We start from the raw sequence: 125,215 nt of genomic DNA, 5'->3' as shown, positions 1-125,215 counted from the left end.
CTTACTGACGCTGGGTTTCTTATATCTGAGGGATACAAGCCCACTGAGTCCAGTTTAATGTTCCTGGCCAAAGCAGAGTGGCACATCTTTTTTTCCAGGTATATACTGAGTGCAGGAAACATTCTGCAGCACAGCCTGGCTTGGTTAGATAGGGTTGGAAGAAAAACTGTTGCTTTCATTATAATGCAGTTTTCGGTTGTTGTAAGATAAGTGACAAGACATGACACGCAACCTATTTGGTCGTATTGAACTGCTCTGGCAGTGCAAGACTGCTTTTAAATCTATGAGGAGAACAAGTGGGCGAAATATTGATAAATCGGTTTTGTCGCTGTTAGGGCCCGCCTTAGCAGTAACGCATAATTGCAGCCTTGCATAACCGCTTGGAGCACTTCTGGAATGCTTTGAAACAACCACTTCAATATGCCATTACTAGTTTTATGCGTTGGCTGTTGCGTTCCATGGAAGTCATGTAAACTTAGCCGGCACATACCCTCGGCGACCTGTCCCTAGTGCCATGTGGAAATGGGCTTGACACATTCTTAGACTTCAGTTTGTCGGACAGACTTCATGACGGGTGTCGGGTGACTGAGAATCAGTCGCACACCTTTTGGTGTTGCGAGCTTAAGGTGCCTTGCTGGAGTAGTGTTTGACTAGCCATCAAAGCTTGTGTTGCCGTACATAAATATGTATATTGCTTTAATTCAGTCTTGTGCGCAAATGTACTTTGCAGTGCAAGTTCATAGTGAAACACACTTCCTGCTTTGTGGGTGCTGCTTTGACCCCTAACCACGTTTAAACTTTGGCTTAGTTATCCTGCTCATTGCTGCATATCTTAGCAGTTTAGCACGGTGGGCCACTTTAGGGCTACCCAGTTGCACTGAAACAAGCCACATAGGGGATGCCACATTCCCTCGTCTAGGGACTAGCCTTAGTGCATGCCTTCTATGAAGGCTCCCATGGAACAGAATAAAGTACTTGCAGGGCAAGGAGAGACAAACGAAACTTACTTGTGCTAAGCAGTCTGATATTTGTCTGGGAAGGTGGCACTGTTGTAGCAGATTATGTAATTTCTTTGGCCTGAAGCAGAGGGGTTGGCTCATGCCAATGGTTGGGCATTCACAGGCAGCTACGGTTCAGGCATGCTGGTATTGCTGGGAATTCTGTCTCGGTATGCATGTGGGAAGCACACCTCGGAATTGCATCGATGCAGCATTTATATAAAAAAAACACACACACACACACACACACACATTGAAACTGCGTGCAATATCTGCGAACTATTTTTGGACGTTGGTGCATTTGCATCCGGCACAATAAATTCGAGGCGCGGCCTCGGTGCCACAGACCTCTTCAGTGCTGGCTAAGTACACCGAACCTCAAGCAAGACAGAAATTAGCTTCCAAGAAGCTTTCGGGCGGCCCGGATGTAAGCTGATCGGCCACCTTGTTTCTTCATGCCGGGAATACGGGCAAGTGCAAATTCCTCTAAATGATGCCCCTATGGTGAATATGCCCGTGCGGTAAGTACCGAAACCATTATAAACAGTCGTCATTGGCCAGGCTGGGACCTCGTGACCAAGCAGCCTCCTGTAAGAGCAAACACTAAATGTGGCGGCACCATCGGTAGTGATTAGATTTTTTTTTTTTTTTTTTCGAAACCTTCCGGACTTTTTTTCAGTCGCCGCTGTCTAGTTCACACAGGACAGCTTGCTACAGACGTGCCGGTGACCGGCAATGAAACAAAACCTGAGTAGCCGCACTGCAGCAAATATACGCCCTCAATCTCATTTGTTTTTGCAGTGAAGCTACTACGTTCCCAGTTTAGCGCTCGGTCAGTTGACGTAGAGTGTACGTAGAGTCGTAGACTCATGGTGGGGATTTCCGAGTCTTTCCGGGCAGGAACGTAATCGCTATGCTGCAAAACGTTATGCGCCGATGAACAGCTTTACGGCATGTAATTAACCGCGGTTCACATGAATCTAAACATTCACACGTGCATGTTGGAACCGCAAGGTTTTTTTTTTTCGACCGTCTTCCCCTGCCGGGGCAGTGGTAATTCCACATTTGCGTGACGTGGTACCCGGCCACATGCTTCAAATTTGCTTGAGGGATATTGTGGTTAATGGTAGGTTTTGCCAATCGGTGTTCACTGACATTGATGTCCCCGACAGTACTAATAGATGCAAAATAAGGTATGTTGTGGCGTAAACATTTGCCACTGCGCAGATACCATGACTAACATGCGCATGGCGCGAATGCAGAGAAAGAAACTTTGCACAGACTTGCACCGATAATACAGCAGACCCTGAAAAGTATTTGCTTGGCAATAATCTTCCATGGTTTCTGCATAATTTAAATTTATATTATAGGGCCAAACGTCGTGGCGCGTTGCACTCTAAATTTGATTGGTGCAGACAGTCCAGTGAAACGGTATTTGAAGATTAATGAAGAAATTCACCGACATTATGATGCTCCCTAATGCAAAAGTTGAGCGCAGCTCTGTACGTGTTTTCACATCGCGGTATATTGGCTGGCACGGACAATGTCTCGTGCGGCACGTTGCAAACGGACTGATGTCTGGTGCGACTGTTCCGCTAATCGGGAGATCGCGAGAGGCAGTGCACGTGGGCGCGCCGCCGCAGCCAGACCTTCGCTCATGCAGAGCTGTTTCGGTGAACAGGCGACGCGTGCTACTCTTGAGCGATCGTCGCCACAGAAAGCTCCATACACACCAGCGGTAAAACGCGCGCGGCGCGCCGCTGGCTTCACCCATCTCTTGCTGGCATGCACCGCTGACCAAAACAACCACCGGCGCCGGGAATCATTCTAGATTTTGTCTACAATGTTTTTTTTTCACGCTAGCAAAGACATTTCAGCGCGAACATTGCGAACGCGGGCTGGATTTCGTGGCAACGCCCTTGCTCCTGGAGTCGCATAACGCAAGGAGCTCCATCCGAGCACAAACTTTCAAGAGCTTTTCGATAGCGCACGGGCGCATCAATTGCGGCATCTCGCAGCGCCGCGGAATCTCTGGAGCGCATGGATTTAAATTCCGAAACTTAGTGAGTATAAAGTTTTTAAAAATTTCACGTGAAAGGTGCACTGACATTTCCAAAGGCGTGCTTTAGATTTTCAATTCTGGAACTTCATGGGTTTAATGTTCTTATAAACTTGGGCCAACATGCGCGCACTGGAGCCCTCGTGTCCAAGCCGTTCCAGAAATGGAAGCTCGCGCTCGCAATCTTCCATACACACGAAAATACTGAATATCATGGTGACTGGCAGCTGATAATTTTCTCAACATTTTAAGGAAGCGCGCCCAATGTCCATCAGCTGGACCAGGGCAGGCAAAGTAAAATAAGAGAGAACAGAAGAAAGTTAACGGCCTATTGTTGAGGCAGTTCGTTTTTGCGGGCGACAAGGTCTGGCTCTCCGTGGCCACTGGGACAGTGGCCCTGTGGATTTAAGCGTAGACCCCGCTGAAAATACAGGTATTTTCAGAGCGCTTCTTCGCATGCGAGCCGATTGTGGAGATGCATATCTGAAGAACCATTTGGAAAGTTGCCTCAGTAATGCCTTGTATTTAAGCCCAGATGCACAAAACCAAATTATAGAAATTTGTGGTGAAATTATCAAAGAAAGCCTAGTTGCAAAAGCAGGCTGCTTCTCCATACTTCCTGACAAGACGACGGACATCGCTGGAATCGAACAGCTTACTGTTTGTGCTAGGTACCTAAAAAGGATGCCAAGGACATCGAAGGAGTGTTTTTAGGTTTTAGCACTGAAATAGATGCCCTCTCTCATTACTGCTGCAGATTCTAGTCACCCTTCCAGTGACCACTTCCAGCGCAGAGAGAATATTTTTTAACATGCGATTACAAAAAAAAAAAAAAAAAAAGCAGCCTTTCCACTGGGCTGTAGATGGAAGACCAGCGAAGCTGTACTATGGTGGGAATTATGCATTTCCAATTATGACAAGATGTGATGGTGTAATTTGTTATTTGAACTATTAAAGAATGAGAAATATATAAGATCCGGTGGTTTTTATTTATTTAGTGACCACAGGGACCATGGCCTTATGGTCGCTACGGTACACTAGCCACTGTAGCTACGGTACACCGCCATAGGATGTACGGCAAAGGTTGGCACGTTCGTCATAAACACGTCACCAACGCCGCGTGCGTTCGGTGCGAACGCGGGCAAAACGCCGCCGCCGTCGACAACAGTTCTGCGCATTCTTTGTGTGACCGCATACAACCGCTGTCAAAACGCTAGCGTGAGCAGGCGAAGGTTCCTGCGGTCTATCGCTTCAACGGAAACTGAGCGGCGACAGCACAGCGCATACAAGGTAGGAGCCGTGTTGCAGATCGCTTTCAAGATAGTGCGCGCGGTCGCCGCGCAAAGTACAAGTAGGCAGTTAATTTCTCGCAGAGCAAAAGCCGCTCTCCCTCCCTCCCGCGCTGCCTTCCTGCTTTCTCCTTTCCCGTGGGTGATTGAGTCGCCAGTTCCCCTTGCGCCCGGTCGTCACAAGATACGCATTTGGTGCCGCAGCTAAACGTCGCCTTCGCCCCAGTCCCCCCACGGCCTTTCGCGCGACTCGCGTTTGCTCTCCGCCGTGCCCGTGTAAGCGCGCATCCCTCGCACGCTTTTACTCGCACTTACAGCATACGGCCAATGAGTTTTTTTTGTACACGCGGACACGACCATCGGAGACTGAGCCCTTCGCTGCAAAACTACTTGCGTTCTACAATGTCTGAGGAACGCATGGTTAGGCTGGCGCTTCTATACGCCCACAGAGACGCCGGCATCAACGTGTCCGAAGTCATTGACCGCTTCGCTAAACTTCCCCGCCGAGTGAAGTTTGTCCTTTAGATAGCGAAGCAGCAAAAATCAATGCAAATAAAAAGGTCTGTTCCTTCAGGTCCATAAACTCGTAATTATGAAAACATATGACTGTTCATTAGTTTTTAAAGCCACAGAAAGAGGAATAGGATGACTAATAGCATTGTAAAAAGGCTAAGTAGAACGCAAGGCTGCACTGGAAAACTTACTGCCATCAGATCCGGATCCTATCCTGCAGGAATACGAAGTGTGCAGGATAGAAGCGGCTCCGATGCCTACGAGGCTGGCACCCTTTTCTTTTCCAAACGGATAATTTCTAGTCCTGGCAGACCAGACACGCCTAGAGACTGCTGTTTGAGGTGCAACACCTGAAGGAGAGCTGACGTATTCTACCTCGTAATAGGAGTGACAAGCCTCTACCCAGCACTGGCGCTAGATTATAAGCAGGCTACCCTCAACTATCTGTCCTGCAAGTTTTCAGCATTAGACAAGGCCACGAGGGGAGCTACAAGAGAGAAAGAAAATCTGAAACGTTTTCCTGGAGTAGCTCTTGGAGACCTGTCATTGCGCAGTGTTAACTTGTCCAGACCTAGTTCCTATGCCTCTCCCTTTCCTTCTCAAGCAGTCACCACATACTAAGAGGTGAGGTCGTGCACATTTCTTAAAACGTTTTCAATGACAACTCGGGATTGTAGTCAAAGAAAGTGTTGGTTAAAAAATTCTTTTATAGAAGCACACCTCAGAAGCAACACATAATTTTATCTGATCAACTTCACTTAATGATCAAAAGCGATTGCCCAGCTGGAAAGTGCTCCTTAACGAAGAACTACTGGATTGTCACCAATTTCAAGCATTCACGAGTGTATTACTAGCATGCCTGCCTCTCGACGTGGTATGTTGTAAACCATACTAACAGTGCTGCCACATCTAAAATCACGTGAAAATAGTAGGTCGGTTCGTCCGCCTGCACCATTTGAACCAGTTGATGGGGTGCTGCACCCATCCATTCATTTCAGTGGTGCAGCAACGGTACCCTCCGAGCCATGCCATTCATTTTAGAAAGTGCAGGAAAAGTGCAGGGCTGGTTCCCGGTTTTGTTGCACCCTCTCTCCTATCGATGCCGACTTGATGCAGACCTACAGGTGCGAAGCAGCAGCGCAGAAGACGACATAGCACACGGGCGCAAGCGCCAGTAAAGCCTTGCTTATGCGCATCTGCTGTCTATGCAAGTGCACGGCGTATTTATGCCTCAGAAACCAATCGTACAACAAGTTCAAGACTGTTCAAACTTACGCACTCGGTGCACATTAATCTGAAAAAAAAACATGTCTGCACCTCTGCATTCGTTTACGAGTGTCCCACTGTGCCTGCACCGCAGAAATCAAGCTGCAAGATTTCTGGATTGCTCGTGAGCTGCTGTGAACTGGTTCACAGTGGTGCAGGTGAATCGAACGGACCTAGTATGCATTCACAAATGAGGTAGCATAGTCGAGCCGTAAGTGCAGGCATTAGATGGATTGAAAAATCTCCAGAGACGCTGGCCCACCTGAACTGAAAACTTATTTTTCTTTTCCGTTTTGTTCTGGAGTGAAAAAACTTTTAACTTTTCAGTTCAGCTCCAGTTCGCATAAAGATAATGTTTTTTTTTTTCCAGGTGTTTGGCTCAGTTTCAGTTCGATACCACGACACGTATACTATTTGTACAGCCAAAAATTGTAGTACTGTGCCATTGTGTCTTGATCTCGCAGTGAAAGCTTGGCAGTGGAAATGAAACATACCTTATGCCCAAGTAGTCAACCGCAGAATAGAGCACTTTGTGAGCTTTTATTTACAGTGGTCTATGTACATGCCCTTAAAACAGCCGAGTCGAACAAGGAATTTATCGCTCATGAAAAGCTAGCGATGACATTAAAGAAATGGTACACCTCTTCACTATCGTACACTGCAACCTCTGTACGGCAAACTTCGCACTGTACAGGGTTGAAGATGTCACGTGGGTCATTTACACCTTCAGGAAGGTTTTGGCGGCGTTTTGATGACGACCTCGATGGCAGGCATCTGAGTGTTTCTTTTCTGTTGACAACACAATTCTTCACAAACATGGCACGGTACTGCGTGTTGTAGATTTCATGCCTGCACAGAGCAAAGTGTGCAATTTGCAGATGCAAAACCTCACAATGTCAATGCCACAACTGCACTAGGAAAATATGAAAGGGAGTTCAACACACATACATACATAAAGCATACAATATTCATATATTGAATGCGGTTACAGAATGCTACTGCTTTTTAGAATAAGGCATTTACAAAGCTCAAGAGCTGATGTTCCCCGTGAGGCGAGGAAAGATTGAGGTTTGGCGGGTCTCGTGAGACTACATTACAGGAAGTGAGAAGATGCTTGTTCATAAGGGGGTTAACCGTTGTAGATTAAGACTGAGTAGCAAGTGATAGAAGGGAAAACCTTTTACAGAAATTTCCAAAGACTACAACCAAAGGTTCCTGTATTCTAATCTGAATGTCTTTCCAAGGGTTCAACGCACCTAAAATACCACCAAACATCGCTCGCTTTCCCTTGGTCATCTAGTCAAACATGATGGGGCTCTAATGCAGTTCCGAGGCCATTAGTATCATAAATTCGTGCCGTGCACCTGACTCTTGTTTTAGCACCTCGTGAAACGCTATCCTCCAAGGGAAACATCTGCTTGCTCATTGGGACTTCCTAGCCGTTTAGCAAACGTTTCTATGTGCAGTGAAGTGGCAACAGGACGGCCATTGCCACTTCACCCCGCAATAGCATTGCTCTCGTGAACCAAGCTGCGGAAGTTGTACATATAGCTTGTCCGCTTGCATGCTGTCTACGAAACCATGGCTTCCTTTATGGCTACAATTCACTGCTGCCAGTCTTCGTGTTGGACGTTCTGTTTTGACAGTCGCTACGCTGTAAGCGGAAACAGCACTAAAGCTCCCCTTAAGGTAAATGAAGTACCTTTGCTCTGGAGACTCAAACAGATCCTGCTTACAGAACAGCAACATTATATCTACTTTGACTGCACAGTTGCTGAGCTGTAAACATGCCGCTATTTTTTTAACTACCTTAACAGTTTTGTCATGCTCGGCAAACAAAGTTTTGAGTCCATCCCAACTAAAAAAAATACTCCTAAAATCTACTGAACTTGAACTCCACTTCGTGAATCTATAAATACCGACTACATCAGCATTTGCCTCAGGAGGCCATTTGTGTGTGTCACATAAGAGGCAAAGCAGACACTAACTCCAGTTTAGACACATTTTTAAAAGCTTCAGTCCTTTAAGTGAAAGATATTGACTACTCAGAAAATGGTCAAACGGCAGAGGCAGTACGTCAGTGTGAAGACACGCATTTCTAAGTATTTTCTTGCATATGGCCTATTCTAACATGGAGAAGGTTGTCGGAACTTCTGTATTGAGTCTTCAGTTAACTAGACCTATGCAGATGCCGTCAAAAATCCACAACGTCGCAAGAATGTTAACCTGTTAACCGTTTCGGACGAGCACAGCTTGTCTTTTCTGAACTGTGCCAAAACCGTTTTGCACGTGTGTAGCTAGTCTGCTCAAGATAATATCTCCTTTTGATCATTTTGAACGAGACAGGCTCGTTTGCGGGCTAGTTGGTGTATCGCTTTGCAGATGGCAGCACTGGGCAGGTAATTTGTTTTTTCAACCGCTGTTTCACATGTCTTTGGGGGAAACTGATGTTTAAAAAATGGCGTCCGGTGGAGGCGATGCATGTGTTTCTGGTCTGTCATCGCGGAAAAGAAGCATTTCACCGTTGTCCAGCTCTTTGGACAATAATGATTCAGAAACCGAAGTTTACTTCGTTTCTGGAAGTGAAACAATAGCGATAACTTCGAAATTAGCAGTTCATCAGATGAAGAAGACTGCTCAGAAGACACTATTGCGAGTGCGCGTCATTGGCATCGCATCGATAGGAAGGACATCTTCACGAAGGCTCCTCGGCTTGTTTTTTGGGCGTCCCTAGTAAGGCGTTCAATATAACATTGCCGAGTGACTTTCTGAACAGCGCTCTTGTTATGTTTTTTTATTATTGATTACCAGCAGGTAGCTGGCCTCTTTATCATGAGCAATAATAAACTTTAATACACTAATTTGACTTAGTATGTGCTTGATTTTTTTTTTCCAACACCAAAAACTTGCTTTTTAGAAGAAAAATAATATCAAATTAAAAAAAAAACGCAGTTTGGGCACAGAAATTGTCAAAATAATAAAATGGTCAAGGGGTTAATATGCTGTTGCCACTTGTGTTCCACTTTTGTGCCTTTTCTCAATTACCAAACCAAGCTTCTGCTGAACTTACTTCCTCTGCATGCGTCCGTTTACTCTTTCTTGTAGTACACTTAATTGTTACTTACCGCTGACAGTCGAGGCAGAGAAGCGTCATACAGCCTGGACAATTAAGGACAGCATCACTCTGAGGCAATGGCTTGGCTTTACCACCGTCCTTGTGCTCAGACTTGTCGGGAAATATGCAGCTTCGCCGTTGTTCGTTAACCCATTTTTCATCTTCGTCATCCATTTCTGGATCGTAGAAGAGGTCGTCGTTGGACGGACCGCTCTTCTCGGTCTTTTTGTCGTCCTCTTCTTTCACCTTAGGTGAGCTGCCGTCTGCTGCGGTCATCTGCGCCGAGTCCTCTGCTTTGCGACTCTCTGTGTTTGCATCTTGGAGACCACCTCCTGACTGGCCAGGTTTTTCGGTAGTGTGTGCTTGCTGACCTGTTTTAAAAAATGTTGTAATCTTCTTAGTTTCACGGCTGCTCCAAATAGTCAAACACACGTACGTGCGCACAACCTTGTGTCTAGCAGCTGACGTCCTAGCAGTCAACATTTCCCGGTGGTCAGAAGTGTTGCCCAGTTTACAACATACAACGTACCATAGGCCTGTGTAAAGATATCGTCAACCTTCTGTGCGTATGGTGCTCCCAGGTGAGTCGCAGTGTTCATGTAGCTGGCGAAGAAAGGAATGCTATTGTAATTTTTTACATGGGAATATATAAGCTGTACGAGTGCTTGTATCCCTCAATTTACCCATGACACGATCCTTTAAATAAAACTGCTGACGGCTATCAGTATTCCTGGTGTTACAGCCGTGCCATAGTTCAGGCATAAAGAACATGAACTAATCTCTCAAAGGCTGTCGCACAAACGGCATCTTCCAGCTGAACTGCTAATAACCAACGCTTTCAATAGGAATACGGAATACGTGAAAGGTTAATTAGGTGTACGTATCTACAGAATCATTCGACGATGGGCTTTGATCCCCGCAATAGCACGCTGCTAATTGAGGCTGTCCGCTCGATGTGCTTACCTTTCACCGCCAGCCGTTGACCGGCCGGACCAGCGCTGATTCGGGAATCTGTAGAAGCGGCGTCGAACAGCTGTCTCTGCTCGAAAACTTTAAAGGTAGCAGAGAGCTCGTTTTCCATCTCCTTGTCGAAATCATCTACCTGATCAGGCTGGGATAGATACTTCTGGCGAACGTAAGCTTCGAAGGCATCTTCCGAGCTGCAAAAGAACAAAATGAGTCGCTAGACCGAATGTTTAGGGGAAAAAAAAAATTAAAGTTTAAGAAATATCCCACAGTCGCAGTGCAGCGAAATTAACGGCGCAGAATCCCAGCTTACCTGCTACTGTCGTAGCCTTCGCTGTCCGAGTCCTCGCAAACCTGGTAATCGTAGTCCATGCCGGATATCGCCACAGAACAGTCACGTTAATTTATTCGTTCCGTAGCACGCCACGAAACGGCCCTCCAGATACAACGGATATGCTGCGGACACCGCGGATCACGGACAACTAAGCGCCATGTTTGTTTGGAAATGTTTTGGTATGGATTGGATTGGATTAGTACAACAGGCGCGGCTGCTGCAAGTGGATAAATTATGGGATAAATTATATGAAAAAGCTGCAGTTTGCTAGAGCTAGAGTATAGTGCCTAGAAGCTAGAGTGTACTCCAGTTTGTCGCTCTCTCACCCTGTTTCGGTGTGTGACGAACGCCAGCACGTGCAAATGACCAAATTTTTTTATTTACTACTAGAATAGTACCACTACATGTTGCAATATTTAATATAGTCTCTGGTTTCGTAAAAATGAAATTAGCCGCTCAAATATACTGGGCTTTGCAGTTTTTAGTGTTTAATAATTTTGTAGCGCCATTCAGAGTTACGACAAGCTTTCTTCCATTTGAATTAAGTGCACGTGACCAACATTATGTAGATAGATAGATAACTGTCAAAGTGGCAAAGGCTCGCCAAGAAATGCTTCGCATCACCGTGCTTGGCATTTAAAAGTCGCAGTTTCGCCTGAAAGGCAAAGTATCAATCGCGATAGTAAATTAATAGAGAGCTATACAAAGTAGGAATAGTAGTTTGTTCCACAACTGCGCACACATTCTAACCAATTTTAAGGTAATTTACAGATGAATGCGCCATCTATGCGCACACAAAAAACGTTTATTCTGAAAATTATTTTGTTGAGGCGTACAAACTATGTTTTTAGTTTTTTGCTGAGGTGGCAGAATGATCACTAAGACTTTGTCAAAGTTTTGAATTCTGAAGGTTGGCGAGAGTTCTTTTTTTACTGGCAGCGCCGAAGAGCTGGCGCTGGTGAGGAAAGAAGGCAAGGGAGGGCGAAAGAGAAATAACGGACAGTGAATGGTAGCGGTGATGGAAGAGTCGGCGTTGTGGGCCGTGAGGGGCGGTGCGCGTCTGCTTGAATTTCGCTGCGTGATCAGAGAGCTCGCATAAACAGCGGTGTTCCTTCGTCGTCAGGCTGGATCCGCACCGGCGGCGCGGTGCCGAGTTCGTGCGTCGAGGGATGGACGCGGCGTCGAAGCAGCGCTTTCTGGGCGAGCTCTTCCCGACTCGCCTGAGCGCCGTCGTGTTTGTGGCGTACATCGGGTTCTTCGTCAACCAAGGCAAGTAACGGGTGTAGTTTCGAATCGTGCGGTCGCAGACACGATATAAGTGGGCAATGCTTTGCATATTTCATCATATTCGCCGATCGCTGTTTTGCTTTCCGGTGTGTGTGTGTGTTGTATGTGTGCGAAGCACGGAAAAGCGGCGTTGGCTCGCGTCTCAGCTGAGATTGGGAACAGAGTCGATCGTGGTGTCGTCTGCATGCAGCGTTTTGTCAGCTGTCAACGAGCGTAGCTTTTTTTCGTGTTCACATCGGTGCCTTTCGGGTGTTGCTACGGAATGGTTTAGATGCGCGTAAGGTGTGTTGGAAGGTTTCGTTTAGTTTCGGATCTGTCTCCGTTGGAACTAAGTTGACAACACTGTGAATTAGAGAGTGAATTTCCGGGCCGGCGCGTATTTCGATTGTATTCACCGCATTAATACGGTGCCACTCAGATTGATTAAAACGTATCGAACTATTGCGCTCTGACACGTACTCCTGGCGTACCTTTCCCGCAACTGCATGTTGGCCGTCATATGTGGGAGCAGGGTACGGCCATTTGAAGTATTCGAATCTGTCTCATTGGGGCACCCGCAATCTTTATTCGGGGAGCGCGCCTTTCATTGTCGTTATTTAATTTTTACTTGAGGCAAACGTCATTAAGGATCCGTTTCCTATACGAGACGCTAGACATATTTCCGCGTTCAAACGCGGAAGTCCGGTGCTTGCGATTCGCCTCGTCGCTGATAACATGCTTCAGCGCCGACACGCGGTATTTGCTCTGTCGCGATCGAGGCATATTCTACTGCCTCGATCGCGACAGAGCGCACTTATCGAAGAAACTGGGAGGCAGTGTGCCAAATGTTTTGCCGCACTGTGCAAACACAAGATAAAAACGTTGGATCAGGCTTGCGCGTAGGTAACGTACCAATTTTGTATGAAGAAGCAGAAGTTTCTTGCGTCGTCACTGCTCACCCAACGGTCGTAATTTCAGTGATCACTTTCGCTCAGCGGTTGGCGAATTGACAAGAGGCGTGCGTGGAAGCTGGTTGTGCTCTTTCTTAGGCGGAACACCTAATATTTGGCTTCCACACTTATTCGACGTACGCACGTTATCAAATAAAAGAAGAAAAAATGAAAGAAATGTGGCTGGTACAGCGCATAACGCGGATACTTATCAATATAGGGTTCACCTGTGGGCAGTTAGGCAGCAATAAAAAAATCACAGCATATCCACGGGGTGAATGATGATGAGTGGGCGAAGCTCCGGAGGGAATCATCGGATCTCCCGCTTAAGGGGACGCTAGCACAAACGCGTTAGAGACGTGCAGTACTCTCTAGTAAGGGGGAGCGGCCACAGCGTCTTACGCAGCCATTTACACATGCCGGAACGTGCACCGCGTTTGCCGACGCCATCACATGACTGCTGAGAGAGTATACCCCCCGTATTCATAAACGCTCCTCGACTGGAACTTGACTTGCCACCGCCTTGGGCAGCGCGTTCGAAACGCGTTGAAGGTAAGGCGGAGAGGCCACAGCGTCTTACACCAGCTTCTTACACGGGCCGTAACGCGCTAGAAACGCGGCCTTTCGTTAATGTTGGGTATTTATTGCCATCGTGGTGCTTGTGTCTATGTGTGCTTCGTGGCGTAGTGACGAAGCACACATAGACACAAGCTTCGTGGCGTAGTGCAATAAAGAAAAAAAAAAAAAAGCTTCGTGGCGTAGTGGGCTAACGCCGCGCGCTCGGAAGCGAGGGGTCCCTGGTTCGATTCCGCGCTACGGAGGACACAACTTCGGAATTTTTTTTTCTCATTTTTCTCAGACTGGTTACACACTACTACTACGACGAGGGACGAACGGGTGCCGCTTTAAGGAGCTTCGCCCCTAAAAAGATAATTATAGGGTGTGCTGAACATTAGAATAACGGATCGAATAGCGTCCGACTCGATTCAGTCTTCGAATCCAGTAGTGACTATATATTCGTAAATACGAACATTTTAACACGTCAACTGCGTGCAATCAAACACAAAGCTGGAGCAGGAGTGCGATAGGTATATATATATATATATATATATATATATATATATATATATAAGCAAGAAGGCATTCGTATCTGCTTGGTGCACCAGAGGCTGTGACCAGGCCACAGTAATGAAACACAGGAATAGCACGTCATCAGATAAACGTATAGCATAGTGTAGTTAGTGCTCGTTGAAGGCTTACGACAGCACCGCACACTATTTTAGAGGAATCCGAACGTGGTGCATTGGCCAATTAATAAATTGCTTTGCCTGACTATTTGTGCTCGCTGTTAACTAATTATACAATGTTAGCTGAGAGTTCGTTAAGAACACGGCTTAATATAAGAACACGGCTTAATATTAGACCACGGCTTAATATAAGTAGCATACAAATGGTCAACATTAGCTATTACAAATGCTTGCTATTATATAATATAATATTATCTAACGCTTTCCAAAAATTCCCGTTAATCCAACGGGAAGTTCGTTCCTTCCTTCTTTGCTTATGGCAAAAATGATTGTAAAAAAAAAAGCGGATGTTGTGTCGCGTGCACTAGTTCTTACTTTATGCTGATGAATCAATGCACTGAGATAAATAATGTGGTCGTGACATGAATTCCGGATGTAGCGTTTAGGGTATATAGTGACACAGTTTATGGAAGAAGAACAAGTGATAGTGGACTAATCACTCTACGCCCTTAAATCCGCCGCCGTGGCTTAGCGGCTATGGTGTAGAGCTGCTAAGCACGAGGTCGCGGGATCGAATCCCGGCCGCGTCGGCCGCATTTCGATACGGGCGAAATGCAAAAACGCCCGTGTTCCGGGGATTGCGGGCACTTTAAAGAACCCCTGGGGGTCAAGATTAATTCGGTGTCCCCAACTACGGCCTGACTCATAATCGAATCGTGGTTTTGGCACGTAAAACACCATAATACAATTCAGTTTCAGTATGTGATTGGCAGGTTCGTATGGCAGTCCTTCAGCCTTAGCACTACATCTCTCAAACCTAATTAAAACAGAGTTTCATCGCTCTAGACAGAAATGGCGTAAAATTATATATATTGCCGCGCCTGTACTCTGATGAAGAGGAGGAATATGCGAGCAGGCACGCGCGTTTCTATCAAGGCGCGGTGAAGAAGAAGAAGTCGCGGCAGCGCGCTGTATTAAAAAGGCGACCTCCTGCTATTCCTCTTGATCAGGGCTGTGCGACCTCTGTTTCTGACGTTGCGACACTGGTGGAGGTGCTGGAGCCTTGAACCTCATGCGTTCAACCCCTATAAGGACTCGTACACCCAGTCCGGAAGCTCCACTTCTCGTCACGACTCCAGTCCATCGATTCAGTCGGCGCTTGCTCGGCCTGAGCCCGGAATTCCCTCCCGTTGCGCCTCCCACCAGCATGGCTGTTCCAACACCATCGGCCACTCTTCCTTCTTCTCAGACGGCGCCGAGCATTTCCCAGGTGACTCTTGAACAGCCTCACGTTCCCGCAACCTTCCATGGTGATGCTTTCGAAGATGTCGAGGACTGGCTCGATCAGTACGAGCGCGTCGCTGATGTCAATCACTGGACCGAGCGACAGAAACTCACCCATGCTTATTTCGCGCTCGAGCTGCGAGCCCTCGGCATTACTCCTACGGAGTCTCCAGTCGTTTCGGTTGCCGAAGTCGTGCGGCAAGAGTTGCGGCAAGCCTTCTCCTCACCACCTCCATGCCCTGAGGCACGTCCATTGAGCTATGCCGACGTGGTCCGACGTCCTCCCCCTTCACCGGAGGTACCGCCATTTCAGCCTCGGACCGTTCCCGTGCCGTGGTGGCAACGAGAGTCTGTGCGACGACCTCCTGTTCGCCGTACTGACTTGTGGCGCACGGCCGACCGTCGACCACTCTGTTTCCATTGTGGGGAACCTGGCCACATTGCCCGCTTCTGTCCCCATCGAGAGGCTGGGGTGGCAAGTTTTTCGCCCGCCGCTTCTCTGCGCTTTGACGACCGTTGTGCCCCGAATCGTGATCACCTGTCGACCAGCCAAGCAGCTTCACCGCGTCGTCGCTTGCAGTCCCCATCCCCTGTGCGTTACACTTCCCCAAACCGCCAGAGTTTCGCTGACGTCGTCAGGGGTGGTCGTTCCCCTAGTCCGCGCCGGGGAAACTAACGGCAGCGACCTCCGGGGGGAAGGTTGCCCAGTGTCGCGACGCCAAAAACACCCCCCACGCTACCCAAGAGGACGATACGACGACGACGAATACTACCGCCGACGACGTTGCCCGTGCCGATATTAGCATTCTCATAGATGGACATCACGTTACAGCACTTGTTGATACTGGCGCAGACTTCTCAATCATGCGGCAGGAGCTGGCCGACCGCATTCGGAAAGTGAAGACGCCGTGGACCGGGCCACACATAAGAAGTGCCGGTGGCCAGGTAATAACACCAACAGGAACATGCACCGCTCGAATTCACATCGGTGATTCCAGCTTCGTTGCCACTTTCGTCATTATCCCCGACTGCTGCAGAGACTTCATCTTAGGGATGGATTTTCTGCGAGATCACGGCGCCGTCATAAACATTCCGGGCCGTATGGTGACGTTCTCTGCAAGCCCCTATGCCGACACCACTCATGACGGGAAACATGAGCGTCTGCGACTCGCCGACGATGTGACCATTCAACCGCGCTCCTGCCGCCTTGTATCTGTCTCGTGCCGGAAGCCCTACCATGGGGATGTGATCGCGGAGCAAATTGTTGCACTATTGCTATCCCACGGCATTTCGATTGCTAGAGGCCTACTCGACATGACTCATGGCCAAGCGGAAGTCCTTCTGACGAACTTCAGCGACGAACGCCGTCACATTCAAAAGGGCACCGCAATTGCCTACTGCGACGAAGTCATTCAAGTAAAAGATTGTTTGGCTTTACAACGTCAAGAAACGACCGTTCCGGCCTCGACACATTTGTCTTTCGACGTCAGCTCCACCCTGTCGCCTTCTGAGGGACAGCGCCTCTTGGAGCTGATACACCAGTTCGAAGATTGCTTTTCGACTACGTCAAAAGTGAAACAAACACCGCTGACCAAGCACCGTATAATCACGGATGATACCACGAGGCCGATTCGACAAAACCCCTACCGTGTAGCTCCAAAGGAACGTGAAGAGATTCAAAAGCAAGTGACCAAGATGCTCGAGGATGACGTGATCCAGCCTTCGAACAGTCCCTGGGCTTCACCCGTGGTCTTGGTCAAAAAGAAAGACGGCAGCTTGCGCTTCTGCATCGATTACCGCAAATTAAACCAAGTCACGAAGAAAGACGTCTACCCGCTGCCACGCATAGACGATTCGCTGGACAGGCTGCGGCATGCACGTTATTTTTCATCAATGGACCTACGAAGCGGGTATTGGCAGATAGAGGTCGATGAGAGAGATCGTGAGAAAACGGCCTTCGTGACCCCCGACGGTCTTTACGAATTTAAGGTACTTCCTTTCGGTCTGTGCTCAGCGCCAGCCACTTTTCAGCGTTTAATGGACACCGTACTATCAGGCCTGAAGTGGCAAACTTGCTTGGTCTATTTAGACGACGTCATAGTGTTCTCGGCTACATTCGAGGAGCACCTAAGCCGGTTACTCACTGTTCTTCAAGCCATACGCTCAGCTGGCCTGACGTTAAAGCCCGAGAAATGTCATTTTGGCTTCAGTGAACTGTGCTTCCTCGGCCACGTCGTCAGTCACGAGGGTGTACGACCGGACCCAGATAAAATAGACGCTGTGGCAAAGTTCCCCACACCACCCGACAAGAAGGCAGTGAGGCGCTTCCTGGGGCTGTGCGCCTATTACCGGCGGTTCATTGCGAACTTCTCTCGTATTGCTGCCCCGTTAACACGCCTTACACGAGACGATGTTCCCTTTCTGTGGGGTGAAAATGAGCAAATAGCATTTGACGAACTACGCCAGCGCCTGCAAACGCCTCCAGTTCTTGCGCACTTTGACCTGGAAGCCCCTACAGAACTTCACACCGATGCGAGCAATGTTGGTCTGGGGGCCGTACTGGTGCAGTGGCAAGACGGCTTCGAAAAAGTAATCGCTTACGCCAGTCGAACACTCTCTCGTACGGAGGAAAACTACTCGACTACCGAGAAGGAATGCCTCGCCGTGGTGTGGGCGGTTACCAAATTTCGCCCATATTTGTACGGCCGTTCATTCAAGGTTGTCAGCGATCATCATTCTCTTTGTTGGTTGACTAACTTGAAAGATCCATCTGGCCGTTTGGCGCGCTGGAGTCTTAGGCTTCAGGAGTTCGACATGACCATCATTTACAAATCAGGGAAAAGGCACACCGACGCCGACTGCCTTTCGCGGTCACCCGTAGAGCCCGCAGGTACCGATGACGCGGACGTTGACGCTGCATTTTTGGGAGTCGTCGACGCCGTCACCATTTCACAGGAGCAGCGCCACGACCCAGAGCTGCTCCCACTCATTAATTTCTTGGAAGGCCGAAGTACAGACGTCCCGCGACTCTATGCCAGGGGACTGCCGTCGTTTTGTCTGCGAAATGATGTTCTCTATAAAAAGAACTTTTCTGCCAGCGGCAGCACGTACCTGCTTGTCGTACCGATATCACTTCGCAAAGAAATACTAACAGCATGCCACAATGAAGCCACCTCAGGTCATCTAGGCTACACGAGAACACTGTCCCGACTCCGACGCAAGTACTATTGGCCAAAGCTACCCGCTGCTGTGAAACATCATGTACAAACATGCGCCGACTGCCAAAGACGCAAAGCACCTCCCGGCAAGCCTGCAGGTCTCTTACATCCAGTCGAGGTACCAGGACAGCCTTTCACCCAAGTTGGAATGGATTTCCTGGGCCCATTTCCAACTTCTACAGCCGGCAACAAATGGATCATTGTCGCAACCGATTACCTGACGCGCTACGCGGAGACTAAAGCTACGCAGCGGGGCACAGCAGCCGAAGCGGCTCATTTTTTCATCGAGAACGTCGTCCTTCGGCACGGTGCCCCAAAAGTAGTCATCACAGACAGGGGAACTGCCTTCACTGCAGAACTTCTTGACTCGGTTCTCACACTAAGTGGTACAAACCACCGGAAAACAACCGCATATCACCCCCAGACCAACGGACTGACCGAGCGGCTTAATAAGACCCTCGCAGACATGCTATGCATGTACGTCGACGTGGAACACAAGAACTGGGATCAGATTTTGCCTTACGTAACTTTCGCATACAATACCGCTCGACAAGAAACTACTCGAATGACGCCCTTCAGCTTGGTCCACGGTCGCGAAGCCACGACGACGTTGGATGCCATGCTGCCTCACGAGTGTGACGACATACCTACCGACGTTGTCGAATTTACTCAGCGCGCCGAAGAAGCTAGACAGCTTGCCCGCGTACGTATCTGCTATCAGCAAGGCCAAGATGCAAAACGGTACGATCTTCGACACAGGTCCGTTATCTACACTCCCGGCGATAAAGTATGGGTTTGGATACCCATACGCCGTCGTGGACTTTCTGAAAAACTGCTAAGACGGTACTTTGGGCCATACAGAGTGATTCGACGCCTGAGCGACGTGACCTACGAGGTCGTTCCTGACAGTGACAGTAACTCCAGTCGCCGCAAGCACTTACCCGAAGTGGTGCATGTGGTGCGGATGAAGCCGTATCTGTCGAACTAAGTTTCGTTTGTTCTTTTCTGTTGTTTTTTTGTGGTTTTGTTTTGCGTGTCTTACTCTGTGCCATTTGTACGCCGCCCTCATATGCTTAAGTTACGCATCGGGACGATGCTTCCTTCGGAGGGAAGCAAATGCCGCGCCTGTACTCTGATGAAGAGGAGGAATATGCGAGCAGGCACGCGCGTTTCTATCAAGGCGCGGTGAAGAAGAAGAAGTCGCGGCAGCGCGCTGTATTAAAAAGGCGACCTCCTGCTATTCCTCTTGATCAGGGCTGTGCGACCTCTGTTTCTGACGTTGCGACAATATATATATATATATATATATATATATATATATATATATATATATATATATATATAAGGATGAGAAGCACAACTTCGCGATTAGCTTTGGTTTATTTGCCCAACAGTTTCGGTCGGTGGACGGACCTTCTTCAAGGGCTCGCAGACGGCTTCGCGATTCTGTGTCCACAGGTTCCTCCCTAATTAACCAACAGACCGTTCACGTGATTGGCAAGCGTGCCGGGCATTAATCAAGCAGCTGATGATGGGGAATTCACTCGCAGCTGCTTCCAAATAAGGCACTCATGTATGAGTACGACGTCTGTTTGCGAAGAGGAAGAGGAGGAGGGGGGGGGGCGGAGATTTATACACGTAACGTGTTGACAGGCTTAGTCCGCTTTGACAAACTTATCAGCTCAAGGGATTTCAGCTCGCTGTCGCCGCGGAAACGGGTGTAGACAAACAGATGGAACTAGAACAGAAGACACGCACACACACAATCTTGTTGTTGTTGTTAATAAGCTCGCTGATACCTAGGCCATACGGACTGAAAACCTTTCGACGTGTACCCGCAACAGTTACGCTGTGTCTTGTTTTTATGCCGAATACATGTAAGGTTTCTGCATATAACCACACGGGACTACTGTTGGGTTGGAGTACGTACCGGTCTTTAATGAACCTCTCTGACGCCAACCTAGGTCACTGGCTACGCGCCCCCTCTTCACTGACAACAAAAAAAGAAAGATCCTTTAACATTTTTTTTTTTTTTTTTTGGTGCTGGGAAGAATCGAGCACGCGTTATATATATGGAGACAATATTGTCTGAATTCACCGTTCGTGTACCTAGTTAACTCTGTAACCTCCCCGCTGTAATGCCCTACGGGGCGATGCAGCTAACTAACAAATAAATAAATGAAGAAAATTTATGTTCAGACACGCGCCTCGCGCGGACTTCGGGGCGGCGTCTCTAGATGGGGTGGCGTGTCCAGAACGAAGCGCGAAAGAGGGGCCCGGTTGCAGCGCACGCGCCTCACACGCGACACGTCTCGGCGGTGTCAATAAGGACTGTTGCTGCATTGCTCCAAGGCTCGTCCCAAGATGATGAATAACCAGCAAGCCCACGTCGCCACTCTCATAGAAAAAGAATGGCGTTTTCACTTAATGGCTTTATCAGTGGAAAATTGATTTTGTGTCGCTCCTTAGTGCCCCTTAACTTAATGTGTGTGTGTGGTTTAACCGACTGTGTTCTGCTCCGGACCACCGTTAGTTGCACTTCGCGCTTCGAAAAGGCAGGCTGTTTATCAGGTGAGCTCCTGGACATGGGCTTCGCAATGTGGTGAACGTGGCTGAACATTGTGGATCTGGGACCTCGTAGAAGTGCGACGTAATGCTTACGCATTTTTCTCGCATTTACCACTAAGTCGCAGCTGAAATGTGTTATACGTATTTTTTATTATTATTATTAAACGCACGTAAGGAGGCGGCTGTGGGCGCTGCTGAGCTCGATTTCGTGTATTCGATGCCGGCCGAGGCACCCGCCTTTCGGTGGGGGCGATCGAAATGCTAACACGCTCGTGTGCTTAAATTTAGGCGCACGTTAAGTAACCCCAGTTATCGTCATCATCATCATCAGCAGCAGCAGCAGCCTATATTTATGTCCACTGCCGGACGAAGGCCTCTCTCTGTGATCTCCAATTATCCCTGTCTTGCGCTAGCTTATTCCAACTTGCGCCTGCAAATTTCCTAACTTCATCGCGCCACCTAGTGGCGCGATGAAGTCCATATCCATTCCATATCCATATCCAAGTCCATATCCATTCGGCAACTCTAATGGTCCACCGGCTGTCCATCCTACGCATTACATGGCCTGTCCAGCTCCACTTTTTCTCTTAATGTCAATAAGAATATCGGCTATCCCCGTTTGCTCTCTCAGCCACACCCAGTTATAGTCCATCTTAATCCGGAGTTCGTCACCGCGGCGTGCCTCGTAATCAGAGCCTATACTGTTCACATTGAAAGCCCCTGATTTAATTTTAAGTGCATCATAATTCTTGAACGGGGTAAATGCATGTCAATAAAAGTCTCCCAAATTATTTTTTAGATCTAATAATATATCGAGATTCTCCGATTTCCTCGAGAAAGGCTACAGATGCACGTGCGGTGAGTGTTTGAGACCCCTGCTCTGTGTACGCCACCTGTTTCGAGTCCCCTAGAGACGTGACTCGAAATGTCGCGCGAACATCTGGCTGCGGTAGTCACACGCGACAAGCGTATATTTGTGCAAAAGCCACACTGACAGCTTTCGGACGCCAAGCAGTCACGCGTATATAGATACGTATAAACGGCAGGGAAACGAACTCACGTAAAAGCTGTTCTTCTTTTAATGAGAAGCATTCTTTGCGAACTTCAGGTGCTTTGAGTGTATCTATGTCTATGTACATCTATCGATCTATCTAGCCCCCTACGTTGTGATGCCGTCGTGGGCGTTTCTTCAACTGGATATATAGAACAGGCACGAGGAGGGTGGGGCGTAATCACATGCAAGAATAACATGAATGGCATATCATGACACCAATAGCATGACGTATTTGTCATGTCATGTGTATGTCATGATAAAAATGGTATGAATGACATGATGCCGTCGTGGTCGTTCCTTTAACTCAATATATAAGGATATGAATGGCATGCTTGCATGACCTGCCATTTATGACGTGCGCGTCATAACATGAATTATATGGATTTCATGACGTCACTTACGTCAAGACTTGAATGACAAAACACACATACGCATGCCATGTCATCAATGAAATCACATGCTTGTCATAGTGTGTATATGTCATGAAATAAATGGTATGAATGACCTGTTGCCATCGGGGTCGTTTGTTTAATAAATATATATCTGGTTATGAATGGCATGCGTGTCATGACACGAATACCATAAATTTCATGACATGTAATCTACGTCATCATATGATCATTATGACAAGACATGCAAGGGCATGTCATGCCATGTCATTTTTGTCATGTCATGCATGCATGTCTCGCCACACATCCTGATATATATCCAGTTAGAGAAGCGCCCACGACGCCATCACCATGCCATTTATGTCATTCATAACAATAACGTCATGACATGATACTGTGTCATTAATGTGATGCATGTCATGTAATTTCATTCATGTCATGGATATCCTGATACATAACTAAGCTTGTTAGAAAATGGGCCTGGCACGAATGACAATGATGTCACGACATGAATGTCATAAATGAGATAGAATAATGGATTGAATATGACATGACATGCATTTCTTTAACTGGATCGATATATTCTGGACATGCGTGGCACGACATGCATGTGTGACATTAATTACATGTCATGCATGTCATAAACTGATTGACAGGAATGCCTGCATCAGTGGTGCTAACTAGAAATAAAAAAACCGCGCGCAAGTCCAGGCCCTCTAAAACTCTAAAATCCGTGATACGAGCCCCACAAATCCGCTAAAGGGCCGCTAAATGGAGACGACAATCAGAATCACGTTCAAGATATGTTTTGTTGCGTCTACGTAAAACACACTTGAAAAAAATATTACACTTGACAGAAAAGTGTTTATGGAATAAAATTTCTTGCAAATTTCTTGAAAAAGTAATTTCTTGCGCGACTCAGTGCGGAAGCGTATTGCGAAACAAAAACAAATCAACACAAAAGATGCTTATATTCAATCACTGGCCAGAAATACCGGTTAGCGATTAAAATTACAGACAAATGTCACCTGTTTCCTCGTGGCATGGTCGCGCGTCCTCTGTGTGTATTTGTTCACTGGCACGTCTATATAGGTCGCTGCTATGGCTAACCCCGTAGACCTCCATCGTGCCGATCTTGGGAACAACGCGATGCTCGGGAAGCGTGCAACTGAAGCAGCATTTATCGTTCAGCACTCAGGTGGCCTGAAGTCACAATTTGGGCGCACACGAACACGGCGAGGCATCCTTCAGCAGCGCATGACACCCGAGACTTATTTTGTTGTATACTTGCAGCATTGTTTGCCATATACAGGAGGAAAAAAAAATCCGATGGAAGACAACGAAGCTGTGACTATGGTGGATCTGCTGTAGTTAATTTATATATTATCATTTACATGACTATATCGAGCGTCTTCGGCATGTTCGTCAAAGAGCAAGGACACCGGCGTCTTGTTTTCGCCCGGCGCGATGGCCAAGTAGTGCGTTTGCTGGTCCAAGTCCGCCCCCATCGTCCTATAGACTACCGTATGAGCCACAGCGTTCATAGCCGCGGCACACTGTCCGGCATCGTCAGGATCCTGGAAGATGTGGTTAAACGAGCGTCCGTTCCATAGCGAGTCCAAAGAGCAACTGCTGATAACAGCGCGATCTCTACGTCACGAGACAACGATTGCACAACGATTGGTTAGGACTTGCCGCCGCCGAGCGTCGCGACACTCGTGCCCAGGCAGCACATTACATGGGGCCAACTAGGGCCGATGGTGGTTTTCAGCTGGCACTGGCTGGGCCACGAAGGCCCGCCGTTGCCTCCGTAATGCCAGTGCTGGCAGAGCCACTGTAACAGACATCCAGCACTGGCCCTGCCTTGCCGGTGAATGCCCGTTAATGGCTAGGCCGGGCGACGCAAATGGCTATCCCGGGCCAGCTTTGCCGTTAGAGTGCCGTCATTGGCTGTACATCTCTAAACATTGGTTAATAACGTCCGTTCAAAGCTAAAGGCATAACCACATTGTTTAGCAGTTCTGATAGACCCGTAAATATCTGCCCGTCAAACAGAACGGCATTTCAATATTATTTTTCACGCAGCATTCGCTGGCCATTCCCGATTATATACGTATGTTTACAGCACGCAATATTTATTTGAATTTTTCACCGCTCACGCCAACTGCAACGAGATCACTCTGCAATTTTTTTTTTTGTTTCTTACTAAATTATTATGTATGTTCTGCATATCTTCGTTTTATTACAAAGGCTGTTAACTTTGGCGTAATTGTATTTATTGTGTTGAATCATTCCATCGGAAATTATTTACAAGTGACACAAGGGCACTTGCGCGCTTGCCGTGTGCATCCTCGATAGGCGCAATAACAAATTCAAGGGGGTGTATAATTAAAAAGCATGTGCGCTTACATGTGCGTCGTTTAAATAGTGTTGCGGGTAGTGAACTTCAAAATACTGCATAAATTTATGGTGCAATCATCTGTACCACTTGCCAGTAATGCCGTTGCTAGCTGAACTTCTGTAGCGGCTGTATATTTTATTGCTAGTACAATACAAGTCATTTTGGATGACTGCTCCCTATATTATTTTTCTGCATAAAGAGCATATCGAACTATGCAGTAGTGTCTCCTGCGGCCCGCTTCATTATAATCTTAGGTGCCTTTCCCAGAAAGCTCTGTCGTGCGTGTCTTTTTTTTTTTTTTTTGATGCCACATGGTTTTTACTGACCAACGGGCACAGTAGACGTAAATTCTTCCCCGCAAAAAGAATCGGGGGAAAAAAAAAGAAGTGGTGCCATGTTGAAGAAGAGGTTTCTGCTGCACTGTTGGTGCATATTTCTAAAACAAAAAACTGCAAATAGAAGGGACAAGAATGTGAGACAAGCCCAATGCTAACTTACAATGAAATGCTTATGTTGCACGACGCCAGGCATATCTGCACTGAAGAGCAGGGGGAAGGCGGAGAACAGAGACAACGCCACAACAGATAGACGGGGGTGGGATGGGGGGGGAGTGAAGCGAAAATGTTTCGTCAGACGACCAAGACGAGTTTACACAAGGCGATCTCAGTTGGAAGGGAACAGAAAATAAAGAAAAATAAAAAAAAAGATCAGGAATGTTCGTAGCCCGCCGCGCCATTCCGAACCTTGACGGATGGCTGAAAGAGTTGAAGTTACCGACCTACTACTGAGAACGAAGAGCGAAGCTAAGAATAAGGAGAATACAGGAAAATAGAATGGAAAAAGAAAGAAAATGAACGCTACTGGATAAAAATGTAAGCTACTGAATAAAATTAATTTCTGATTAAAAAGTTAAACAAGCGTAAAGAAAAAAACTACTAAAATATATATACATTTTTCAAGTAGGTGAACTCTTTTTGTGCGAGAAACAGAGATTTGAATAAATTGTTCGCTGACGTTTGCATCTTATATCAGCTAATCAATAAACCTATCGTTGTTTTGATTTTGCAAAGAGGCATACATAAGCTTCCTTATTCCTTGTTAAATTCAGACTCCCACTTACACCCTCAGCAACACACCTCTGATAACTTCTTCCTCTTGTAGATATCTCGGGATACACTTCTTCATTCGGATACACTTCGGATACATTTTCTTCATGGGAAGCTTTTATTTTATAAATACATGGTGGGGTCAATCTTCGAATGCACCAGTTCTGTCTGGAATCCAGCAACTGCTATACCATATCGCAACCTCTCGAAAGTGTCCAAAACCTTGCCGTCCGTGTTTTTATACATACAATTAATTACTCACGTGTAGCCAGTGCGTCTTCAATAAAATCATCGCTTGGTTTACCTTGTCGCCGTATGCGATCTCGTTTGAGTTGGTTTATTAGGATTCATTTTATTACTCATCTTGCTTAAACGACATATTTTTCTACCTGCCCCCTACGTTTCTTCTCGCAGCGGCCAGGTTTGAAGCTTTGTTGCTTATGAAAAGAAGAAAAAAAACTGCCCGCTTTTTTATGCAATGCCTTCTGGCTTTGACACTATACTAACATAATTAAGTAAATTAATATGGCGAACTTGAACGAGATCCTTGTACTGGCTTTTTGGGCTTCACTTATATGTTATGCGCCGCGTAAGGTATTCGCAATGCACACGAACTACAGGTGGCGCGCGAGGCGATCCATGATGGCGGACCGAGAGAGTATCAGAATAGGCGACTGCGGCGTCCGTGTGGTAGCTCGCCGAACTTTTTGCCATCTTTCTCGTCGCACGCCGAGTGTATTCTTATTTTTTCAGATTTGATTCTCATCGGCGGCGCAATGCCGCTGCATAACCAAAAGCGTGCATAACGAGAAGTGCGTTCGTGCTTGTTATTTTATGACTAATGAATTTACTCGCGAAGAGGCGACGCTGTTGCACCGCATCAGAACCGACTCCGCGTACACCCCAGCATGGTTATTCAAGACTGGGCTTTGCGTTTCCCCACTCTGTGCCTTCTTTGGTGACATTGGCGACATCGAATATTTTCATTCGGCTATGCCCGCTGTTTGACACAGAAATAAAAGCGATGGTCGACCGCCTGCAAAAGAGCGGTCTTACGCTCAGGACCTCTGAAGACGTCGTTTTCCCTGGAGGGCTCGCGGAAATTAGGAAGAGAGCGCAACGATTGCTGATAACCTTCCTGCGAGACACGGGGCTCATCGACACCTGGTGACACACCCCTGATCTCAACTCAAAGCAGGATCAGGCGGAATAATTGCCGGCTATGTATGCCAGGCCAACCCCGCCTGCTTCAACATCAGCACCACCACCACCACCTACGGCGAATGATGCCCTTAACCTTACTTACCTTACTGAAGGATGTATGCGACGTGAAGTGTATCTAGAACGAACGCTACGGCAAGAGTGCAGCGTTTTCGGTTTAAGCCAGAAAAGGACCACCGATCTTGTTTTGAAATCAATCAAAAAAGGTCAGTGCAAGCAGATATGACAAAGAACTATAGCAATCGACGCGAAGCTCCGAACCTAGTTACGCTCCGTCAGTTACGCTCGAAAACCACACCCCAGCTGCCTAAATGGCTCTACAAATAATCAACTGTTGCGAGAGCGTTTGGGCAGCCTTATTTACAAATATTCGGCTGTAGTGGTAGCGTTCGGACGTCGCTAGGCGCGAATTTGTTACCTTGTCTTTTCGTGCCGCATTGAACAAACATGCCATTCACGTAAGCTGCAATTGCCACATCGTAAAAGCGTAATGTTTATGCTTTCGTGAGAAATGTCAACGATTAGCATTCTGCTAACCGATGTTGCTTCAGAAGAAGTCTTCAGCGACAAAGTGTGCGCTACAAACTTTCATTGGCGGAGTCGCAGGCTTGCCGATCCGGAGCTTCACCGCCGACTTCTTAGATACGTTTCCAGCGCAACCAAACGAAGGCTTATCTCATCATTCACCGCTCGGTTGGTGCACTGAGGCACGCAACACTTTTTTTTCTTCCATGGCGTATGCAGAAGCTGTTAACAAAACAGAAACAGGCCCGCGCATAGAGAGCCACACGGTAACACTGTGCCATTGACTGTGCGGATACTCTTTGAAATATTTCTTTCGCTGGCCACTACGCGGCGCGACCATCTGTGTGCATTGCGAATTGTCGCGAGGTTTCTTAGATACGGCTGCCGCTGCTTTGTGTCTATTCATTTTTTTTCCGAAGAGGGAAGTTGTATTATTTAACTAGAAGCAAGAAATGCATGACCCGCCGTGGTTGCTCAGTGGCTATGGTGTTGGGGTGCTGAGCACGAGGTCGCGGGATCGAATCCCGGCCATGGCGGCCGCATTTTCGATGGGGGCGAAATGCGGAAACACCCGTGTACTTAGATTTAGGTGCACGTTAAAGAACCCCAGGTGGTCCAAATTTCCGGAGTCCCCCACTACGGCGTGCCTCATAATCAGAACTGGTTTTGGCACGTAAAAACCTATAATTAAATTAAAAAGAAATGCATGGGGCATGTTAGCAAGTGATGCTGTGCGCCGGACTACCCCCTTGCGCACACGTTGTCTTGCTCTACCGTTCTCCTGGGATAAGCAGCGCAAAAAAATAATAAAAAAACATTAATTGATCACTTTGAGTTGTTCTACAGGCCCAATTGTCATGTTTTACATTTCAGCATATATGATAAAATCAGCGCAAGTGCTACTGCTCGTTCATCCACAGCAGCTTCTGCAAAAATAAAAATAATAAAAGAATAAAAAAACGTGCGCGTCTCGTTCTTCACTACTATCAGGCGAAGTGACGTCAAAATACCAAGAATGCGTTTCACTCTCACCACGTTTTCCCTGCGTCCCCTCGCTTTGCAGTGTCGAAGGTATGCACGGTCGCGCACAGCCGAGCCTGCGTTGCTAATCAGAACCGGTTGGGTGCACAAAGAAGCGTGAATAATGCCCTGTCAAATTTGTTGCTCCCTGCGCGGACCTCGCCGGCTGCCAAAAAAAAAGAAAAAAAAAAACGTGGCGACTCTCGGTCTCTCCGAGAACGAGGGACCCGTACACATTCTGCTTCTGCCTGTGAGCTATCGTTGTCCACATTGCTTGCACCATGTTTTGCTAGCGAAGCATGCATCAACTTGACCAGCAACGTGTTCAGTACCAGCGGCTAGACCTTCGTCACTACAAGCTTGGTTCCACACTGCTATCGGGCGAAACATAAACTAGCCAAACGTCGGAAAACTGCATTTACTGTGAAATAGACTCGATTATTGTAAGGTAAGTACAATTGTCTTATTTCAATTCTCAAGTATAGTGTTCGAACTAAGTGCATTGCCTAATACGTGTATTTTCTTTTTTTTTACAGAGATAATGTACGGCCACTTTTTACTACGTACGTAGACGGTGCTGCATCGCTTCAGCGTCAGCTGAAGCGCACAGTCTGTTTGAAATCCTGCAGCACAGCACATTTCGGCTGGTACACTCAAGAAGACCAAAATTGGATTCTAGAAGACCAAAGTTGGAAGACCAAAGTTGGAATGTACTTCGTTACTCAGGAAGTACATTCTGCGAGCTGACTGGTGTTCAGAACTTCCTGCAAAACGATAATCTGTTGTGTTGTAGCTTGCTTAGGTGTTTATTATGAAATAATGCACTCTCTGTTCTAAAAGCTTGCGCATTGCCAAAGGCTAAGTACAGCTACCCACAAGCACTTACGAGAAGTCTTGTGATGAAGGCATAATTCATCATAATTGGCTAGTTAGAACAAAAATCGCATATTTTGATGCAGCGGAATTTCCTACCAAATTCTGTGTATTTCTGTTTTTTTTTTTCAGCTTCAACAACTTCTTTGAATGGAGGAATCATGTCTGCGGGAGGTTGCCTTCAATATAATAAACGCCATCATGGGCCATGCAGTTCAACTGCCGTACAGCCTGCATGGGAAGAAAAGCAAAAGACTGTTTAACATGCGGCTATGCAGAGGGGGAACAGATGATACGCATTTAATTTCTCAGTTTCGTGCCTCTTGCTTATATTATGCACTTCTGGCAGTGTTGCGATAATATAGGTATATGCTTTGTATGCAGATGGTGCCTGTGAGACGCAGAGATCGACATCAAGCGCAAGACTTTATAAGGATGTGACTGCCAGACGCCGTCGACTGTGCTAATAGCAGAAGGTGTTACGCCGAAGCGGCTCAACCCGTTCAGCATCTTCAAGTGCCCCTTTTGCGAGCCCAGCCTCAACCCCCCGTAGCGTCTTCAACAAAGCTTTCGTAGGTGGCCCGCAGGATTGGGGATACGAGTGACAATCTGTATCAACCTATTTTAAGACCAATAAAGAAATTATGTATCATTATTTGGTGATTTTATAGCAGATCACGGCATGTTGCATCGAGCTACCGTGCAACAATTGCGCAATTTAATATCGTAGAAAATAACGGCATCGCCCACATACATCACAATATGGCCATGCCAGTGGGTAATGTGGGACAATAACTTGACTAAAAGTGGCAGAGCCGGCTATTGACCAATACCGGCGCTGCCAGTAGGCAAGGTGGGACACTAGAATGGCAATGAACGGCAGAGCCGGCTATCTGCCTGTATTGGCGCTGCCACACAATGGCCGAAATAGGCCCTTTAGTGGCATGGCCACACTGGGCCATTCCTGACGCGGGTAGCGCTGCCGGTTTCGGGCCTATATTTGTGCCGGTGTTTGCCGTGATATTGCCGTGCTGGGGCCAGCCTGGTTGTGCTGCCTGGGTGAAAGAGGCATCGGCGGTGGCGAAGGGTGTAACATTGGGCCACCCATCATCCGTTTTGACACCTGTGCTAAGGCACGACTGGCGGGGAACCGCGCCACGCACGTGGAGCCGAAATTGTTGTACACGCCGGTCGGTCTACGGACGCGATCTCCTGGGACCTAGCCCTGAACAGCTTCGTAAAATGGTTCGATCAGCATCCGTAATATGTTTATCTGTAGCAGTAGTGGCACTTGGCTCGGCTGGCGTCATGCACCGGGAATTTCCACCGACCAGTCTCGGAAGCGCTGGTTCCTGTGGTATACCATTCCTTCCTTAGTGTTCGGATGTATTTCGCCGGAACTATTTCACGAGACAGAAATAGCGCGCGACTGCGAATATGGCGAAGTGTGAAACTGCGAAGTTATTTTTTATAATTCAGAGTATATAGGCATGAGGAAATGGGTAAGCTGTATGTGCATCAAGATTCAAGCAGCGTAAACGGATACTTTACTGCCATTTACTGCGCATAAAAAAAGCATGCGCCCATATTTTATGAATTAAGAGCTTTCTTAAGCGCGGCAAGAGTTCAATTGTCGCACGCACGTATTTTCCAGTGAAGACACAGTTCGGGATAGGCCACCGGTGAGATTGGTTGGGAACTTCAAAAATGTTTTTCTCTCATTAAACAAAATTTACTAGAATTAAAATTTCCAGATCACAAGCTGAAAGGTTGATGCGTATAATGACTAATGAGCTATTTCAGGTATTTTGTTTTCTTTGTGGAGGGCCTTAATGCTTAACTTAGGTCTGAACATCGTCAAAAAAAGGTCACTTTTTGCCAAATTTGGAAGTAACATTCTGGAAAAGTACGTGATTTCGTAGTCTAACATTATTTTTAGCATAAATTACAGCAACGAAAAAAAAAATAGTAACAAGAGGTTGTGTATGGAACCTGAACGATGTTTATGCGTAACATTTCTGAAAACGCATATTTTTTTTATTTTTTTTTTTTTGCTTTTTAACGGAGCCACTTATAAACGCGGAAAAGTAATAAATGTGTTCACCTATGACGTCACATGAAAGAACCACGCAAGTACAATGTTCTGAAATAAGATTTGTCATTGCACCTAGTTTCACACTTCATTAAAAAATTGCCTCAAACCAACTTTTCCTTCTTCGAGGAAACTTCCAAAAACGCTTACGTCACCAAACCCTTTTTTTTTTCTTTCTTTTTTTTTACACCAAGCAAAACGCTTCGGTGAAACCTCATTGACACAATCACCAACTATGCCAATTTTTCCCAAGAGAATCGGCGATGGTCACGTGTCTTCTTCCCTTTTGTCCAGGTCAGCGTTCTCTGCTAGAAACGTTTGTTCTTGCAACGAGCAAATGATTTATGCTGAAATTCGCAACTGATATTTGTTTTTCTGGGCGCTTGCAATATTTTCTGCCGTTTTACACGGCATATATATATACATATATATATGCTACAGCTGCCTGTGAGCCGTGCGACGTCGCGGTTTGCAACTTACTCAGCTGTGAAAGGGAGCGGTAATTACTCCAGCTCACGTTATATGGGATGCCTCGACGCAGAGATATAGGAAAGTCGGGGTTGTTTTCCGCTAAACGTGGCTAGTTTGCGGACGGAGGCTGCAGGAATTAAGCAAATCCAGCTGCGCACCGGCCGCTTGAACGGACTTTCTTTTGTGTCCGTGCGGCCATTGTCGGGAAGAAAGTGCGAGCGCGGTTTAGCGCGAAACACTCGAGCCGGCCGCCTTTTTCTCTTTGATCGCGAGCACGCAACTCTCTCGCCATGGCGCGGCTGTTGTCTTGTCTAAAGGCGGCCGCGCACCATGACGCCAGCGGTGAAGCTTTGGCGAGCTCCACGTTAGTTCCGTGCAGTGCACGTGGATGTCCGCGTGGGGACGGAAGAATCTGTGCGAAGCCAAGCTTCAGTAAAGCGGTTATACTTCAACGCTTTTACTGCTAACGACGGTGCGTGTAATTTGGGCGTGGCAAATGTGTGCGCACAAAAGTATACGACACGTGTCGAGCGACATTTAGGGATTCTGTACCTTTTGTGTCACGCGTGGGACGTGTCCATTCTGAAGGACTGGCCAAGAACGGGCACTCTCCCGAGTGATGCATATAACCGTATGACGAAATCAAAGAAAGTAAATCAAAGAATTCCTGAAATGTAATTAACCATTCTATTAACAACGGGTCGGTGTGCTTTAGAGATATCTGTGAGCCGACATTATATGTGTGCAGGTTTTATATAGGAAGTTTTTTGTTACGCAGAAAAGGGCTGGACATACGATCGGTATACTTTAGGCTTATATGAGCCATGTCGGTGGGTCTACCTGCATGTAACCGTTGCGCGTATATTCACAGATATATATTCGGCGAGACAGCGGCCACGCTTAGATTCTGGGAGTGTTTGCAAAGAAAGCCTGAGGCACACTTGCTAACGACAGGAAATTTTCGCGCAGAACTGAACTTTCCTATATATGCGTTCGCTCACGAAACTGGCGTGTCCGTGGCAAACCCTGCAGCCATTTTCCTGCTGAATCATTCGGAATGTAGCAGTTGTATTGCATCGTTTTTTTTTCCCCATCTCTTTAGACTGCAACAACTTCTGTTCTCCCTCGTAGGCATTTGAACAGAAACGGATATCATTCGACAACTTCGAATAGGGCATTCTCGAATCGAATATAAGAAAAACTGCTCGCTCTTCATAGGGCTTACGAATTTGATTTCTCGATTTAGGCAAAACAGTTTATTATTTCGACGTTCTACACCGTGTTCGCATCCCTTTAAAACGAAGTGCGGTAAGGTAGCACGCATATTGTACTTCGCTCTTTAAGCGAACACCTATCGCAGTATACGTGCATTTTCGGAAGTACACTGTACCTTTGCTCTATTACTGTCATCGCGATTGTGCGCCAGGTACAATGACCATTGAACTTTTCTCATTTACAAGTTACTCAGCTGAGCAGGACCTCTAGTTCTGAATGACATTACATATGTATAAAATGACGTAAATAATCTTGTTTTACCAGATTCCACATGAGTCTTATATATTCGATTCGATATTAGAATGTCGTGTTAGAGTTGGGAGAACCTGGATAGGAACACTACTGGAATCTGCACATAAAATTAAAAAAAAAAAAAAAAAAAACGGGACGCGTTCCGGGACTGCGCATGGAGCAACAAGATGCGTTTGTTTTTTACTTGCATCGAAATGTTCATTATGCTCTGCTCACCAACACACATGCTGCTTTATTCTCTACTATTTAAATAAATTGTCAAGAACATCTCTAGCGGCTGCTCGCTCAACATGTGCATGTCTTTTTTTTTTTTTTTTCTTGAAAGGGGCCTCTCCTCAGGTTTGGCCATTTTAAACAAAAAGCGTAAAGCGTATGCATGACGCGCTGGCGATCGTGTCAGGGTGAAAAAAAAAAAAAAAGAAAAAGAAAGCTGGGAAGGAAGGTGATATCGGGCAGCTAGCCTCGCACGCCAACCTCCTCTGATGCCGCCCGTCCATCTCTCCGGGGCCTATCTGCGCGTTGTCTCTTGGGAAGTAGGCCCTACATGGTTGCCTAACTTTTCGAGGCATTGTTTAGTTCGTGGTACCTCTTATCGACGCCCTCGTTAGGATCGACCATGGAGGAAGGAAATAAACTAAGAGGGAGCATAAATTACGTCACTCAGCCAGCCACACTAGCCACTCCCTTCACTTTTTCTCTCGCAGAATCGGCCCAACACGTGACCTCTGCGACTCGGCGTATTGGCCGGGAATGGTTGGTTCCCTTAATTATTTAAGCTATGCGCGCTCCCGCTCTGGGTACTAAAATCTACCGTGCGCCGCTGTGACGTGCGATAACGTGTGAGATTGTCACGTGACGCTCGCTCGTCATTTGCTTTTTTATTCCTTTCTATGTGGGAATTGCACCGTATTTTCGGTCGTGTGAAACCTAGGCCTGTTCACTCCCATCCATGACGTCATGCTACCGGGCCCGACTCTAATGGTGACGCTCCCGAGTAAGCATGCGGAGATTTCGGCGTCACCGCTCTCGTCACGCCAGGCTTGGCAATGAAAATTTCGGGCCAGGCAGCGTGACGTCATGGATCGGAGTGAGCTGCTGCCGTGTGCATGACTGTCTGTGTGCGTGTGTACGAGCGTGTTATCTCGCCGGTCGCACGATCGCTTCGACTGCGACCGTGCCACGAGATGGGAGTGCGGAGTCGAAGTGCCGCATTATATACAGGTGCCGTCGCAGCGTGCGAGAAGAAGAAAAAAAAAAGGAAAAGAAAAATGAGAAAAACACAGAGAGAGATAACCAGGAGCTACGTAGGCGCATGCGCTGTTCGAAATCGCTATCTGTGCGGTACGCGTGTTGGTGGGGGCGAACTGTGGACGTGGGTGCTGCGGCTTCGCGTAGGTCGCGCGATTTAGTTTTCTATCTGTTCAGCTGCGCTTTCGCTGATGGCGTGAGAGAGAGAGTGGGGGGGGGGGGGGGGGGGGCAAGACAAAAATAACTTTCTTTTATGTTGCACACAGAAAGAGTTCGCCGTGTATTTGGGCGGGCGCGGTTAACAGTTAAGTGCGGTCGCAACAATATCATATGTGTAAACTGACCGTACATTATACATTTTTTAAAACCAAATTTACGGGGGGATCGACCCCAAACCCGTCCGTCCATCCATCCATCCATCCATCCATCCATCCATCCATCCATCCATCCATCCATTCATTCCATTCCATCCATCCATTCCATCCATTCCATCCATTCCATCCATTCCATCCCAAACAAACAAACAAACAAACAAACAAACAAACAAACAAGCAGCCGACGTAAGTGTATATATATAATCGCGTTGGTAACGTCCATACCCGTCGGAGATGTGAACGAACTCGGAAAGCGATTATGTCCCCGAACTGTCTCAACGCTGAGCAGAGTACGCTGAATTTCTGCAGATTACTGATTGAATTTTATTGAATACTATGGAAACAGAGCCAGAAACTTATCCGTGAAGCATCAGCAATAGCGGTTTTCGTAAGCGTATATAAAGAATGTAAAGCAGTCTACACGAAGTTAGAGACTAAATTCATTCTTGCAAAGCAAGTGAGGCTTCGAGTGCCTATACGCTGGCGCGTACGTTATACTACACCGTCGCAGCGTCTCAGTAGAGTTCTCTAAAAGAACAGCCCTCTTTTTTCGCGATGATGCAGGCATCCTGGTGACCGCGACCAAGAACTCCCAGGACCGGTACGACTACAACGTCACCACGGTGGTGATGCTCACCGAGCTCTGCAAGCTGTTCGCCGCCACGCTGCTCTACCTGAGGGAGTGAGTGGCACACTCCGCGTTTGCTCGTTTACACTAGGGCATTTTTTTAAAACCTAAATTGGCTACACGAGCGTATACACTCTAAAAACAGTTGCACCCTTTGGGGCGTATTTTTGCCACAGAACAATAATTAAATCGTCATCTGACTTGAGTGGCTTTCCTTTCTTTAATGCTGTGCGCCCGGCACTTCTCGGTCACGAACGACAAGAGCGTTATCAGCGTGACACAGCGTTCTCGACAGGAGAGTAGCAAGTGCAGAGTTTTCAAGATAGGAAACGCAAGCAAGACAGATGACGATTATCGTTGTGTGGCAAAAATGCACCCTAAAGGGTGCAACTGTTTTTAGAGTGTAGCTATAGTGTAATTGGAGTAATTGGGGTAATTGGAGATCGCAGGGAGAGGCCTTCGTCCTGCAGTGGACATAAATATAGGCTGATGATGATGATAGTGTAAGAAGTCGACATATTTTTTTTACTTGGTGTAGAAAAGTGTAGCTCCGCCCACCTACACGAAGGCATTCTTTTGTAGCTGTAGTGTAGCATGAAAACTACACTTTCCACGCTGTGGTTTCGATGAGTGCAGGCAGCAGACGACAAACAAGCAGGCCGCGGCGTTGCAAACGCGTGGCGCCATGTTGTCCGCGACTGTCGGCGCTGATATAGCGACGATAGTGAACATTCGCTGCAAGGACGGTAACGAAGTGCTGGCGTGACCATGTGTCACAGAGGAAGGTGAGCTAATCTTCCAAGAAGATAAACATATATTAGTCACGGTTGGGGGGGGCTGTTTCAGTCTCCGCGCTGTTTTATACGCATGACAGGTTGTCTTCGTGCACTGCGCATTCGCGATGTATTTCGCAGCAGTTTGTCTCGATTTACCGACGAAAGGAAACTCGTACGTTGCCGTGCCGTTTAGTTGCAGGCAAGGGCATATACTTAGCCAGTAAGTGCGAAGTCAGGCGAAGTGCGGAGTCAGGCGCTTTTCGTCTGGTGATACAGAAGACGACGCGCATTCTCATCTGATTGGCTATATACAGCCCAGCGAGCCCAGTGCAGCACAAGACGTCATATCCTCTGCCGGGCACTACACTCGTCTATACTCTGTTTCAGTAGTTCCGTGCAGTACTGTGGAAGGTACAGGACTCTTCGACCAATCAGGACCGCGAACGCATCTTAAATGTGTCCTTTCGCGCCGTGTCGTCTGCTAGCGGCGAGCGCGGAAGCGGCGGGAGCATCTCCGAAGGCTTTTCCCCTCACCAATCTCTCTCGACGTGGTGCAGCGCTACGTGCTACGTTAAGTCGTATTTTGCGACTCATCGTGTCCAAATGAAATTATTAACCCCTTATTAATAATTTAAAAATTACGGACGCCGTGTTCTCGCTGGGCGTGCAGGATTGCAGTGCGCATACCTGTCATATATATATACTTGCGCTCCGGTGGCTCGCGCTCGGCGGCTCGTGCTCCGGTGGCTCAACGTCATTGCGACGCGATGAATGACCTTGCGAGACATGGCGTAGTAGAGCTTTCGCTCTAAAACGAAGCAAAAGCACCTAAAAAATCGCACTTCTAACATGCAGAGAAGCATTCAAGTAAACATGTTCCGACCAGACCACTTGTTAAGGCCGTTAAAACAAACAACGGGTTCCGAACACTGGCACTACATCTCGCTTTGCAGGAATCTGCGCTTGGTGGTCACGTAGCCTTGGCTCTGCGGCACGGAACTACTGAAACAGACTATATATATTACATACACGAGCCTGCACGAGGTGTATATAGGTAAAAACCTTGCACTCGGCCGCGCAACGCTTGAAACAGCGAAGCTGGGCGATCGTAGCCCAGCATTTTCCGGAAGTGCGCGTGAACTTTTCATCTTATTACTCATGATCATGATAATTTATTTTCGCGCGTCTCGGACTTATGGCCGTCACTGCGCGTTGCATGGCACAGCTTGCAACACCGACACCGCGTTCCAATGCCGACACCGCGTTCCAGGAGACCCGCATCGTGATTGCGTCTCTCTCTCTCTCTCTCGCTCTCATAGCGCGCAAAACCTCTTCACCTCGCAGAGCACGAGCGTACGAACGCGCCAGCTGTGGACGAAGACGACGACGCTAGAACGCAAATGCATCGCAAAAGAATCGCATAAATGCATGCACTGCAAGCGTGGCTGTATAGCCTAGTGCAATAAAAAAAAAAAAAAAAAAAACTGTATACCCTAGTGGTTACGACGCTCACTTTGGGACCGGGGGCACGCGGGTTCGAATCCCGCCTCGGCAAGAAAGTTTATTTTACTTTCTTTCTTGGTAGTTGCCTGATACGAACCGCAAATTACGGCTAACCTGAACAGCCTTTGCTGTTAAAAAAAAGATAACCCTTCCTTTTGCGTTAGAATAAAAAAAGTGTGGCCTCCGAGATGGCGTCGCTTGATCTCGGAGTCTGTGGAAGGGAAAGCAGGTCGGACAAGAAGAAAGATGGCGCTGACAGAGGTTGAAAGACGAACTCCATGCACTTGCGTTAAAGGAAAGTTACCATCCGCCTGCTGCACGTAGGGACAACGGCAAAACAGCAATCACGCAGGTCTGCGCGTCGTCCTAAACATGGCGATTATGGCGTATTCCCGACTCCGCAATCACTTCCGGCGCATGAAGCCTGCAGGAGCATAGCCTTCGACGTCTGTGTTTGTTACACAGAAATAACTGTAACTGGGGCGTCGATTTGGACTCTGCCTATAATGCGGACGCGAAGCTTCTCGACGGCATCTGTCACACCCTCAAAACCGATACGCTGTTGGCCTCGCGGTACAGGTAGCATTACAAGTACGTGTGCATGTACTGAGGAATGCGAAAAGTAACGCTCGGCGTTTTAACGCGTCTACGACCCTTGCCAAGGCATGCCCAATTGCGCCTCACCCTCGAGACGTTAGTAAATGCGGCACCGCGGTTTTGACACTACATTTCTGCATCGGGTTCGTAGGCGAACTCCACGTCATACTTCTGGGGGGATGTCGTAGTCGTCGTCCGACGGGTACCTGAAGCGCGTTGCATCTTATTCGTCGTCGTCGTCGTCATCTGCTTGTCGGGGACATCATCGCCACAGCGCTGACAGTGGCGCCACTGCCACTCCGATCATACGCCATCTAGTGAATCTCCCGCCAGGCAAAGCCCAACCACGGGCACAGCCTCGAACATATATTCATCACTACTGTTGCCTGATGCAACCAAGGGCCTCCTTGGTTGCAACTAGTTGCAACGGTGGCGCAGTGGTTAGCGCGCTCGCCTACGCAGTGGTGGTGGTGGGGCGGGAAATCGAAACCTCACCGTGGCCACTTTTTTTTTTTTTTTAGTTAGATTAAAATGACGTTATTTATGTACCGTTTTTCTGCCACGGCGTTTCGATGACGGCGGGGTCGCACAATGAGCCAAGTATAAGGCTGTCGGATTAATAATTAACGCGAACGCACGTCCGATATCAGAATAGCTTGGTATTCCTGCTGCTCCTTGTGAAACCGCGCGCTGCGTCGAAGACGTGCACACGTGTATACGACGCACCGGCACATTATCCGCCGCTGTCAGGCGCACTTCTCGTCGAAATGCGCCTCCGCATGCAGATGCGGCCGCGTCTTGACAAGCGCAGCCACTTCTGTGCCAGGGTCGCGTACAGACGATTTGACGTGTGTACGCGACGTCTGCGCATCGTTTCTCCAGGAAGCCGAAGCCAAGTACGGGTCAGAGTCGATGTGGCTTTTCTTTCCCACATACAGGGTTGGGGTCGAATGGACGTCGACAGCCCACCTTCATTCAGTGGCGGGGGGGGGGGGGGGGGGGGGGGGCTTGGAAAGACAAGAGATTACGCATATACGCATATACGGTGGAGCTGCGGAGACAGGTTTTCTGCGAGTGGCTGGAAACGTGGCCTCCGAAGTCGCACCGGCGCACGCCGTTGTGGTCTCGGAGGCTACGCTGGAAACCTCGAGTTTGCTACTAAAGATTACTGCAGAAAGCTCTGGCGGTGCAATCTTTCAGCTACGATAGTAATTGGTGGGTAGTGCGTGGATTTGTCTAAACGTCGTGCGTGTGGCTTATTCAGTCGTTTTCGTGAAGTTATTACGCCTTCTCTTCCCGAATTTTCGGGAAATCGTGTCTTCCTATAAACGCACGAAAGCAATTGTCACGGCCTGTGACCCGTTCGCAATCGGCGCGAAGTCGATCGACGGGTTATACAAGCCGGTTGGTCGTTCCGTACTCGAGCGAACACAGTGAAAGAGTCAGAGTCGGGAGTAAACAAAAAACAAGATATTTATCGACTGATAATGATACACATATGAATGAAATAAAATAATGCGAAAAAGACACAAGACAAACTAACACACCTGATCTTAATATAGCACAATGATGACGACAAATAAATATGACGAGCAATTAATAGTAGGTATAAAAATGAAACAGGGCGCGGGTCCAATATACAAGAATATACTTAACAGTAGTTCGCTAAAACAAAGTTCAAAAGAAACAAAACGATGTCATACGCATGGCCGGGCAGCAGCAGCAAGTCAATAAACCGTGAAGTCGGCGCGCGGAGCTTTCCCGAAGAATGCCGGCGAGCCGATCTTGTTGAGATGGATGCGATTGCTGGGCTGGGTTTCCCGGGAGTCTAGATCTGACAACTTCTGACAAGCAGGTTGAGCTAACTTGAGGCGAATTACCGTGAGCTTCGTTGCAGACGTTGGTTTGTCGTCTCGTACGTCAACTAGTTACGCGGAGCTCCGACGTGGCTAGGCGGCCCAGGCGATACTGGACGGCACTATAGCCCCCGACTGCTTCTCAGCAGATTACAGGTTCAGCTGATTACCAGGGCCTAAAACCTGCGCTTAAATAGCCTCTCCTCTCCCTAGTTTCTTAGGTCGGGGAACGGCAGGGATGGATCTCATGACTCCTCCCAAAAGTCTTGGCCGCGCCTCTTTTAATCAGGGGCGAGGGAACGGATGATACCCCCCCCCCCCCCCTCCTCGCTGTCAGAGGTCGCGCCCCCACACTGCACCACACAGACACACACGCACACACTTGGGTCCGTTGACAAGCACAGAAGCAACAGCGGCCGCCGGCCATACGGTGCCCTTTAATCGGCGTGTCGCTGTCTCGAAACTATGCCGTACCGTGAGACCACGAAGTTTTTGGCGCCCGTTAATCGGCCTGTCGCTATCTCGAAACTATGCCGCATCGTGAGACCACGCCGTTTTTGGCGCCCGTTAATCGGCGTGTCGATGACTCGAAACTATGCCGCTCCGTGACAGCAATTAAGACTCGATCCGCGCACAAGCGTATAACCATTTGCGAACTGTTGCATTTACATCGCAATATTTTGTTGGAAATGATAAATTTGCAAAGTTTCGAAGCCGCTCGAAGCCACAAGGGCGAAGTTTCGGCAAATGTTTCCCTCCGAGAACTTTCTTTTTCGTGCGTGCCCGACCGTTTCGCGCGTGCGTACGAACAGTCACCGTTCTGCTTGCAACTTTCGTATACCACTAAACTCGACGACTACTTTTCTGTGGCCGCACAACCAAAACTACGCGCTCGCACGTGTCGAGCTCCTGTTCTTATATTATTACGCCAAGCAGTTCCGGCGTTTCGCTGTCGCTTTACAGAAGCAGGAAAACCAGACACGGACACCACCAGAAAGCCAGAAAAGTATACAAACAGCAAGAAAACGAATATCCGTTTTCTACGCAAGCTCTTCATTTGATATGAAATAAGTCTTGAATAAAAAAATTAAATAATTATTGGTACTGTTTGTTGCACGCTACGTAGCCTCCCGTTGCTTAAATTCACGGACTACGTCACATGCAGATGCGCAGCAAAAAAGATGTGTGCTTCGGCTCCGTTGGCTTTGCTGCCACAGAAAGTTGTCGCCGGGTATAGCTCCGCATTTCAATATTGTAATTTCATAATTTTCATTCTCTTCGCGGCACTTTTCTTCCTTCTCGACGGCAGCCACGCTACAAAGCCTCCCATGCAGGAAATACTCCGAGATCCTCCAAAATGATCACCGCAGCGCAGCTTAGACAAGCAGAGTTAAAACCGTGACGCGTCGCGTTCGCCAGCAGGGCTTGAGGTTACGTACTACCCGCAACCGTCAAGCGCGGCGTGGAGGGCTTTGTTGACCGGCGTTGCCGCTGCGCCGCCTGTACGGCCCGTCACGCCTATGGGCAATGTTCGGCGGCTGCTTCGGAGGGACAGCTCGCCTACAAGCGGCTGCAAGGGATGAGCACTCATTGCGGTGGACACGCGTTTGCTCAACCGCATTGCGCTTACGCGCGAACGCCTTTTCCGGCATCTGCGTCGGCGTACGAGGTCTCTGTGGCAACAGCGGTCTTTTGTATACCGTCTACGCGTGTGTGAGGTACACGTGTGCCTCACAGCCTTATCGTAGCGTGCGCGCCGTCGGCGGCTGTGTCCGACGTGCTGCCTCATTTCTGACGCGCGTGATGTCACACTCTCTTTTTGTAAAGGGGGCGGTGTGAACTCTGGGCAGGACGCTGACACACATCGCTGGCTTCCATTTCCTGCCCTGTGTCCCGTTTTTGATGTAGTTTCGTGCTGTGTAAGTGAACGGGCGGTTCCGGCTGTAGTTTTTGATTGATTGATTGAGTGATTCATTCGCTCATTCATTGAAAGATTGAAGGATTGGTTTATCGATACATACGTCCCGAAGCCGCGCCACTTAGGTCGCGACGGATGATTGATTTGATGATTGGTTTATACATTGACATCTCCTCCAGAAGCTGTGGCATTTAGGCTTCGAGCGATGATTGATTATTGATTTATTGACACCTACGTCAATCAATCAGGCGTAACGTTGAGAGACAGGATGAGAGCGGGGTGCATCAGAGAGCAAACTGGGATAGCCGTTATTCTGGTTAACATCAAGAGGAAGGAATGGCGCTGGGCAGGCCCTGTAATGCGTAGACCAGATAACCAGTGTTAGTCTATATATATAGAGAGTTACAGAATAGGTGCCAAGGGGATGGGAGTCGCAGTCGAGGACATTAAAGAATTAAGTGCCGTGGTGAGATTCGGAACGCCGTTATAACGGGCTTTGTTGATCGGAGTGGGGGCAGGATCTTGAATCGCTATACCTCGTGCAAAAAAAAAAAAAAAAAAAAAATGAAATAAAGAAGTGCAGTTGCGAAACAACCATTGCCCTAAACTTCGCCTCCCTGTTGAATGTTTGTTTCCTCTATTCTTAGATGGGGTGCTTGTGCGGGCGCTGTAGTTAAAAGTGTGAAGTTGTGACGGTTCTTACATTATCCATTACATTGACAGTGACTGTATACCACTGTAGATGATTTTGACAGTGTGTAGACAGGATAGAAAAACAAGAAAAGTCTATAAGTGTTCGGTAAACTGGCTAAATAAATTATCTCTAAATATTATCTCCCCTTCCAGTCTCCCTCCTGCCCTTCTTTATTGCAGTAATCAACTGAGAATAGTTATCAGCCTTTCGCAGTGCTGCATGCAATTAACTGAAAACACATTGACTGACCGCAGCCACCACCCGAATCGCCGTACTATACAGTAGCGTGCAATTGCTCTCACCAGATTTATAGAATATCGCAGGAAGCGAATCGTGAGAGAAGGAGAGAAAGGAAGACACGACCGGTTTCGGGAGGACACCGGTTATAACGCGTGACACCGTGTTCGCTATTGTGCGCCGCGCTGAAAGACACGGCGTTTGCAACGAGCGTTTCGTGTTTACTTTGACTGTATACAATAAGCTAACGGCGAAACGTGCGTGTCCATCACGTCACCCCTATACCGTGTCATTTCACTCCCCTCCCAATGTCCGTATATACAGTCTTTGCCGTGGGATGCCGTTTGTCTGGCAAACGACAACAATTTGTCAATAGCCCGGCGTTCATCAACCTCTTCCTTCATTCTTTTTTTTTTCTTACCCTATTATAAAACACCCATGTGTCCCGTACCATAATCGTATATAGTAATATGGGTTTGTATGGAAACATACGAGTTTTCATGCAGTATGCCATATGGACATGACGTGCAGGATTGTGGATGCAAGCCATTGGGCAAACGGGCGTTTTCAGTGGGGTTTGCCTTCATTCTTTTTTGTCTTTCTATTTTTCTTTTTCGCCACGTACGGTTCGCCTTCAGGGGGTTGTTGAGCGGCTGTCACGCAATGACTCCCGCGATGTCGCTGTGCGGATGTCGATGTCCCTGACCGCGACTGAACGTATATTATGTAGGCTTTCATTGAAGGCTGCACACACCCGAAGGGCGCCTCAGTCCGCCTCGGCTTCGTTATACACGCGTGCACGAGTACGAAGAGACGCCGAACACTGCGCGCCCTCCATTTCCACGAACGTCGCTGTAGCAGTATCATGACAACGGGCCCGTTGCGAAAGGACCTCAATCACTTTGCGCCGTTTGAGCATCCGAGGGGGATCTTTTGTGTTGCGTCCCACAGGGCGCAACTCAGCCGGGTCATTTATGGGTGCTGCGTGCGCTCGCGCACGCATGCACACGTACGCACACACATACACATACACGCACATCTGATACGGCCCTATTATGGGTCTTTCGATATTAAATGAATTTTTGTGAAGCGGCGCCGAGTGCGGGGCTTGCCCCACCGGTACCACGGGTCGTCCCGGCATTGCACTGCCGCCGGGTACGGCCCACTTTTGAAATCTAAAATCAGAAAAGTAGTACACTTGGTTATAGTGTACGGCTAATGATAATGCGTCGTTGCCTTAGTATGCAGCACGATGATCTTTAAAATTAAAACGGATAGGCGGGCTAGTTGGTTGGAAGGGATAGACGGCTGCCATCCTTTTTAGGTGGTGTTGCTCCAAAGCACTACCATGGCGTCGCTGTGGTATCCGAAAACTCGAGTACAGTGTGTCCATTGGCTACACGGAAAAAAAAAAAAGAGAAACATTGCCCGCCAATCCACCCTGTGAAAGGTGGTTGGAAAGCGAAGCTTTTTACGCCACCCTCACAGTGACTGCGGCGCATTTGATATTTCACACACTACAACGTAACTTTAACCACGACCTTTATTATTATTTCCTTCACAACAATGTTCACTACTGCTTTATGATCGGTGTGATATACACTCAAATTTTCAGTTTTCACTCTAGTTACATTCTTTGCCAAGGTTAAATCAATGCACGTTCCGCGAATGGTGGTTGGTTGTTTTGCATTGGTGAAGCACACGAGTGCTAACTCTTTCCGTGGTCTACCCATAGTGGGGTAGTCTAGAAAATGAACCGAAGCAGTTACTAGGCTGGAAGGGTTTCGAATGACGTCAACCCTCTTTCAAGCAGCTGCATAAGCTATGCAACAGCTGCAATCTAATCTTACGCACCGCGCCGAGCTTGTTTCCGTTGTTTGCCCGCAGCCCTTATCATCCATCATGTTGGCTCATCACTTTGAAGCTTGTTTTTGTGGTTTTTCTTGCGAAAACGAGTGCTTAGTTGTACGCTGAATGCCTGAATTCAAGTAAGCTATACTGCTATACCTGCAATTGTTAGCGGTTCGTCGGGATCGTTTTTTGATTACAACGACGGACACGACAGAACCCTTGGCTGGTAGAGGTACAAAGCTTCGCTTTAAAAAAACCGCATGTCGTCAATCCGCTACTACGGCGTCTCTCGTCCAATCTACTAGGGGTCTTAGGAGGTTAATCAGAAAGAAGTATTGCGTGCATTTTCCGTCGTGCGAAACATTGCATTTGCGGTCATACTTTCCAGCTATGAATGACATATGCAGCGTCAAGCAAGTGCCAGGCGCTCCGCATTAAATAAACGCGTACAGCATTTGGGTGTTTTGGGGGCCTATCTTATTGTTCCCAAGCAGTAATTGAGACACGCATATATTGCATGTATTTAACGCTGCCCTCCCAGTACTTTTAGGTCACGAACGGCTTGCACACATCAGCGTCGCATAGCGTTCCCGACACGAAAGTAGCCAGTGTAGAGTGCTAAACAAAAAATAAGGGAATTCACACAGCATAGACATTAATTATTGTTTGAAGACAAACCCCAAAGGGTGTTAGTTTTTAAGAGTGTATATACAATTGTTATTGTTATGTCTTAAAGGTTGCCACGTTTTTAGAGTTAGCAAGCATTGCTGACTGAACCCAGCGAAGGAATGCCCTGCGGTTTGCATGTTTTCATTAATTTGCGCATCCATATATCTATTAAGTTGTCTGTAGCACATCGTCTGTACATCATCATTGGCACATCATCATCTGCGACTCATTCCATAAGTATGTCTCTTATCGGGACATTGCCGGTGTGTCTTCCTTTCCTTCGGTGTTCTCATGGTCTTGCAATCTAAATCGGATTCATTTAGGGCTGTCACTTTAATGCCTTACCTGAGGTTTTTGCCAGCCACTGATTAGGTTGGGCCTGGTTTTAATGTAGTAGAATTAGATTAGGCCTGTTTTTTGTGAATTCATAGTGTTTGTTCTCATGCGTTTTTGCAACTTGCTGTATTCACACCTCTTCCATTTCTACTATGGGCACAGCTCTGGTCATAGGCTCGGCTCAACTATTATTACCTTAGTTTTTTTTTTTTTTTTTGCTGTCCATATATTTTATTGCAACAGCTGCACCGTGCTTGCTTTTTTCTCACGACACGTGTAATTCTCTTTGTGCATCGGGGAGGAAAACAATATTAAAAATCTCTTACGTTGTGCACTTAGCTTGTTTGAACACTTTTTCTACGTAGCCTCGCAGTGAACCAGTTGCATGCTGATTGACAGGGTCATTATTCAGCCATTTGTTATACGTCGCACATCTGTGTGCATGGTGGTGCCCATGCTCTTGTGGTGCAATAATTTTTGAAGCTATTTTCACTTATTGCTGCTTATTGAACTGAAATTTAAGCTGAGGTGCGCGTCTTCCTAATGTGCATATAGGTAATACGGTATTTGCACAGTTGTTCTTCATTCTTTGTCTGCGAGCAGGCTAGTTGTCAAAATGGGTCTCAAATAATGTGAACTGCTGCCTATTTATTCACTTCTTTCCTGCCATTTGTCTTTTTTTTTTTTCGTTTCATCTGCAAAGAAATTAATTACCTGAATGTGTGTGTGTTTTGGTCATTACGGCAGACACTTGACTTAATAAAGATGAAGGTGAAAGTAAGATCAGACCAACCGGCAAACATTGTGATACAAAGAATAAGATGTGGCTACTTCACTGGATGTAATTGCAATTCTGTTCAGCTTTTGTTGAACGGACTGTTTGTTTTTTGGACTTACGAGTTTCTCACCATTTTGCTATTTTATTCCGTGGTGCTAGTGTAGAATAACTTACGGTCTCCAAGTATTATGAGATGGCCACAATGGCAGAAGGTTTGCACGATTGACACATCATTTCTTGCTTTTCCTATCACAGCCATCCATTCCAGTCCCTGCTCTTAGAGATCAGCAAAAACCGGAAAGGTGCGTAAAGGTTACGTTGGTTTAGACTGGTTGAAAGTTGAGCATGTTGGCTTTGATTCACGATGAGTGTTCGAGAGGGAAAAGCTCCTTTCAACAAAAGCTGTCTACCATGTTGAAGTATTAATTAAAAAAGTCAATCTTTCTGCGTTGTCCCGCTGTAACTTGAGCACCTGGCCTGTAACACATTTGTGTTACTTTGCACTGCTGACGAAAACGTGTTTATTTGGTAAACGTCAGAATTTAGGATGGTCAGTTCATCGTTTTTAATTTTGAAGAGCGCAACATGGGACGGGTCGCGTGTTGCACTGTTCGAAATTCAACATTATTTATTTCATTTATGTATTTGATTCTTTATTAGTGCAAATTTGACAATCCTGATCATCAATTCTTGACTCACCTGGGCCTCATTTTATGTGACTATAGCACATTTTGTATCCGAGATCCCTTTGCAAGTTTTACGTAGAACCTAATCAATGCTGAGTTTGTCTGTACTGAAATAAGAGCAAAGGTGGGGTCGGGATAATATGGCAATTCCATAATCCATTGATATTCCTCTTCGCACTTCACTGGTCTGAGGGGTGGTCCGGTCACCTTATCACCAAGATTCGCTGACCATGATTCGTGGATGATAAAGAAATAAAATTAAGCAAATGGAATCTTTGTATTCCACCGGCCTAGATGTCTGTACAAGTGTGTGTTACACTGCAAACCGAGTTAGCAGCTGAGTGAGCTTAGCAGAAGAGGACTTGTCTTGTGATCCATGATAACAGCAGTTCTGGATCCAAGGTGTTTTTGCATATTTGTATATAAAGATGGTGCTGTGTCATTCTCATCATTCCAGTGCTGTTCCTGTATTTTGTTCCTGCGCTGCTGTACTGCTTCTACAACAACCTGGCCTTCGTCAACCTGGCTGCGTTTGACCCCACCACGTACAACCTGCTGCTCCAGTTTAGGGTTGTCATCACTGGCCTCTCCTTTCAGGTGAGTGCAGTCACAAAGGTGATGATTTGCTTAATCGTTACAACAGATCTATCCTAGCTGATACATCTAATAAAGGCATACCGTCGGGAAAACAAATGGGAATTCCCAATATTGCAGTGGAGATAAAGAGAAAAAGGAATGGAGTTGGGGAAGTCATCTGACGCGTAGAGCGGATGACCAGTAATTCTATTAGAGTAATGGAATGGATGCAAAAATCGACAAAGCCTATAGTAGCTGTCCATATGACAGGTATATATATATATATACGGTGCATTTTTTTAGCCGCACCGAATTTTAAAAAATCGTCTGTGGCAGATAGCACAATTATAACCCTTGAGCTAAATTACTCAATATGGTGGCCATTACTTCTACAAGAAATCAAAATGCTTAATTGAGCAATAACATAATTACATTTATTATATTTTAAATAATTACTTTACGGCACATATTTGAATCTATGAATTGTAGCTCTAGTGAGTTTACAAGGCGTATCGACTTGGAACGAATTCTGAGGATTTGCGGCATCTAACTTGTGGTAAAAATGCACTGTTGTTACACTTACTTTAAGAAAGCGGTGTTTTACGCATTGAAACACAAAAGTAGCTGCCATGCATTTCGTCAGACACTGAAAATTATCTCGAAACTGGCGTAATCCTGAGAATGTGTTCCAAGTCGATATTCCTTGCAAGCTCACCAGCTACAATTTGTAGATTTAAATATATGTAGTAGAGTAATTAATTAACAATTTTATTAGTGTAATTTTTAATTATTCAATTAAACATTTTGATTTCTCATAGAAGTAATGGCCGCCTCATCGAGTGACGTAGCTCAAGGTTTAGAATTGTGCTATCTGTCACGGGCAATATTAAAAAATTTGGTGCAGCTGAAAAAAATATTCATAGAGAAACACCTGGTACTGACTGGAACTGGTACTGTCGGCGGCGCAAGGTGCATTGATGACGCGAGCAAAGTACTGCAGGTGGCGGTGCCAGGTGCGCTGATGACGTTCCGATCATTATAAGCCGTTATTGCCCTTTACAGCCTTATCCATCTGCATCAAACCATTATGAAACTTACTCCAGCGGCGGCCGCATATGGCATGGCCGCGCAGGCCATATCTTGGAAGTGATCTGCAATGCCGACAGAGTGCCGACTGCTGATAGCTTCACGTGCTGTGTTCTCGCCGCTTGCTTTGCATAGAAGAGAGACAAGTGGGCCCCTATCTTGAAAGCAATCTGGGATAGGTGCAGAGACATATTTGAATCAGGTGCAGAGTGTGGCATGTGCCAAAAGCTCCATGGGCGCTGTGCTCTTGCCGCATAGCTTGCGTTGAGAGGCAGCATGAAGGTGAATTCGCTGGCTGCTGTGGGCGCTATCTTGAAAACAATCGTCTTAGGGGATGGACGGACGGTTTTGCGCGTTTAAGCATAGAAATGCTTACCCATTTAAAAGCACCCGGTATGTTTCTCGGGCACAGGTTCTCTTCAAGAAACAACTGACGCGAAAGCAGTGGCTGTCTCTACTCCTGCTCACTGCTGGATGCATCGTGAAGCACCTCGGCCTACCAGCAAAGTCGCCGCCCACTGCCGGTGGAAAGGTGGTCGGCCTCTTCAGCAGTTTGTTCAGCGCCCACATGCTGCTGTTGCTGGTGCAGGTGAGTGATGGGCAGTTCAACAAGGCTTCATTATGTGGAAGATAAGTTCCGCAGAAGCCTGCAAGGTTGAGGAAGCGTCATCGAGATCATTATATTACTCCTTTGTTCGCTTCATGCAGTGGATGACATTTCCTTATCACAACACGCTCTCCATCTTGCGGACTTCTATGAAACTGATTTGCCATCTTCTGTGTCCCTGAGCTTCCAGCTGTCGACTAATTTGGCTTTGCTCTGCGAACTCTTAGCCTCCTGGTTAGCTCGGTTGGTAGAGCGACTGCATCAGGAAGGCGTCGGTACAAATTTTTGCTCAACTGCAAAGCTTTCAAAGAAACCCGTTAGAATTTATTTTGTAGTTACATGCTACTCGTAGTGTATGTGACAGTACAGTCGACTCCCGTTAATTTGACCTTGGTTAATTTTACTTTTCACCTGATTCGAATGCACTGGATAGCCTGGGTGAAAAACCACACATTGCTATATGGATACAAAACTTTACTTTGAACTCAAAAGCATGTCGCTTTAATTAATTTGGCTCCCGCGGATGCACCCTCGTGCGCGCAGCAGTTACTAAAAGCTTGAAAACACAAGGAATTTGGCAGGCAGTGCTGCTGCTTTCCTAGGCAGGAGCTGTTTTCTTTAAATTTATTTTTATCTTTTACTGGCCGACATGCCTTCCACTCATGAAACCGTTCATTCCTGCTTGGTTTGTGTCTTGTTATGCTAAGGCAGCCTTTGAACATGTTGCCATTCTTCACCTCATGCTGGTTGCCTAATGCTTTAAAAGCAAGAACCGGAAAGACTTTGAGCAATAAAAAAGGTTTAAATTCTATCGTTTTGCCATTTGTTAATTCATCCTTTCGGATTATTCAACCGACTTATATGGTCCCACAAGGGTCAAATTAACGAGAGTCGACTGTGTTTCTCTTTCACAAGGCTCATTATACTCTGTTGGGGTTTCCATCTGCTTTATTGAGACAGAGAAAAAATAATCAAAAAAGGTTTTATGTCATTCATCAAGGAATGACTAGGAAACTGGTGCAAGTAACTAAATAAGCTTTTCATTTGGAGTGTATCCGAGCATGTTTTCGCTTTGTAGGTATTCTGTTCCTGCTTCGCTGGCGTCTACAACGAGTTCCTGCTCAAGGACACAGGCGTCAACATTGACATCATGATTCACAACGTGTTCATGTACATCGACTCGATCGTCTGCAACGCGGCAGTGCTGCTGGTGCGGGGCGAGGCATGGAGTGCGTTCTCTCGCGCTTCGGTTGCGACGCTCGTCAACCCGCTAGTCATCGCCATCGTCGTCAACGGTGCCATCTGCGGTATTGTGACGTCGATCTTTCTGAAGAGCCTCAACTCGATACTGAAGACGTTCGCAAGTGCGCTAGACCTGTCTGTGATGGCCGTGCTGTGCTGGATTATCTTCAAGATTCCCGTTGACACGTACACCGTTGCGGCGATTGCCATTGTGTCTGTCGCCATCTACTGCTACTCTCAGCAACCTGTCGTGAACAAGCCCAAAGAGACGCCGCACTGTCACGACGATGACGATTTGCAGCGCGGCCTTGTGAACGGTAACCAACGGAGCACTGTCGTGGCTGCGGAAAAGGGTGCTGTAATGAATGTATAGATAGTGTTGTGATGAGCATAAGTTTAACTAAGATGCGACTTCTAGCCAGTGCGCAGGTAGCCTGCAATTTCTACATTGACTGTTGCATACTGGTCACATCTCTCCGGCCGAGCCTGAGGGTACTGTTGTATGTAAAGCGCACGCATTCTCGGAAACCTAGTCTTTGTACATGATGCTGCTTTCGTCCGTCTATGATGTGGCTTTTTGACAATGCCGTTTGTCACTTTGTTACTGTGCAACATTCTGTTTTGGCAGCCGCAGCGGCGGTACTGGTGAGTAGTCTTCTGATTGGGCCACCTGTATAATTGCAGCTCATTAAAAGCCTGATCGGTCCACATTGAGTGTTGCATCTATTGACGGCACTACTGAGTGGTCGGTAACTTAGGTCACAGTTTATGATCGTAAGTTAATATGAAGTCACTTTATATTAAGTGCTTATAATAATTATGACAAGCAGTTTAAGTGTGACTCTAACAAGTGTAGGCAGTACTAGCTTGTGAAATATTTAAAAATGCCAATTTAAAACGATTAGTGGACCCGATTCTTTGCTGTAATAGGGGGAGGGGGTTTCTGGGTGCCAGCAACTTTGTTAAGCACCGTGTAATGGGCATTAACAAGGTTACAGGCACTCCAGAAACTCTTACTGCCAACATCATTCAGAAAGCGTGCAAGAGTGTGGCCAACATGGATTCTAGCGTGCAAGTTCTTCTTGCAAGATCTTTTTTTCCTGCCACGACACCGCTTGTGCTGTTCACCATACGCACTGCTAAGTGCATTGCAACTTTTACGATGTATACACTTGTAACATGAAAGCTCACCTTCGAGTTCCTTTTCATAGTTGATAAAAGCTCACGGTGTTGGCAGAAGCACGATGAGAATCGTCTGCGCACGTCTGCATAGTAGCACTTGCATTTTTGACAACACCCCTAGCATTTTTTTTTACTGTTGTACCGAATTTTAAGCACTTGTAAATGTTTAACTCAATTACCAGATGGAGCACTGTCTTTCAGCCCAAATGTTAATGGGGCATACAAACATTCATTTAAGTAGTTCCTGCCCCTTTAGGGGCAATCTGAAGCCCAACATGGTCACTTGTGGTAATGGTCAGCATGGCGCCAGCATTTGGAGCACAGGATTGTCACAGTGCATTCACCGAATAAGGCACATTTTTCAGTGCACATATTCATGTAGCGGTGAAGTTGTATGCACCACAACCACAACCTTGACAAGGTAATGTTTGAGTCATGCAGTCTGTTGACAAACGCTTCAAAGAAGCTGTGCTCATCAGCATTGCCATCAATGTATCATTAAGTGCATTAGCATTTGTAGCATTAAGTGGATCAGCACTTTGACAGGCATGGCTTTATGATTACCTGTTAGACATCAATGTAGGTTCCTTGGCAGTTCGAACCACCATTTCTACAATGCAGGTAATGCGCAAAGAAAAATAAACAGTCAACATCTGTCATCTGTTTCATCACAGCATGTTGACAAGTCTACATTTACAGTTTCATCAAAGATATCAAGACAGACTTGTTAGTAATTAGTAACCATCGTTAATGCAGTTATTTTGTTGCTGCATATGGCCAGCAAGGAAAACAAAGTGACAACACATGTCTGTTCTTTTGTTTTTGTCCATGTGTCATTGGCAATTGTATAAAAATGGTTATGTTTCACGATGAAAGTATAAACCAGGTGAAAAACCCTGTAACCGGAATGTCTGTCATTTTGGTAGTGTAGGTGCCCTGCTGGATGGATGTAAATTCTTTTTCTGTGTTTTTTTTTTTTTTTGTGCCTTTGACACTGTTTTATCTGTAACCTTGATTTAATCAAAGTGAGCTATGCCCCAATACGTGATGATGACATTAGAACTGAGTTTGCTGTATGTCTGTTGTTTGTGGTAATACAATAAGCGAGAGACATATATTGTGACAGGCAGCTGTTTGAGTGGCATCTATAAGCCAATCCAAGCATGCAATTAAAGGCAAATGAAAATACAGACACCCCCAGAGTGATTAAAATTCTTACTATACTAAACACTTCAAGATCATAAAAGGTTCACACCCTTTTGTGATTTTTATTTCTGTGTTTGCATTACGTTTTGTTCATCGCCAATTCATAAAATGAGAACTGGAAGGTTAGACATGCCCATTGTCATTTAGCACTCATTTAAGGACTGTCATTCTTGTATTATCACTCGTCATGTGTAACCTCTGTCACCTGAACTGCAGCACTTTATTTGTATTTGCCACCAATATAGTTATAAATGGTAGTTAAAAGAAAGCATGAACTTGATGCAGAAAGTGTCACTGAGGCTGTTCTTTGCACGCCATTTGAAATGTAACGGCAATAGATGCGCAAGGATTCAATATTAGGTGGTTCAAATTTTCGTTTGATGCCAACAAGCATTACAATTTTGGTTCCATGGGCCATTATGTTCTCAAAGCATTTTGAAACCACTTAATTTGAATGAGTTGAACAAATATTTTGCTTATAATCTGAACTTTTGTGGAGCTAACACCTCAACTGATTACAGGATGCGCGACTGATAAGAGTGCATTCATAAAGAATTGCATGGCTAAGATGTGCTCATGTTTGAGATAAAGGCTGCTGTGTATTTTTTGAAGTGTGCCAGTGCAAAGGAGCACTCTCGTAGTTGCCGAGAGTGTGACTGTTCTGGTCGTATATATGTTGGAACATGACTGGGTGCATATACTTGTTCATCTAATAAGTTGCAATTTTGTTTAAGGTGATAGCGTATGTAATCAGCTACGAATAATTCAGACTCCTAATAATTTGACCAGTTGCACCCTTCAAGTTTGAGTTGATGCAGCAACACTGTAATTATTTCTGGTTGAGTTTAATATTTTGGTGCAAGGCTTTATGTAATGTAGTCTGTAGCAAATGCCAAATGATCGCTGAGTTATTGTTTTATTAAGGAAACCAAACTTGCACAAATCGGAAAGGCTCCCATATTGCTAGGTGTGATTTATATAGACTAGAGCATCATGCTTGCTGAACTTTTATTAATTTATTCGTGGTTTCCGTGCTTTTTCACTATAAAGATGCACCTGCTTAAAGAGATTGAATGTTAAGCAACAGCTGCAGTTGGGACTCTTTCACTTTCAGCATGACAAAGCTTTCAAAATTAACAATTCAGTTCACATATTGTTGTAAACCACAATTCAAGTTCATTCTACCATTTTTTTAAATGTGTTCCTAGTCCATCATGCTTTCACAAAAAATCTTTTATATATATATATATATATATATATATATATATATATATATATATATATATGCATTCAGAAAAGGTGTGTGTTCTCTGTGAAGATGTTCCTTTAGTTTGCTATAGCAAGTCCAGCAACAAAACATATATCTCTTTTAAAACTATGCAATTCGTTTTATTGGCTTCTATAATATTTATTCCCATTGTATAGTAAATCCCCACAGAACTTTCTGATGCGAATCCTACGAGAAATTTAGAATGTAGGCTGGAGCTTGTCTGTGATACAAGTCGAGCGATGTCGTTTCTGTCTGCATATTGAATCTCAGCATAACAGTGTCACGATAATTACTATATCATGTTTACCGCCCATTCCGCATAGGCAGGTTTAATGACATTATTCAAAGACCTTCGGAACTCCTTTATTTCCAAAGCCAGTGTCATGTTTCTTACGTTGTTGTTAAATGTGGAAATAGTCATGCATTCAGTGAATGCCACAGGCCTGCATAGAACTTGTTTTGAGATGAAAAGTTTTGTTATAAAAAATATGTATCAAGGTGTATAATATTTTAATGCAGATGCATTTATTTACTTTCTTAAAAGTTTATTTATTTCCATTGTGTGCATATTGAGAACTGCACTCTTCAAGCGCTGCTGCTAAATCTGAAATCAAATGTGGTTGAAGCAAAAGAGGCAACTGTAGCGTACGTCGAGGATTGTCCAACACCAAATCATGACAGTTTTTGTGTTTATGTTGTGTAAGAGCAAGCGTGCTTCAACGAAAAGTCACAATTTCGCTGTTTTTGTTTTTTCATTACACATTTGTTTAGGGTCACCCAAGACATGCTGTTCAACAGTGTGTAAATTCAAGTGCTGAAAGACTGTTAGAACTTTGATAAACCGCTGACAGAATGGCTGCTATTGTTCTTAGTCATGTGGCAGGTACATTCGAACCTCGTCATATTGAATTATCGGATATAACGAAACAAATCCAACGTTTCTTGCAGATATCAGCTTGGAATCATTGTAATGAATACTATTGTTATAGCAAATATCAGATATAGCGAAAGTATTTTTGTGTTCGGGGCTACTTTATATTGACAAGGTTTAACTGTACTCAAATGGCATTTGGAGTTACGACATTAGGCAATTAGATCACCTATCCTCTATTTTTGACTGTTCTCCTACTTGAAGTACCACCCTGACTTCTTTCAACTGGAGGGCAGCTCTGCCCATCAACCAAAGTAGTTACTTTAAAGTAAAGGCCAACTGCAACAAAAATTTGGATTGCTTTTATTAAGCTTACTTTCAGATGTATGAATATATGCGGCATCCATACATATTACTTTTGAAATACTCAGTATGGCACCTGGGTATGACCTCAGAGATTCGGGGTTGTTGGCGGGATACTGAAAATCTCGAAGGCCTTGTTCTGGGACCTGTGTCAACCTGCTAACCTCCAGGTGCCTATGTTGTAATCTAAGGTGCCTTTTAAAGGCAGTTAATAATACAAAAAAAAAAAGATTTATGGCACCTGTAGCTCTGCCAAGGTTGCTTCGATAGCCAAAACAAATTTCATCACAGTTGGCGCTTGATGATGCTCCTCTGTAATTTCTGGAGTGAGGAGTTCATTGATAAATGTTAGACTCCAACAAGCTCATGTAGACATTAGGGCCGGTATTTTGTAGCGATGCCTTTCCGATGCTAATGCCTTTTCGCACTTGGTCAGTGGTCAGAGCGACGGTCCGCTTACATTATCAACGGGATCAGCCGGCCGTGAGCGGCGGATGATAAGACTAGTATAGAATAAAGCATAACGCATCACTATAAAATGCCTGCCTAGGATCACCTGATAATGATAAAGCTGTCAATCGTTAAGCGTTGCTGAAACACACTATTTCAATGAAGGAGTGAGTCTGCCTCCAATGTGTGGAGTCAGGTTGGTGTTCGAAAGGGAGGAATGTCTAGAAGTGTGGTCATTGTATGTGCCTGCAAGACAGATTTTGTTTCCCTTGTTTTGGTGGCGTTAGGTCCATTGACATAAAGACGAGCGACCAAAGTTTTTTTTCAGTAGCTGTTACCTTGTAGGGGAGGAAAAAAAAATGGTACGCATGTTTTATTTTTTTTTTTTGTTAAGACAAAAAGCGAATTTGTAGCAGCACATGGAAATAAAGATGCCTTCACGTCGACATGTGCCTTTTTTGTTTCTTCTGTGTGTTTTCTTCACTGCCTGCAGACCATGGCTGGAGCAGTACTTTTTTCCACTACACACATAGCATCGGTATCACCTGGCTGTGTATGTGCCTGCCAACTACCGTGAAAAAAAAAAATGCGTTTTTGAAAAAGTTTTGCATGTTGGCCTCCAAACCTTCTGCTGCAAGTCTACAAGGTGAAAGGACGCAAGAGGGGTACTTCCTTCAAGCAAGTTTTCACAATATTCCGACTCATTTTGCATACTGTTTCGCAACAATGTGGCTCTGGAGCAGAAACCATGTCTAGTATAAGCCACTGAACTCTTTAGGTAACACTAGAAATGTGCTCATTTTCAGTGCATTAATGTTTTAACATTTTATTTCATGACGTAGTAGTCGCTGTGTATACCACGATACATAAAATCGTAGTCTGATCACTGGTGTTTTGAATGAATGTATAGCAGTGATAATTTCTCGGACAGTTCTTGAGAATTCTTATGTGAAACTTCAAAGAAGCACCTCAAGGAACATGAATGAAAGTAATAATTTGCTATTTTTAGTTTAAGTACTGAGAGTAATAAAAAAAACCTGGCTCCTAGTTCCCAACTTTTGTAGATCAGATCACGCAGAAAAATTATGACGATTTGTTGGCGTCGATACTAGCCTTAGTGATGCCTAAGCTATGCAGGAAAGCAGTAGCTTTGCAAATGTGAAATCTGGTAAGTTCCTATTGTAGAGGGAGCATTTCCTTTTACACATTGCAGCGGGCACCTGGTTCGTTTCGTACTGCCTTTTTTTAAGGCTTGCAAAGCAATGGTTGTCAGGTCAGGGAGTTCAGTCACGTTTTTGTCCAAGCAATGTGGTCTAGCGTGTGTTCAACTGCTGCTGGTGCCTCCACATGCTTTGTTCAGTTTCTATACAGTAAAGAATAAAGGCACTTGCACAGGCAGTGTTCAAAATGTAGAAAACTAAACCTTTTCATCGCCTGCGTCGTCGTCGAGGGTAAACTCAAGTACACGTAGTTATTTTCTAAATATCGATTGGAACTGGACAAGTCACATTTTATTTCGTCTTATAATGACGAGTGGTTGAGTGCTAATGACAGAATTATAATGAGGAGCGCCTTCGCCATCGGGCTAGTACTTCAATGTCCCAGGGGAGTCTCTAATAGTGTACTCCATTTACCTCAATTTTTTTATTACTAAAGCTCTGTTCGCGATAATATTGACACCTTAGACATTATTGAGCACTAATCTATCCCTTTAGCTTGACTTAATATTTGCCTTTCGTGTCCCTTTAAACATTACGTTGCCAGTCGACCAATGCGGAAAGTTTGAGTAGGTTTATTCGGGAAGTGTTTCGAGCAGTGGAGGCTAGCTTCGACAATATACCTCCGCTCAGTTTTATTTTTTCCAGGCTCCCCACTCTGCCGAAAGTGGTCAAATCTGACAAATAGTTAAAGTTCAGTCGTCATTTCAGATAGTGCCCGACATTGCTAATAGAAGAACTCCAACAGAAATGTTTAACAGCGCGTAAAAAAACTCTTGATCAAATTGATCGATTTCTATAGGCACGGTAACGAAAGACTTAATGCTGTGAGTGTGCAAATACATGTGTGGTCATGCTGTAAGCAAGCGAACTGTGCTCTAGCCCCAAAACTGAGTCGCTGCTCAGCACAAGGTTGCAGGTTTGGTTCCCTCTTTGTCTTCTAAACGTTACATCTGCCAGTTTGCTCTCGACTGCTGCTGCTGTTGTAGGATGTCATTTAACTTTCGTCATCCTCCAAATGCTAGCCCCATAGAAGAGGAAATATACGTTCTCCTGTGTGATAACTTCTGGTGCAAGAAAAGCAAAAGCGAAAAAATTTTTTTAATTCTTTAGTACACAATATAAAGCCCGTTGCACTTGCAAAAAGCCCATATTTAGTTCCAATAGTTGAAAAAATAGACCAAACGTATAAGCTTCCATTTACCTTAGAATATCTCACCATAGTCAGCTATCGACCAGATGTCGATAGCTCCTTCACGAATTTTGCTCCCTAAGGTTAAACAATGCCCAACTAGTTGAACATGACACTTATAGTGCGCGTTACACGTGCAATTTTCAATGGCCATTGAGTTAAGAACATTTGAAATTCTAGGACATTACCCCACTTGAATGAGTTTCATCGCTGCTACACAGCAAAACATCAATGACCAATAATCTGACGCGAAGCGCTTGTGACGCTTCCAGCACAAGGTTCTGCATCTTTGAAAGTATTCAATCTTGAAACTTATCTAAACATCTTTTTAAAAAGCACATTTTCATTGCTGTAGGTTTTAAACATTTAAAATATTTTGTTATTTTTATTTACATTATCAAAATGTTTTTTACGATTTACAGACTGTAGTCAGTTTTGTGTCGAGTGCTCTGGCAACGTTAAAACTGCTGGCTGATGTGTTTATATCATGGCTTGGGTTCAACATTCATTGTAGGTGCAAGCAAAGAAGTTACTTTTACAAGGAAGATAGTTTCTCGCTATCACATTTCTGGGAACACCATGTTGCATTATTGTAAGCACAGTGTTGAGGGTACCCATGCCGTCTGCTCGAAGGCTTTCAAGATTTCGATACAGTTCTATGCAACTCCATCAACTAAACAGACCATTGACTTGACAGTTGTTGAAGCTGCCCATGTAGCAATGTCACTCCACCGTTGAGTCAACAGATTATCAATTCAAAGCTCTGAAACGCCTATGTGACACCACTGCAACAATAGTTGTTAATTCTGTGAACATGAAATATTTATTTACAGGATATGACCTTTCTCCCACAGCTCCACTCACGACACCATCAGTTCGTCTGCACTGTCTATTTGAGAATCGAGATCATCGTCCTCGCTACCTCCTTCGGACATCCTTTCCTCATGCCCCTCTTTCTCCTTGAACTTGCGGAGTGTCTCAATGTACCTCAACAGGTACTTGTTGTGATCGCAAACCTTCGAAAGCTCTGTATGCCTCAGCCCCACATTCTTCGTCACAGTCCTCAATGTTGCCATTATGTTCCGCGACCTCTCCTTCAACACCTCGCCGTGACCTTTCAGCAGCGTTACGACCCACGTGACGTAGAAGTGCACGTGCGTGGTGGACTCCAGTTTTGCACCCACGAAGTTGAGCAGTTTCTCAACGTAGACCTGCGGCAGCGACCGGCACACGAGCTCAATCTGTCCAACAGGAATGCCCTCGATGACCTCCGTAGTCAGCTCCTCTTCGTTGAGCCGAAATGCCGCCACAACAGACCGGACGTAGTCCTTCTCTCGCGCCGCTGCCCGTATAGTTGCCGGCGTCACGCCCTGCTCCAGTTCGAAGGGGTCAAACACCAGGGCGTTGTCGAGGGAGTAAACGAGCACCCCCTCGGTGGTTGCGGCGGCCCACGCCCGGCCCGTCGGCGAGAATGACACCGCACTGACTCTCACTTCGGGCTTGAAGCTGCGGCTTGAGAGGTCGCCCTTCTTGACGCCGGGCAAGGAGAGAGCGGTTTCCTCCGAGGCAGCACGCTCTTCGACGAGCGCCATGTTGCCAAACTCGGTGATCTTCCGGCGGCTGATGAAGTCATCGACGGCGTCGAGCGAGTGGTTGCACGTCACCTCGAACTTCTTGAGCAAGAGCTGCTCGTGGACGTGGTAGATGCAGACGAACTTGGAACGGCCTGCCGCGAGAATGCACTCGCCGTCGGCCGAGTAACAGAGGGTGGTGAACGCCTGCGTCTGGGCCAGCCTCTTGGCTGTGATGATGTCCGTGTCTCGACGACCGCTCGTCAAGTCGCGTTTGCCTGCAGAGACGTAAGCAGATTGCCATAGCTGCTGAGACCAGCACTGCACAGTATTTAGGAGAAAAAAAAAGTTAACTAATAGCACAAGCAAGCCTTGTGGTTGATAAAGGGCCCCTCACCAGGGCCAATCCCAAATTTTGGTTACACACTATAAGTTGTAAGGCACTGTCTCGGGAGCACCTTACAGGACATATGTTTCAGATTGGTTGATAATTAGAGGAGGCAAGCTTCACTGCTAACGTAGACAACCCCATTTTTCTCAACTAGCGTCCGCAAGTGACTTTGCTTTCCCGCCTTCTGCCTCACCGAAGCCAAGAGACCAAGCCACACTCACGTCTCGAACCCAGCCTCCTTTTTTTTTAGGCTTCTGTTCCCTTTTCTACAGTGCAGCACATTCCTTGTGGCGGAACTGCGCATTCTACATTGCATGATTTACCAAGGTCACGTGCCATTATCGGCGACGTTGCAGGCAGCGCATCCTACGTCGAGGCGGAGTACACTTGAGTGTGTGACCTTGACTCTCCCACTGGAAGCGGGGCTCCCCCGAGAGGAAGGACGAGCTGGCTTCTGTTTGAAATTTAGCCGTTCTTGCACCACAGAGCTGCTTGATATTTTGCATAAACGATTTCCACCACGGGATCTATCATCTGCACTTGTCTGTTTGCAATGCCCAAACATGGTGAGGGGCTCTTTAAATGGTTTCCGCTGGCACATAGCCGTTGATAACAGAAAAGCTTCCGAGTTACAGATACGTGTTAAACATTTTCTTTTGTATTTTAAAGGATGGAAGTCATGTGACCCAAGAAAATAACTTTACAAGCTATTGTGAGCAACTGAGAGCAACAACAACAAAAAAAAAAACTATGGGCCATGTTAGATGAGACAGTCAGAGGGAGCACTGCCTTCAGTGAGAGAGAGTCAAGGTCAGACATTCAAATGCCTCGACGTGCGCTGCCTGCAACGTCGCCAATAATGGCACATGACCTTGGTAAATCATGCAATACAGGATGTGCAGAATCACATACGTCTGTAAGCAAGTGCCATTTTTCTTACTTTAACAACTCCAATGTAACGTATACATTTATCATGCATTTCTGAAAATAATGTTAATGCCATACTGCCTGCTTGTTGAACTTCGTCCATCACTCATTCATTGTCTTATTTCAGCATTCATTCTTTACAAGAAAAGTACAAATGCCAGGGACAAGGGCAAGAAGCTGCTGTTCCATAAGGTTGACAAAGGCCCCTGTCTCTACTGTATTGTGCATACATCATTCCCACGTGAACTAATACACTAAAGAATATTGTTTCAAGACGTACATATTGATATCTCAACCAAAAAATGTTTAGATTATTCACACAATATATAGTTCCTTTCTAACAGAATTACACATTGATAGTTTATGGTTAAAGAAAGAAAAAGATTGCATAAAAATATATTTTACACAGAAGAACAAAGAACATTTCTTCATTTAAAGAATGAACAAAGAAAACTAACATAACTACGGCATATATATTTTGCTTCACAGTCACGCAGTTAATAACATACTTAAAATTCTGGTGCGAAATGGCATTTATATTGATACAGAACAATATCTATGTTTTTATTTCTAGAATTGTTAAGTAGGACTGACATTCAACGCTGCTGCCTATCTTTTCCCTGATTAGCTCACAAAAAAGGCACAGCCCAAGCTTCCTACTCTACTCTACTGCACTGTTAGTTGTTCGCCACGATTAATAAAAGTCTGGTAGCTTGCCAACAAGCTATGACCTGTATGATGTGTTTCTTAAACAGTAAGGTAGGTATTGATGATAGGTAGCACAAATTGTAACATAAAATGAAAAAAAAAAAATGCAATGGGATGGCCAAGCGCCTTTTTATTGTCGGTTCAGGTTTTGCACTATTTGTCATTCATAAATATACAGATTTCTACCCTATTGGACAAGATATTTTTTCAATCAGAAATAGCTCGTTCTTACTTTCATAGCATTTCAAAAGGCTTTTTAACAAAGTGAAGCTGTCAGACAGGCTTAGCATCTCAGTGACTGACTATTAGCTGCAGCCAATAAAGTTCTAAGGGTTGTTTCTGGCAGTACCTTCAATGGATCCCACTTGGCTGCTTCCCTGCGGTTCGAAGAACACAATGGCACCATCCAGGGTGGCCACGGCAAACTCGCATCCATCTGGCCGAAACTCAACGGTCAGTGCATCCGCTGTCAGTGGAATCGCCTCTCGACCACCGCCTTTCTCTGCAAACAGGTTCCAGACACGACACGTCTTGTCCCAGGACGAACTGACCAGGACCGACTCCATTCCAGGACCAAACGCAAGACCGGAGACACAGCTCTCATGTCCAGCTAAGACATCAAGCAGACGACCCGTCTGCAGCGCCCACACGAACACTTCAAAAGTGTCCTGTAAAAAATTGTGCAGAAACCATCGGAGGATGAATGTCAAAGTGGTAGCTTCGCAGTACATTTATCTGTTGCCGGAAGACATAATTGCCGCTGAAAGGACATACTTTAGTGGCAATTATGTCTCACAGTAAGCACCAACTAGGCCAACAAGTTCTTCTGAAGCTGCTGGGACATTTATTGAAAAGATTGATTGGTTAAACCATTGGCAACAAGGCTGGCAATGCGCCGGGTTGGAGGTATTGCTGGTTCAAAAAGCTATGCGTGGATGCTGTGGCAGCCAGTATTCGCTGACAACTTCCGAAATAGATGACATCATGTGCTCACCTCAGGAGTGGTTTGATTTTTTTCTTTTTAATTGATATTTGAAAATAAAGGTAGGCTAATATCAACTTTTTCTAATACAGTTTGAATACGAATACCAAGTATCTAACATCCACAGTCAAACACAGACACACATACGTATTTACGGCTGGAATATTTATTTGTGTATAATTGGGTACCACACCTGTACTGACTAGTCTAAAAAAGATAGCTATCAGGGAAAAGAATCATTTTGGAGCACAATTCTGAGGCGCCTGTTACTGGGTTGAGCATCGGTGTAACCGCGCATGTCCCGCTGCTCGCATGTCCGTTGTCTTTTTTCGCAGCTGGCTTGTCGGCGTCCCTTGGCGTAACCGCGCAAATGCGCTCGTGCCACTGCTCACGCGTTCCGTCTTCTTCCACAGCTGGCTCCAATGCCGCTCATCATGCCAGCATTCCCATACTGCCCCTCCCTCTGCAAAGGCACTCACAGCACTGGCCCACTGCCAGTCGGTGCGGTGATTTCGGTCTCAAATTCTTTGCCTCAACATATTGTGAAATGAAAACACGTATACAGCTGCGCTCAAATTTCTCAAAATCCGCGAGTCGTGCGGTTATGCCAACGAGCCAGCTGTGGAAGAAGACGATGGCGAACGCGCGAGCGTGTTTGCGTGGTTACGCCGAGGGACGCCGATGCTCAACGCAGGAACAGGCGCCTAAGAATTGCGCTCTAAAACTGCGCTTATATAAGAAAAATTCAGTTTTTTTTACAATTTCAAGTTAACGGGGTTTTACTGTACTGTGTTTAGCAGGTGAAAAACATCAACAAGACTTTAAGGCTGTTGCGAAATATTTGGTTAGCTTGAAATACAGTTGCTGACCGATAACTTAGACTTGGCGTGAACTGCCAAAAAATAATCGAGAGTTTGAAATACCAGATGTGCCACGGGTGTAGCCTCATCTCAGATGTCATGCTTCTGGTATCAAAAATGTACATTTTTGCAAACTTTTCGTGAGGCGTCCTTTTGTACTTCCAAGTGTAAAATTTGATGCAGAAGTTGCCATATATTTACACAATTCGACACTAGGCCTTCGATGTAGCCTGAAATTTCTCTTTCTCTAGTGTTCTAACCTAACCTTTAGTGTCCTAGCCTAGCTTAACCTAACCTGAAACAAAAATCAAAGCAACAACAGTCAGAGGATGGAGGATATTACCTGTGAGCCAGCACAGACAACCTCGCCACTTGTGTCAACAGCCAGAGATGCGAACTGGACAGCCCTCGGAGCCGTCAGCGTCTTGAAGTTGCGGTATCGTTTCAGGTCGTAGGCACGAACGGTGCCATCGAGAGATGCCGAGAGGATGGCTTTGCCATTCTGAGTGAAGGCCACTGCAGCCACTCCAGCGGCATGGTCCGTGAAAGTCACAAAACAGAAACCGTTTCCTGTGTTCCACAGCTTCACCTGCATTGCAAGGCAACAGAAAGATGAAGGTGCTGAAGTTTCAACTGCCTCCTGACACAACGGAATTTGGAATATGCAACAAGAATACCGCGAGTTTAGATCAGTCAATGATGACCATGGTCATCTTGACGTGAGAGTGGAGGACATTACACTTTGATCTATTGGTCGTCACCGGCTTTCCAGGTACTGCTTTGTAACATGGGAAATTTGCTTTGTAATATGGGAAATGCTAAGCATGATGTCACAACATGCTTGTGGTCATGTGCATGATTCAAAGTATAACAGCGTGACTTTTGAGCAAGGACAAAACCAAAGAACCACAGACGAGGGCAAGCGCTGACTTTCAACTACTTGTCCGAGTTCTTCGGTTCTGTCCTCGTTCAAGAAGTTGCGCTGTTATACTTTGAATCATGCAGAACGAACTGGCCCAATATTTGATGTTACTAAGTCAAGTGCAGTTGGGTGTGACATGTAAACGCTGTCTCGACAGCCATAAATGCCAAGCAAAACAAAGTAGTGCCGTAATAATGATGGTGAACTGACTCTAGAGAAGATAACAGACCTTGCCGTCATCTCCTCCAGTCACAAGGTTTGCACCGTCTGGAGAGTATGCGAGGCAAGCCATGTTGTTGGCATGCCCCTGCTGCTTGAGAACAAACGACTCTGACTGCCACTCCCAGACGACCAACTGTCCACGTCGCCCACTTCCCAGCGCAATCCAGTCGCCCGTAGGGTTGAAGCATGCTGCTGTGACTTCGTGGTCCGAAACATTCAGGGACTGGATCAGGTTGTAGTCGGGCATCTCGTGCAGGAGAAACGACCCATTGGAAAAGGCGGTGACCAGCATATGATTTCCACCATGGTAGCATGCTGCCAACAGGTTCACGTGCTGTCCGCCTTCCACCTTAAGCGCATCCTTCAGGAAGTGCTTCCCTGTTCGGCGGTAGCGAACCCTCTCCACCTCAACGTCACCTCCAACGTCATCGTCGGGTATGACGTCAGCCGTCTTGTCGTCAACGTCACCATCCTCCTGCTCTGACGTCGCAACACGGCGTCGTCTGCTTGACAACGACGAGGCCGCGTCGTCTGCGATCACGAATCCGGACAAGTCGCAAGACGCATCCCAAACGCACAGTTGTCCATTTCGGCTGAGCGTAAAGACATCCGCGGAGTCTTTGTCGAAGAAGCAGTTGACGATGATGTCGCTGTGGCTGGACAAGGTGTTGATGCCGAAGTTCTTCATCTTGTGAAGCGCTGTCACCCGGACCGACATGTCCTTGCTGCCAATGGCGAGAAGGCGCGAATCGGAGGACCACTCGACGCACGTGACCGCATCGTAGGCCGTATTCAGCACTCGCTCCAGCGCGAACGGCGTGAAATCGCGCCTGGCGTAGCCGGGCGTTCGATACACGAACACAGAATTGTCCTTGGCGACGGCGAAGTACTTGCCGTCCGGGCTGAACTTCACCGTTGACACGGGCTTGCGGAAGTGGTGTCGGTGGATGACAGTTCGCGACACGAGGCTGCATAGCAGGGCTTCGCCGGTTTCGTTGACGGCGATAAAGAGGAAGCCCGAGGGCGCGATGTCGACGGCGGTAAAGTTGTAGCGGCTCTCAATAGGCAGCGTTTCTGATTTGTTGTTGCGCAGATCGAAGAGCGAGAGTCGGTTGCCGACCGGCGCTACGACGGTGTTTCCATCCGGCGTGAACAGTAGGTTCCCCTTGCGGTACACCGTGCCGATCAGGTTGGAAAACTTGAACGCGAACTTCATCGTCACAGCGGGGGGTTTTTCTCGCTACGGAATATAAGCGGGGCACACAGATGTCAGAGAAATACACACGAGTTTCATCGTACTATAACCGTACGCCATAGACGCAACGTGCTTTGAACTGTGGGCGCCGCCATGTTACTGTTAGTAGCCACGATTGCTACAATGTGTCGCCAGCGTCGTGGTTGCATGCTGCGCGACGCATTGTGACGACAAAAAATAAACACAATGCAACTATATAGCAAATTTTCAACGCACGACTCAATAATTTAAGATAATTAGTAAGTTATTTTAAATTTTGTCGCAACAAAACACGTAACAATCAACTAGTAGCGCCACACAACCCCCGTAACGAAAGTAGGGCATGGTCAAACGCACGGTGACGCCCGCGATAGGTCACGTGATACAATCGTTGGCGCTTCTTTAAAATCGGCGGTCGTGTTGTTTTTAACGGACCGTCTATGTAGTCGCAGTTGGTTGTTACAGTAAACAAGCGTCGGTGCTGCTGAATGCGCGTGGTTCACGGGACGTAATAGATTTTCGCGCAGTGCCTTGGCTCCTCTGCTGGATGCGTCACTACGTATGACCTGCGATGGCCGAGCGTGCAAGCGACGAGAACACGGAACCGTAAGCGTGCGACATTTCTATTCCACTTGTCCCCGAGTGCGTACAGTTTAGGGGAAGCATTAACAGCTTCGCAATAGAGCTCCGTTAGTTATGCTAAGTGAGGCTTGCGCCGGAAATTAGTATGCAGTTGTTAATTTGTTCTGTTCCGTTTCTTTTAGCGACGTCACCTCGCGGAGGCCACCCCGGCGCTCTTCGGTGAGTTGCTACAGTGAGCACTATACTGTGTTACAGTGTATTTACAGTGTACTGCACGCGAACAGTTCGTTTGCGTTTGTTTGCGTACACGGACGTGCTTGTCAAGCACTGCACTTGTCTGCCTAGCCGTGTCCCGTCACAAGCTGCTCTAGTACATCCCCTTCACTCTTTGTATGCAGGTTGTTTTCGCCAGTTTTGCCCGACACCCACTTTGACCCATGTGCTGAATACTTAACACACGACCACTTTTCTAAAAGCACTACAGTCTACTCCCGTTAATTCGACTTTTAGCTCAATTCGAACGCACGTTCCGGTTGGGAACCGTACTGCATAGGCTAGGGAAAGAAAACTTCATTTCAAACGCGATAGCGTGCCGCTTAGGTTATTCCGACCCCAACAGCCGCCTCATCGTGCGTGCAGCGGTTATCAAGCTTGAACATAACATAAAATTACTAGACGGCGCTGCTGGCTTTTTCTTTAGTGGCCCACGCTCCTTCCGATCGTGAATCCACTCGTGTCGTCACGCCCACATATCACCTTCAGTCACGAATTATGATCAACTGTCGATAAGAGCAAGTCAAGGTGGTAGAATGACTTTCTCCATTTTATGATGAGCCACCATAATTAGAGTGATTAACTATATAATTATTGTGCACTCAGTAATGGTGTGTTTCTTCATAAAGAATTGAATCACTGTCGCAAATTTACTTGCACAAGTTAATTATTGGTTGCAAGTATTACCAGAAAGATAAAAAAAATTATTTCGCATTTGCTACAGAAACGTCGCACTTCCCGTCAAACATTGTAGTGCCTTTTCCAAAGCGACCTTTGGTAGCGATAGATTTCCGTCAGAAGTAAAATGAAGGCACTTGAGGTAAGCAGAATGTTCAATTTACCCCAAGCTCAACTTTTGTGGTACACTCCTTGCCACAACTGCACAGAAATGGCAAAATTAAGTAGCGTCCACAAATGTCTACATCGTGACTGAAAGGGATATTCAGCAGTTTGCTTCGTCTCTTCAGCATGGCTTTGCTTGCGTTTGCCACCATTCGTTCATTTTACCTTTTAGATTAAATTTCGCAGTTCCGCAAGGGTCCAATTAACCGGAGTTGACTCAACAGCTGTGTTTGACGGCACAACGTGCTGCGTTCTGTCAGCAAAAGAATGCCTTTCCTTTTCTCTAATGGATGCAGTCAATTTGTTCATTTACATTATGCAGTTGATTTTATTCTTTCATGATAAAATTGTGACATGCCTGCCTTTACAATAAGTTTGTTTAATTACTCTGTCACTATGAGGACTCTCTAGAATGCACAAACCACCCTACCACCTTCCCATAAAAATAATTTATCAGTCCCGACGTGGGAGTGGCCCATTACGTGCTAGTGCACGTTCCGAAGGACCTCGGTAAAGTTTTTCCATTCCATTCCATCAGCGGCATTGACAGTGCTGTAAATTGTTGCAACTTTGACACACTTATCATCAGTCCATCGTAGTTTGTGAATTAAAGTGGCGTGTGCACACTCCAAGCTGTCAGGCGGCGGGCAAGCACGGTATACATGGGAAGTCCTGTTTGTATCCCCATTTTCAGCACTAATGCCTGGCCTAACGCTTTGTGTTAAATTCATAAATCGTACATGTGGAGAAGGGCGAGGTTTTCGTGTACAGTTTTTGATGGGTGTGTGTGCGATTTTTCTTTTTGTTTTGTTTGTCTCTTCTGCATCGTAGGAATTCAGGAAAAACTCCAACCAAAAAAGAGAAAAAATGGGTTATTAGACTTGACGACAAATCTGTATGTTTGGATGTGTTGTAGCATGACTGTGATAGTTCACCTGTCGAGCACAAGGTCGCACACTCGAACTCGTTGTTGCATCTGGATAGGCCCACATGATACAAACGAAAGGATTTTTTTTTGTTTGAGATTTTGGTGACTGTGAAGTCAATTTTCATGGTTTGCGTAACGGCGCAGGAGATGCTTGAAATCGGGACATAACGAAGCAGGTGCTTACTTTACATTAACATTTAGTTTGCAGCCAACGTTCAATCTAATGTTATTTCGAAGTTATTGCCTGTGCAGTTGTCGTCTCATCTTTTATTCTCTCCTGCACTGCTACGCCAACCACGTAGTCGTTTGGTTTCACTTATAACATTATGTTTGGCTCATTTGTGACAGATTCTCAAGCCTGCCCGACCGATCCTCGAAAGCGTCGACTCAAACGTGGTGAGTGAAAGACTCTCGCTATATTAGTGCTGGTTGGTGCAGCACTCGGTTAAGATTTGACATATGAAAGTACATTTCAACAGAGCATGCAATGAAAAGAGCATGCGGTCTGTTGCACATTGGCAAAAGTTCATATGTGGATTTACGCCAATTTGCAAATTCCAGCTTGTGAGAGGATAACGCTAGCCCAGTTCAATGTTGAAAGCGATGCGACGGATGAGGCAAGTGGTGTGAACAGGAGATATGCGCCGTCCTTTTCGTAGACAGCGTGCGTCTGTCCTGTCCAGTACCTGTATCCAGTGTTTGCCAAATCGCAGCGTGGAGGGCATGATGCTAGTGTAGCTGCAAACAGGACAGATGCTCCGTCTATGAACAGAACAGTACATCTATACTGCTAATGTCGCCCCAAGAAATTCGCAGGACGCCCTCTCTAGAGGGTGCTGCTGTGACAGTACTCTTGTAAGGCAGTTGTGCTACTGGCAGTGACACATTTTATTGTATTCCTCCACTTGTAGAATATCGTTTACGGTCACAGCCCGCAAGACTTGTCATTACTTTAACATTTATATTTTACACCATTTACTGATGTTTTTAGGCCTCTGTATAGCCATGTTGCATTTCCCACTTCATGGACTGCTTCATACCATTTCTTGGCACTCTTTGGCTATCCCTGGCCCTTGTGCCAATAAACTCCGTAACCATGTTGCTTGTCCTGTTTGCTGTATCCATGTTTAACGTAAGCGCCAACTAGCCCAGCGTGGAGCTTAGTTGCTTGAAGGAACACAAAAGGCCAAGATTGACACGGTTCAGATTGTTAAATTACCTTTTCTAGAAACATTGCAGCATTTGTTTGGTACCAGAAGATGACTTGGTTACAGAAACGGTTGCAACAGAAAATTCGGCGCAATAGATAGACCTGCTCTCTAAATCCCCTTCAATGAAAGAAGAGATCTATTCCGTACGGGCGTGACTTGTGTACAATCTGAGGCCATGGTATAGGCATCCTAAACTACACTAGCAGTCTCTGAGCTCCTGCTCTGCTGGGCACTGCTGCCTCTTCTGAGCCTCGGAGCTGCCCGAAGAAGGCTCTACACCCCTGTAAAGAGTAAAGTCCCTAGATATTTTTCAAGGTAGCATCATTACCCCTTTCCTTCCTCCTACATAGAGTGCTTCTAGTGTCTCATAGGTTACAAATTTCTCAATATGTGCGCAAAAAAAAACTATCAATTTACTATCAATACTCATTTTGAAACTATTTCATGCTGTAAATCTATTCATGTGTTTGTATGTTGGTGTGCACCATGCTACGCAAAAGAATTTGGGACATTTTGGTGGGCACTGATGATCAGTGTGGGCACGTGGGAATGCCACATGACCACACTAAGCCAGTCGCTCGCAAAGCAATGGTGGGAGCACGTGACAATGAGGACGGAAACCAGGTGAAGGTATAGCGCTGCCTTGGCACCTATTTATCTGAGGGCCTTAGTAAATAGTGCTAGCAGAGTTGTATGGAAGAAAACTGTGTAGCTTTTGCTTAAAGGCAGTGACTACCCTATGAACTATCAATAAAATTGGCCGAGACTACACCTTTCATCCAAATGCAGTGTACTAATTGTCATCAGTTGTTAATAGTCGTACCCGGATGTATCCCATCTGATGGGGATTACAAAAAGTTTGATTTATAGGTAATTCGATATATAAAATGAAAATTTTAACCGAAATTTTCAAGGGGAATTTTGCAGCTGTTCCATATGCACAATTGTTATATATGGGTTCAATATATTCGGGTTCGACTGTAGAGCAACTGTATAACCAGGACATTTGATGTTGGGAGCTGGTTTCCATAACTTTTGCTGCAATGGCACAAGTTTAGTCTCGCAATTGTCACTTTCTTGCTTACGAAGGTGTTTGCAGAAGTAATGCTTCGGAAGTCTCGGTACACTTGAGTGGAGATAGACTAAATATTTGCCTCCAGTGTCTGTTTAAAACATTGTTTCATTGATTATGCTTTGCATACCTGCCGACTTTTATCGTTCGGGCTCGTTGTGTACAATTTTGTAAATGGTTAGTTAAATTTTACAAAAATTTAGTTTGTGACAACCACACCTTTGCAAGTCTTCCGATTGCGAAATACCAGAGATGCACCTGCTTGAGGTAAGTTAATTAGGACAAGTTCCTGAAGCAGGTGAAATTGGCAACAGCAAAGTCGCGGTTATCTAGACACAAGTGGTGCATTGTTTGTCAGTCTCTGCTGTTTATAAAGTTTGCTGCTACTTGGGTTCTGCACTTAGATCATTCATAAGTGTGCATGTATCCCAATAAATGTGCATATACTCGGGGCAAGAAAAAAGAAAACTGCTCTTGCCATCCTCTTTCTGGTGCAGTGGCCACAGTATTACGAATTTTAAAGTTCAGCTTGGCAGGCATTGTCAGTACCTGCATCCCTGTTGTCTTAGTGTATAATCGAAGTGAACAGTGAATTGCTTGGTTTCATCTTTCTCTGAATTGCGCTGAGTCCCAAGACTGTTTCATGGTTTTAAAGTAATTTGCATGTTTGGCAATGCTGAATGTGTAGTCAAGTGCTCTGCTCTTTTTGAACCCTAACAAACATGCCAATGACAGATTTTCCGCTTTTGTGTTCTTTCGAGTTGCAACGTCCACACATGGAGTTTCTGACAGACACTTTCCGTAATTAAAGCTAGCTTTCCTGCAAGACAGTTTGCCCAGGTCACCGCGGTGTATAGTCATTTTAGCAAACAGCATGTGTAAGTGCAGTTTGCTTGCCTGATGGCATTGGAAAGTGTAGACGTTGCTCTCGTGATGAAACAATGCGCTAGAGATGTGCCCAGTCTGATGTCTTGGTGTTCTAAGGTGTGAAAATTTTGCAGACACTAACTGTTGCGAAGGGTTCACACCTTTTGTTTCGTTGCCTTACATGCATGTTATGCACGAGTTCTGTGTAGCTTCCACTTGGTGTACATTCAGTGTCAAGAGTGTACAGACTGCATTATCTGAGAAAACATTAACATTTCAAGCAGTTTGTGATTATAGCAAGAAAACTGTATAACACAGTTTGAATGTACCAATGCAGACTGACAATCTTAATACCAGGCTGTGGAAATGCTTTTTCTCGGCTTCTTCTGTTTGTACACTTTTGATGTTCACTGTGCACATTGTGAAGCTTGCACAGGCAATGCCTACTCGAGGAAGTTGGCCGCCTTGGTGTTCACCCAATGCAAAGTGTTCTTTTCTAAACATTGCAGACTGAAGACATCGCCGAGCGGCGCCGACTGTCAAAGCGTGTCAGTTTCTCGGAAACGCATCAGATAAAGTAAGTTGCTGTGTGAGATATTGCTCGAGCTTAACGGGACAGTTAGAGGGCAGAGGGACAGAAATGCTAGATCAGAACAGACTGATAAAGTATTCTTATCAACACTCTCTTTTCATAAATTTTGCTGTATTAGTTTGATTATTAAGAGAAAATGAATGTGTCATTTTTTTTTTTTTTTTGTAACGTTGCACCGGAGCCTCAGCGACAGTATGTCAGTGTGATGTTGTAAATTTAGTATGAGAGCCGTTGTAGTGCAGGAGATGTTCTTGAAACTTGCTAACTTTGTATTCCAAAAGAGCCTAAGAGCAATGGTGTTCCCTTTTACCAATAAACAATTACCAATCCTAAGCAGACACCGTTGAAATTTGTGTCGCGCCGACCTGGTGTGGGGGCACCTTAAAGGGGTCCTGAACCACCCCTTGGGCTTGGTCAAAAAAAAAGTCGGTGAATAGCATACGCTGCTGTAAACATGTTGGCCAAATTTTGCAGTCGTGCACTGCGCGACTGCAAAATTTGGTTTGCACATTTGGATTGCACTTCATTTATTTTAAACAATGCTTAACGTTTTTTGCGAGGTGCTTAAATTTCAATGCTGCAACAAAATTTAAACGATTGTGATGAATAAAGGATGAAACGATCACACAACACGCACGCTCGACACGTGTAGTCATTAATTTTATCGCAGTGCACAGGCTACAGCGTACAAAAAATATTCCTGCCATCATTTATGACTGGTGATACAATTGCGGAACAAGTGGTGATCACAGGCAATCTCCGATGGCCAATAACTCCGCTTCTGCTGAACGCATTGAAGTACTTTTCGCTGCAAAGTATTTCTGGAAAAGTGTATTTTAACGTCAAATGCGTTTCATGCCTTCGACAAAAAGTGGTTTAGGGCATCGCGGCCACCTGCCCTTCGTTTTTGCATCTTTTCTTGATTACCAAGTTTATTTCATGGATAGAGTGCCTTTTCTTGGTATTGTGAAATGGTAATTTACTAATACAGCTCAATTTTTTTTCTCTTTGGTGTCTTAAGGTTTCCTGGTTACAAATATGTATTGTTTATTGCTTCTTTTAGCAGTGCCTGAATACAGTGCATTAAATTGCAGCCCGTGGCGAATGATAAACTGTTGTCAAAGTTGATGTAATTGCTACTTTGCCTCTGGTGTACTCAACAATAACACAGCTGCGAATGTACCGCCTGTGAACCAGCATGCCAGTCACCAAAACATAGGGTTTAAAAGAACGCAACATGAGATGCTAGCTTTGTGGTTCTTCCGACTTAACCACAATGCTGTTAATGTTCAAATGTTACATTTATATATCTATGTATTTTTTTAGGCAACATCAGCTACGACGGTAAGTGGTTTTCTACATAGCACGCAATGCTTTGAAGGCTTTCGAGATTGCTCTCGCTGCCCAGGTTCAGAACCCAAAAATAGTGTGTCCTAATGAAATACAGATTGGGTATGCACCACATGTAATTCTATGCAAGATTGTTTTGCTTGTATGTCGCAAAATATGATGTAATTATTACATGCATGATGCAAGGTATCGTGGCTCAAAGCCTATTTTACTGAATGAGTGGAGAGTCATTTCTGTGACCAGCAGTCTGGCACACCACTACCGACTAGTATGCCTCTTACTGGAATTGCAAAGGAGCGCAAATACTACACGATTTGACTTAAGCTACTGCCTGCAAGTTGTATTTGAAATGTAAAATATAGGTATCCTCTAGAAAGTGTTGCAGAACTGCACTGTAAAAACGTGCAGAGCAAGGCTCGCATTACTGTACTACGTACGCAGCTTCCAGTGTTTCCTCTTGGGTGAAATGGAGTGCAAGTCTGGTGCCGCGAATCTGGTGCCAGCGTGCAGCGCTATTGTTGCAATTGTATCGGCACATGGGCTTGTCTCGGTTGCCTCTTATATGAACACTCTCGATGGCAATTTGTCGTCTGCCGCAGCAACTTGGTGGCCGTGGTGTTCAGCTCCTGAGCTCAAAGTTCGATCCCAGCCATAGTGATTGTATTACGATTTGGGCGAAATGCAGGAACTCTTGTGTGCTTAGATTTAGGTGCACGTTAAAGGAGCCCAGGTCGTCAAAATGAGTCCCGAGTCACCCCCACTTCGACGTACCTCATAATCGGATCTTGGCTTTGCCTCCTAAAAGCACCGAATCTAATTTTAATAATTTGCTGTCAATTCATTCTGTGGCAATGGTTAGTACCGTACGACCTCTAGTAGTAGTAACTGTTACACTTTGTTGAGCAGTACGCTGGTGCCAAAGGTGCTTAGAACATTTCAAAGAATATGCCCATTGCGAGTGTTCCTGTCCAAATGTCGTCCATGATAAAGTGCTGCAGTTTAATTGTTCACTGGCAATTGCAGCTGAAAATTGCACCACAAGACTATCTACCTTCGAATTTAAGAGCACAACATAATTGAGCCTAAAACAAGAAACGAAGTGCCACTAAAGTTGTTCCAGTTGAAAAAAATCTATACTAACCATGATCCTCGTAGCAAAGCCATTGCAGTAGGATTTTCATCTGTTAATCATAGTATATATATTAAAAAAAAGTTTCTGTTGTGAGAGCTGCTTTGTGCATCATACACTTAAGTGACAAGGCTCCAATGTTTGTTCACATTTGTTCTTCCAGGTTGTTCAAGTGCGAACTATCTGGAGAACATGGCTCCAGCTGCGGTGAGTTGATTTTCGCCAAGCATTCCTTGATGCACAATTGTATGTGCGTCAACTAACCATACGAGCCCCTTTATATTGTTGAAGGGCGTACTCTGAGCCGATTTTCCTGGCATAAACTTTGGCTGGTAGATTAGGTATGGTGAAAACGCGAAGTAAAGAGTTTGCTGCATAACCTCAGCGGTCATCGGGCGTTGTGTGTCGCACTCAGATGCATGCATGTCTCTGTGTATACGCTAGTACTGGCGATAGCCTGTGCATGTCAATACATTGGAGGCCCTTGCACACTTCAGTGCGGGCCTTGAAGGCTGGCTTCTCCACAATGAAAGTGTTCGTTAGAGCAAGCCCCTCTTTCATTTTAAGAGTGGTGCTTGATGTATCGGAAGCTTAACATGTGCCTGCTACCTGTATTATAACTGTGGCAGGGATCATTCGCTTTTCTTCAGTGAAAGAGTTATCTTCCTGCTAAAGACATTTTGTTTTTGTGGTGTTGAATGTAATGTTGCTTTAGTCTACAAAATGCTTTGTTGGGGCCTAAATTCTTGGAAAAAGATAACAAATTTTACAAAAAGAAAAAAGAAAATCAAGGTAAGAGTCCTAAAGAAAGCACAACAAAGATATGAAAGGAATACCTGGTTTATAACAATTCGTAACAGTTATGATACTGGACAGGGACAGCATCCTGTGTTGTGTAATCACTATTACGGTCATTTTATAAATGGCACATTCATCTTAAACCAGTAGACCCTTTTCATAACTGTAGCGCTAGCTTTCTTGCGAGGCAGTTAGCCGTGGTAAGGCTCGATAAATGTTTTCTTTCCAACCGTAGCCAATATGTCTCGGTTAATGATTATGACTCGCCCCTTGTTTCCACAACTTCAAGTACCTCAAGGTTCTGTGTTAGGTCCTCTTCTTGTTTCTAATTTACATTAATGATCTTTCTAACAACGTTATCTCCCATATAAAACTTCGCAGATGACTGTGTGCTATATCATTTAATTACTAATCGCTCTGATGAAGCATGTTTGCAATTGGACCTGAACGCAATTTCTTCATGGAGCAGCGACTGGCTCATGATGCTTAACACCACTAAGTGCAAACACCTGCATATTTCCAGCCGCCCTCATGATAACACCCCTCGCACTCGGTTCTGGCTTTTCACACACAACTGAATATCTGGGTATTCATACAACACATAATCTGTCCCGGAAAATGCGTGTGAACTACATATCTAACCAGGCTAACCGCACGCTCGGATTCTTACGGCGCCATTTCATAGCTTCTAACAGCACCATTAAGTTTCATCTGTATAGGATGTTAATAAAACCTAAACTAGAATATGCATGCTCCATCTGGGATCGTAAACGGATAACTTTAACACCTTAGAGCCACCAAAACCGCGCCGCCCATTTCATTGTTTCAAATTATTCCCGAACAGCAAGTGTATCTGCAATGAAATCGGCACTTGGTCTCCCCGTTCTTTCTCTGCGCCGTAAATATTTTTGCTTATACCTTTTTCAGTAGAATTTATTATACCAACCCTATTCGCAAAGATAAGTTACTCCTTTCGCCATTTTATATATCTTCATGCATTGACCACAACTTCAAGGTAGTAATACCGCAATTGCAAACTAGCCTTTGTATAAATTCATTTAGTTCCTCGAACTGGAAATGGCTGGAACCATCTCCCTGCCATCATTGCTGCCATCACCGACAATAGTTTAAGAAAACTGCCGCTGATTTTGTATGCCCCTTCTCTCTGTAACGCCTCTGGCCCTGAGAGTACTGAAGTAAATAATGGTGGCGTAGTCACTTTTGCAAACAGCCTACGCAAGCACAGTTTGCTTGCGTTCTGACACAGTGTAATGTGGCTTGTGAGGTGCAAGAGAAGCCCTAGCATGTGCAGCTAGCATTGTCTCCATTTGAACGATAACCGGTATCCTCATTGGTATGTGCGTTGCAGAGAAGTGCATTTGGAAATTACAAAAGGGTATTGTGCTAGCATAAAAGCAATGGCATACTTGAGATAGTGCGTCAGGCTCAACTTCTGTTTATCGCTGGCTTCTTTTTGCACTGCTCAAAATCAGTTTGGCATGCTTTGTTTATAGACAAACCTGTCCGGACTATTTTCCTTCTTGCCTTTTTTCAGAGTGCCAGGCTCGACAAACTACTACATTGCGTATGTTGTTTCTGCATGTTCGTGCCACAGTGCCGTTTAGCTGCGGCGCCAAATGCATATTTATATAAAAACGTTGCGAGGCGGTAAATACTTCCAACGCTGCTTGACGAGTGTCCCGTTCTGATCTCGTCAAAACCTCCGACCCGCCGCCTGGGGCACCAGTTAGAGCAATTGTACTGCACCGATTAGAGTATTGTTTGTTGGGTTTTCTTTCGTTATTATCATTTGCTTTTTTTGCTACTAATATACTATTATGCCATTCACTGTTATGCTGCCAAAAATTGCATAATTTTGTTGCAGTTTCTAACCGAGGGTCCTGTTTTCAGTATTAATACTTTGGGACCCTCGTCTGTATATTTGATTTATGTACCTATGTTTTGTGTATGAATAAACTTCAACAGTCGCCAACGCCGCTCGTTTGGTGCACCTAAACATCGGAGCACCTAAACAAAAATGACATCGGAGCACCTAAACAAAATAAAATTCAATGAAGCATCCAACTTTTTAAGCAAGAAAATCATAGCATGCCTCTGATGCTGGCAATAAGAATTAGATGAAACCAGCGAAATTAGCCTTCACAGAGTGGAAATTTACTTACTTGATGTCTGTTGTCGTGACTCTTGGACACCATTTTATCGCTGGTTTGAAGAACCACATGTCCTCATTATGGTCCGTAGCGCATTTGGTATTCTGCATTTATCAAGTAGCTCCGCAGCAATCTCAAACGAGATTGTGGCCTACGCCTTAGCTAACCACATTGCTAGTTCATCCTGCGATGCATGAAATTCGCTGGAGCGCCAAGAACATGTGACACGACGTGTTTCCAGGGGCCCTGAACCACCCCTCGGACTTGGTGAAATAACATAGTCCGCGGGTAGCATACGCTGCTGTGAATATGTCGGCCAAGTTTTGCTGTCATACTTGGTGCATGGAGCTCGCAAGTGGAGCACGTTTCTCTCAAACGCTCTTTTTAAACAGATACCTGCTCCTCACTCTCTTCTGGACACTTTGTTTCGTAATAAAGCGCATTCCCATACATGGCTTCTCTTGGTAGCTGCCGTGGGCTACGCAGTGTAGATACCCCGGCCGCCACGAGCCCATTAGCTAAGGGCACTGCAGCTCGCTGAGGACAACCACATTTGGCTTATGTTTAGTGCATCATAGGCACCAAAATCGCAAGTTGTGGCGTCTGTGTTAATTTCAAAATGAAATTTGAACTGCACGACACGGTGACATTTAGAAGGCAGAGCATTGCGAGCACGCCCTACTCTGCCGTAGCCTTCACAATGAAAGGCATTGAAGAAGGTACGGGAGCACGGCGGAGGCCGTGTTTCATTGCCAGTAACTCTGCTTCTGCTGAATGCATTGAAGTGCGTTTTGTGGCAAAGTATTTCTGAAATAGCCTATTTTCGCTTCAAATACCTTTCTCTACTTCGAGAAAAAGTGGTTCAGGGCCCCTTTAACACGTAAAAAAAAACTTTACTGCACATGTAAATTGTTTTACTCCACTTTCAGAATTTTACTCCATGCAGCTTCTCATTGTCGCGATATGTGATGGGTAACAGTGCAAATGGCTGGCATGTAATTTATTGTTTCTGTACAAGCTGCCAAATCACCGTCAAAATTTGCAGGAGACCCTTTGCTGCCCTGTCAGAAGCGTCATGCTTGCATTTGTTTTACATAGACCTCACTGTATTTTTTTTACAGCGAAAGTGATCGTCCAGGAATATGTCCTCAGGGTGTCGCTGAGAACGCACTGGCAGTGTTGATGAATGATATCTAAGAACAGCTGGTAAAGACTTCTAAAAGGGTGTGAGGCCTTGCTTATGCAGCTTTGCTGTCTTTTGATATATGCCAACCTGCAACTGATACATCTGCAAAGAACTTTAAAAAAAATCAATATTAGCCTGTATGTCGGGTGTGACTTTTAAGTATCTCTCGAACCTCGTTATAGCACACTATTGACACTGCTAATTTTTCATTTACAGTATAGTAAAGTAGCTCACTGTTTTTTGTTGCAGAGAATGCACTGGAAGCTGTCTCGGCGACCACGGCTGGGTAAGTTGCTAAAGTGCAAGGCACGACAACCTATGGTGCTGTTTGAGCCCTATGTTTGAACCCCTATGTCGCGGTGGATTGTGTGGAACTTTCTCATCTGCTCGACAAATGTGATTTCGATAACTTGGAACTCGATGAAACCAACTGGTCTTCTTGGCAAAGCTGATTGATGGCCCATGTGCTGAATTCTCGTAACTGAGAATCTTGTAGCGGCAGAGATTTGGATAAGTGTGTTGCAAGGGCTCAAAGCGGGCACTATAATTTTGTCCCCCCCACTGCCCCTTGTCTTTTCTTTATTTTTATTAGCATAGCGCTAGTTTTGCACTACAGTTAGGTTCTTGCGGTGGCTTGGGAGCTACGGAATGATGCAGCGAAGCACAAGGTTTCTGGTTTGATTCCCATTGTACTGTTTTGGGTGCACCTTTAAGGAATAATGACACCAGGTGATCAAAATTAATCTGAAGTCCTCCATTAGTGCGCCACATAACAGACTGTGCAGTTTTGGAACCTTGCACGTGATTTAATTATGACAGTGAGAATGAACTTGTTGCAAAAACCAAGTAGGCCGAACAGCTTTCTGCATAATGAAAAAAAAAAGACCGCAAACGGGACAGCGACTCAAAGAAAGGACGCGAAAAAAAACACTTGCTTCATTTCCTATGGGTCCCTATCACGTTCACCCTGCTTTTTTTTTTTCATTACAACTCCGCCATCAATTGCAGAAAAATTGTTGATAGTGGACATCTATAGCGGCCTTTTTTGGCTTTTGGACAGCATTCGTATTTCGTGTTTTGTTTTGTGACATGGCTTCCTCAATTTGTGCTTATTCTGTCCTGGCTAGGAACAAGACGCTGCCGAGCAATGCTGCTGAAGACCTCGTGGGCGAGGCAGTGCAGTTGCTGCAGTACGACCACACACCTCTCGAGCAGAGCTTCTACCATGAAGCCGACGACAGCGATGTCGAGGCCGCGTCCCCGACGAAAAGGGCATCTATTCTAATGGAGGAAGCACAGTCTTGTCTCGTGTTCGCTCAACATGGGGACGTCAGTGTTGCCTATGACGGTGCTGGCAGCCAATTTTGCCCTAACACGATCTTGACCCACAGGACTATGGACATTACTTGTGTTGGTGCACTCGCAGTTGACCAGACCACCACAAAACTGTCAAAGACAATGCTTGCTGACAAGAGCATGGAAATGACATTTGCCGGTACCTCTGCTCATAACCAGACGGCTGCAACATTGTTAAAGACAACATTTGTGGCCAAAAGCATGGACATGACTCTTGCCAGTACCTCTGCACTTGACCAGACAGCTGCGAATCTGTCTAGAAACCACATCTTTTCAACTGAGGCGATGGACATCACCGCCGGACCACAAGACACCACACAGTTTGGCGGCGATGCCACAGTGCATCTTCAAGACACCGTGAACATCACTTGTGCAGTTGATTCCACAAGTTTTGTAACAGGTGCTGCTAATGATATGGACACTGGTGCTGTTGAATGCGATGGTGGGGGCACAGTTCACAGCGTGGTAATCCCCGCCCCTGTTTCATCTGCTGGCAACATCTCAAGCACAGCTGGGCAATTTGATCTTGCTGCCTTTGTGGCATCGACTCGCCGCAATAATTTCTCCGACATAATGGGCAGGGATGCCGTATGTGTCGCAGAAGCATCATGCACTCAATCTGGCCCATCTGTCCCTGCTCCTAGTGGTGCAACTTGTTCCTACACGAGCGACGTGGGCATGGGGAATGTTGTGGAAGAGACGGGCAACAGAGGCCTTTTACCTGTGGAAACGTTGGCGGCGACTGATTACTCGGCAGTTACCATGAATGTAACCGGTCTTGACGTAACTGCAGGGTCACCCTTGGCTAGCTTCGCTCAGCTGCCGAATGCGGATTTGTCTTCTGCCTCATGCACCGAGCCAAACGCCAGTGCCCTTACTTCCGGCGAGTGCAGAACCGACATCCAATGTTGCACAACTCTCGGGACATGATGGTGACTTGCGGCGTTGCGGATGCTTTCTGCCTTGACTCTCCTCCAGGTGTAGTCGGGCATTTGCCGTGTCTCGGCACAAATCCTGTCGGCGCCACCAACCCGGGCACTTACGAGGATGACTCGGAAGATTTAGCGCCGCGTGCTGAGGCGCAAAGTAGAAATACCTGCGGTGGGAAAGATTTTGATGCTGGAAAGACTAGCCAGCTGCCTAGTGTAATGGACATGACTTGCACGAGTTCAGCCGTACCCACTCTTAACGTTGGAAGCGCAACTAGTGCACAAGTCCTGAGCCAGCAACTCGAAACTCTGACCAGTGTGGTTCCGAATGTTATGAATATGACCTGCACTGACCGAGCTGTATCGGCAAGAGTAGCTTCTAGTGGCACGCGCCTCTCGTGCGCCAACCCGGCTTTGATGACTGTGCACTACGATGATGCTAACCTGACGGGCGCAATGAACATGACTTGCCCAAACACTACAAGGTGTCCCTTGCTTGTCGCGGATACGACTGACCTGAACATAGAGCCGAATGGACAACTAAATGAGGAGAATGCACTGCATGCAGTTTCCGGCAGAACTGGTCGGGACATAGATGAGCATAGTCTTCACCAGGCAAGCAGCCCTGTGGAGGTACTGAACGTCACCGCCCCCGATGATGTTGGAGCTGATGGAGATGGAAATCTTGACTGTGCTGCTGAAGACCCACACGAGTTCGTGGCTTCCTTGAATGCCACAGTCGGGAACAAGAGTGGCATGGATTCCTGCCGCAGTCTGGCTTCCCTGCGTGTACCTGCCAGGTCAGAGGTGGGCGTTGCTGCATCTGTGGCAGAGTGCAGTGATGCAGTGTCGCAGGACCTCCCGGTTTCAAGTGAAATGAGTGGTCCTTCAGTTTTAAAAGTTATTCCAGCAGACAGACCGACAGACAAGCTGTGTCGTGTGGAATGTGCGACTTCAAGCACAATGCCCTTAAGACCCACACCTTCGAAATGCAGCACAAACGTGAGCACAAAGGGCTCTGAAAGTAAGTGCCTCAATGCTCATGCATTGCCCGTCATTGTCCTGACTGGCAAAGATAGTATTGCTCACCAGCATCTTGCAAGCCCTGTCGCTAAAAGAAGTCTCAAAGGAGTAGTGGGCCCAACAAGAATAGCAAGTGTAGTGCCATCGTCGATGTCAAAAAGCCGTAAAGCTGCTTCGAAGATGGACCTGACTGCTGCGACTGAGATGTTCAACTCTTTGACTGACTCGGCTGTAGACGTTTCCAACGTAACGGCGCTGCTGGACGGCGCTTCTGAATACGTCAGCTCACTGTCACTTTTGTCTGACGTGTTCTCTCCAGAAAGGGTTGCCAAGGAAAAGGCAGGTGCACGGCACGTCGGTGCAAGCGGGTCTAAAAGTCTGACGAAAGCCCAGCAGCAATTGGGGAGTGCCAGTCGTTCACATCTTGCGAGGGATCGAGGCCAGCATTTAATGAATAATGGTGAGGTTGGATCAAATCCTGACAAGATGGTGGCACCATATGAGGATGTCCGACAAGACCAAGCTGCTGCCGGTCTTTCGTCTTCCAAGAAAAGTTTGCTTGTGACAGCTACGAGCACTGGCATCTCCGAAGTGAACCTCGGGTCAGTGCCCAAGCACCTTGATACTGCTCTCGAGGAAAACACTACGGCGACTTCGACAACAACGGTAGACAGGTGTCCGCAACCAAACGCCACTACCGGTTCACCTGCGACCGGTCTTAATGCTACCTCTGTTCCTGGCACCCAGCGTGACGGTGCAAGCTTGTCGGCATGTCAGCTCAACATTGAACCCGCCCGGAAGAGTGCGACGTTTCTAGTGTCTTCTGCAAACAATGCAAGGCCCAGCGCCACATTTGCTGTCTCATCTCCACCCTGCAGAGTCATTTGCATTGACAATGGCACCACTGTGGATGAAGATAACAGCGATGTACCTCTTGTACCAGAAGATCCTCGTCCCTCGGCAAACCATCGCCTCTTGGTGAAGGAGCCTGCTAGTGATAGTGGATCAATCAGACAACAGTTGCAGAGACCAAAGCGCTACTCTTTCGAAGTCTAGGAAAAAATTGGAATTTACTGAAATCAGGCCACGGCCTCTCCAAAACAGTACGGAAGGCGACTGTGTTGGTCTTGTTGCCGACAGCTGCAGAGAAGACGCTTGCCGAAAAGTGCCAACTGTCTCCGTCTCGAGCAGGCCGCGTCCCGACATGTCCCGCTGTCAGACTCTTCCCGACTGCGCTGGTGCCTCCTGTCATAAGCTGCACGACACATCGTCGGCTCCATTGACTAATGTGCTCCAGCATTCCACCGGAGGCCACTCCAACAACTTAGAGATGCTGATAGACGTCTCGGAACCATCGCTCGTCACAAACAGTCCAACGACCTCCTCTGTGGACAGTTTACATCCCTCCAGGAGCAATGAGGTTGCCGACCAGCCGGTGTGTCGTGCGGAAGTTGGGGAGCACCCCAGTGGAGCGGCGGTGGCTCCAGGTACTGGTGTCTGCATTCCGGCCAACATGTTTTACTCCTCTTCTGCGAAAAAGAGGAGCAAGCCGTTGACACCTTCCTCAAAGTCGTCGGACAAGTGCAAGTCAACGGCAAAGAAAAGGCGTCCGGCACAGGCGGGTGTGAAAGACGGCGGCTCCAAGCGCCACCTCTGCTCTCCCGCATCGACCGGCAAAAAGCGGCAGAGATTGTTACAGGAGGGGCGTAGTGCGGCCAAGTCGGTGCGAAAGGCAGCTGCTGGTGACGCAAGCGCTCGCAAACCAGTGCAGCAAAGAACTGAATCGACAAGTACGGAGATGGACATCTTGCGGTCTGTTTTTTCGCACAGACCAAAGCTACGAAGCCTACCTCCATCTCCCGTGGCCAGCTCAAGTCCTAAAGACAGCCAGAGTCCTCTGGCTCCATTGAAGTGGCCAGAGGGCTTAGCGTTGCCAGAGGACTTAGTGTTGTCGGGCGACTTTTCCCTGGCTACCCTGAGTCCTGTGCAAGCACGACCCTCTCTGAAATCGGACAACGTAAATGGTAATAAAGTTTTCCACATTCATTCACTAGTTCATTTTAAGGACTCCTTTAGCCAATGGCCCAAGTGCGACAAGTTGCTATGAAATCAATGTCATGTTGGTGTACTGGCGCTGATGTTTCGGCAGGAAATTGAGAAAATGGAAATTTCGTCCCTATTCTCTCTTCTAAGTAGGAGTGTGCAAATAGTGAATTTTAGAGCGATAGCTCTACTACTGCAGGTGCACACCCAGAAAACGCCTCGTTCTGTAAATCTGACCTTCAAGCTCAGCCAAGATCAAACTGGGACTTAGCCTGCCACAACCGGCAGCTGCTGCGTACGCTGCGTGGGCAGCCATATCTTGAAAGCGATCTGCGATGTTTAAAAGTGCGCCGAGTGCTGGTAGCTTCTTATGCGCTGTGCTTTCGACGCTTAGTTTGCGTTGAAGGGAGACGTAGCATGAAGGTCAATTTGCTCACTGCTGCTGCCGCGCCGAGCAGCGTCTGTGTGTTGTCTTGTGGTGCAGTTGTAGATGCGGTAGTTGCTGATGGCGCCGACCAGCATCTGTGTCCTTTCCCAAAGCAATCAATACCGTGCTATCGCTTGACAAACTTGGTATAACTGCATTGAAACACGGCAAATTTTTTTTTTTGTCAATTCGAATAGAGTACGAATAGAACATGGATGTCTGACAACTTTTACAATTTTCTATTAAAATGTCTGATCTCTAGTGGTTCTTCGAGATTGTCATAATGATGCCAATAATTTCACTGTTTTTATAGGTGTCCTGCAAGGACAAAACTGGCTTGGAAAATTGCTCGACAACCATATTAGCATTCTGTTGATCAGAATTTTTGGACCCGCTCAGTTATTCAGATTTACTGGCACCAATGCCACTTGTAAAACGGCAGGCAAAATATTTGGCTGCCGTTACCTGAATATTTTATGAATAAATATCTTGAACCTTTGTTTTTCTGTTACTCGGATGATTTTTGCTACAAATGCATAGGTGTGCAAGCTTTGACAAAATCTCTGTAAAGCAGTTGCCAAATTATTTTTTGATCAACAGTGTACATCTTGCGTTCAAAAGTTCAATATTTCTAGCTAAATTTTAGTTTTTTTTTTTTTTGCTTCGATGGTAGTGCTTTTTACATTTAATGTTGGCAGGTTTATGGAATACTTTTTTAATGGTTTTAGAATTAGGAACAGAAAACAATTTTCACATTCTAGTATTAATATTGGCAAGTTTCTGTCATTACATTGCGCATTATGAAGTCTCACTCATTAAAAGCACAAATGTATTTGGAACAAATGTGCAGTTTGTGTGGCTACCTAAAACGTTTTGCATTCATAGTGCACCTCATTAGCCATTGCCATAATTTTATTACATATATATTTTACGCATTTTACAGCAACTGTTTTTAGGCCCTTTTACAGCCACGACACATCTACCTTTCGCAACTCATTGCTCCATTGTCAACTTATTAACACTGGCCTGGCGCTCTTTGGCCATACCTGGCCCTTGCGCCATTGAACACCATACATCATCAGTAAAACTTTTTGCAGTGCGATGATCGTGGTTTACCCTGTCAAGTTTGGCTCCCTGAGTGGCAAAGCCTGCTCCACAACGCAGCTTCTCGCATTTTACACCTGCTATGGCCGTGGGGATGAAATCTATCGTTTCATGTTTTGATTCCATGTTTGACAGAGTTGATTATGAAGTATTCGTATTTACAAATAGTGACTATTCGACTTAAGGGCCGAATGAAATGGGACAATATTCGATTTGCTTTTCTAAAGTTTGAAATATTCACACACTCCCACTTCTGAGGAACCACTTGCTACAAAATTAATAAGAGTTTTGAAATAATTAGTAAAAACTGATTTAGTGTTTCTCTCTAATGTTCCCTAAAGCTCGCTCATCACCAAGTGATCTCGGTGAGCTGAGACTTCATTCACAATAACCTTGCCTTTTTCTTTAGGCACCCCTGCTGAAGAAGCTTTGGCAGCCTCGTCAGCGGAAAAGGATGCGGACTCGTAAGTCCCTATTACATTCTTTTACGGATGTGCGAATAGAAAAAAAAAAGTTGAATATCGGAATTTCTCGCCATTTAATGTTTACCTATTCTGGGCAAGAATATACGGTGCTGCACATGCTTGGGAGTCTCTTAGCATTGTATAGCAAGAATGTAGCGAGCTATCAGTCACTTAGGTACATAGAAATGAATATACAGTATGACCTACCTTTATAGGGAACACCAGATTAGTTATGCCAGCACTGATTACTCTGCATTTCATCTACAGTATAGACCACTTATAACGTAACCGCTTATAGTGCAGGACCGGATATAGTGCAGGTCTTTTCAGACTCCCGTTAATTTTCCCATAGCACTCCATGTATACACGTATCGCTTATAGTGCAGTTGCGGGAAACGAAATACCGGTTACAGTGCGGCTGCCTGGGAGTACGGAAGTCAGCGGAGACGGCTTAACGCTCCCCTCACACGGGCGCCCCAAGGAGTGCTCGAGGAAGGGAGACAAAGTGGAGAAGGGCACGTGGTGCGAACGAACAGCCAGTGAGGCTAAAACCAGAATCTTGAGTGCGAGTCGTGAAATATCATGGCGCGCATAGCGAGCGAGGGCCACGAAACTGCCAATGCCGGCCAACGCTCGCTTCACGATAACGGCAGTAAACGAAACTTAAGGGAGCAGGCGGTGCCGGCACAGCACGGCGAAGGGCGCACGTGGAGACTGTGGAATGTGAGGGAGGAGGGTGGCAGGGAAGCGGATTTCGCCTCGGCAACTCCGCCGCTTCGGTGGCTCCCCTCGCCCTCCCTAGTAGCTCCCTCCCTTTCGAGGGAGCTACTAGGGAGTCACCGTGCGCGCCCGCTGCCATTCAGGCGTCGCCGCTCCAGCCGGCCCGGCGCCAGCTCCCCGAAGTTTCGTTTTCTGCCATTATCGGGAAGCTGGGCATTCGCCGGCGTGGGCAGTTTCGCTGGTCGGCCTGGGACAGCGCCGCTGCTTCCCTCTGCGCCGTAGCCGCAGCGTGCAAGGTCAGCACGTGACTAGAAAGTAGAAGAAGCATAAAGGAGAAAGAAGGGTTCACTGCCATTTTCTACGCGTGGCTACGGTAGCGTGGCTGAGACGTCGGCACGTACACGCATGTTCCGGCGCAACGCAGAATCGGCGACCTTGCCATTTGAGAGAGGGTGAAATTTCCGCCACGTTTTTCTTTCTTTCTTTCTTTCTTTCTTTCTTCTTTTTGTTCGCGCGCGACATTGAGGGGTCTCTCCTAAGCTTTTACTCTATGGCGGTGCCTGAGCAATGCCGGTCGGAGGCGCCGCCGTGTGATTTGGTTCTAATTAACGAGATTCGACTGTAAATTGAATGCAAACGTTCTAGCCGCATTCCTCAACTGTCGCATACGCGTGGAGGCTCGGTGCACATGTTTTGTATATGTGTGGGCCTTGAAAATTGTTGCTTTGGTTATAGTGCGGTACCGCTTATAGTGCGGATATTCGCGACTCCGACGACTTACGTTATAAGCGGTCTACACTTACATTACAGATGTAAACTTCTGTTTCACATTCAATGAGAACTACCTGTACACACACCAAGCCTCAGGTGGCTTAAGGCAAAGCTTGCATTGGTCTGCCTGATCTCATGGGTAATGAAGTTTCTGCAAAATATATGTATACTTTAAATATCCCTATTTCCAGCACTTTGCTCATTTCGACGTAACATAAACATTTCCTTCAGGTATTTTCGTCTTGTCCTCAAAGGGGTAATTACTCTAAAAATATAGGATATGGAAGTCAATTTGCTGCTGGTGGGGGGTCAAACCCACAACCTCTGCATGACCTGTGTAATGTTCTACCAATCCCGCTACAGCAGCAGCTGTCTCTGCTTTAAGTGTTCACTAAAAAATGTTTGCACCCTTTGGTGTGTATCTTGTCCCCAAACAATAATCACCTGGCTTGCCTGCATTTTCTTTACTGAAATATCTGTGCTCCAATTTCCTGTGAAGGCTATGCCACGTTGATAGTAAGCATGTTTGTTCGTAACCTGTATGAAACGAGGGCTATAGGGCTATAGAGGGAGGGAGGGCTTGCAGGGAGGGCTTGCAGGGCTATAGAAAAAAAAGGTGCACAAGATGCAGTAATGACGGTTATTATTTGGGGACAAGATGAGCTCCAATACTCTAAAAACAGTTGCACCCTTTGAGGCGTATTTTTGCCACAGAACAATAATCATCTGACTTGCGTGGCTTTCCTTTCTTTAACGCTGTGCGCCCGGCACTTCTCGGTCACGAACGACAAGAGCGTTATCAGCGTGACACAGCGTTCTCGACAGGAAAGTAGCAAGTGCAGAGTTTTCAAGATAGGAAACGCAAGCAAGACAGATGACAATTATTGTTGTGTGGCAAAAATGCACCCCAAAGGGTGCAACTGTTTTTAGAGTGAAGAGTGCAAACATTTCTTTGAGTAAGCATGTGTCCTAGACCCCGGCCCTGGGAGTGTTAGCCAGTGCCATTCGTAGCTATGGCAGTGCAATTGGAACATCCTTAAACTGGAAGCGTCGCATAGTATGTGAACTTGGGAGCAGGCAGCTGGCTGATAAAATCTAATCGGTTACATCAGGCTGGATGAGTTCAGCCTTGCTATGCAATGAGCAAAGAGAATTGAGGGATACCGAGGGGCTCTTTGTTTTTCTGATATGGTAGCAATTGTGTGAAGCCAACAGAAGCACAATAGTTTCTTCTGCTTCTTTACGTTGTGATGTCATTGTGCCATTATATCTGCTTTGCAAAGTCGGTGACTTAAGGCTGTCAAAGGTACTCCATTTTTCGCATATATTTATATTGACTTTTGGCATTGCAGGGACAGTTCACTCTTCGAAATCCCGGATCCACAGCTTGACCTCACAGCCAACGTCGACATCCTCGGAATTATCGACCGCCTCGACGACACAAACGTCAAGGAGTCCCTGTACTGGAGTTTTCACGAGATTCCCGCATACTCTCTGTGAGTAGACTTGAATTTCGGCAATTATTCCGCGAGGATTTGTTTTAGGGGGGAAAACAAAGTCCACTGAGAGTACTTCAATTTGAATTCAATGTAGTTTCTTGAACTATTTCCTGTCTCACCAGCTTACGCATCAGTAGTGCAACTAGATTGTTGCACAATCTAAGCAGCAGTGTGGAATTCTTGCAGGAATACTGAAGACAGTATTGTCATCTTTTTTAGGATGTTCTGTATGGTAGGTCTGTTCTATTAGTGAACTAGTTCAGGCATTTCACCAGTTGTTTCAGCGGTGCATATCTACCATCCTTTGTATGGAGCTGTTTGTTCTGAAGAGTGGAGGTAAAGTTCAGGCCCAGTTCTTGAACTTTCTGCACCTGTTGGTGCCGATGTCGTATGGCGACAAAGCGGTGGACAGTTTATGCAGTGCCATGTCAGCAGACGATGCTCCAGGATAAATGACCGTGCTGCTGAATGAAACGCTGTATAACTGCGCCATTCATTGGCAGCAACAATGTCCATGTCCACAAGAGAAGCCAGTATTCGTACTTGGCCCTCGAATGTGTCTCTAGACAGGCAGAAAAGGCACTTCAATTTGAATTCAATGTAGTTTTTTGAACTATTTCCTGTCTCACCAGCTTACGCATCAGTAGTGCAACTAGATTGTTGCACTGCTCATTTTCGTTGTCCGAGTGCTGTTGAAGAGCCACTGTCCATTTTTCTTGCGGCGTGGTTGCTGCAAACCTGATAAAAATGAGCATTCGTAACAGAATTGCCACACACTCTGGACAATGCCAGAAACAAAAGGCGCAAGATGTGGACGCAGAAGTAGAAGGCAACTTGTTTCATTAAAGGTTCCTTTCACAATTTTCCAGTGCTAAAGATACTTATCACTTCAGCTTGATGAGAATGTGCAACACCGAATTAACAACCCTGGCAACATCATCCTCATCGTCACTTGAGTCGACGTCCACAACACTTTTCGATCTATTTTCACTTGGAGTTTGTCTGCACATTGCTGCACATTGTCGGTAATGTTCCCTTGTAATGAAGGCAGCGCAGCAGATGCTTGGTATACGAGCAGTACATTAGCTAGCCAAGTTAAGTCCTGCTCCGCACAGCATGCAATTTCATGTGGAGTGTTCCGAGTGCTACCATCATGACACTTCGTACAACAAGCTTGTGACTATACAACACTACCGGCACAGAGCGGACACTTGGTGCGCGTGTGTTGTAATTTGGTCTTGGCTCTCTCATGATTGTTATATGTTAACAGGTAACGTTGTGTTGACAACGCTGGAAATGGTGGAACAACTGAGAAGACTACTAGCTTTTTGGTGGCCCGCCATACCGCAGGCCACCATGCTGAATACCTTGCACGCTAGTTTATTCCCTGTTAGTTACAACTTGCGCAAACTCCACAGTTGCAAGACAAGAGTGCAGAATTCGGCTTGAACCGCAAAGTGATGCGCTCGGAGGAAAAGGTGCGAGTTCACAAGGTAAATAATGGTGTACATAATGCCTGAAAGGGTTAAAAGGCACAAATTTGGTATACGTTGCCTCAAATTGCTATTTGTTGCACCAAGGCGGAGAGGAATTTGTTGCCAAGTACAGTTCCCCACCGTTGCACAATTGCGATCCCGCATGCTCTAACTACACACGCATGAGCATTTGCCGCTGAAACCTCGCCGACCATTGTTCCTTTTGCTGCTCTTTTTCCCATCAACCCTTGCATCCACTTTACATCCCCATGTCTAGCGTGCCCTCACAACATGAATTTAATGTTTCTCATGGTTTTGCAAAAGTTCTACTCGCAAAGTAGTGCTTTAGAACAGTGTGCAGCACATCAATTTTGTTAGAATGAATGCAGTAGTTGTCAAGCAAAAGGATTTCTTCGTTACCATGTATTTAAATAGCAGTTCCCAAGCTAAAGCTTCATCTTAAAGCATTACCAAAGCTGTTTCATTATTCTGCCAAACTTGAGTGTTGTGGTAGTCAGTTCGAGGTTCTGTTGTCTGTCTGTGTCCATTCTGTTCTCCTCTTCTAGTGCGTTGGGAAAAACACTCGTTATTCTCAAGTCGAAACCTTTCTCGTTGCTACTGTTTACTTGCATTTGCTGCTGTTTGTGTAAATTCTGCCTTCCTTCCTTTCTTACTTTCTTTCTTCCCTTTTTTTTGTAATGGTTGTCTCAAATTGTCTCCTGTCCTCTTCACCACTCAATGTTTGGAGTCCACATGCGCTAAATCTGTAGTTGTACTTGTTCGTCACTACATGCTGTTTCTTTCGGCAGGAAAGAGTGGCAGCTGCACGTTTGGCATCTGGAAGCAGACAGAGCAGTCTTCACTTACATCAAAGGGAGTCTCACGCTGGTGATGAAACTCGGTGACTATGTCAAGCTACCCGACACCGAGGACAAGCTGGCGCTAGCCCGAGCAGCATGTAGCGGAGAGGTTCGCCGGCGTGTCAAGCGTATTACGAGTCTGCATTATAAAGTCGCATGTAGTAAGTTGGATCCTGACATCCTGTTGTCTGAAACCTTGTCATCCTGTTGAGCATCTTGTGTATCGACACCAGTGACATTGAACTTAGGAGAGATACAAGCTTCAGTGATATGCTGGAGATGCTAGCCTGGCTGAGTTGAACGTGTGTGACATGCATGCATGCCCGTCTGTAGAGAACATGGGTGACATGGATACTCCGTTCTTGACCCTATTCATCCGAGAAATATCTATAAAGTGGTGTTTTCTGCGTGCATGTTTTTCCAGACCTTTTCCTAATCTCATGGAGTCTGAAAAATTGGACATTCACTGTATAAAGTTTGAAATGAAGCATGACCAACAAATGGGTATTCCACCATAACAGAACTGAAATGAAACAGACATTGTCTTGGATCTTGTAATTTATTATCACTTGGAAGGTGCGAAGGCATTACACAAGGCGGGCAATACAAACGTGTACTGGTGGTTGCGTACAAAATAACCACAAAAAAAGAAATATTGCTGATTTTGTACGACTTGAAACAATCAAAAATTACACAAAGAAGCAACTACTAGGTGGAAGGGTTGACAAGGGTAGACTATTCCGAGTGATTTATGATGGGCTCTTGAACGATGTACACTGGAACAGAAAGTTATTGAAAGTGATTTGTTAGGTATTCACGAAATTTTTTGCGGTCAGTACAGGTAACGAAGCGGTCAGGGAGCGCATTCCAATAAATGATTGCATCAGGAAAAAAGGAAGTGGTCATGGCACATAAGCGGCCGGGTAAACGTGCTAGGCAGAGCTGTGACTTATGCGAAAGGAAGTTTGCAATGGTGGTTTAAGAAGGTGGTGCCTTGAGCGTGGATTGTAAAAGAAGTGCAGCAAACGGACCTAATATGATGCGGCATGACTTCAGTGTTGGCAGACGTATTGTTTGCTTCAAGGAAGTGACACTAGTGTACCGTGAATATTGTGAAGTGATGAAGCGGGTGGCTCATCACTTCACACTCTTCAAACAAAGCATTAGTTTGCTCGCTGCTCAAGATATCTATTCTAGTGGCAGATAACACTCGGCAAGAGCAGTTTGAAACGGCCCATTCTAGATATGCCTGCATGTTTTGGTCAGCAGCTTGCCTAGCCCGTAGCCATTGTGCTGATTGCCTGCAACATGCCAATCTTGTGGTTGCATATTAACAACTGTGAGGTGCATGTGTAATTGAGCATTTCATGTACAGTTAGCAAGCCGCCGATGGGCTGTGAAAGACGAATGGAAATATTTTCATGCTCCTTCAAAACATCATGCTTGCATTTCTTTCCCACAGACACGATCACAATTTTTCTGTCTGTCAGTATTGACTTGTACATTTATGATGAACATAGGAAGTAATGAAAAATTTTCTTTTAGGACATGACATTGTCAGTCCAATACAGCAAACCTTGCTACTATCAGCCAGAATTAAACGAATCTTAAAAATGACTGATGGTGGTGGGCCAATGTTCTGGATCAATCACTTCTGGGGATACTATTGCTTTCAACAATGCTCTTTGGCTAAGCCAGTTGGCAACATGCCCATCGCGCTAGTGACTCTTCGTGTGCTATACGACATTAAACAAAAGTGAAAGCATTCCTAAAAGGGATTGACTGAGAATGCAGCCCCTGCTTTGTGTACAGGCAGCCTTATGTTTTGCTCATCCCCCAACATGTTGGAAATGACATGTTGATTGATTTGCGGCCCTCTTTGAAGGCCTACCTCGACTCTTATGGCTAATGAAAATTATTTCTTATAAAATTTTGTACTTCTCTTTCAGGGCCAAAAGCTCAGTTCAACAAGTATATGTTGAATCACCGCCTTCAAGAAATGCACAAGACAGATGAGCTACTGAAGAAGTACCCCACCACAGACTGCTTGGGAAAGGTTGGTAGTTCTTGTGAACTTCCGGCACAGTTGGTTTTCTGTTCTTCCTGAACATTATTTTTCCCTGTCCGTGCTTTATAAAGTCCCTTATCGCATTCTTTCGAGTGCGCTTTGCATCGAGTGCATTCTTTCGTTGAAGAACCTGGTAAGCAGAGTGCACTCGAAGTGTTCATTGTAATTGGGCGTTTTTGAAAATGTTAAATGTATCTGAATGCAGTTTCGATGGGCAGGGACGAAAATTTGTAAATGCCGTGAAATGTGGTTGTTATAGCCGATAGATCGTTATATCTGGCATCGTTATAAGTAGGTTCAGCTGTGCTGATGCCAGAGTTCTGCAGTAATTCTTGTAAGAAAGCTTTGTGGCAACCTGTCATGTTTTCATTTGAACACTCTGCTTGCTGGTCCATTTTCGCAGCTTCTGGGAGATGTGGGAAGCTTCTTCGCACGCTACTGGCCTCTCACACGGGACATCTACATCATTGCCAAGTACCACCACCATGCCTTCGAGTACCCCATGTGAGTAGTTTCTACGGCTCTGCTGTTGATGAAGCTGCGGTTTGGTTGTCGTTTGCACATTCTGTTCAGTGTTCTGCGACACTTACAAGCAAAGTGTCGCAGGAATAATTGGATGAAATAGTAAGATTTTTTTTTTCTTCCCATAGCTGAGGTGATGAATTCAGCCTGATAATATTAGATGCGTGTTTACCTTGGGTTCCGACCTTAAGTGTATTGAGCCATGCCTTTACTGCTTCAACTTGCTGCTTTCATCGTGTTACATCGGGGTTTGACTACCAGTTATGAGCAAGTCGCTAGACGTGTCTGCAAGCTGTTCCGCACCACACTGGAAAGACGTACCCATCACGTCCATCAGAAAAAAATCAAGCTTGCCAAACAATGGTCTTTTTTTTAATAGCCTCCCTATTTGAAACTCTTCACAGTCGGTGCCGAACGCCGTCGACCTGTGTGGCAGTAGTGATGACCATGCGAAGCGGTTCCGATCGTGACGTGATGTGACGTGACATCACGCAGATTGGCCTTAACAAGCTAACCCACAGAAACGACCTGCCATCAAGATGGAAAAACCCTCCTTTCCCTGGAGGAAACTGGAAAGCAAAACTTTCTAAGCAATAGAAGATTGCCATTAAGCACAGTATGGCCCAATATTAAACTGAAAACCTCATTGATATTTAGGACATCTTCGCTGTTTATTCAACTTCAGAGGGGAAAAAAAAGCACTTAATTCTATTTCACTGAAATTCCATTGCTAAAAGAACATTTTCCAGACCTTCATATACGAACTGAGTTATCAGTGCTGGCACACTAATTTGGTGTTCCCTTTAGTAATAGTGGAATATGCTATTAGGTATTCGCACGCCCCTGATATACTGAAGCACTAAGTACATATAAAAGTTGATAGGATATCGCGCACAGTACAACTGTCACCGTGATGCGAAACACCGGACGAGGGCATTGTGCTCTGTTGTCCTTGTCTGTTTTATCCCATCGGGGTTATTATCGTTGCTCAGTTGTACTTAGTGCATTACAAGATGAACAGACGCCAACTAACCCAATTTCTCGCTATACTCAATGCTTTATTTCACCGAGTACTCTGCTGCTCATAATGAAACCAAGCGTGAAACTCTGGCTTCCAAAAGCATGGGTGCCGCTGCAACCGTGTTGGAGCTCTATGTGCTCGCTGCTCGTAGAGCTAACGGCATAACCTACATGCTTGTTGCGCGACACTCATGGGCTGGATGCAGGCAGCGCTTAGTGGCACAGCAGCGCCACCTGGCAGCAAGCTTTCTGTCTACATAACTTGGTTCCACTTACTTGCATGCAAGTCTTCAGTGGCTCACTTGTAGTTGATGCTGTTCTTGATGTATGCCTGCTAAGAGTTTGCATAGATCTGCTAATTTCCTACTCGCCTCCTTTTTTTTTTTTTACTGCAGACTGTCGGTACAGATTATTGCCTCTCGCCGCCTAATCTGGTTCCACCTTGACCTCCCGATCGACATAGATGCGTACCCGAATGCTGTGATCATGCCATCAATGCGTCCATACTCGGACGAGTATGACGTAATTACGTAAGTGTTGAGCTTTTCTTAACCCTTTCCTGGTCCATACTTTATAACCGAATCGAACAATTTCTTTGAAACTGAATAATTAGTCAAGCAAGACTGAAAAAAAAGTTTGACTGGATTTTTGGCAACGTATAGAAGGCTTTTCCCGCACTTTGCCAACAACTCGGGTTGTTGGAGACAGCATGTGGTGTATTGCGATTTTTAATTCACAACTGTAACTGTGTTGAGTATGGCCACATATGATTAGGCCATTTTGAAGCAACCTTCACGCACCAACTATTTTTGCATAATATAAATGCTCTGCAGTTATTGGGTGACATACTACCACGTCATGGGAGGATGAAATGTGGCATGACATTTAGGTCCAGGGTTACTCACTTTGTGTGCAGTTATCATAACTCCTTTTTTTTTTTTTAACAATATAAGACAATGTTCACAGCAAAAATGGCAGCCTTAAAAAAAGTTGCTGCAGGGATTAAGTGTGTTTGGGTTAATTATGATAAAGGCTGTAGTGTACACTGTTTTGAGATGTGCCACTAATTTGCAGGTAAGAATTTTCTAAAAGCTCGAGTCAAGACCAACTATTCCACATAATCTCCATACTATTACATTTTTCTGCCTTGGAAACTCTACGTTCGTAGAACTTTTCTTTTTGAACTTGCGAAATTGTAAATTTGGTGTTTAATTTTCTTCGTGAATTATGGACGCATTTTATAACAAATCAAGGCACAATTCTCATCTAAGGCTTCAAACAATCTGTTGCATTTTTAAGGGGAAGTTAAATTATACTAATTTCATTCAAATTGTCATAGCAGTTTCCCAAAAGGAGGGCTTTTGCATCTCTTCCGTGTCTTTCTATTAACACTAATTTACATAAACTGTTCTATTGCGTTCAGTCTAGCCTAATTATAATGAAGTTGCATGTGACGCGAACATACATTCGTTATATCCAATATTTGTTTACATGCTGATATTGCCAAGAAATATTTTAGATTTACTTTGTTATATCAGACAGGCTTGAACAGTGGACTCCCTATGAATGCGTCAAACTTGCACAACTTAATTCCAAGATGCTCAACACTCCATTGCAAGAAAACAAGGTCGTAGGGTGATGCTTTGTGCATTTTCAGTCATAATTGCAGAGTACTCGTATAGTATACATGGTGTTTCAGCGAACACTTTCAAAAATAGTTAAAGGTTGCCTGTGGCAGATAGCACAATTCTAGTTCATGGAGCTGGTCTACTCGAAGAGGTGGACATAACTTGCACAAAAAATTGAAATGCTTAATTGACTAACAAAAAATCACTCATTAAGTTTTGACTAATTACCTTATTGCAATTTACAAATTCTAGCTGTGGAGTTCCCAGGCAGATCCACTTGGAACGAATTCTCAGGATGACACCAGTTTCAAGATATTAATTGCCGAACTTTGCCGTGAAATGCATTGGCATTCCAGTTACTTTCTTAACACCAGCCCATGAACTAGGATTGTGCTTTCTGCAACAGGCAACCTTAAAACATTTTTGACAGTGTTCGCTGAAACACCCATTGTGCGTGTGTTGTGCCTTCAGGAATGTACAGTTTCTGCATCAAAATTGGACTGCACACTTGAAACACATGTGCAGTTAAATTACTGGCTGCATGCATTTTGTACGGATGCTGAAACGCGGCATGTCAAACGTTCCATCAAACATGGTGGTGTTACCTTCAACAAAGTGGTTGTTTGTAGTAATGGGCATAGCACATTGAGTATGCAGGGAGTTCGATTCACCCGAAGCATGTCTGCTACTCTTTCGTGGCCACCACTCGACAGAACTGGCAAAAACGAGTCTGTCCGCAAATGTGGACAGCATATCTATTTGCTATATCGAAGCTGGACTGTGTCTAGCTCATTGCTTCAGCTTGCACTGTTTGGAACTTCCGCAAATCTGCAGGACGGAGAAGCTACGGCGGATCACCGCACGCGTCAACCCTGGTCCCAAATACCTGGTTCGACTGGTCGACGAGATTGAGGACTTCTTGGGGAAATGATTGTCAGAAGTTGTCAACCAGACTTGCAAACTGGTTCGGATTTCCTAAATGAAGTGTCTTGATGGCTGTGTCCTTCAGCTGTGTCTTACAAAACTGGCAGGTAGCAGAGGCTTATAGCTCCGTGAATTTTCGCATGCTATTTATTATTTGCCGCAACTGTGTATAATTTGAAGTCCTGTGTAGTTGCTTCCTTTTTTCTTTCTTGTACAGTACGAGTGTTTTATTGTAAAGTTTTAATCTTCCCGTGTGAAATTTGAATTGACCATGGGTGCACATTTTCAATAGTGCACAACACGTGTATTTTATATTTGTGCTTTGTTTTTTAAATGAATCGTGCATTTTTACCTGGACTACGATGCAATTAACACCAGTCTGATGTATTATGCAACAGAACCTGCACATTCGCGACTGGTTATTACACGACTGGCCAGCTACTCAACACAATCTGGTCACCATCGCAACCAATGCCATATGTTTCAGGAACAGCTGTCTTCAGTTGTTAAATACAGAAAATGGCAATTGCTTGGTGAAATTGACACCTGTGGCTATGACAATTTTGAAGATCGCCAATAGGCCCTTCATTATCATTCACTATCATTATCACTTCTGTGCCGTGTGACAGCTTCATATGTAAATATACATCATCTTTAAATGTTTATTGGGAAGTGCACTATGCAGGCTTCTGCCATTGTATTAGCTATTCTGAAGATAAGTCGCCAAGAACACTACCCCTGGTTAATTTTTGTATGACTCTGGCTGTTTACTACATTCATACTTTTTAATCATCATACACGGGAACTATTTGCATGAGTTTTAATCGACAAAGTGCTTCTTGTGTACTGCGATGTAGTCTGCATCATTAAGAGCTGTACAGTATTCAATAAAGTTATATTCTTGTACATAGCATACTATTTAGTAATGTTCCTTCTCGATTTTTGTTGATGCATTTGTGTATAGTACTTAAAATGTAGAAGTTCCTTCTAAAATTCTAGGGTGAAATTTTCTTGCAAATAGCATGGTACTTCATTACTTATGACGGTAGCAATGACAAAGGATATTGTTATATGGGTTTACACACAGGCATAGATATTTCTGCATACTTGATCAGCTGTGGACATGCAAGAACCATTTATACTTAACGGATGCAATCATTCATGGGAAGGGATGCAACTGGCTGACTTCATTGCCAGTTTCGATTTGCTTTTCTTTAACGTGTCATGTACTGTTTTATCTACGTAAGAACAGGCTTTGTGCCTGCTTTTCGCATTCTTGCAAGAGTTTTACATGACGGTCCGGGACGGTGTGTTGTCACTGTGCCACGATACACTCAGCCTGTTAATTACCGTTCTAAGCAAGGGTTAATACAGGTGCAGTTAGGATACAAGTTCCGCAAGATATTCAAGGTTTATTGGTTTCCGTGGAGCACAAAAAAAAAGATTTCTCCATCAGAGAAAAGATAACTTAATGTGCATGAAATATTCGGAAAAAAAATTGATGGCGCTGTTTATTCTAGCCACGGAGGTAAATACCATGCTATCGTAGAAAATTCATTACGATATCTTGCACGTTTGACATGTCAAATTTAATAAGCAGCTAGGTAAGGTAAGATGCATCGGGAAATCTGTGCAGGAAAACAGACAGGAAAGGAATGCAACTAAATGGTTGCAATGTTGAAACTTCGGGTACTTTGCTGTCTTGTCATTTGCCTTTGCCGAGGCTGCAGTTACTTAAACTGCTACGTACGCGTGATTTTTGTATGCTACTCGACAATTAAGAAAATTGCGACTACCCCAAAAGGTTATTTCGTCTCGTGGAGATTGAACACTTCGTTGGCAATTCGCAAAGGTGTGTAATTTATAACATATGAAGCAAACGTGGAAGTGCACTTCATTTGAGAGAAGCAGCACACTTGCGTGCTTCCCGCTTTGCACTATCTCCGTGATCGGCCCACATTTTTGTGTGAGCACACGGACATGAAAAATTCTGACCAACTAAAGGCCAACAGCTTCGCTGTAAAAAAAGAAAGAGAACTAGAAAAAAATCGCACGGGATGCTGAAGGCTGGTGAACCCCACGTTGTTCAGTGCGAAGAGCGTAATGCGGGGCAAATAGAAAGTGCAAATTTCTTTGGCCTCCAGTACCCCTGCGATTTGTTTGCTCGTTTTTCTTTGAACAGCGAAGCTGTTCTAGCTAACTGTAAAAACTGTCGCCTGCCGCAAAAATATGACTTCACTGCGTTGCCCAGCAACCACCTCGCCTCCTCTCCGTGCCTTGACATGGGACATTAAGGAGAGCATGCGCGCGGTACTCGCAATGCTTGGGAGAGGGAAAGAGAAAATGAGAGCAAGATAGAGAGAGAAAGAAATTGTAGCAGCACCAATGAGGCAACGTGCGGAGCTGCTGCCGACGCCGCCCGCGTTTCCCCGTGTCCCCGTGTCCTGCGTTCGCGCTGGGGAAACGCGGGTGGCGTCAGCAGCAGCTCGGCAGGTTTCGACCAGCAAGTTTCCCCGGCAAGTGTGGAGGCACAGCTTGGCTGCGACGTCACCGGGGAGATAAAGCTCGGAGCCGCCGCGATGGCGGCACAACTTTCGTTGACTCTGTGGCGAGTACATGTAGCCTTGACATGGGACGACCAAAGAAGATCCGGACTCCCGAAGAAGAAGCCGCTCATCTTGAAGCACGCCGCACGACCAAGCGAGAATCTGCGTGTCGTCGGCAAGCCGATTCGGAATACCGTGCCTAGCAGCGCTTAGCATTTCCTAGCAAAACTTAGCCAAGCCTAGTAAAACCTGGAAGAAGCTAGGTCGATCACCGGCTCCGCTGTTTATTCCAGTCTTGCACCACTTGTGCAAGCTGCCCACTTTTTTTTTCTTCTTGGGATTGATTACGTAGAGCCAGTTCTTAAATTCTGCTATTCCAATGTGCCAGAAATGTTTCAGCATAAAAGCTAATAAAATTAACCTTATTAGATGATTCATTTATTGACGAGTGTTTCTCTTAGTCGCCACCTATCGAAGCACCGGAGACGACTGTGGGGCTAGCCGGAATCAGGGAAACTGGCACGGCCTGCTTTTCTTTCATTAGGACGGTCATGCAAACAAAAATCAGACTGTCGGTTTGTGTACAGCACCAATGAAAGAGTAGAGGCGGTGGTGAGCACAGTGCGCTGGAATGCCCTGTACAGCTGCCCCGCAAAGTTGGTGCCTGGTCCACATGGCCATTCCCCGACGCTTGGTGCTCGGCCACTGTACGGACACGTGTCGCGCATTCCGATAGTCTTCAGTAACGCCAACGCATTACTGATGCATAATTCCATTGATCACACTTTGTTCTTTTTTAATTTGGTGCAGTTGAAATGGAGTCTGGGGTATGTGTAGCAGTGGGGTGGGGCAACCAGCCAAGAGGGGCAGGGGGCCTACATGATCATTAGCCCAGGGACCCCACTTTTCTTAATCCGGCCTTGTTGGAGTCCCAACGTCTTGAAGCTGCATGGAGGGCTATGAAACATGCCATTGTGGAGGATAAATTTTGACTATCTAGGTTTGTTGAACGCGCACGCAAAGTATGTGCATTTATATATAGTATGTGCATTTGCATTCCGCCCCAATCAAAATGTAGCCCAGCCACAGCTACGAGTCAAACCGACAACATTAAAACATTGATGTGGTTGAATGGAATGTCTGAAAACATTAAACCATGTAAGTGATTCAAACCAACCGGGTCACAAGGCTATTTTAATGTAGAGGTTCCTTCCTCTCTATTCTGTGCCACTCTTATCATCCACTCTTCACAGTCGGCTGATCCTGTTAACCTGCTCTGACCACTGACAAAGCGCCACGAGGAATGGCATTGGAATAGACTTGTTACATTATCTCGGCCCAAGTCTTGGCGCACCACACAAGCCTAGTGCGCCTCGATGTCCTCCTCACCCGCCGCTCCGTACAGGGTGGGGGCATTCTTTGACGGGGCTCTCATCGCCACAACCGGTTTTCGTAGCGCTGTCCGCCATTGCCATGCCCAGCTCCCGGGTCATGACGTGCTGGCAGTTGGCAGGAATTTGCTGCATGTGTCAGTTAATGAGCGTGTTGTCGCGCAAAATACCCGGCTGCTGTGTGCCACTGTGTTCAAATCACTCCAGGCATGGTTGGCGATTGTTCCATTTTCAGAGACCCAAAAAGAATTGTATTGGTTGCAAGGATAAAGCATGACAAATGGCCAGCGTACGAAAACCTCGTCCATATGCAGTGCGAGTATTGCGGCATTCCCTGCGAATATTTTTTTCCGTAGTAGTTTTCTACTATGCGGGAGCAGTGGTTGCAACAAATTTTCCCTTATGCTTCACAATGCGGAGAATGTTTTCTGAGGGCAAACAGTGCGGTAAGAAGTAATTTACCACAACCGCAGCAATTTGGGGGGCCTGTTGGTATACCATGGTGAAAGATTTTTATCAGTTATGCAAATTAGCAGCCGAGAGTTACCGCCATATTCAGAAATGCAACTTAGCTTGAAACCCATGCTTGACTTGATTTAAACGACACCTGGCATGAAAATGCTCTGGAAGCTCATTGCGTTTCTTCGGCAGGGTTCACAATAGGCGTCATTAAAATCAAGTCAAGCATGGACTTGAAGCGAAGTTGCATTTCTGAATACGGAGGTAAAAAGCATTAAGAAATTCCATCTCGACCGCCTCTTTCAAGTTTTAGTAAGCTCTGTGCTTGTATGTATCGCTGAGAGTTTTAGAAATGTGTTTGTAACCCTAATACATATATACTCTGCGTACGCATACTTTCATGTGGAAAGCTACGCACGCCGCTTCTTTTCGTATGTTACGCATCTTTAGCTCGCGCAGACTCTGTTCTGCGCGCGCTCTTTCTAAAACTCCATTGGTGTTGCGTGCATTTCTTCGTGGTTGTTTTTCGGCTTTTCGATGCTACAACGAATCAAATTGAATAGTTTTATTTCATTCTTCTAGACGTTGCCCAACCAAGAAAAGAATGTGCATTAAACCTTGTGAACTACAACATATTGCAACATAATTTAAGTCATTAAAAAGTTTTCATGGCAGCACCGATTGCTAGCTCTCCTTAAAATTTTATGCCACAGTGGCTGTAATAGGGTATACTGTGTTCAAATAAGGATGGGCAACCGCAATAACAATTTACCGTATAAAAAAATTACTTTTTACCTGTGCGCAGTGACCACTTGACCTTTTTTTTCTGATTCTCGCCCATGCAAAGAACTCCGATACACGAACTTGTTCGTCTGTTAATTTTTTGTTTTTACTTCCGTTCTACTTATGAAGTTAAGCCGCAAAGTAATATTGCCATTTGCTTTGTTTAAATTAATTGCAAGTTCATTTTCCTAGTTTATGCTCTCTGGTCCGAGGAGCTCTGCCAAAGACGTGCGACAAGTGACAGTACATAATAAAAACATGTACTTAGATCAAAACTTTGCCACAATAATCACTTATTCATTCGTCATTGATTGACTGGTTCTCTTACTAACAGTGTATTCTGAAGGAATTTCGTTATTACTGCTGCATGATGATTTGTTTCCAAGCAACGGAGCTTCGCCGCACAAATCTGCCTGAAGAACAGCAATTCGACATTCAATCGTCCACTGCTCTATACGAATGCTTGAGTAAATGTGATATTTCCCACCTATAGAACAAAACAGCGGGTGTCATGCAACCTAATTCCCGTTTGACAGTAGGCAAACTATCACGCCAACAAGCGGTCGTAACGCATTTCAAAATGCATTTCAGATTACAGCATTGCATGGCAGCGTGAGGCGGCTTATTGAATAGTGCTGTTAGACTGTAAACCACCAGAAATATTACCTGTTTAACTATCGGCACACATTAATGCCTTTCCACAGTATTTTTGTCCACATGAAGCCCCCGTACTCTCTACAAACTTCTCGGAGTGGGCATAGGAATGGCGGATGCCGTAGCAGACGACACGGTTGTCTCCACCCTGTACGGAGCGGCAGGCAACGAGGACGTCGAGATACCCTACATAAGCCAGCTTCTATGCGCCCTCTAGTGAAAGCAGGGTGAGGCATGTGAGTACTGCGTTTTGTATGTGTCAAATGTAAGTGATGCAAGCAACATTGATTCATAGTTGCTTCACAGTTGCTTCACATCAGTTACTTCACAGCCTTGCTGTGTGTGACCTCTTTCCTGCCACGATCATAAGCAGAAAGGGACCTTAGGCAAGATCCGTCGCGTGCACCGGCACACCACAGTTTATGCGAGAATATGGACCTCCGATATATTGCGTGCGCACTCCACACTTTTGGTGACCAAGCGACACGTTGGCTTGGTCACTGCAAAATTTAATTGTGCTCTAAATGTTTCAACAGGTGCATTGAATTGGAATGACCTTTCTTGCAAAATTACAGAGGAGTAAGTGCAATGCTTGTTCCTTCAAATATTGCAATTTTTAACAATTTTCATAAAGATATTTGTGGAAGCGCTCATTTGGCACTTTTTACCGTGCCAGCTCATCTGCGGTAGCGGATGTGCAAAACTTATGGATGTGCCTAACTTGTCAACAGGAGACAAAGGGTGTAAAAGGTCGGAAGATGTTATTTTCCCACCTTTTCTATTATACTGCTTCAGGAGCTTAAAGACTGCACATCCGACAGGCAACATTGTTATTTGACAGACTGTTTATGCAATTTTGCGGACAGATACAGTTTCATCACTGAACGCTTCTTTTTCAACAGACAACAAGCGAAGCAACAATAAAGCTCTTATCATACAGCGTGCAATTATGGATGTCGCTTGTGTTGAGGCATGACTCGCTGACTATGCATCGGTAACCTCGCCGTAGAAAATCATTCTTGGTGTCACTACCAAAGCTTTTTCTTTCTATTTTTCTTCAGAGGGTGGGGGGTATTCTAGCTGCAGTAGTGGCTCCATTGCTATTTTTTTAGCAGTGTTGTTACATGTGGCTCAGAGTCGTGGAATTCCCTGGAACAAAACAAATATAAAAGTTAGTGCCAGTTCAATAGTGGCAATCCTGTCCAATAAATCGACGGAACAGAAACATTTTGTAACCTCAATTGCTTCATTATTTACCTAAAAATTTTTTAAAATAAGCAGACTAGCAATTCCTTCACCTCTGAACATTATTATTGTGACAGCAACAGAGCCTGAAAGGACACTGCCCATCTTCTCAGTAGCAGCTTTTTTGAAAAGCAGATGACATTGTCCTCGTCTGCTACAATATTGCCTGTTGAGCACAAACAGTACAAAAGACAGGACATAAGGAAGGCATAGCATCGTTGCTTGTCCCCTCCTTACGCTTCATTCTTTTGCACTGCTTCTGCTTAAGTCGTAATTTCATACACTTGAGCTAGTTGAGGCCTCCAAGATACGTGCACAGATGCCACCCCTCTCGGAGTCTGTGTGGGCCGCAATACCCCGCATAAATTGCCAAACCCAAAACTGCACGATAGTGCATTGGTTATTATGTAAAGTTTCCAACTGCACAGCACAATGGTTGCAGTTGTCTTCTATCTGCAGCACCTTTATGTGGAATACTACTTTACAACTTGTGGATGTTAGCTTGAAATCATGGCTGGGATAGCATAAAACTATTCCAGTCTGTTTTTATGCCAAATATGCCATTAAATGCCCTCCGTGATAGGTCAAAATCGCTCAGGCTCCACCCAATTGGGCGTGGCACCTGCTCATATGGGCTGAGCTCGAGCCATTTTGACCTATCGTGGAAGGCTAATGGCAGATTTGGAATGAAATACAGATTGGAATAGTTTTACGCTACCCCAGCCCAAATTACATATCATTTGTGCGACTTCGTGCTTCCAGTGTGCGATGTACGTTTTGGTCGCGAGTGCAAGCCGTGCACTGTGGCTGCTGGTTGCAGAAATGTTGCTACCCTCGTTTGGAAGTAAATAGTTTCAGATATGCAATGCCTTCCACGTCATCATTACGTCATATTCTGCTACATAAAAGCGTGATACTTAATATTTGCATTGAATCACATGACGCGTACCTATGTCTTTCATATAGGACTCAGTATTTTTTAGCTGCGAATGCAAGGAGTGAGAGATGTTTCTCTAGCCTTCATAGCACATTTTGCAATTTATGAAAGGCAGCATAATGGTGGGCAAAGTTTTGGCGAGGACGAGAAGGTCGCCTGACAACAGCAGGATAATGCCGACGTTTGTCATGTCAGCGTAGCGAAAAGATGGACACACAGAGCAAACCCAGCTTCCAGCATTTACGTGTTGTTGCAGCAAAATAAATGTAGCTGCACCCAACAGTGCTTTTGTCTGCCGAGAGAAACTCTGAAAATACTTTCACATCCACTTGCATTCCTTGACAAGTATATGATTTTAGCACGATTTCTGCAGGATACCGCAATTAACCCCAGAAAGTCCAACTTTTGCTATGCCGAGTTAGATACCTTGATGACCGGATTTAAGAGCGGGAAATTTAACGCAGTGTGCACAGAAGTGTTTTTGATATGCTGGAGCAAGCTTTCACTTGTGGCTAGCGTTACAAACCAATGACTAATAATTTAATTACTGTACTTAATTGAAATTTTATTGTTTAGGAAAAAAACTAGATAAAATGGCCTGCAAAAAATTTCGGGACATACAGAGGCTAAGACTTAGTTACTCAGTGGTGCCACGCGAGGAGAATAAAGGAATCCAGGGGTCTCGATTTTTCGTTAGTCGCAAACATACGAAATAACCGACAATGAAGCCAGAGAAAGCGTAGGGGAATAGTTTTGGTAATAGTTTAGTTGGAAGCTAATAGTAAGTAAACAGTTTTAGTAAATAATAAGGCAAAGGGAAATTGAAGCTAAAGCACCACACGCATTCTGCGGAGGATGTGGGTTTGGTCCTTACCTGCGGCAAGTGATATTTTTGTCCACTTTCATTTCCCTTTACGCTATTACTTCTACATTTCAAATAAACACTAAAAATTAGCTTCCCTTATGCTTTCCCTGGCTTAACTGTTACTTCATACAGCTGTGTCGCAACTCACTTGTAGCAGCGGCGGCAGTAAAGGTCATTAGAGCAGCCATGACAGCGCAGGGTGGCGTCTTCATTGCAGATTACGCACCAGGGAAGCTCCTCAGCTTCCTGACGGAAACAGAAACATTTTTTTTGCACAAATCAGTCTAACGCCGGCACGAAAAGACCTCTGCGTCCTCAAGCCATGAGGCTGATCGAGACTCACTAGAGAAATTTGCAGGAAGATGTCTATCATATTTACAGGCCTTAAGAACAATACAAAACAAATGCACAATGTGAAGCCAACAATTCAGCCAAGAAATGCATAGCGTAAGAAAAAATGAAGGTGAAGTTGCAGTAAACTTCATTAACTGGTTCTTTAAATGACATGTAGAATCAATATATAGAAGGTTAAATTTATGTAAGCTTCATAATTGTTTACTCGAAATGCGAAATTTGTTATGAATAATTTCTTATAAAGACTATTGCAAGTTTATGTGAAACCTTGCCATAAATTTAACCATAATTCATATTAAATTCTATATTTAAGTATAAAAAACAGTTTTGCTTATGCTTTCCTTGGCTTTATTGGTTTTCATACTGCTGCAGTAAAGCACACATTATGGCATATTCTCAGCCCATGGCTAAACATTGCCAAAAAAAGCCAACCTTGAATGAGACAAAGTCATTTTGTTGAATTTGATAGCCCGTCATGAAAGATATGATTTCATGCAGTGTCGATGATATCTTTACATTGGCAGTATGAAGCAAAGCCAGCCACTTTTACATCCACTCTGCCTCCACGGCTGATAGTGTCGCCAGCGTGAGACGACACTATCATGAAAAGCGCCTGCAGTGGGGAGCGAACGCTCTGTCTGCCCCCAATACTAAATGCGTATTGGCACTAAACCCGGTGGCACGCCAGTGCAGTATGCCCACTCTTGCACAAGCAGCAGATTACATCTAAAACAGGGCCCGCGAGGTGCACATGCATTCAGTCATGTTGACAGCCACGTGCAGCCAAGGTCGTGCTAGAAAGCAGGACACACGACAACCAGCGTGAGCTCACTGCCCCTGCCCTGCTCTCACGAGAAGCCACCATCCTTCTTGGCTGATTCTCGCACTCTTTCACTTGCACCCAAAGCATACAAGGCATGGAGGGCGATGGAATCTTGTCGCACTTCGACTTTATATGGAACATGACGCTCCTCAGCTTCGGCGGTCGCTCTTGGTCGCGTTATCTGAGAGGTGTGTTTGCAAGCAGCCGCTTGCAATTCAACTATTTGAACATCTGTGTCCGCAGAAGATTTCATTTATTGTCACCTTTCACATCCGCAGTGAAATTTCATTGTATTAAAATCGTGTATAAGCACACTTCATTATACCGAGGTTCTAAATACATGGTGTTCTACAGAGAAGTTCTAAAAAGTGAAATACTTCGTTATATAGAGAAGTTTGTTATATCGACGTTTACCTGTATAACGAAGGTATTTTTGCATCATATGGAACTTCGTTTAACAAGTTTTGACTGTAAATATAAATCTTCAGAGCCAAGCCAGCCTTACCAACCTCACCGCCTTGGTCCAAGCCCAGCTCTTGCAAATCTTCGAGTTCCTCGAGTTTTGCTTCTTCAAGAGCCTGTAACCAGGCAACAAAGAAAAGTGGCCTTTCAAAGGTCGTAGAATCACGTTACTTTCTCATGGCAAATGAAGGCAATGCACGAGCAGGCAGTTTGCAAGGGATAAAAGCTGGAACATTGGTCCTTATTAATTTTAGGTTTAGCGATGCCAGCGACATCATTTGCCATGATCCCTTCCTATCATCAGTTCAGGTTCCTACATGGAGGGTAATTCGAGTCACAGAAAAAGTAAACAAAAAAAAGTAACGTTCTGTCCATTGTTGTGAAAACCGTATCTTGCTATAGTTACTTTTCACAAAAATGGACAAAAAAACACAGGAATTTTTAAGTAATCCTTTTAATTTACGAATAAGCATTGAGCTAGGGGAGTTCCATATTTTGCCAACAGGTGCCACTGTTGTGGCTTTGACGACTCATCCATCCAATGCACAAATGAGTCCTCTGGGGTGAGTTTTAATTCTTTTTTTTCTGTTTCCTTTAATATCATTAATGGCTAGTACTCTGACACGAGCCTGCCTGTTCCAAAGGGTGATGCTGCAAATCATTATCGTGAAGTTGCAACACAATCGAAACGCCACCTCTCAGTAACAGATACTCTGGCAATAAGAATTATTGTTATTAAAACAAAATCTAATATGTTTCAGTGCATTATTTTGTTAAAACTGCATCTTGCTGTAGTCTTTACTTTTTGGATAATTACATTTTTACTTCTGTATCACCCAGCATATAGACATTGCTTAATGAATTCCACGGTGGCCGCATTTCGATGGGGGCGAAATGCAAAAACACCTTTGACGTGCACCATTTAGGTGCACGTCAAAGAACCCCAGGTGGTCCAAATTTCCGGAGTCCCCCACTACGGCGTGCCCCATAATCAGATCGTGGTTTTGGCACGTAAAACCCCATAATTTAATTGATTTTTTTAATTGCTTAATGAATTTATAGATAAGCTGCAGAGAATCACCTCAAATTCTTCTGGCACAAATTTTCTCGGAATAGCAAGATCAAAAGACATGTTCAAATTTTCAATAGTTACATGGCAAAAAGAAAATCATTCAAGCAGTAACCAGTGAAGATAAAAAGAAAGGTGAACATAGTCCGATTTCGTTCGTCTGCACTCTGACCCTTTGTTGACAAACAAGCAGCAGGCCTAGAAAACATTATTATTTGTGTTTGTTCCTCAAGAAAGATCATCAAAGGATCTCTGTTCCACAAGCACTGCTGTAACTTAGCAACACATGGAAAACTATCATGCTGAGAATTTTCTGGGCTGCAGCGCAGGAAACACAGGAGCACAACAACGTAAACAGATGCGACATGAGTGCCAACTTAACAACTGACACTTTATTGCATACTAAATGACGCAATCCCCTGACCCAAGTATAGGAAGCAGGGTTTCTGCAATAAAGCTAATTTTCTCCTCGACCCATAATGTAACGTGAAAAATTTAGAACTGCAGTTCAAACTTCGCATTGCACTTCCCAGTGCCTTCGTCAATTTTAGTTTAGCACAACTGAATAACAAAGAAATTCAGTTTTTTAGGTGAGCCTGTGGTCTGCATTATTTCACTCACGGGTGTACATATTAGATGTAAACCTTCTGAAGCATGGGAATGAACAAATGAGACTACAAAGTACGCGCATCAGTGCTGGTTCTTAGCTTTATGAGGTAAAAAGTTTTATTTTCTGCATGCTAATAGTTTGTAGGTTGCTTGGAGTAGCCAAAACAGTCCAGAGATATCTTTTGTTCCATTCTCCTCAGCTTCTACATGCAGCAACCATATCAAAGCACACACTAAACCCTCGGCTGCCAGCCAGCAGCCGTGCTGCGATTTTTTACGCTCGTGGACCCTGCCTGTCCAGACGCAGCCAATGGAACGCTCCACAAACTTGCGTTACACTGAGAACTTTTGGAATTTTTAAATTGTGAGACTTAACATCCCAAAACTGCACATTGGGTTACAAAGAATGCTGTAGTGCCGATCTCCAGATTCATTTTGAACACACGTGCACCTAAATCTAAGAACACCGAGCGTTTTAGCATTTCACCCGTTATGATGGCTTCGGCGTCGCGCTGCTAAGCCTGGGCATGGGATCAAATCCTGGCCATGGCAGCCGCATTTCGAAGGGGGCGGACGAAATGCGAAAACAGCCGTGTAGAGGGCATTGGGTGCACGTTAAAGAACCCCAGGTGGTCAAAATTGATCTGGATTCCCTGGCTACGGCATGCCTTATAATCATATCATGGTTATGGCACATGAAACTCCAGAATTTATATTTTTTATCACTTCGCCTCCATCGAAACATGGCAGCTGCCCGTGCCCTCAAGCTCTGCAGCAAAACACCATAGCCACATGGTTTCACGATGAATTATTATGTGTAACTGTCCTCTGCACTGAAATTCAAATAGCTGAAAATTAATTTTGCCATGGCATCAAGAATGTTATCTTTTTTGCACGAACTCGGCTACAATTCAGCTGAAGTGTCAAATCGTCCTGAGCCCTCACCTTGGCCACAACAGCGTCCGCCTCTGTGCTGTCGTCTGAATCGGATCCGCCATCTTCCTCCTTTTTTTTACCTGCGAGCGAAACATTGCAAATTCACTGAGCAGTGAAAGCAGTAGCATTCGTCACCATAGCATGACGTGGTAAGCGGGCATAGCACAGCAGAATCTCGCTAATTGGAACTCTAAGAGGACCGGAAATTTATTTCAATAGAAAGGCGTTCAAACTAAAGAGAGCCCCTTTAAATATAGTGCCCAATCATTTGTGCGGTACAGCGCACAAAAACAAAACAATGACTGGGCTCGCATTGAAAAAGTATCGTCTTTCCTCCATCAGTGCGCGGCGAGATGTGCCGGAAGAAGCATAGGCTCTGTATAAAGTGCAAGTGTGATAAGGTTACGCCTCGTAAGGTTATGCCTCGAGCCGAGAACGATGGTGGCCATTCTGCTGCACGCCCAATGTTGGGAGATAACGTGATCAAGCACGTGCTAGGAAAAGAAGAAAGGGGGGGGGGGGTAGTTGACTGCGTGGTAACAAGATCAAGTGCAGGCCGGGGGCTCCTTCCTGCTTCTTTTAAGTCGCATGGAAAAGAAGAGCACATGTCACTCTGCCTGCCCCACTTCGGTCTCGGCTTCTCACGTGTCTTTCCTCTTCATTTCTACGACACGCGACTTTACGATTGCTAGCGACGCATCGAATCTTCGCCTTCGGCTCAGGTTCATCCGAAAAGCGGTCGGTGGGGGCGAGAAATTATGTTCAAAGTAACAGCTGCGCGTTTGTTGAAATTCAAATACGCAGGACTTTGCCGGGACCAACAGAGCAGTTCGAAATATCTGTCGATTCGAGTTCAGAGATTTCGAATTATCGGGATTTCACTATGCTCACTCGTGAGAACACTCGCTCATACATTCATTTCACTGTGAGTGTAAGTGCAGATGGATGTGATCAGGGTCGCGATCGGAGATCTTTGTTCATTTCGCATTCTGTTCAGTTCATGCGACGTCACAATGTGGCAGTATGCAAATGTTTTTGAGAAAGGGAGCGAGAGAGCAGCTAATCCACAAGCGGCAAAACGATTCCGTAGCCGCAGCCGCCGTTTGGATCCAATGCAATCCACGAGACATGCCTCGCGAAGCCGGTATCGTAGCGAGCAGATGATCACTTGAACTTCACATCTCTCATCGCGTTCTGCTCCTAGCAGACGACATGCTCATAACCAAAATGATTGACAGAAGCGTGTCGTCATTTTGACATCACCAAAATGACGCTCTCTCCAGGTGTTTGTCATCCAGGGAGTTCGCCGCTTGCCGATTGGCTGCTCTCTCCTTCCAGTTGTCACAAATTTTGCATACTGCCACTTTGTGACGTTGCAGCAACTGAACAGAACGCGAAACGAACAAAGATCTCTGATCCACGCCCCAAGTGGGCAGGAGTAGGAGCAAGAGTGAGCTGTTGAGCAGGTTGAAGTGAGTGTGAAGTGACTGCTGGTGAGTAATTGCGTGCAAGTGTGAACGCAAGTGACTGTCAGCGGGTGGACATGAGCATGAACGTCGGCCAGTCGCTGGGAGTAAGAGTACATATAAGCATGAGCCATGTCAACGTGCCATGCACCAGTGCATGGCATGTTGGCTGCAAAACAAATCCAAAGATACAGAAGTCAGCTCCATAAAGATAAAGCACTCAGGTATCCCAAAATTTAACATAAACACACACAAAAAAGGTTTTTGTTGTTTACGCAATGCTGGTATACTGTGTTTTATCTGCATATAACCCACGCCCCCCCCCCCCCCCCCAAAAAAAAAATTGTCAAATTCAAGTACACAGTGGAGATGCGAGATGAATGTGGCACATCAGCGTCTGAGCCAATGAAAAAGGCTAAAGAAAAGATAAAGGTGACATGGATCGTAAGAAAATATGGCTCCTGCTGTGTTACATCATACTAGCCAAGTTTCCAATGCCGCAACATGGCTAAACCCCGAGTTCTGTGGAAATTCTTTGACGTACTAAGTGCACAACAATAAACGAAACATGAAGACGCTACCTGAGCTGTTGCTCCTACATTTTGTATACTGAAGACCAAACGCACAAACTCTGTACTACAGTGGCACATCATCACAAGTGCAAAGGCTAGGACAACTCACCCGCTTTCTTGGCCTTGATCTGGCCAAGCTCCCTCATGAGCTCTTTGTCCTTCTGAAGTTCTTGCAGACCCTTTTTTGCTGACTCCGCTGCCGCCTTAAGCTCCTCGCCAATTAGCCGTGCCACTTCATCTATTGGCGGCTCCTCCTTGCCATCGCTCGCTCTCTGCATGGACTGGTGAAGATCTGTTGGCGCTGTTGTAGCAAGGGGACCACCACCAGCATCGGATGATGGTTCGTCTTTTGTGTCCTACAGAGAATAAAAACAGTAGGAGATTATAATATTTATTTATTTAAAAGTCCCTAACAGGCCTCATATGAAGGGGCCGTCGCAGTAAGAAATAAATGGAAATGGAGCAATATTCCCAATGCAACATAATATAAAAACAGCAGAGCATAGCAGAAAAAAAAATTAGTGGAAAATGTACAGACTGTGAAGCAAACAAAGCGATGGACAAAAGTAGTCACTCCAATGCCAGTAAAATAACAATAAGAAATACAGAATAAGAAAACCAAACCACGAACCTGGAGGCACAGCAAAATAACACGCTATGCATGAAAGTAAAAAAATAAAGTCATTATGCTGTTTGTCATCGCTATTTGGGCTCATATTTCACTGCACTCATATATTGTGCACACTGTGCATAACACTAAATTTCTTTCAATGCAAAAAAAAAAGAGATACCACAAAACAAAACTTAAACAGTGGAACCCACATGAACATGAAGGAAAACATTGGATGACGCAGGAACATGAACTCGGTAGAAAATTATGGTGCCGGAAAAAAAAAAGGGTCAGTTATAACGAGCGAGAAAAAAAAAAAGCTAGGACAACACTGAATAATGTTGGCCCTGTTTTATGTTGCAATGAAATTTTCTTTATAATACTGAAAACTGATCGCTCCTAACAAATCAATACGGGGACAATTTACAGTAACAAGAGCTAGTCCCGTGTTCTTGAGACCACGGGTTCCACCCACTGTCTTATTTAAATCTTTCCTCCTGTAGCGTAAGCTCAGTTCTTACAAGCAGTGGGACATATGTTCTTTTACAAATCTTATCAATTTACCTTGCCCTAATTATGCCTTTATTGTCCTCCTAACTGCAAGGGCAAATGTACACAACCACACCAGTTACATCTATTATGTGCGCCTCATTGAGATAGGTTGCAAGAAAATCTTTGAAGGGAAAAAAAAAACATCACACAAGGTAAACACCACACACTGTGTGACACACATTACACTACTCCAAAAACGTTTTTTGTAATGCATCAATTCCAAGTCACTCAGATTTCATTCTTTTTACAACTATTACTATCAATGGGAGCAAAGACAGTAGACAAAGTAAAATTTTTTTCTCTTATCTATGAACGAAAAGGTACACGCAGAATGGCATTGACGATATAATCTCTCCTAAAGCTATACTGTTTTAAATCTATACTGTTAATGTGAGTACAGGAACGATATGCAGTAACTATATTTTTCATCATCATTTCTAAAAGAAAGTACGCCTATGCAGAACTGCACGAAGATTTGAAGAAAGCGGACCTGAGGGGTTGAATCCATGGAATCTCTGCTAAGTCCACGCAGGCGTTCGAGACGCTGTTCCATTTCATCAGTGGTTGCTTTTATAACCTGGGCCCGACGCCTGTCAATGGCCACCTTGTGCATCACTTCAGCGAAGAGGCTGCTTGCTTTATCTGCATCTGTTGCATACACCTGCAAAGATAAACACATTCTCAAGAAGTGCATGCAAATGACAAAATGACAAGTGTGAGTGCACAAGTTCAACTGCATTCACTACAATGAGCCAAGTGCGATCATTTCCAGGAAGCCCACGGAAACTAGGAAATGTCGTCGAGGGGTAGAACTAATCTTTGATAATACTGGTGCAGGCTGGCACAGCAACACACAAAGCAGGGTCAATGTTGACCCAACATTAGCCTACATTGGACAATGATAATGGTAGCCAGCCACCAAGAATGAGAGAACATAGGTTGCACGAAAAATGTGAATTGTTAACCACTATGCGAAGCAATAAATAATAATCAGTGCATTCCGCTCTCTTAAGGCATGGCACTTCTCTAATTCAATGAATTGCCATGTAAGTTCCAAAAGCTACTACAGGTCAGACTTCGAATTTAAGAGTATGTACACAGGCTTCAAGGCAATTCAGGTACATTTCCCAAATCCCGTGTCAGACACTGTTTTCTAAATTAAAATTAAAAATTAAATTGTGGGGTTTTACGTGCCAAAACCAGTTCTGATTATGAGGCACGCCGTAGTGGGGGACTCCGGAAATTTGGACCACCTGGGGTTCTTTAACATGCACCTAAATCTAAGTACACGGGTGTTTTCGCATTTCGCCCCCATCGTTTTCTAGTTGACTGTACATGAGCCTACATGGGCAAAATGTTGAGCGATGTTGGCCAAACACAGGGCCAGCATTGGCACTGCAACTTGAATGCTAGAACCACAGCTCACATTTTAAAGTTACAAAGTTAGCAATAACAGTCTTCATTTTCACACAAAATGAGCTCTGCAGAAGTACGCCACGTGGAGGTAGATTCATGAAACATTTTAAGACCACCTATCAGGCTGCCCAGAAAGCTTCAGAGTTAAAACCACCTGGTCCACAAATTGAACCTAGGAACATCACCTAACTTAGCAGGAGAGCTAACCAGGAAGCTGGCAGTTGGCTAGCAATGCCAACTGCTGGCTTCCTGGCGAGTCCAGTTGGTTGAGCGACTGTCCTGGTGAGGCAATAGCCTTGGGTCCAATATCCTTGGCACCAGGATGAGAGCTTCTTAATCAGCATAGGTTTCTTTTGGATGAATTTTTGTAGCTAAGTAATCTGCAGCTCCAAGACAGTAGTACCAAAAGATTGCATCTTATTACGCTAGATGAAATAGGAGCCTCTCTGTGGCTCAGTTTCTTTCACCCTGTTTCAGATAGTTCAAAACAATTAACAATTAACAAAGCAACAATTTAATGATATAAGTTCACATTAGTGGTTGCATCTGTCACAGTTACAAACCATGTACACTCAAGTAAGGGTCACAGCGAAATGGCCCGCCCCCAAGTAAGAGCTGCACCTCGTCAAGATCGCGGAAGACAACAAGTGTGGCCCATACACGAGCGTATACGGTATCTTGTGTGCAAGTCTAGAGAGAGTCCTTTTGTATACTCGCATATTCATCCATGTATTTGTAAACACGTTGTATGAATAAACTAGTGACTGATTGATTGACAGGACAAGTTCGTCGAGTCCTGCAACACCCGCCATGATACTCGTAACTAAACCCTTTGGGTGGCAGCCCTTTACGAGACAATTAACACTCACCGTGATTGGAGCCTGACGATAGTAAGAGACATCAACTTCTTTGAGCTTTGCGAGTCTTTCCTCTATGTCGGCTTGAATTGGAATGACACCTGAAATTTGTCCCATTAAAACCATGCTTCATCAGTGTTAACATGATAAAACCAATGACACAGCACTTAGCGTTTGCGAGTGTTTCCTGAATGTCAAGGTGAATTGCAAATAAACACATTAACCCTTTCAGTGCCACTGATGTACTGGTTCATTCTCCTCTCTCCAGGCTAATCTACGCAGTATAATACGACGTTGGGGAGCTCCAAGGCAGTTCCGCCATCTGTTGTGTATTGTTAGAAGCATATTTTCGCATCTGTCTGGGTTTGTTCAGTCTGGCATTTCTTCGAGCGCTGCAGAATGTGCGCTTTTGTGGGCGTGGTTGCGCTGCGCGGAATGATCATCCACCGGTCGGAGGGGTGGCTCTCGGACTTTGTGCACTGTTACCGCAATGATTCTCCATTTAAATATTCGCGCCGCAAGGGTCACTCTTACGTGTTTCTGCCATGTATTGTACATTTATAGCAGGGTTTTGTTTTTTTTTCCCCTGACACAGCAGCGCTATCGTGGAAGCATGCATGCTACAGCAAAAACAGGTAGGAATTTGAAAACGAAGATAGGTATGTGAGGACCATACTACCATTTGTCACTATCCATGCCATTCTGTCCCTTCTGAATAACCAACATTAAACAGTCGTGATCGTTTTATAATATCCGAGGGGAAAAACCCGGCACTAAAAGGGTTAAATAACTTTTTTTCTTTAAATTCAAATTGGTTTAGGGGTTGTCTATCAATAAAACTTTTGCATTCCAGACGCACTTTTATAAGCAAAATAACAGCTAGAGCTTCCTGCTCAGAACAAATGCTCAGAGCTGGAAAGTCCTGCTCAGTAAACTATAGTATTTACAAGTCTACCAAGCAGCCTTCATAAATTATGAAAATTTATTATAAAAATGTTCTGTCTCGGAACTTTCTGCTTCAAAAACGCTGTTATATTAGTTCAGGCCCTACACCTTTAAAACCGCTCCACGAACAGCATGTATCGAGGATTCCACCTGCATAAGTCGTGAAATGTTAGCATTCTTGTTGTCAAGAATGCTAACAAGAATGCTGTCAAGAATGTTGTCAAGCCAGGGCAATTTTTTTTTTAATTGCAAAAAACGTAGAGCAAGCAGGACAGAAAAACATCTTGAAGTTTCACCTTTGCTGTCCTGACGCAGCTTCTTTAACCGGCTCTCAATCTCCTCTATCTGTAGAGGGGAACCACCTCCGCGAGGAGCGGAGTTGTCGGCTTGCGGCTGCTGCTTGTTCAGTGCGTCCATTCGCCTTTCACAGTCAAGGCAAGGCAGACATAGGGAGTTTTAGAAACAGGGTACCCAAGGTTAGGCGATGTTATCAGCCATGCATACAAAATAATGTAAAAAACAAGCTTGCATTGGCTTGGGGCTACTTGTTCCATGTTCAACACATCAATCTACCTTTCACAGTTGAGGCAAGGCAGAAATAGAGAGTTTTAGAAATGGGGTACCGAACATTAAGGTACGATATTGGCCAGGTGTACCAAAGAATGCAAAAAACAGCACAAAAGAACTTGGCTTGCATCGGATTGCGACTGCTTCTTCAGCACAGTCACATTTGAGGCAAGGCAGAAATAGGGAGTTTTAGAAATGGCACCCAAAGTTGGGAAACACTGAGTGCCAGGCGAATGAAAGAATGCAAAAAACAAAAAAGAGAGTTCACAGGAACTCAAGTGCAGTTTGAGTTCTGTGCACGCACTGTGCCGCTGACATTATTTTTGGTACACAATGCCTCATAAACACAGCACTTTCTAAAAACACGCTAATATCTTTAGTGAAATCAATGTTTCTGCTTTTCCACATTTTCAGCATTTCTTTCTACTGGCCTCCGAATCCTATGTTTCTGCAGCTTTGTTACATAACAATCCCCTATTTCATTCTCCGTTCTTTAAACTCTTCCTGAATGCTGTCTCAAATGCCTTCGTGCCTGCGTCAATAATGGGATCAGCCACTTGACATGACAGATATAAAATAATGAAAAAATGAAAAAATGAAATGAACTTTTACAGAACATGGCCCCTTATTAATGAAGAAAGCATTTCTCATCAACAAAGGTGACTGTGTACTTATGATTAACAAAATGGACAAGTACTGCTTGCAAAATTGAAATATAACAAAATACAGAAACAAGTCAGCAGTATAGACCTTCATACCTTTCTTCCTTATTTACACAACATTGAGTATTGCAGGAAAATCATTTCGTTGCCAATATTAACTGTCACTTCAGCAAAAAATGACTAAAATACATAACGGCAGTCATCTCCTTTTAACATCCATTCTGTTAAGCAGTACTCTATGATAAGCTGAACAATTCAGTAACTTTTGTTTAGTTTCTTGTGCATCCAGTGAACCTTAAGCTGAACTTCTGATAAGAATAGACTTTTAAAGGTTGCCAGCAAGCACTTGAGTCGTTTTCTTGCCCATCTGTGTCTTTTGTAAGGTTTTCAATGTGGAACCTATTTAAGTGGCACACAACCCACTAGACAGCCTTACAGATTATCCAATATACATAGCTAAAAGGAAAAAAAAGGAATTTGATATAAAAGGTGTCACAGGAAAGGACCATTAAATTGCAGAGGGCTCCAGATTAACTTTGACCACATGGTGTTCTTTAACTTACACCCGTTCTACACAGGTCTAAACGTGGCCACCATGGAAGCGCAAACTTTTTTTCGCACACAACCAATACATAAACCGTAAGCAAATGAGACAGCCTTAGTATGCACTATACTGCAGATAACTTCTCATTTTCCTTCTCTCTGCATGCATACTACACATGCAAATCAAAGAAAAAGAAGTGGGCTCAACTGTCGCAACAGTGCCAAAGCACAAATGCAGGAAAAAATGAACTAACACAAGTCACGTGCTGCAATTCTGCTTTGCGCATTCAGTGCATACACAAAATACACATTGATTCCTTTATGTAAAATATAATATACCTCCTTTGTTCTCAAGAAACATTTTGCTGATAATTAATTAGTTAAGTTTCCATTTCTTTCACAGGACTTCGTAAACGTTCTAGTGCTATTTTTATAGAACATTTCCATCTCGCACAGGACTCACTTTTGCAGGGCAGCAGGCGCTTCTCTTTCCTCTGTTTTGCTAGCAGTAGTCCTGTGGATACAAACATAACACGCTTGAAATGCAAGCACTGTTTCAATTGTAGTGACACTCAAAAGAAGTGTATATGGCTGCTTGTAAGCGTGCAATGTCTGCTTCTATAAGCCAGTCTACCGAACCTGTTAATGGCTAGCCCATTACCATGGAGTCCTGTTGTGTCACAAACTACTAAAGACACTTGTGACCTGTCACTATAGATTCAGCTAGAAACAAGCCTTAGTAATATGTTCGGTCACGTGATCTTTAGTCACGTTCTAGTGAAACATTACCTTTAAGTTTTTTCACAATGACCCTCTCCCCATAAATATTCAACGGGCTACGTGTACTGATCGGTTACCGTGCTAACTGCCTGCACGATCAAGCATTCAGAGTTCATATAGTGAAAGTAAAATGACTGCAAGTTAATTATCATAATACCACGGGGCTAGTTCTTGTCAATTTGAGAAGACAACAGTTGTGTTCGATCACTTGCACTCCGTGATTCAGACGAACAGCTTTGAGCAAAGGGTGGCATTCAATTGCATAACTGCGTGACAACGTCGCATGTTGTATTGCAGCAACGGTTTCGGTTAACTATCGCGCGGCACATGTGCGCAGTACCAAAACGGCCTTCCAACGTAACGTAGAGGCTTCTGTTACGGAAGAAGTAACAAGCGTTTTAACAGAAATACATTCTTACCTGCTGAGAGTCTCAAAGCACGTCTTGCAAACTTTGTGCTGCTTTCCCAACTTCGGTACGAGCACGGACGATTTTAGGCATTTGGCGCAGTACGAGAATTGGCAATTGGGACAGGAGTGCTAAAAGCGCCGCGCAAGAGATACATATACAAGAACGATCAGACGGTTTTCAATGAAATCAATCGCGCATTGTGACGTTTGCGCGATATCGTGAAGCTAGCGAGAAAACAACAGGGAGGAAATGCGATAAAATGCGCGCTAGCTTTTTGGGATGCCTTACCTCTCTCGTGAGGAGTCCGAACTTTGAACTACACCCAGTACATGACATTGGCAACGGCGGTGTCCGAGCGATTGCGCGATCACAACAGATGAATCACCGACACCGTAGACGAAACACGACGGGCAAAACAAAACACCACAAGGAAATAGGCGTGGTGCCCACTGGCGGGCGGCTGACGACGAGGGGCAACAGAGAGTGTACTAGAATACGGTCGAGTGGGACGAGCTGCTGGGGCGGCGCATGCTTTGCAGTGAGGCGCCCGATGTGGAAAAATACTGTGGCGGCGCTGCGATCGAAGTGGATTGGGCCGCATCAAGGTCGCGCCGTTGAAAACTGCTGGCGATACTGCTCCGCAGGGTCATTCGTACTACTTCGCGCGCTGATATTTGCGTTCAGACTGGTCAAATGGTATTCATAATTGCATATGACAGGTATTTATGCCTTGAGAATTTCTTGCTTTCTCTTCTTTATTTTATATTATTTTTTTAATGCCGCTCGGTGATGCGCGTGCATTGCGCCCGCAGTGTCGGCTTTCATTCTACTATGTTATTGTACGATTCCCTTTGGAGAACAAATATTTTTCTCGTTCTTCAAGCAGCATGTATCTCTCGTGTGTATTGTTGCGCGTATAGTTTTCCATCAGTAGGTCTTGCGTAACGCAGACGCAGAAACACATGTAACCTTCCTGCTTGCCGCTTCAAACAAGTATACAGCATATCTGCCCCATCCGGCACCTTGTACTCAGATTTACAGGAAGCATTGTTATAAATTAAAAAAAAAAGAGTAAAGTGCAGCGCAACATTCCATTCAAGTTTCCGCCTTCCTCGCGTAACAGAATGCGGCGTAATTGGTACGTACGGAGTCATTTATTGCGGTATAGGACCTCGAGCGCGGAAAACAGTTTTAGTTATAGTCATTCTATATGCTAATATTTGGCCGTATAAGCCGTACGTGGAATTTTTTTCCTGTCAATACTTCAAAAAAGAAAAAAAGAAGGAAAGAAAATAAAGCTAGCGCTGGTAGCCTCATTAGTGGCTATATAGTGGATATGGCATTGGGCTGCTAAACTTCATGGAACTCGCGGGTTCAATCCAGGTCGCGAAATTCGACGGGAGCGAAATGGAAAAACAATCGTGTACTTCTATTTAGGTGCGCGTTAAAGAAGCCCAGGTGGTGAAAACTAAACCTCATAATCATATCGCGATCCCACCCTGCAGGACCGAGTCCTGAGGTGGGCTGAGGAGGTAGCGGAGGCCTACCACGACTGGTAGGCGGACGTCTGGCAGACGAAGGTGCTAAGACTGGAGCACGGAGTAAGACAAGACAGGAGCGCCGACTCCGCTCGTCTGGAAGGGACACATTCTGCAACGCCACCTCCTGCTTCCCAGCGTGTTCGCCAGACGGCGCTACGAATGAAGAAAAACTCTGCAGCGGAGAGGAGCAAAGGCGCGGGGACTCTCTCGCGGCGCCTGCTTGCCTATCCGTTTTGTCGCCTGCTCCGCGCACGCCCTGACGCCTGTAGCGCGCATAGCTCTTGCGGTTCACGGAGTGACGTTAGCAGGAGAAACAAGTCATGTATAACTTTATTTAATTTATTTTATACAGGCCAAATGCAGGGCATTTGTCAGGTGGGCCACATGGCACAGGAACAGAAAATAAACAAATGACAAAACTAAGACGGAAAGAAAAACTAGGAAAAGGGGAAGGAGATATAACGGCCGTTCGTGCGGTCTCAAGCAATGATGGATAACAGCGAAAATAAGTTTTAATACAAAGGTGACGTTCATCACTCTTTTAATCTTAGTATCCATCAAGTGCAAAGATGCTTCGCTTGCTTTTTTTTTCTCGCGATGCTTTCTGTGTTGCCCGGTTTTCTTTCGAGCAAAATTGCCGCATTCTCATTGAAACATAATAATGCAGAATTACTGCAAGTGTTTCTTGTTTATGAACTTAACAAGGGAAGCTGAGATTATGTGTCTGCATAACTGGGGGAATCATCTCGAAGGCAAGGCCGAGGATTTACAGGGTAGCCAGTCGGTATTTACACTGGCTAACCTCCTCGTCTTTATTTCCCTTTCTCTCTCTCTCTCTCTCTCTCTCTAAATTACGGCATGTCTCTGGTCAAGGAAAGGCACCTACACTGTGTGTAGTTGTAGACAAATTTAAATTGAGCACCTCTCGACCTTCCGCATTGAGGTCTTCTGGTTCCTCCTGGCATTCAGCAACATTGAGCTACGCCAGGCTTTCCTAAACAAATTGAAGGAACGGCTCCGCTTCGAAGTCGAGGCACTTTCTTTACATCTAGTAGGACATCGCCTTTGTCTTTGCTGAAGTAACTATCAAAAATAAGCTGCTTCTCGAAGTGTCGCGCACGTATTTTGTCCATTGCTTTAAGCGCTCGCTTACTTTCAGGAATTTTTTGACGCCACTGGTGGAGTAGAAGATCAGATGGCGAAGCGAAGAGCGAAAACTTTTCGCGTCCTTTGCCATAACCAGATTTACAGCCGGGAACAAAACACTGTCCTGTTGCACAGTCTCTTTACGCACAAGTATCAAGATACCTTGTTCCGTCAGGCATGAATAAACATACTGCAGACATGGTAAACAAAGCGAGGAAGACGAGAATTTCGCACCTTCGCTTCCGCGCAGACGTAGAGGAGTGAAAAACAAGTACTTCTGTTGTATCTTTTTGTACAGCATCATTTATCGTCTGTTTCCTCTAAAGACATCTAAAAATGCTTCTTATGCGTGCATAAAAGCGCTACCGAGTGTTTATTTGCGCTTTTATTATTTGTGCGCATATATTTTTTTGTATTTGATTGCTGTCAAATTGAGACGGCCGAGGGTCCACGTTTGTAGCAGACGACACGCTCTGCGGGTGCCGCGCTGCCCGTTCTGCGCCACCGTCGCCGCCGTCGCCGCCGGTCTCCGCCACTCAGCGCATGCGCGCATGGAAGCAAGCTGCTGAGTGTTTTCCACGCGCCTCGACAGACGGCGCTACGCGATGTATAATTTGCGTTGCACGGTTTGTCCCGAGCGAATGCGTTGCGCGGCGGCGGAGTCGGCGCTCCTGTTTATCTTACTCCGTGGACTGGAGCAAACAGGCCTCCCTCTCTCCCGGCCCCTCCCCTTTCTTAAAAAGGGAAATAAAAGTTCATTCATTCATTCATTCATCGCGGTTTTGCCACATAGAGCCAAGAATTTATTTAAATTAAAAAAGAGAGAGAAAAGCATGTGGCTGCGTTCTTTGGCTTTTTTCTAGGGGTGTAAACAAAATAGTTGTTAATTATTCTCGAGTCTGATTTCCGAGAAAAACATGTTACACTTATTCTATATTTCATACATAAATGTAATGCCGTTCCCAAATGTATGACCGCTCAACTCAGCAGCTTAATTGTATATTATAAAAGGCTGCTTTCAGTTATCCGGTGCACTATCATAACGACCATAATGAAACAATTAAAGGAACGGCATACCTCACATACAAGTAGAGACATGTGCAGGTCTGTTGCGTTCGTTTAAGTGTGGTACAATATGGGGCACCCAGTTTTAAGGGGTTGCAAACATGTTGAGACTGTCAAAAACGTTTTCCTTGTC

General features: G+C 45.3%; 6 protein-coding genes and 1 pseudogene across 7 annotated transcripts; 4 read left to right on the top strand and 3 right to left on the bottom strand.

The window, feature by feature from the left end:
- Nucleotides 1–6,646: 6,646 nt before the first annotated feature.
- Nucleotides 6,647–10,732, bottom strand: LOC119464179 (E2F-associated phosphoprotein). The gene is made up of 4 exons (XM_037725037.2): nt 10,520–10,732; nt 10,204–10,400; nt 9,251–9,611; nt 6,647–6,974 (listed from the first exon to the last, which is right to left on the bottom strand). Exons 1-4 carry the CDS (start codon nt 10,576–10,578, stop codon nt 6,728–6,730), a joined length of 864 nt encoding a protein of 287 aa, XP_037580965.1. The 5' UTR covers nt 10,579–10,732; the 3' UTR covers nt 6,647–6,727.
- Nucleotides 10,733–11,525: 793 nt separating this feature from the next.
- LOC119464178 (UDP-galactose transporter senju) lies at nt 11,526–56,576 on the top strand. Its single transcript, XM_037725036.2, has 6 exons — nt 11,526–11,809; nt 35,939–36,056; nt 47,473–47,519; nt 48,361–48,500; nt 49,978–50,154; nt 51,251–56,576. Exons 1-6 carry the CDS (start codon nt 11,710–11,712, stop codon nt 51,785–51,787), a joined length of 1,119 nt encoding a protein of 372 aa, XP_037580964.1. The 5' UTR covers nt 11,526–11,709; the 3' UTR covers nt 51,788–56,576.
- Nucleotides 44,619–44,754, top strand: LOC119465389 (U2 spliceosomal RNA; annotated as a pseudogene).
- Nucleotides 56,577–59,962: 3,386 nt separating the features above from the next.
- Nucleotides 59,963–67,114, bottom strand: LOC119464177 (periodic tryptophan protein 2 homolog). Its single transcript, XM_037725035.2, has 4 exons — nt 65,756–67,114; nt 64,948–65,193; nt 63,112–63,430; nt 59,963–61,014 (listed from the first exon to the last, which is right to left on the bottom strand). Exons 1-4 carry the CDS (start codon nt 66,962–66,964, stop codon nt 60,026–60,028), a joined length of 2,763 nt encoding a protein of 920 aa, XP_037580963.1. The 5' UTR covers nt 66,965–67,114; the 3' UTR covers nt 59,963–60,025.
- A 223-nt stretch (nt 67,115–67,337) lies between these two features.
- Nucleotides 67,338–82,405, top strand: LOC119464176 (uncharacterized). The gene is made up of 7 exons (XM_037725033.2): nt 67,338–67,588; nt 67,747–67,783; nt 69,957–70,004; nt 73,268–73,335; nt 75,993–76,036; nt 80,234–80,270; nt 81,112–82,405. The coding sequence occupies exons 1-7, from the start codon at nt 67,554–67,556 to the stop codon at nt 82,268–82,270; spliced, it is 1,428 nt and encodes a 475-aa protein (XP_037580961.1). The 5' UTR covers nt 67,338–67,553; the 3' UTR covers nt 82,271–82,405.
- Nucleotides 82,406–84,348: 1,943 nt separating this feature from the next.
- Nucleotides 84,349–99,725, top strand: LOC119464175 (uncharacterized). The gene is made up of 8 exons (XM_037725032.2): nt 84,349–85,316; nt 87,276–87,330; nt 90,174–90,317; nt 92,605–92,816; nt 94,605–94,711; nt 95,127–95,227; nt 96,661–96,795; nt 98,728–99,725. Exons 1-8 carry the CDS (start codon nt 84,497–84,499, stop codon nt 98,822–98,824), a joined length of 1,671 nt encoding a protein of 556 aa, XP_037580960.2. The 5' UTR covers nt 84,349–84,496; the 3' UTR covers nt 98,825–99,725.
- A 5,991-nt stretch (nt 99,726–105,716) lies between these two features.
- On the bottom strand, nt 105,717–121,813 carry LOC119464172 (abscission/NoCut checkpoint regulator-like). 2 transcript variants are annotated; one of them, XR_005194404.2, is made up of 11 exons: nt 121,619–121,813; nt 121,340–121,458; nt 120,604–120,654; nt 118,665–118,789; nt 117,436–117,524; nt 115,641–115,811; nt 114,098–114,344; nt 111,960–112,030; nt 109,380–109,452; nt 107,846–107,943; nt 105,717–105,799 (listed from the first exon to the last, which is right to left on the bottom strand). XR_005194404.2 is itself a non-coding variant. In XM_037725029.2 (11 exons), the coding sequence occupies exons 1-11, from the start codon at nt 121,664–121,666 to the stop codon at nt 105,751–105,753; spliced, it is 1,137 nt and encodes a 378-aa protein (XP_037580957.1). In that variant the 5' UTR covers nt 121,667–121,813; the 3' UTR covers nt 105,717–105,750. The 2 variants fall into 2 exon arrangements, 1 of the variants encoding a protein (XP_037580957.1); XM_037725029.2 differs by having other exon boundaries at nt 109,384–109,452.
- Between the last annotated feature and the right edge of the window lie 3,402 nt (nt 121,814–125,215).

The sequence above is a fragment of the Dermacentor silvarum genome, chromosome 9, assembly GCF_013339745.2.
Source record: "Dermacentor silvarum isolate Dsil-2018 chromosome 9, BIME_Dsil_1.4, whole genome shotgun sequence".
NCBI lineage: Eukaryota > Metazoa > Arthropoda > Arachnida > Ixodida > Ixodidae > Dermacentor > Dermacentor silvarum.
This window is presented reverse-complemented; position numbering and strand designations above follow the sequence as displayed.

Bases quoted from the DNA above. Each gene is read 5' to 3' on its own strand.
- LOC119464177 (XM_037725035.2), bottom strand. From the start codon at position 66,964: ATGAAGTTCGCGTTCAAGTTTTCCAACCTGATCGGCACGGTGTACCGC. The intron at 65,194-65,755 runs GTCTGTTATCTT...CTTGCAATGCAG, and splicing joins CTGGAGGAGATGACGGCAAG to GTGAAGCTGTGGAACACAGG. The intron at 63,431-64,947 runs GTAATATCCTCC...AATTTTTTACAG, and splicing joins TTGTCTGTGCTGGCTCACAG to GACACTTTTGAAGTGTTCGT.
- LOC119464175 (XM_037725032.2), top strand. From the start codon at position 84,497: ATGTCCCGCTGTCAGACTCTTCCCGACTGCGCTGGTGCCTCCTGTCAT. The intron at 92,817-94,604 runs GTAAGTTGGATC...CTTCTCTTTCAG, and splicing joins GCATTATAAAGTCGCATGTA to GGCCAAAAGCTCAGTTCAAC. The intron at 95,228-96,660 runs GTGAGTAGTTTC...TTTTTACTGCAG, and splicing joins CATGCCTTCGAGTACCCCAT to ACTGTCGGTACAGATTATTG.
- LOC119464178 (XM_037725036.2), top strand. From the start codon at position 11,710: ATGGACGCGGCGTCGAAGCAGCGCTTTCTGGGCGAGCTCTTCCCGACT. The intron at 47,520-48,360 runs GTGCGTAAAGGT...TCATCATTCCAG, and splicing joins GATCAGCAAAAACCGGAAAG to TGCTGTTCCTGTATTTTGTT. The intron at 48,501-49,977 runs GTGAGTGCAGTC...TCTCGGGCACAG, and splicing joins TCACTGGCCTCTCCTTTCAG to GTTCTCTTCAAGAAACAACT.
- LOC119464179 (XM_037725037.2), bottom strand. From the start codon at position 10,578: ATGGACTACGATTACCAGGTTTGCGAGGACTCGGACAGCGAAGGCTAC. The intron at 10,401-10,519 runs GTAAGCTGGGAT...GTTCTTTTGCAG, and splicing joins GAAGGCTACGACAGTAGCAG to CTCGGAAGATGCCTTCGAAG. The intron at 6,975-9,250 runs GTAAGTAACAAT...TGCTCTGTGCAG, and splicing joins CTCTGCCTCGACTGTCAGCG to GCATGAAATCTACAACACGC.
- LOC119464176 (XM_037725033.2), top strand. From the start codon at position 67,554: ATGGCCGAGCGTGCAAGCGACGAGAACACGGAACC. The intron at 73,336-75,992 runs GTAAGTTGCTGT...TTGTTCTTCCAG, and splicing joins TCGGAAACGCATCAGATAAA to GTTGTTCAAGTGCGAACTAT. The intron at 76,037-80,233 runs GTGAGTTGATTT...TTTTTGTTGCAG, and splicing joins AGAACATGGCTCCAGCTGCG to AGAATGCACTGGAAGCTGTC.
- LOC119464172 (XM_037725029.2), bottom strand. From the start codon at position 121,666: ATGTCATGTACTGGGTGTAGTTCAAAGTTCGGACTCCTCACGAGAGAG. The intron at 112,031-114,097 runs GTGAGTTGTCCT...TTTCGCTCGCAG, and splicing joins GATCAAGGCCAAGAAAGCGG to GTAAAAAAAAGGAGGAAGAT. The intron at 109,453-111,959 runs GTGAGGGCTCAG...GCCTGGTTACAG, and splicing joins CGGACGCTGTTGTGGCCAAG to GCTCTTGAAGAAGCAAAACT.